Source organism: Arachis ipaensis, chromosome B4, assembly GCF_059453495.1.
Source record: "Arachis ipaensis isolate K30076 ecotype BB chromosome B4, ASM5945349v1, whole genome shotgun sequence".
NCBI lineage: Eukaryota > Viridiplantae > Streptophyta > Magnoliopsida > Fabales > Fabaceae > Arachis > Arachis ipaensis.
The window spans coordinates 142439566-142581473 of record NC_142439.1 but is presented as its reverse complement, the minus strand read 5'-3'; the positions used below and the strand labels follow the sequence as shown (position 1 = coordinate 142581473).

The 141908-nt window shown below is 32.2% G+C and overlaps 7 protein-coding genes and 1 pseudogene across 10 annotated transcripts; 4 read left to right on the top strand and 4 right to left on the bottom strand.

Moving 5' to 3' along the window:
* Nucleotides 1–5865: 5865 nt before the first annotated feature.
* LOC107635337 (protein NRT1/ PTR FAMILY 7.3) lies at nt 5866–11811 on the bottom strand. Of its 3 annotated transcripts, none has more exons than XM_088483165.1 (5): nt 11626–11811; nt 10706–10847; nt 9864–10081; nt 7801–8357; nt 5866–7134 (listed from the first exon to the last, which is right to left on the bottom strand). In XM_088483165.1, exons 2-5 carry the CDS (start codon nt 10827–10829, stop codon nt 6231–6233), a joined length of 1803 nt encoding a protein of 600 aa, XP_088339291.1. In that variant the 5' UTR covers nt 10830–10847; nt 11626–11811; the 3' UTR covers nt 5866–6230. The 3 variants fall into 3 exon arrangements, with proteins under 3 accessions (XP_088339291.1, XP_016194284.1, XP_020977698.1); XM_016338798.3 differs by having other exon boundaries at nt 10706–10839; nt 11626–11807; XM_021122039.2 differs by lacking the exons at nt 10706–10847; nt 11626–11811 and adding an exon at nt 10506–10613.
* Nucleotides 11812–43613: 31802 nt separating this feature from the next.
* On the top strand, nt 43614–45334 carry LOC107635335 (Pentatricopeptide repeat (PPR) superfamily protein). The gene has a single exon (XM_088483164.1). It carries the CDS (start codon nt 43628–43630, stop codon nt 45137–45139), a length of 1512 nt encoding a protein of 503 aa, XP_088339290.1. The 5' UTR covers nt 43614–43627; the 3' UTR covers nt 45140–45334.
* A 920-nt stretch (nt 45335–46254) lies between these two features.
* Nucleotides 46255–49857, top strand: FTSH6 (FTSH protease 6). The gene is made up of 5 exons (XM_016338796.3): nt 46255–47267; nt 47537–48077; nt 48186–48499; nt 48688–48928; nt 49342–49857. The coding sequence occupies exons 1-5, from the start codon at nt 46678–46680 to the stop codon at nt 49681–49683; spliced, it is 2028 nt and encodes a 675-aa protein (XP_016194282.1). The 5' UTR covers nt 46255–46677; the 3' UTR covers nt 49684–49857.
* Nucleotides 49858–50044: 187 nt separating this feature from the next.
* Nucleotides 50045–58558, bottom strand: LOC107635333 (amino acid transporter AVT1I). Of its 2 annotated transcripts, none has more exons than XM_016338794.3 (3): nt 58272–58558; nt 51082–51692; nt 50045–50801 (listed from the first exon to the last, which is right to left on the bottom strand). In XM_016338794.3, exons 1-3 carry the CDS (start codon nt 58456–58458, stop codon nt 50280–50282), a joined length of 1320 nt encoding a protein of 439 aa, XP_016194280.1. In that variant the 5' UTR covers nt 58459–58558; the 3' UTR covers nt 50045–50279. The 2 variants fall into 2 exon arrangements, with proteins under 2 accessions (XP_016194280.1, XP_016194281.1); XM_016338795.3 differs by lacking the exon at nt 58272–58558 and adding an exon at nt 51971–52362.
* Nucleotides 58559–70602: 12044 nt separating this feature from the next.
* Nucleotides 70603–72017, bottom strand: LOC148569493 (uncharacterized; annotated as a pseudogene).
* A 6815-nt stretch (nt 72018–78832) lies between these two features.
* LOC107635331 (aquaporin NIP2-1) lies at nt 78833–82807 on the top strand. Its single transcript, XM_016338792.3, has 5 exons — nt 78833–79203; nt 79387–79611; nt 81427–81621; nt 81728–81789; nt 82405–82807. Exons 1-5 carry the CDS (start codon nt 79090–79092, stop codon nt 82661–82663), a joined length of 855 nt encoding a protein of 284 aa, XP_016194278.1. The 5' UTR covers nt 78833–79089; the 3' UTR covers nt 82664–82807.
* Nucleotides 82808–91205: 8398 nt separating this feature from the next.
* Nucleotides 91206–92943, bottom strand: LOC107635332 (gibberellin-regulated protein 4). Its single transcript, XM_016338793.3, has 4 exons — nt 92797–92943; nt 92581–92625; nt 92429–92462; nt 91206–91766 (listed from the first exon to the last, which is right to left on the bottom strand). The coding sequence occupies exons 1-4, from the start codon at nt 92857–92859 to the stop codon at nt 91585–91587; spliced, it is 324 nt and encodes a 107-aa protein (XP_016194279.1). The 5' UTR covers nt 92860–92943; the 3' UTR covers nt 91206–91584.
* A 32040-nt stretch (nt 92944–124983) lies between these two features.
* Nucleotides 124984–126758, top strand: LOC107635330 (zinc-finger homeodomain protein 8). Its single transcript, XM_016338791.3, has one exon. It carries the CDS (start codon nt 125492–125494, stop codon nt 126524–126526), a length of 1035 nt encoding a protein of 344 aa, XP_016194277.2. The 5' UTR covers nt 124984–125491; the 3' UTR covers nt 126527–126758.
* Nucleotides 126759–141908: the final 15150 nt, after the last annotated feature.

The window sequence follows — 141908 nt, the reverse complement described above, 5'->3', positions numbered from 1 at the left end:
AAGTCACCGGCTAGTCAAGAAGAGGAAGCGAGGACCTGGGGATGATGATAACAGAAGCCAAATTCACCTCTCCCGTAGGGGCCAAACACAGAAGTGTTCTAACTGTGGTGCTCTAGGTCACAAGAAATCAGGTTGCACAAAATCTAAGAAGAAGGTATCTTCCTTTCTGCTATAGTGTTCAGTTTGGTTTATATTTACGTGTGCTAAAAATGTTCCTTATTTTTTATTTCTGTCACAGGTCTAACCCGCATCTCAACAAGCTGCCAAGGGTCCAAGGAGAGGTACTAAGGTTGCAAGCTCACAACCCCCTGGCCAAACAGTTCAAAGAGGGAAACTTAGCAAGAAATCATGCTCTTAACCCAGTCCTGCAACAACTCATTCCAACACAGCAACAACTCAGCCCAACAAACCAGTAACCAGGCCCAGGAAATTGGCAGCTAGGCCCATTGATAATTCAACTTAGCCCAAGATTCAGACAAAAAATGTAGCCGGGCTTGCACCACCTCAGTCCAACCCTAAAGCTCCTTCATCCCAACCTTTGCCTCAAAAGAGCAGTGCAACAGCTTCCTCCACTTACAAGAAGGACTCACACAGTCAATCAATTCAGAGAAAGAGGCATTTTTCTGTTATCCAGACTGGTGCACCTCATATCCCAATGCAGAAACTCAAGCTAATGGCAAAATTGTCTCCTAGTACATGGGACAATCTTTAAAGAGGATTAGTTATGTGTTTTGGCTGTTATGCTGTTTCATTAGGTCTGAAACAATGTTATGTTGGTATTTTGTTATTTTGCCATTCTGTTCCATGTGGTTAACTGGTTTTAAGTTTGTTTATGAACTATGTTGGTCTGTATTTTTTCTGTTTAAGTGACAACTACAAGTCTGTAATTGGCCATTTTGGCTTATGGATGCTGTTGTAAATGACTTTGTCAGTGTTTTAAGGTTCATTGCTTAATATTTTATCCTAGTGCACATAAATGTTCTTTACATGTTTTCAACACATTTTCACTGCTTCATGATTGAAAATTTGCACAACACTTTCATTCATACATTCAAACATCTTCACAGGGGATACATCACATAACATCATTGTAACAATAAAAATAACAGTATTAAATAACCAAAACAACAGACAAAAATCCTACAAATAATGTTCTAATCATCTCCTGATTAAATGCATTCCATATGGTTGCCTCAAATTGTGTGGATTATGCAGCAACAAATAGAGAAACCCAATCCACCCAACTACCCCTAAAGTAGCTACAATCCTCAGCTTCCATTCGACATCCTTCAACCTTGTCTTCAAGGTTGTAATCTTTTTCCTGCATCTTACAATCTCAGAATTCCGCAGCGCTCCTCCAACTTTTGGGTCTGCCCACCTAAAGAAATCACAAGCATCCTGAACCTATCACCACCCAGAACTCATAAGATGAAGGAAACCCAGATGGAAAAACTCAATCTCAGAAATTATAGGCCAACAAAATACCTCATAGTAGACACAACCCCAAAATCGTCAGCCTGGGTTGTCCTTCGTCGTTGAGGTACGCAGAATCGGCCTCTCACCATGCCCACATACCATCTTCTTCACAGTAGTTCGAATTCTGCCTGATCTTGAACCCTGGGAAGCCATCCAATCGGCGTTTCTGTCCCCGTCCTCCACTTCGTCGAACCCTAGCACAGCTTTCTTTCTCACAGCCTTCGACCCAACATCTTCCCCTCCTCCCTCTCCCACAACGTTCCCTTTTATTATTAATATTAATTAACAAACAGTTAAAGAGAGTAACGAACTCAGGGACATAATTGTCCGTCGGACCATTTTAATACAACTGTCAACTTTGGGGACGATTTTGTTTAAAAATAAAACTTAGGGACGAAATAAATTTTCGACCCCTACGTTAGGGACCAAAATTGAACTTAACCCTTATTTAAAGTTAACGAAACCATCAAATACTAACTCATGCTATTTATAGAAAGGAAAAAGTTTGGTAACAAAAAATTTTCAACCATAATTAGCTAAAACTTTCTATAATTTATTTAATTTATATAACTTAACAACAGTTTTATTTTTTATCTCACTCTTCTATCAATCCATTTATCATATTCTTATCAGCCTCACTTATTAATGACATTAATTATAATATCATATTCCTTACTATCAGGCATTCTTGTAATCAATACTTAATATTTTCTTTTATAAGTTGATTTTTATATTTAAGAATACAAACTAATAATAATTATAAAAAATGGTGATGATAATTTATATTAAATGAGTTTATTGTAATTGATTTTTTGTTTTTGTTAAGTCATTTATCATCATTAAATAGGGATACAAAACCTGAAAGCTACCCTAATATGGTTTTATTTCCGTTAATTCAATTATTTTCATTCAAAATTCACAACTCTAATACCATTACAAGCACAATTAGAATAGACCAAAAAAATTTACAAGAAGTCGTCTTTATCATTGCAAATAGTATGACATTTGAATTCGACCTTAATACGATACTTATTATAGAAGGTGCTGAAGAATTTGAACAACAGATGGATTCACCCGACGAGGTTATTGCCAGTCAACTAATTTTCAAGAATATAGAAAACCACACTAATTTTGATAAGGTATGGTAATAAACTGATTTTTTTGTGTGTTTTTATGTGCATTTATAATTATATTGTACTAACTAAATTCATACACATAACATTCATAAGTTCATATACATAACATCCATCATTACATACAACTAACATCTAAAAATTAAATTCATGTTTATTAGAACAATTACATTCTTAAATTATTCATACGTTATTGAAAAAAGAATAATAACAACACATGAATTTTCATATATGAAACTTACACTTTTAAATATTTGAGAAAAAATATGATCATTATATATATTTTTAAACTAACACCTCTCTTCTATGGTGTATGGACACTGACACGGACACGGAACACGACACGACATGGAACACGCTGATACGCGAATTTTAAAATTTTATAAGACATGGGACACACATACATGTAAAATATAAAGTATTTTTTTGATAAATCGTAATGATATTTTGATATTTTATTAATATTAAAATATAAATTAATTTTTTAATTATTTTTAATGTCTTATTTTAATTATATCAAGTACTTAAAATATTTTTTATTTTAATAAATAATAATATAAACTATATCTTATTTTATTTCAAGAATATATATTAAGAATAAGATTGGACACGCTAACACGTGATGGTATTTAGGTGTTTTCAAGTGTGTCCAGAAAATAATTTTTTATTTTTCGTTAAGACACAATTAGACATAGTAGACACGCGTGTCAAACAAATATCGATGAGTGTCATATCCAAAATATGTCCAACATACAGACACAATAATTCAACGAAATGTCCGTGATTCATAGTTTCTCTTTATTTTTATACTCTTATTGAATTCATTCAAACAATTTTTTTTTCTCACCCACAATAAAAAAAGAGCTTTTAAGGAAGAACACTCACTCACATTCACGGTTCATTATTCTTTTTATAATACTTCATTTATATGTTTTTAATTAAAGAGGTACAATATATTCCCTGCGAATTTCTAATACGTCTTTTGTGGATTCATAATACACTTTTTAATAATAAAAAAATAATAAAATTTTATATGCAAACAAAATTTTTATCTAAATCTATCCAAGTTGTTGTAACAATTTTTTAAATCATGCGCTCTTCTTCTTCTCCTTCTCCGTTTCTTTCTTCTTCTCATTTTCCTTCTCCCCTTCCTCGTATTTTTTCTTCTTTTAAATTCGCGCAGACTCTTCTTCTTCCCTTCTTCTTCTTCTCCTCCTTCTCCTCCTCTCCCTTCTTCCAAATTTGTACACGCAGGTTTTTCTTCTTTCCTTCTTCTCCTCCTCTTAGAGATTATCAATCTATTCTTAATATATAAAAGTAGGTACATAAGTTTATCCACATTACTTCTAAGTTATTTCTCTTCTTCTACCAACGCCATGTCAGCACCAACGCTTACTTGGCAAAATTTTAGAATTCACCATTCAAATCTTGCCAAATCAACTTTTATTTTCACATAAAAAAACACAAAAAACAACTAAAAAGCACAATAAAAACCAACAAATTAACTTTTTTCAAATCAATCCTTATTGCCCTGGTTTCTGCAATTTACGCAATGCGACTCCGTCGGAGATGGACATCGCGATGTACAATTTGTTTTGAGGAAAAAACAATAGCTCATGGGACCGGAAGAGGAAAAGACATCTCCAACGGAGCCGCATTGCGTAAATTGCAGAAACCAGGGCAATAAGGATTGATTTGAAAAAAGTTAATTTGTTGGTTTTTATTGTGCTTTTTAGTTGTTTTTTTGTGTTTTTTTATGTGAAAATAAAAGTTGATTTGGCAAGATTTGAATGGTGGATTCTAAAATTTTGCCAAGTAAGCGTTGGTGCTGACATGGCGTTAGTAGAAGAAGAGAAATAACTTAGAAGCAATGTGGATAAACCTATGTACCTACTTTTATATATTAAGAATAGATAGATGCTTTAAAAAAATTAAAACAAAAAACTCTTATCTATTATTATTCAATTGAAACATCAAGTACTAATTAAATGCAATAAACATACATTAAAAGTGTCATAATAATAATTATTATAAAAAATTTCAGTTATAAATATTCAAATTCCACAACTTATACATATTAAGACTCTTACTACTCTTCATTTCTTAATCTCTTATACTAATTGTCAAAAATTTCTTAAATTTAATATAACATTTTTATATGTTTTTCATTCTCATTCATTTATTTTTTTCATTATTTACAAACAAAAAAACTGCAAAAAAAAGACAAAGTGTAGCCATTAATGCAAATCGAAAAAAAAAATGCAATGTTGTATAACTCTAATATAAATAACCTATAACTTTTTTAAAAATAAATAAATTTAAAATCTATTTATAATATGTTCTCTAAAATATTTTTAATATAATATTTATTAAAATATACTATATAGTATAAATAATCTACCCCTCTGCGCATTGCGCGGGTCTCACTCTAGTTCAATTCAATTCAGAACACTTGCATCTATTCAATTAAAAACAATTCAATTCAATTTATAATGAACCGAACATGTTATTAAGGTAAAATAATTGTATAGTACTAAATGAACGGAACATTATCCATTATATAATATCAAATTCAAAACATCTGTGTCTACAATTTAGAGATTATCAATTCAATTCAATTCAGAACACCTTCGTCAATTCAATTCAATTCAATTCAATTTAGTAATTACATTCCATTCAATTCGATTGAAAAAATAATCTATTAGCAAAATGTTGGTGTTATTTGGGATGATGATAGCGAAAGAAGAGAATAAGAAGGAGGAGGAGGAGGAGGAGGATGCGTGAATTTAAAAGAAGAAGATGACGTATGCATGTATTTGGAAGAAGAAGAAAAGCGCAGGAGAGGAGAAGAAAAAAAAGCGCGTGCAACGACGCTCTTTTAATGAGAATGATTTTTGTTGGTATTGGACCTACTTGAGTAAACTTGAATGAAAAAATACTTAGATATGTAGCAATATCCTAAAAAAATATTCCGCTAATATAATATCCCTCTCTTGGATTGTTTTAGAAAAAAAAATTATGTTCTAGCAATTTAATCCCATAAATTGTTTGTGTTACAAAAACGCTTTTATAATTTTGTTAAATATTAAATCACCCAATGATTAAATGTTACACCAAAGCTGAGACAACATTAAAAAAATTAGCCTAATATTTCAACCCTCTAAGACAAAAATTAAATGATAAATGTTGTTAATTAATTCAATGGATATAAGTAGCAAAATTAGGTACCATATATGCTAATGCTATATATGAATTAAGCAAGATAAATCAAGACTCTTCATTACAACAAAAAGTACAAGGGAAACCAAATACATTTTCTGAAATATAATAAAATTACACCATAACACACCACCAGATACAATATGTAGCTACTAATATAATAGAACCATTTGCTCTGCCTAGAGAAAATGCAAAACCAATTTCTCCAGCTTCACAGCAACCAGTAAAATTTAGGGTGGTATATACAGAGATCTATATGTCATTATTCTTTGTCATATATGTTTTCATTTTTTTTTTAATTTGAAACTCTGAAAATTTGGGATATCAATTTAAGCATGTCCAAATTTTGACAGTAACAAATAAGATGAAAAGAAACAATATGTGTATATATATACACACACACTACACTTTGAGATCAAAATCTTTGACTTTGTTGATGTCTTCTTCTTCATCATCATTGTTCCCTTGAAACTTGATATATTTATACCACCTTGCCCAAGCAATATAAATGAGAAAATCTGCAGAAGTTAATACAGCTAAGAGGAAATAAAACCTGTCCAAATGTCCCTTGTTAAGGTTTCCAGGGATCCAACCAGGCATATCTTGATCCTTAGCAGAAATCTTCATGACAATTGCAACAAGCAAACTACTAACATAGTTTCCAAGTGAAATTGAAGTCATGCAAAGTGCACTACCAAAGCTTTTCAATGCATCAGGTGCTTGTCCATTGAAGAATTCCAATTGACCAACATACATGAACACTTCAGATGCACCTATTAGTACATATTGTGGAACTTGCCAAAATATGCTAAGTGAACTTGACCCTGACCCTGATCCTTCATCACAATTGTTGTTGCAACCTTTTGATGCATACTTCAATCTAAAATGTTCAACCAACCCTGCTGAAATCATTGCCATGATCGCCACGATTAGGCCGATTCCCATCCTCTGGAGCTCTGTTAGTCCTCTGGAGTTTGTTTTTCGCGCAACGAAGGGGTCGAGGACTCGCCTGTAGAAGAAGATAAATGCTGCAACACTGAGGATATCGAAGCTAGACATGCTTGCTGGAGGAATGCGGAAAGATGAGATTCTAGTGTCCATTGCATCACCTTGCTCAACAAAGAGTGATGCCATTTGAGTAAATACAACTGAGTAGAGTATTGTGCATAGCCAAATTGGGAGTAACCTTAGTATGCATTTCACTTCCTCAACTTGTGTCACAGTTGATACATGCCATGGATTGCATTTGTTTTCTTCCATTTCTTTTACATCCTTGGTTGTCATGTATGCTGCTTTATCCAAGAAACTGCCAAATTTAATCAGGGTATGTATCAATGTTTCTATAGTTTTCAAATTGTGTTGCATTGTATAAAATATAGTTTGTTGTATTGTATGTGATGTAAGTTAATCTCAGAAACTTTTTATATTTTTAGAAACAAAAGGATATCCTAAAAATTGGAACCAGCCAAAAAAATTTAGGTGGATACAACAATAAAAAATTTATAATTGTTTTCATATGAAAATTTTTTTTTTTTACTCTTGGATGATGAATTATATGGTTAGATTTTGATATTTAAAAAAGTGTTGTCTTTGTTTAAAATGTGGCTAAATAAATAAATCACACTTTTAAACAAAACATCTTCATAAAAAAATGTTTTTGTCATCTTCATTTGAGTAGTTGCCAAAAATTTATATGTAACAAGTCCGAAAAGGCAAGTAGGTTGTTAGGTTTGCGACAACCGATGTGAAATTGTATCACATCCCAATATATAGCTACACACAATAACGTCTTTGGATTTATGTAGGGTTGAGTTAGGTATGTGACCGTCAGTGTAAAATTTTGTCGCATCTCAATGTATAGACACGACGCACTGACTTTTTTAGTCCATATAATTGACTCCGCATAGTGGGAAAAGACTTTGTTAAGTAAATATTAATAAGTGTGTATATGAATGTTAATTGTTATGCATACCTAAATCCTTGTGTGTGTAGTAATTTCCTGCCATAATTGGTTGAAAATTCTTCACCCTCAAAAAGTTCCTCCTCAGGTTCTAGCACCTTGACCTTCCACTTCCTCATAGCAGCTACAAAAACTTGGCAAAATCTAGGTAGAGGGTTCCCACTAGGCTTGAAGTACCTATACCTTGGTGTGCCACAAATGAACAAAACCAATGCCATAGCAGCAGAACCAGCAGAGGCCCAAAACCCAATAGTCCAAAGCCCATTATCCTCAAAATAGTCCAAGATGGTGTTTGAGAAAAGTGAGCCAAGGTTCAATGCCAAATAGAAATAGCTGAAAAATGCTATCTTTGAGTGCCCTTCATTAGGATCACCTTCATCAAATTGGTCAGCTCCAAATGTAGCTATGTTGGGTTGGTACCCTCCATTTCCTAAGGCTATTAGGTAAATTGAAACATAGAATATTGCATTGTGATATGAAGAATGTGATCCACAATGAAACTTTGCATCACCACATCCCTTAGGCTTCAATAGGAATATGTATGAGGACAATGATAATGCCACCAAACCCTATATATAGATAAGAAAACCAATACAATTAATTAATCATCAGCATCAATGTCCCAATAATAACAATAACAATAATAATAAGGAAAAATTCCACTTTCCTTCTCTCTATTTATAAAATATATTCTCCTCTCTTATAATTTTTAAAAAACTTTTTTTTAATCTATTTTAATTTTTTTGTGTTAACTAATATTAATTTTATCTATTTTTCAAAAAAAAATATTTTTACAAAAATACTCTTTAACAAAATTTTATTTTTTTGTCATTAAAATTTACTTACTAAAATATCCTTTAATAAATTATTTTTTTATTAATTAAATTATATTTTTACCAAAATATTTTTTTTAAAATTAATAATTAAATTATTTTTTTCTAAGATACCCTTCAATAATTTTTTAATTATTAAATTGTGATTTTACCAAAATTTTCTTTAACAATTATTTTTATATTCTACTATTAATTTTTCGATATCAATATATATTATTTTAACATTAAATAAAAAAATCTTATCACTGTTAATATGTATAACAATTAATATATATTGATATCGAAAAATAATCTTACCAAGATTTTTTTATTTAATGTTAAAATAATATATATTGATATCAAAAAATTAATAGTAAAATATAACTATAATTGTTAATAAAAATTTTGGTAAAATCAAAATTTGATAATTAAAAAATTATTGAAGGGTATCTTAGAAAAAAATAATTTAATTATTAAATTTTTTAAAAAAATATTTTAGTAAAAATATAATTTAATCAATAAAAAAATAATTTATTGAAAGGTATTTTGGTAAGCAAAATTTAATGGCAAAAAAATAAATTTTTTACTAAAGAGTATTTTTGTAAAAAATAATTTATTTTTCTTTAAAAATAGATAAAATTAATATTAGTTAACACAAAAAATTTTAAATGGATTAAAGAGGACATTTTTTAAAAATTATAAAGAAAGAAAAATGTACATTCTACAAATAGAATGGAAAGGAGTGTCATTTTAGTATCTCTTAAGGAAAAGAGAGTGAAATTTTCTCTAATAATAATTACAATCATATTAGGTATACACAAAAAATTAGCCAACAAATGAGCCATTTATATTATGAAATTATTCATTCCAAAAACTTAAGTTAATACGAATAAACAACACTATTTTATTTTTGTATAAATCTTCTTTTCTTCTTTTATTTGTCTTATGTTATTATTATTTTTTTTGACTCATCAAGAATCAAACTCTTAACCAGTTAACCTTTTGTATATAGAACTTTAATATTATGTCAAAAAATTACTTATTCTAAAAATTTAAGTTAATAAGAGGAGTCAACATAAAAAATTATATTTCTAACGTATAATATACATACTAAAAACATAGAATACGTATTGAAAATGTATTAAACAACACATTTATATAAAAATATATAATAATTTATTTAGCGGCTGATTTTTAGTTTGTTTATAGAAATGTAGTAATAATTAATAACACTTAATTCTAATTTGGTACATGTATACTTACAATAAGAAAGATAAGTTGGAAGAGAGCACAAGTAGCATACCTTCCTAAGTAAGAGTCACTTAGGAAGGCACCAAGAAGAGAGAAGAGGTAAACAGTCCCAGTCCATTTGCTAACATTGTTGGCAGCATCAGCATTATCTTGGCCCATAACTCTTGTTAGAAACAGTACCAGATTCACACCCACTCCAAAGAATGCCAATGTTGCAAGCCCTTGGTTCACTACAAAGAAAAAAAAAAATCATTATATGCTTTGTGCATGAATTATAGACATGAAAAAGATTTTTATTTGAATTTTATCCTTTACAAGTTTTAGAATTTTACTTTCTGGTTTCATCATTTTGATTACCAACATTAGTCATATGAATAAAATTGATTTTCAGTAAAAAAATTATTTTTTGTCTTTTTATTAGTATTTCAAAAATTAAACAATTTATATGTATTTTATGTGTCTGTATCACTGTATGTATATGTATGTATTTATTTATTATTTAAAATAGTAAACAAACACGGGAATAACTCACATATGGTACAGTGACGTGTCCAATTTGTATAATGAATCTAACTTTATCTTTGTTTATTTATTTATTTATTCCAAATTTCCAATTAAGAATTGTCTTTTAGGAAAGACGAAATAACGGATTACCACATATTTTGGTATGTCATCAGTGTCCAACAAGCAATGCATGATGCATGCTCCAATTTGTGTATAATGTAGACGGATCATACAAATAGAAATAGAGTTAAATCTTCAAATTTTACGGGGAAAATAAAGTAATAAAATTAAAATAAAAATATTCTCTAGACTCTAGAGTATGTTAATTGGTTTAGTACTCATTATTATACCTAAAATCAAAATTCCTGCAACCCAATTTCCAGTTCTATCTCGAACTGCTGGATGACCATGCATGTCTACAGCTCCATCCATGGTGCATACCTCACTCACTTTCTTCTTCATCTTCTTCTCCATTTTATATTTCCTGCGATTCTTTGGGGGCAATAATAATAATAATAATAATAATAATAATAATAATAATAATAAGTACTAAAGTTTTGTACACAAATTAAACCTAGCTTGCATTATTTGGCCTTGATATATATAAATTTCAGAATACTTAAATGATATAATATAATTGAACAATATATAAAGGGAACATACTTAACAACCTAATGAGATTTTGAACAACTCAAAGATCACATCATATATAGGTGATATTTTTGAAAATGAAGTTTATTAAATGCAATAGATGATATACATGATGTTACTTGTGATTATTGGAGATATATCTTGAAAGAAGAGTTGTTTTCTATATACACCATACTAATTAATTTACATACTAAACCAATTTTATGTCACAAAAAAAAAAAATTTACATTCTCACCACCATCATTAAACAATATGCAAGTTAATCCCATACATAATACAAAATGAGTATACAAATGATCACTGTAATGAATATCTTAAAGAAAATACTATATATCTACTAGGTTTATTATATGTATATTCAGGCATGCAAGCATGCATGCATATAATAAATAGAAAGACAGAGATACAAACTTAAATAAGTATAAAAAATTTAAATTCCGTCTTGTGTATGTAATAATTTATTAAATAATGATATTTTTTAATTAAACCTATCAAACCGAAAAATACAGTAGACAATCAAAACAAAAAAATAGAGACATAAACTTGTAAATTAAACTTGTAATAATAATCAGAATAGAATTCTATCAAGAAGAATTAATGGGAATTCCAAGGAACTAACCTCTTTATCAAAATGCAAACAAAGCTATTATTGTTGTGCCCAATTAATAATAATCTTTGAAGTGGTGGTGATGAAAAATATTTGAATTGAATGAGAAGAAAATATTTAACCAAGAGAGAACTATAGCATATGTATAGTAATAAGTAATAAGTAATAACTAGTAACTATAGCTAGATATATATGAGCAAGTTGAAGAGTAGGGCATGGTATATATAGAAGTTAAGACTTAGGAGTTAGGAGGAGATATCACGACTATGTTGTATCAAATGTACACGTAGAAAGAGACAAGCAATTGAAGAGGTTTCTCTCTTACTTTAATTTCTAATTCACAGGAAAAAGTGGGTAAGTAAGAAGCGTGATACAGTTGGATACAGGCCATGAAAAAATATAGTAATGCATGCCTAATATACGCCATATGTATCACAATCATCGTAAAGTGATCATCAACATTATAATATATATCAATGTCTTGATGATATTATTAGTTATTACATCATGTTTCAGAAGGTGTGGTCCAATTAAGCAAGCTGTCATTGATAACTACATTTTATGAAATAAGAGAGACACCGTGCACTATTTTCAAATTTAATTTAGATCTATTACTTCTTATAATAACTTTACCTAAAGTTCATCAGCCAAATAATTAATAACTCAATATATATTACTAATTAATAACAATTTGAGCGAAAAAAATACATAAATTATTTAAAGAAAAATAATGCTATATATCTATATTTAAGATAATGTTTAACTAACTATAGGTTGCATGTATAACGTTTAATTAGCTCTATAGAAAATGATGCATAAAGTTTTGTCGTTTAGATATCACACATCTTATTATTATCTTAATGAAATTAAGATTTTCCTTCACAGAACAAATAGTTAGAGATTTTCCTTCATATTAATTAAAGTGTTGCAAAAACTATGAAAAAGATTTCTACATTAAAAGATAGGAGAGCATCTACCGGTATCACCCACTAGAGGAACTAGCTATATATATTGTGAATTAAAAAGGGTTATTATTATTATGTATAAGAGGAACCTTGATATATAAACTTATTTTATACAATAATAACTAAATATATATGATATTTAATTTGAATACAAATGATTATTATTGATTTGGCTAGCTTCTATATTTTAATAAAACCGTCTTAGAATGAAGGAAGCTCAAAGTATACGTCAATTACTTATGAATAGGCCATCATAAAACATGTGGTTATAATACAGAAATTCAGGGGAAGCAATCTATCATCACTGAAATTCAGAATAAGTACTTATATTATTGTTTGTTGATGCTTTTACTTAAGAAATTCCTTTTTATGCAAAAATTGTGGTGACTTATTAAGCTATTAGTACGACTAGGTATATTTTAAAAGAGATCTTTTATTTAATTTTTTATTATAATAATTAAAAAAAATTTGAAACAAATACATTTAAATAGATTTAGTATTTTTTTTAAATTAAATACATATCCAAAATACAAACTAAATAAAACTGAAATTTAAAATTTAAAATTTAAAATTTTTGTTTCAGTTTTAGTATTTTTAATTATCAACAAATTATCATTTAAATATACATTCAAAATTTAAATTCAGTAAAATTAAAAATTTTTATTTTAAAATTCAAAAAATAAATCTTAAGGATTTTAATTATCAATCCACATATCTAAAATTCTTAAAAGAGATCATATTTTGAACTAATATGTTAGATATACTTTTATTGAATAAGATCTAAAAAATTTAGCTTAATTATTTATTTTAATAATTTTAAAAATAGTAATAGAAAATAAAAAATATTAGATGTATTTTTATCGAATAAGATATAAAAAAATTAGTTTTATTTTCAACGTTTAAGTTTAAATTTTAGATTTATGATTTTAGATGTATTTCAAACATATTTTGTATATAAATCAATAATTTTAGATGTGTAATAATTAAAAAATTAACCAATTTTTATAAACATATATTTTAATAATTTTAAAAGTGAGTAAGTAACGATAAAATCCAATAAATAATAAAAAAATAAGAAATATTAGATGAATTTTTATCAAATAAGATATAAAAAAATTAATTTTATATTTAACGTTTAAATTTAAATTTTTAATTTATGTTTTTGGATGTGTTTCAGAAATATTTTATGTATCACTTAATATTTTTATATGTGTTACACTTAAAAACAAAAACGAATTTTTACGAACATACATTTTAATAATTTTAAAAGCATTAATATTCAAATAAGTAACGAAAAAATCTAACTATTGAAAAAAAATATTAGATGAGCTCTTATCGAATAAGATATAAAAAAATAATTTTATTTTTAATATTTAAATTTAAATTATAGATTTATGATTTTAGATGTGTTTCAAAAATATTTTCTGTGTAACTTAATAATTTTAGATGTATTACAATTAAAAAAATTATTTTTTACGAACATATATTTTAATTTTAAAGCGTTAATATTTAAATAAATAATGAAAAATCTAACTAATAATAAAAAAATTTGTTAAAAACTATAAACCTTTATTAATTTTTTATTTGTTACCTTTTTTTTCTCTGAAATACCTGTAATTATTCCTTTATTTATGTTTAGTTCGGTCTAATTATTTTATGTTGGTGGTCTTCTCTAATCATTCTAGAGATAAAGATTTAAAAAATAAAAGAAATGAAGAAAAAGAAAAGTGAAGAAGAAGAAAAGAATATGATGCATAAACTGATAATTTATTTATTGTTTAATTCAAATGTTGATATAATCTTATTAAAATTTCATTTGACAATGATCATAAATGAGTTTTGAGTTAGTATGCATAGTCACTAGAGTAAAATAGGAACAAAATAGCACGATTCATCTAATAATAATAATAATAATAATAATAATAATAATAATAAGTATGAAGTATGAAGTAGTAAATTTACCTGTAGAGGAATAATACCCTTCTATAAAAATTTTGATGAAGAACTTGAGAGAGAAGAAGAAAAAAATGTACCAGAAAGAGAGGAAAATGCACAAACAAAATATGAAAATGATAAAATAACTACTTTATAAAGTAGGTAGAAAGTTAAAAAAATTATAATATTTAAAATTTAAATTAACTTTAATTACCAACATATTTAACTACAAACTAAAAATGTATTTATTTTTAATTAAAATTTAATTAAATAATATTATTTAAATTAAAAAACTGATTAAAGACTGAATTTTAAAGGTGGCATAGCATTTTCCTTAAGCTATATATATGGTTATTAGCATTGGGATACAGCTTGCACATTAGTAGGATGCATGTTGATTCAAGCAAATTCTTTTGAACTGGAATTCAGTCAAATAAGTTGATTATGACCATGTTTCCTTGTAGCATTGTTTGTTTGTTACGATGAGTACATAGCGTATTCATTATAGAGATGTTTAATTTTATCAAATGGATAAAAAAAAATTTTAATTAAAGATAGGAGATTCGAACTCGCAACCTCTTAATTGAGTATAGAAAGACTATGTCATTTTTTTTTCCAAAGATAATAGGTTATATTTCATTAATTATTAAAAAATGAAATAAAAAGATGCCCAAAAGCAGGACAGCATAATAAAAGGTGGGGATTTCCCAAAAACACTACACTGAAGGTATTCATCCGACGGTGCGTGGTCGAAAAACGAAGAAAAATCTTAAAGAAGAAAGAATGATAAATCCAATTGCATGCAACTAAGAGCTTGCCTCATGGAGATGACGACCTAAACTAAGAGTTCTTTGGATTTCACGGAGCAACTTGACAGAGCTTGCTAGAATAGCAGACGGCATAGAAGTAGAACCTTCAAAAATCAACTGGTTGCGAGCTTTCCAGTAGTTCCAGCAAATGATGGCAAGCAATTGAGGATTACGGTCAGCATTCTTCAACGGGTTAAGTATCTCTGTTGATGCAGTCCACCATGTCCAAAAGTCGTTAGAACTCTGAGGGGGAAGACAGTCACGAAGATAACTCTGAGACCATACGTCTTTAATTCTAGAGCAATCGATTAAACAATGAGTGACTGTTTCCGTTGCTTCATGACAGCAGGGGCATATTGGTGATATAGATGGGATGCAGTGATGAATCTGAGCAAGCACCGGAAGTCGGCCATGGAGAGCTTTCCAGATAAATAGCTTAATTTTGTGAGGCAAGTTCAACTTCCATAGATCAATCCACGGCCTTTTCTGCTGCATATAATTAGGGCAAAGCTCCAGAGGCGGATGGTAAAATAAATAGCCAATTCTGTAACCTGAAGCTGTATCATATTGCTTGGATTTGTTCAAATCCCATTGCAATTTGTCCCTACCCTGCTGAATTTTAACCGACAAAATCATGTTTGCAACGTCTTGGGGAAATAATTCTTGAATGAGATTCTGATTCCAATTCCTATCTTCAGTAATTAGATCTTTAACTCTTTGAACCAACTCAGAAATAGCCTGAAAGACTATGCCATTTGAGCTATAATTTATTGGCCAAATAAATAAATTTTTATGTATTAGATTTTGATACGTGACATAAATTAAAAGTATTATTTTTATTATAAAATATTGTTATATTTTTTAAATTATTAATTTGATTTTGATACCAATTTAACAAAAATTTTATTAGATAATTATTCTATTTTCTATAAATTTTATAATATTATTTATTTTTATTTTTATTTTATTATTATTTTGATAATTTTTTATTTTATGAATTTAATAATTTTTTAATATTTTTTATCTTTAAAGATCTATATTTTAATTTACTAATTCTTATTGCTTATTATTCTATTTTTAGTCTAATCATTTTTATTTATTTTAAATTTTTTGAATAAAATTTATTGTAAAACTGAGATTTAAAAAAAAAATTATTTTATATTAATTTAAAAATTTTAGTATCGTTTGAATTAATATTATTTATTAGAGTCATTAATATAATTATTTATTCTCTTAGATCTTCTATTTTATTCATAATTTATACTACTTTTATTATTAATCTACGTTTTTTAGAATACGTTTTTTAATTGTGGCAAAATAAACAACTAAAAAAAATTATTTTTACCATCTTTATATGAGTAGTATTCTTCATTATCGTAATAATGGCTGAATTTATTTATATTAATTTTTTTAAATACTAATAGAAAATATTTATTTAAACAAAAAGTATAAGAACTAATTTTTAATTAGTGAATATTAACTAATTTTTTTTATTGTAAAAAACTATTTTTAACTTTTTTTTAAAAGATTTAGAATTTAAAATTTGTTAAAAATATAATTATTGATGTGTTTTTTTTATCAACTTTAACTTTTAGAAGAAATAATATCATGATAAGGTATTAAAATTCTGTGACCGAATTTAAGCAAAACTAAATTCAAATTAAAGATGTTCTCACTTCAAAGAATATATTATAGATATAACCATTCATATATCTTCTTTTATTAGTTTAAACTTTTAAAAGAAATAATATTATAACAGAGTTAAGATTTATATGGTTAAGAATTTAAAATTTTAAAAATAATTTTAAAAAATTAACTGATATTCTTAAAAAAACAGCTCTCTGACTAAACTCATTATTCGAGTTAGATAAAAATAGTTTTTATGTTAATTTAAATTCAAAAATTTATTTCACAAAAGTAAGAAAAAAATTCGTCTTGTTTTGGTTTTTATAGCTGCCATTTTTTTCTTTATTTTAGTGAACTTATGAATCTCTCAACATATGGCTTTAGGAGACATATACGAGAAGGATGAAATCATCAATGTCTTTAATCTGTTTAAGGTCAAATTAAAGCTAAGACTAAGGTTCATTTGGGTCATGCACAACATGCATTTATTAATTAGTCCTTTTCATTAGGAAACTTCCAAATATATGTTAGGTTAAAATACATACTTTAAGTCCAAGTTGGCTAATTCACACTATATGCATGAAAAGCAAAGCCACCTATTCAGTTCAATCACGTCTTATATATATATATTGGTGTGCACTTGCCTTGCTTATCAAATACATTTCGTATATCTTCTTATCTGCTTATCATTTTTGCCGGATAGATTTGACTCTAAATTATTTTAAAAGATTTTCAATAAGTTTGATTGGTTTTAATTTGCTTAATTTCCATACGTAGGATGACAAGCTAGGCCAGTAAGTAGAATTAATTAGAATGATAAAATAAAATCTTATAAATAAGATGGATTATTGTTAATGCATGCTAGCTAGCAGGGAATAAGGTCAAACAAATCGGTTTTTACTAAAAAAAAAAATATATTAATAATCAATAATTAGCCACAAAAAAATCTCGTATTCGAAAAATTTAAAAATTGATCATTTAGAATTTGTTAGAGATAAATTATTTACATGTGTTTTTTTTTATTAATTTAAATTTTTAAGAAAAATATTATCATGATATATCAAATTAGTTTCTATAACTAAAAAATCTAGAGTTCAATTCTTGTTGAACTCTAAAAGAAAGAATTTAAATATAAGGCAAACAAAAAAAATCTATATATGTAAACGAATTTAAACAAATAAAAAAACTATAACATTTGATTGAGAGCCAGTTAAAAATAATATGTTATTTATGTGTCTTTTTCTATTAATTTAAAATTAAAAAAGAATTATGACAAAATTCATACATATTAACTAATTATTAATTGATTTTATATTAAATACACATCTAATATAGAACAATATGTGTAACACTCTAATTTTTAGTACATCATGACCGTACTAAAAGTAAGGAGTTACTAACCTGTTTTCCTTATTTATTATTTAATATTGAGCCTTTGACTCGACATCGTATTGCTGATTTCTTTTAAAATCGGAAGTAAATAAGCATAGATTCATATACAATTTCTCTACATGAATGGTATAATCCTTGATAAAAATTTCGAATTTGTTTTGATAGATAAACCATTTTTAGTACTTTTCTTCGAAAGTTCTTATTTTGAAATCTTACAGTTTTGTTTTGATTCTTTTTCTATCTGATCTTATCTGTTCACTTGAACCTTTTCGATTATTCATCATTGACGTTGCTTATTTTTTTTTCTCATGAATCTAGTTTCTTTTTCGTAGATTTCGAATTTATTTTATTGTATCAATTTTTTAGGGCGAAAATTTTTGTAAGGTGGATAGGATGTAACAACCCACATTTTTAAAAATATAAATATAAATAAGTTATAATTTATTTTATTAGTTGGAGTCTCTTATTTTTAGAAACTAATTTACTAATAATAATTAAATTAATTTTATGATTATTAAAGTTTTGGTTCATATTCGCGAAGGCTCAATACTAAATAAAGATAGTATAAAATAAAAAGGTTTAGAAGTATGTGACGCTTGAGTTTTTAGTACGATCATGAGGTGTTAAAAATTAGGATGTTACAATATATTATATGAGTAATACTAAAAAGATAACAATTTAAAATTATCTTATTTAATTTAATATCTATAATTTTATGTATATAACATTTAAAATTATATATTTATTGCATCTAATATTATGTATTTATTTTAAAAATAATTAATAAATATAAAATAAGATAACTCTAGATTAATTTAAAATGATTTTATTTTCTCTAAAACATTTTCGATCTTGTATATTTCAGATAAGGAAAGAGTCGTATTAGTGTGAAACTCGATTGTAGTCATAAAGTTAGGCAATAATAACTTTGATATAGTAACTTGATTTGATTTGTTATTGTTTATATTAATGCGATCCTTGTTACGTTGCTTTCCATGCACGGTGTTGTCCACTAGGGTAACTTAATGTTTGTTTATAGCAATGAGTGACTCAAGTTCGCTACATTCATTAAGATTTCATTAATCTGCTGCCAGCTTCATTATATTCTTTCATTTTGTTATTTGCTTTGAAGCTTTAATTTATTTCTTCTAATTAATCTTTGCATGTAAGTTTAGTGTTGGAGCTTGAATACATCAAGCAAGATTTTTTTATATATTATTAAAAAGCTAAGTAGTATTTTCAGTAGAAAAATAAATAGTAGTAGTCACAGTGACGGATTCAGAAAATTTTGGTAGTGAGGACAAAATTTATATAACATGATAATAATTTTTATAATAAAAATAATATATATATAAAAAATTAAATATTAAATTATTTATTAACCACTGTATATCTATATATAAATACATGTATTGTTTAATTTATTTTTAATGTGTATTTTATATTTTAATATATATATATTATATAGATAATTATTTTTTATGTACATATAGCATGATTATTATTATGATTATATTTTGTTATTGTAAAATATGATTAGCCTTCAAAATATCTAATATACAAATTAAAACACTAAAATAGTAATTTAAATAATAATATATAATTTAAAATTCTACTCTTTTAGGTTTTATATTTTAAAAAAATTAAGTAATTTTTCTCTTAACAATACCATCAAAATTTCTCTCTTTCCATATATATTACTAAACAATTATTTAAAAATTCTCTTCCCAACACAATTAAAAGTCGACTCTTATTGATATTCATAGTTAAAAAAGTTCTTTTAATTAATATAGTTGCTATGCAAAAATTAAAGCTAATTTGAAAAGAAGATAAATAATATTCTTTTGAGTTGATTTAAAAAAAAACACTAATTTCGTTTAAATATGAGAATTGATCATTCTAACGAATATCTAATATAAAATTTTTAAATTGACGATTAAATACCAAAAGTTGAGTAAAAAATTAGAGTAAAGGACAAATAGATCCCTGACCTTTTTTCGCGGACATTCTCGTCCCCAAGGATTGGAAAATACATTCATGTCCCTGACCCTTCCAAAACGCAAACAAATTTACCCCTCCGTTAAAATGACTCCGTTGGACTCAACAGAAAACGCTGACGTGGCTCCCGTGGCGCTGACCCGTCCGTTACGGGATGACATGTGGCATGTAACTTTTTAAAACAGGACATATTAGTCCTCTCACACCAAAAACGTGTAACTTTTCAAAATAGGACATATTAGTCCTCCCACCCTAAAACGACGCCGTTTCTCTCCCACCCCTCCAAACACACTTTAATCCCCTTCTTCATTTCCAATCAACAATACTTCACTAAATCCAGAAGCAACAAATTTAGCACTTCTAGTTCTGCAATTCCAGAATCATCAACAATGCATCCAAAACACATAAACAAAGAATCAACAGAGTAACAAATCGCAGCAACATCATCAAAATTTCAAAAAAAAAAAAACGAGAGGCAGGAGTCTAAGCAAATTCAGATTCAACAAGCAATTCAGCGACATATTCACCAACAACAGAGCACAAATTCAATTTCACAGGCTCAGTTCACAATTCAACCAGTCCAGATTGTGCAATTTATGAAGAACATGTAAGAACTCCTCATAATTCTGGAAAAATTGCTACACTCTCAAATAGAATCAACAACTTACCAGAAATTGCATATGGAGGGAACGGCTCTGGCCGAGGAGGAAGTTGCCATCCAGGGCGGCGGAGGGATTGAATCTCCCACTGACAGCAAGCGGCGCTGGCGAAGCTGCAGTTCTACATCGAGGCAGTGGTGCCGAGGTCGGCGCCGTCGCAAAGGAGGAAGGAGAGGACACCGTGCATAATTGGGGGGGGGGGGAAGAAAACTTATATAAGATGATCCCACCCGATGAAAGCATCGCGGTTCGCAGGGAAGGCGTGAAATCTTTTTCTCCCTGACGTGTACGATCGTAATTCAACAATTAACTCCGTCCTTTCTTCTTCTTCCTCTTGTGATTTACTCAACCTCTCCGCCCAATTTGGCCATGTCCGCATCGCCGTGGAATTCATAGACTCACTCTCTGCTCTCTAATTCCACTAAGCAATTCTTCTACAAATGGATGAAACTCCAAACGCCTCAACGTCCTCACCAAAACCCTCTACCATGGACCCTCAATCATGGCTAAAACTCCAAATGCCTCAACGTCTTCACCAAAATCCTCTACCATGGACCCTTAATCCCAGCCTTCCCAAATTCCACGGGTGTGCTTCACGGCGGTGTTGTCGCGACGCGAGGAGCACCGAACGGTCATGTGGAGGCAACGCTGAGTTCCGACGGCGATCTTTGCAAAGGTTGGTTCTGTCGTGCTTCTTTGATTGTGGCCAAGCCACCACTACTGACGGCGGCGGTCTTCCCCTGAGAGCGCGAGGATGAGACTAGAACAGAACAGTGGGACACGGTGGTTGTGGAGGGTGCGCATGGGGATGGAAGTAGAGTGTGTTAGGATAAGCGAGGGAGTGGAGAGGGAGGGGGATGGGGGAAGGAGAGGAGGGGCAGCGTAGGTGGTGGTGGAAGATGGAGTCAGGGGCAGGAGGTGGTTGGGGTTGGAGGTGGCTGATTAGGGCTCATAAATGTGAATGATTGGGTATGGGTGAAACAATGTCGTTTTGGGGTGGGAAGACTAATATGTCATGTTTTGAAAAGTTACACGTTTTTTGTATGAGAGGACTAATATGTCCTGTTTTAAAAAGTTACATGCCACGTGCCATCCCGTAACGGCCAGGTCAGCGCCACGGGAGCCACGTCAGCGTTTTCTGTTGAGTCCAATGGAGTCACTTTAATGGAGGGGTAAACTTGTCCGCGTTTTGGAGGAGTCAGGGACATGAATGTATTTTCCAATTCTTGGGGACGAAAATGTCCGCGAAAAAAAGGTTAGGAACCTATTTGTCTTTTACTCAAAAAATTATTATGAGCTCAAATTTAATAATCTAATGGAGACAAATAAATATTATTATCATATACTACTCAAAAAAATTTTAAATTATAGTGGAGACGCTTGTCCCACACCATTGCATTTGGATCCGTCCTTGGTAGTAGACATTAAAGATTCTTCTTAATGCTTTTACAATTTATAAGTATCAAAATGTTATGATATTACTTCTTCGTTCTAAAAGTTTAAATTAATAAATATGAATGGTTATATCTTTAAGAACGAAATTCTAAATTTTTTAAATATAAAAATTTAATAATATATTATAATACTATTTTTTAAAAGAAATTAAATTAATAAAAAATAGTATAAATAATTATATCTATAATATAAAACTTTGTCTTGTGACTTCTAGTTTAAATTGGTATATAATTATATACATCATATACAACAAGCTAATATGTGACGTGAAAAGCAGTAGTCCCCCATTCATTTTTACATTTATTGTCAAAAAGATTTGCCAAAGTGTTCGGTAGGTCGGGTACCGGACGTCTCGGGTTAGGACCCTGAGGTCAATGCTTCGGTTGGTGGGGAAGCTCGTCTGGTCGCGGTTTCCAGATTCCGGGTGCGCGAGGTCCCGAGCACTTCTGATGGAGAAGGGGGTGCCACCTGCAAAGACACTCCGACGCCCTTGTCAGAATATGTGCAGGCGGAGAGAGTGATGTGTGAAATGTGACGTACCTTGGGGGGAGAGCCAGTCTCCCCTTATATACATGTCAGTAGTGGGCCCTTCCAGTGGGCAGGCCCACACTCTCGAGGGTGTTGTCACACGGCTGTGCACAAGCCGTACGGGACACGTGTTCGGGTCGGGTGGAGGGCGAACCATCGGGCCGGCGAGAACTCGGGTCGGGTCGACCCGCGCGAGTTTTGGGCCAGGCCGTAACAGTGCCCCCGACGCGTCAGCGATGGTCGTGAGGGCCATGGGTGGCGCGTGACGTTTACCTTCGTGTGTTGTCGCTGGGTCGTCTGGTCGTGAGAGGGACGCGTCTCTTGTGCGCGTGTCCCTTGATTTGCTGTGGCATTTGTTTGCCGTTTCGTTTTCCGCGCTGGGCATTTAATGCTCATAATGATTTGAAAAAAACCGTGCGTAAAGACTATCTTACCCCTGCTTCCTTTCGCGCTTCTTTGGGGGTGGTTTTTAAGTGGTTTTCGCCCTATCCACCTCCCACTCTTATCATTTCCAACTTCTTCTCTCCCTAACATCCAAAGTTTCCTGCGCGAACTCCTTCCTGCTTCAACTTCCAGCCCAGATTTCTTTCATCGTTCCAGGTAATCTTCTGATTTCTCTCTTCTGTTGTCTGCGTTATGCTCTGTTATTGTGTGATTTTTGTTTGCATCTACTGCATGGCTGGTTTTATTTTTGTTAAGAGGTTTTTTTTTTAGTGTTGGGATAGGTGGGTTAGGAGAGGGGGTACCATTCCAGGGTAGGCTTTTTGGGTGGTTTGTGAAGTAGGTGCAGTCTTTAGCCGTATCTGGTTGTGATTGAGTTGGAAAGACGTAGTTTCTGAGTTTTTTCGAGCTTCCGACCTCATAGACTAACGGAGTGGTACCCCGCTGTAGGTATGCCTCGTGTTGTCTCCCGGTCTTCCGGATCTGCTGCGGCTTACGACCCGTATGCTTGGGTAACTGATGATATAAGGAGTTCACCCAACCAGATGGACTTAGAGGAATTGACGGAGTTCCGGCAAGCCGGTTACCTATGTGGGGGGACTGACGAGGAGGCCAACTACGAGGCCATTGTCCCGCTTCCTCGTGAGCGTATTTATGAGCTCAATTTCCATTCTCCTCGCGTTCCCGATTGGATTTGGTTTTACAAGTCCATGTTCACACAAGTCGGTGTTCGGATACCGTTCTCCGATTTCCAAATGGCGCTGCTGAACCGGATATCCGTCTGTCCGTCTCAACTTCATCCGAACAGCTGGGCTTCGATCCGCTGCTTCGAGATGGTCTGCGAGTACTTGGAGCTACCGGCTTCGGTGGACGTTTTTCTCTATTATTTCAACCTTACCAATCCCTCCAAGCAGGGGAAAGCAAGAAAGGGGTTTCTTTCTTTCCGTGCTGCTCAGGGTAGGAAGATTTTTAGCCTCTTTGAGGATTCCTACCATGGCTTCAAAGATAAGTATTTCAAGGTTCGTCCCGTTAAGGGTCGCCATCCCTTCTGGTTGTCGTTAGAGGGGGAGCGCCTTATCCAGACTTACTGGAGCTTTGGCGCGGGGTCGAATCCTTTTGTGAAAGTGTCGTACAAGAGGTTGTCGGCTGTAGATAGGCAGATAGCGGACGTTCTTCTTGCTATCTTTGAAAAGAATCCCGTGAACCCCCACCTTCTCATGGGTGAACGGGAGGCCGGCCGGAGCTATATTCGTGAGTTCCTTTTCTTGTTTGTGTATGTTTCTTGCTTTATTCGTTTGTCGGCTTGACGGCTAACGTTCTTGTTGTTTATCGCAGTGGAAATGTCTGCTACCGTGACTGGTCTTGAGAACCTGATGAAGACCTTTTTTGATGCTAGTGATGATGAGAATGCCGAAGGGAAAGACGCCGGCAAGTCGGAGGGTCCATCCGGGGAAAAAACGGGCCAAGCTTCCCCTGCTCAGGATGCCGAAGAGTCGGGAAAGCAGGGCTTGGGGAATCAGGCTTCCCCTCTTCATGAGGAGGGACCTGCTGACGAGCAGGTGACTCGCACCCCTCAACCGGATAGCGATGTGGAGCTTATCCATACTCCTAGGAAGCGAAAGATGTCTTCCAGCCCGGAAGGGGTCCTTACCGTGATGGAGAGGAATTTTGATGCCTCCAAGTTCATTGACTCCCAGTTGATACCCGGGACGGAAGAGCATTTTCATGCGACCGAGCTGTCCGGACAGGCGAGGTGGATGTATCGCACCTTGCTTCGTGGGGCCGTGATAGCTCGGAAGGCTGAGTTTGAGCTATCTGGTATGGAGGCGCTTCGGAGGAAGCTTGAGTCTTCTGTTAAGGCGAATAATGACTTTAAGGCTCAAGTTGAGCTCCTCCAGGGTCAGCTGTCCGAGATGGGGGGAAAGCTTAATGCCGCCGAGGAGAAGTCGTCGTTTATTGCGGAGAGGCTGAAGGCGTCTGATGAGACCGTGGCTCGGCTTCTTGAGCGTGAGATGACATTAGAAAATCAACTGAACGCTGCTCAGGGTCGAGTTGTCGCTTTGGAAAAGGAACGGGAGCAGGCCATTTCGGAGGCGAAGGCCGCTAAGGCAGAGGCCGTTGATCTTAAGAAGAAGCTTAAGGTGGCCAAGGAGCAAGGGAAGAGTGCCATCTTGATGACCGAAGATGCTCTGAAGGCCCAGCTGAAGATTGCTGCTCCCGATTTCGAGATCTCGTCAATTGGTGTTTTCAAGACTATCCAGGACGGGAAAATTGTCGATATGCCGAGGAAGTGAGGTCTTATAACTTAGGATATTTTGTAATGTATTTGTCGAACAACCTGTTGATGCTTTGTCGTTTTGTTTGCCTTGAACAATTTTACGTGTTCGTTGCACGTTTTGATGCTTTGTAAGTTATCATCGTTCGATTGCTATGATTTCTTGCTTGTTTCATTATTTTGTCGTGTTGTCGTTTTCGTGTTACCGTTTAATCTGGGCGGGCTTATGTCTTGTGCCCGTCTTGCCGTTTTCGTATTTGGTAGCAGTTCGGACCGGTTCGGTCGCGTAGTCGTTGAATTGGTTGAGGCCCATGAGCCGTCTGGCTCCCGGGGTGATCAGTCCCGGGGTGCCGTTTTAGATTTTGGTCACGAGGAACAGATATCAAGTAAGAGAGTTTTAACAAAAGATAAAAAATTTGAGCAAGTAAAAATTACTCGACAGTTGGGTAAGTATTTGACAAGGTAAGTAAACAAGTTGAATTAACATGTGGATGGGGCGAATACTAACTCTCTGGCTAGGCTCTCTGGTCGTTGAGCCGGTGGGTCAGGAGTAGAACCTCTTTAGGTTGCTTGCGTTCCATGTTCTGGGTATTTCCTTGCCGTCCAGTTTTTCGAGTTTGTAAGTGCCCTTGCCGAGTACCTCCCTTACCCTGTAGGGGCCTTCCCAATTTACCGCCAACTTGCCTTCTCCTGGGGTCGGTACGCCGATGTCGTTGCGTCGTAGGACGAGGTCCCCTTCTTCGAAGTCTCGTTTGAGGACTTTTGCGTTGTAACGCAGGGCCATTCTTTGTTTCAGCGCCGTTTCTGTTAGGTGAGCCATCTCCCTTGTTTCTTCGATCAAGTCTTTCTCAACCGCTTCGCTCATGCCCGCGAGGAGTAGTCGGGGGCTTGGTTCGCCGATTTCAACTGGTATTACCGCGTCGACCCCATAGGTCAGGCGAAAGGGGGTTTCCCCCGTGGCGCTTTGCTCGGTTGTCCGGTAGGACCATAAGACGGAGGGGAGTTCGTCGGCCCAGTTTCCCTTCTTGCTGTCTAGGCGCTTCTTTAGACCAAGAAGGATGACTTTGTTTGCGGCCTCTACCTGCCCGTTTGTTTGGGGATGTTCTACTGAGGAGAACTTTTGCTTTATCCCCAGGCCAGAGAGGAATTCCATGAACTTCTTGTCGGTGAACTGGGTTCCATTGTCCGAGATAACGACCTCTGGGATGCCGAAACGGGTTATCACCTGCCTCCACATGAACTTCCGGCAGTTGGAGGACGATATGGTGGCTAGTGGTTCGGCCTCTACCCATTTGGTGTAGTAGTCAATGGCTACAATGAGGTATTTGACTTGTCCTGGGCCGACCGGGAAGGGTCCCAGGAGGTCGACTCCCCATTGTGAAAAAGGACGCGTAGTCGTTAGCGAGCTTAGCTCGGAGGCTGGTGCTTTGTGAAAGTTGGCGTTTTGTTGACACTTTATGCATTTTGTGACAAATTCCTTCGAGTCCTTCATCATTGTTGGCCAGTAGTATCCTGCTCGGACGAGCTTCCTTGCTAGGGCTTTGCCCCCGATGTGATGTCCGCAGCACCCTTCGTGGACTTCTCTGAGCACGTAGTCCGTTTGGTCGGGGTGCAAACACTTCAATAGGGGCTGGCTGAGTCCCTTTTTGAATAGTTGTCCTTGTATGATTGCGTATCTGGCCGCCTCCCTTCTTAAAGCTTTGGCCGCCTTCTCATCTTCGGGTAACTTGCCAAGTTCCAGGAAGGTGGTAATGGGGTCTAGCCATGAGGGACTTGCCCCTGTCAGGTGGAGGGCGACCGTTGGTTCCTTCACCATGCCCTGGATGAGCGACCGGTTACCCGATCCTGGCTTTGTGCTCGCTAGCTTCGACAAAAGGTCTGCTCGTGTGTTCTTTTCTCTTGGAACGTGCTGGATAATGACCTCCTGGAACTGGCTCATCGTCTGTTTAACCTTTTCCAAGTATTTTTGGAGGAGGGGGTCCCGGGCTTGGTAGCTTCCGTTTACTTGCGAGGTGACGACTTGGGAGTCGCTACATACTTCGACCCTTGTCGCCCCGACTTCCCGAGCCAGTACTAATCCGCCTAGGAGAGCCTCATATTCAGCTTGGTTGTTTGACACTGGGAACTCGAACTTGGTCGATTGCTCATAGATGACCCCTGCTGGGCTTTCCAAGATGACCCCTGCTCCTCCGAACGTTTGGTTGGAGGCTCCGTCCACATGAAGCCTCCACCGTGTGCCCGTTTCCCCGGAAGGATCGCCCGTTACCTCCACTAAGAAGTCAGCCATTGCCTGTGCCTTGATTGCATGTCGAGGCTCATACTGCAGGTCATATTGTGAGAGCTCGATGGCCCAGGTCATCATCCTTCCAGCCAAATCAGGTTTTTGCAATATTTGCCGAATCGCCTGATCTGTCCTTACAACTATACGGTGACTTTGGAAGTATTGTCTTAACCTTCGGGAGGATACTAGGAGCGCCAGCGCCAGTCTTTCCAGTTTGCTGTACCTCAGCTCTGGTCCCTGGAGTGCCCTGCTCACGAAGTAGACGGGCTGCTGTGTCCTCGCTTCTTCTGTGACGAGGACCGCGGCAAGCGCTTCCTCGGTTACTGATAGATAGAGGTAGAGTGGTTCTCCGGCTCTGGGTTTCCTGAGGACTGGTGGTGCCGCCAAGATTTGCTTGAAGTGGTTGAATGCTTCTTCGCATGCTGGTGTCCATTCGAACGTCACTCCCTTTCTCATTAAGTTGAAGAAAGGTATGGCCTTTGCCGCCGATGCGCCGAGGAAACGGGACAAAGCTGTCAATTTCCCAGCGAGTCTTTGGACGTCTTTGATGCAACCCGGACTCTTCATTTGAAGGATAGCCTGGCATTTTTCGGGATTGGCTTCCACTCCTCTTTGAGTGATCATGAAGCCTAGGAACTTTCCGGCCTCCATGGCGAACGCGCATTTGAGTGGATTAAGCCTCATACCGTGTTGTCGTAGGGACGAGAAGACATCGTTAAGGTCACTCAGGAGGTCGTCAGGTCGGGCGGTTTTTGCGAGTATGTCGTCTACGTAAACTTCCACTGTTTTGCCCAGGAGTTCGCTGAATATCTTATTCATCAACCTTTGGTATGTGGCTCCTGCGTTTTTTAGGCCAAATGGCATGACCTTGTAACAATAGATGCCTCCTGGCGTTATGAACGCCGTTTTTTCCTCGTCAGGTCGGTGCATCGGTATCTGATTGTACCCTGAATAGGCGTCCATGAAACTCAGATATCTGTACCCTGCCGCTGCGTCAACGAGCGTATCAATATTAGGTAGGGGGTAGCAGTCCTTGGGACAAGCCTTGTTGAGGTCAGAGTAGTCTACGCACATTCTCCACCTCCCGTTGTGTTTTTTAACCAGAACCACATTCGACAACCAAGTCGAGTAATCCAATTCCCGGATGAATCCCGCTTCTAAGAGGCTGGCCGTTTGCTTGGCTACCTCGTCTGCCCTTTCCTGCGACATTTTCCTCCTTCTCTGGGCCACTGGTTTGGCTCCTGCCTTTACGGCCAGGTGGTGTGACATGAGCTGGGGGTCTATTCCTGGCATGTCGGCAGGCGTCCAGGCAAAGAGGTCGGCGTTAGCCCTGATCATCTCCATCAAAGGCTCCTTTATTTCGTGCGGGAGGTTCTTGTTTATGAATGTGAACTTATCGTGCTCCTCGCCGACTCTGAACTTCTCCAAGTCTCCTTCTGGCTCTGGTCTGGGTTTGTCGTCTACCCTGGCGTCCAGGTCGGCCAGGAAAACTCCTGATGCCTCCTTTGATTTTTTTCTGAGAGAAAGGCTGGCATGGTCGCAAGCGACTGCCGTTTCCAAGTCGCCTCGGAGGGATCCCACGGATCCGTCATCGGTGATGAACTTCATCACCAGTAGTTTCGTACTGATAGCTGCCCCCAGGTCGTTAATGGTCTTTCTCCCCAGGATGATGTTGTAGGCCGTTGAATCTCGTAATATTACAAAGTCTGCCATGATTGTCCTTCGTCTTTGCCCTTGTCCCACAGAGATCGGGAGTGTGATGATTCCATCTGGCTTTATGAAGTGGTCTCCTAACCCTACCACACCGTGCTGGTGGGTCGTCAGGTCGGAATCCCTCAATCCCAGAGCATCGAAAACGTTTCGGAACATGATGTTTGAGTCTGCCCCCGTATCTACCAGGATTCGTTTGACGAGGCCAGTTCCGACCCTAGCCGTGATGACCATGGGCGGACTTTCCGGCGCTTCGTCGAACCATTGGTCCTCCGGGCCGAAAGAGATAGGTGGGAGACCCTTAAGACCTCTACCAGGTGGGGTGGAGATTGCTAAGACCTTGGCATCTTTCTTCTGCGCCGATTTCGACCTCGGGGCGGTATTCCTGGCCGTCACCACGTTTACCACCGTGAGACCGTGGTCGTCACCCTCTGGCTCCTGTCGTCGTCTTATCGGTCGGGATCTGTCCTCGTTGTCGTTGTCCCGGTTCCGTCTCCTTGGTTCCCTTATAAGGTGGGAGAAGTCGGCGAGTTTGCCGTCCCTGATAGCTTGCTCGAGGGCGTCCTTTAGGTCAAAGCAGTCTTGGGTTTTGTGCCCGTAACCCTTGTGGTACTCGCAGTAGAGGTTCTTGTTCCCTCCTGTCCTGTCCTTCAGTGGTCGGGGCTTCGACAGTATCCCCTTTTCTGCTATCTGTTGGTAAACTTCAGTGATCGATGCCGTGAGGGGGGTGTAGTTGGTGAACCTCCCAACTCGGGGGAACGGTTTGGATGGTTTGCTCGGACCGCCGTCCTTGGCGTGTTCCTTTGATCTTTCTCTGGTTTCGAAGTGCCGGGATTGGTTGTAGGCGGGCTGCCGTTTATTGGCAGCCACGACTCGGCTGACTTCCTCGTCATTAATGTATTCTTTGGCCACGCATTGGATCTCTTGCATCGTCCAGACGGGCTTCGTGGTGAGGTGTTTCCTGAAATCCTCATTCGACAGCCCGTTCGTTAAGCACAAACTTGCCACTGAGTCCGTCAGACCGTCAATTTCCAAGCACTCGTCATTAAAACGGTCCAGGTACTTCCTGGTCGGCTCTCCAGGTCTCTGTGTCACCCCCAGCAAATTGATCGGGTGTTTGGCTTTGACAATCCTAGTTGTGAACTGAGCCAAGAAGGCGCGGCTGATGTCGGTAAATTGGGTCACCGAGCCTTGCGGGAGGTTGTTGAACCACCGTATTGCCGGGCCCGCTAAGGTAACCGGGAAAGCGCGACATCTGACCTCGTCTCCCACCCCTTCTAGGTTCATTCTGGCCTCGAAGGCCGTCAAGTGTTCCAGGGGGTCTTGTGTTCCGTCATACTTCATGTCTGTCGGTTTGTCGAAATGTTTTGGTAATCGGACCTCGAGTACAGAGCGGTGGAAAGGGGTCGCTCCTATTATAACGGGTCCTCGGACAGTTCTTCTCGACTCATTGTTCTCGCGGTGACGTTCCTCGTTGCCTCTGTTCGACGCGCGCCGCCTTTCGTGTCGGGCGTAGATAATGGGGTCGCGACTTCTTCTTCTGGGGCGTATCCGTTCCTCAGTGCTCTCCGACTCGCCTTGGGGGCTCGGCGTGCGCCTCGAGCGGCTTCTTGAACGGGAACGGGTGGGGCTCCGCTCTGGGGAGCGTTGGTCGCGTTCTCTTTCTGCTAACCTGCGCTCTAAGTCCTGCATTCTGTGGCGTAGTTCTTGCATTATCCTGGCGTGGTTGTCACCCGTCCCCCCGAAGGGGCGTCTCTCGTGAGTCTGCGTCGCATCCCTCGGGGGTGATCGTTGCTGCTGTCGGGAGTCCGTCGCGACGGCGCCTCCCCCGAGAATGGGAGGCGCTACCTCGGAACCAGCTCCAGTCTGGACCAGCACGAAATCCATGTTCGATCCCCACAGACGGCGCCAATGTTCGGTAGGTCGGGTACCGGACGTCTCGGGTTAGGACCCTGAGGTCAATGCTTCGGTTGGTGGGGAAGCTCGTCTGGTCGCGGTTTCCAGATTCCGGGTGCGCGAGGTCCCGAGCACTTCTGATGGAGAAGGGGGTGCCACCTGCAAAGACACTCCGACGCCCTTGTCAGAATATGTGCAGGCGGAGAGAGTGATGTGTGAAATGTGACGTACCTTGGGGGGAGAGCCAGTCTCCCCTTATATACATGTCAGTAGTGGGCCCTTCCAGTGGGCAGGCCCACACTCTCGAGGGTGTTGTCACACGGCTGTGCACAAGCCGTACGGGACACGTGTTCGGGTCGGGTGGAGGGCAAACCATCGGGCCGACGAGAACTCGGGTCGGGTCGACCCGCGCGAGTTTTGGGCCAGGCCGTAACACAAAGATTTACATTCCATGAGACCATGACCATGAACGAAGAAGCTTCAAGCCGATTTTGTGGAATAATGATTAATTTCACTATCATGCATGGATAAGCACACCTGACTATAAGTGTTTCTTCCTTAATTATAACAATATCGATTTATTATTACTTCTATATTTTTTTTTTGTGTAAATATTTAGATTGGTTGGTTTTAAAATTATATTTACGCTTCAATTTGATTTTTAAAGTTTTAATTTAATATTTTAATTTAATATTTATGATTTACATTGATCATTTAATTTAATTTTTATCGCAAAACTATTATTAATGACATGCTGAAATAAACTAATAACTGTTATATTAGACTTTCTAATAATTATTTGTCGTAGTAATTGAAATTTTTATATCTTATTTTTTTTTCTACAAAATTTTTAAAATTCTAATTCTAATTTTACTTAAGAGTTTAACGGCTTCTTAGAGAGCAAATTAACATAAAAAATTTTAATTGTCACTTCAGATAATTATTAAAAGAGTCCAGTATACCACTCTTAATATATCGTTAACCATTCTATAATAAAAATAGTGTTAGAAATCAATGTAAGTCATAAATATCAAATTAAAATCACATTAAATAAATTAAAACTTTGAGAGTTAGATTAAAACGTAAATATAACTTTCATTAACCAATGTAAATACCAACTCTTTTTTTATATGTTGTGAACTTGCTTATTAAAAAAGAGTTATTTAGATAAAAATGTTTAAAACGTCTTTTTTTAAAAATATTTTTTATTAATTAAAATTTGATATATATAATTAATTAAATTGTATTATTTTTGTCAAAATTAAATCAGATAAATTGATTTGACAAAAAAAATCAATAAATCAAACATTGAACCGATTTAAATTAATATTTTTTTACAAAAAATAACTACACTAACCTTATTATAGAAAATGACTAAAATATTCTAATTATATATACTAGTGGCTCAACAGGCACTATCGTGCCTATTTAGCCGCTTTTCTATTATTTTTTAAAAAATTAATTTTATCTTTTGCTAATATATTATTTATTTTTTAAATTTATTAGATAAATATTTTTTTATTATTTAAATATTAGCATGACCTTATTTATATCATATTTTGTTAAAATTAAAATTATTATAAAAAAAATTTAAAATATTAAATTATAATGACACAAAAAAAAGAGAATAATTAAAATTTAAAATTCTCAAAATAATAATAATAATAATAATAATAATAATAATAATAATAATATTTTAGTCATTTTTATAATAAAAATATTATAGTTATTATTTTTTATAAAAAAATATTAATTTAAATCAATTTAAAATATATTTATTAATTTTTTGACCAAATCAATTTATCTAATATAATTTTAATAAAAATAATATAATTTAATTAATTATATATATTAAATTTTAATTACGTAAAAATATCTTAAAAAAAAGTTTTAAGCATCTTTATTTTGAATGATTCATGCGGCTAAGTGCTATAGTTAACGTGTGATATATGGCCGTATGGGCACAAATTAAACTAAATAAAATAATGTTTGCTGCTTAAATATCTCCGTATATATATCTAACTAACCCGGCTTTTGGAAAACTTTGAAGCACACACTTTGTGGGTTTCACTACCCTCGTTAGTGAACTAAAGCCATATATGTGGTTACGTAAAATGGAAACTGAAAGAGTCGTACAGGGTTGAGTTTCTTAGACAAGTTGGGGTACAATATATGTGGTGCTCAGAATATCTATAAATCAATGATGATGCTACCTGCTAGTTGCTTCCATCTGATTCTTCAACCTTAGCTTGACCAATAAAATATTACACATTATATCTAAGTGTATGTGTTTAATTTGCATTGTACATGTGTGTGTTACCTTTTGTCGTTTTTATATCAATCTTTATTTAAAAAAAAATTATTATATTTATAAGTAGAAGAGAAAATGACATTTTCTTCTCTTGTGAGATGTCTAAATCACATTTTTTATTTTACGCTCTATTTTCTTACAAAATTAAAATAACATATATTTTTTTAGTCTATTTGACTAAAAAGATAAAGACATTCTTCAATAATCATATAATTATTATATATAAATTAGGAATAATTAATTGATTAGTTCAAGTAATAATAATAATAATATAAAATATACTTATTATTTTTATTTATTTTTAGTTTTTAGATTATATAAATGGCATACTTAATAAAGACATAGTAATGCTTTTAATATTTTGGATTACACATTATCTTTTAATTTTTCTTTGTCAACATTATATTTTGATTAAATGGTCTTAATTCAATAATTCATTCACTAGATAGGCTAGTACAAGCCCAACAATCTTTTAGATTAGGTATTGGTTTGGGAAAGTATTTAGTATGGACTCGGTTGGTTTTGTCAAGTTGCTAGCCCAATTTCCTATATGATGCCAGGGCAAAAATAAAAGAAGTTTGATGCCTTATGAGTATTTTTATTTAAATAAATAAAAATAGATTGAGACTTAAAATTGTAGATGTCTTTAATATAAAGTTGATAATAATGAACTATTAAATAATTTTACCAAAAAAAAAACTATTAAATAATTTAATATATTTTGATTAAATTATCATATAAAAATTTTAAACTATTAATTTTACTTAAAAATATTTGCATATAAACTTCTACCATAAAAATATAATTACTTCCAAATATATGCAAAAGTTGGAGAAGCGGCAAATACTCGCAATTGATATCATTTTGCAATGGGGTATGGGGTTAAAAAAGTAAAATTAAATTGTAGGGGTGCATATGGGATGGGTGAAGTCGGATTTGTTGTGGCACAGATTCAGTTCGAAATATACATCGGGTCTATTTATTAGATTCGAATCTGACCCTAAACCCGATGAAACCAATACACTTTCGGACCACAATTATACCGGGTGAAAATCGGGCCGTTAACATTACATTACGTTGATACCTTCTTGTAAGCTAGCATGTAAAAAGATCCAAATTTTCAAGAATCCAACCATTATTTAATATGGTAAAATTCACTTAGAAAAATATAACAAAAACCAACACTTCTTCAAAATTAAAGCATAACCACAAGCAATACTAATATTGTCTAATAATACCAAATATTTAAATCAATACAAATAACACAATATTATACATTAGTCTAAAGTCTTATGCATTCTAAACATAAAACATTAACTTATAGTCTTATAATGACTAATAACACAAAATATTAATGTTTACAATATTTAAATTCCACATAAGAATAGTCATGATCCATCACTAATAACACAAAATATTAATTGTGTATGATGACCGGGCCACCGGGCCGACTTCGGGTGACCCGAGCTATGGCCCGGACCCGACCCGAAATAATGACCGGGTCTATTTTTGAGACCCTTACCCAACCCTAAACCCGATGAAATCACACCAAATTAGTCCCTAAAATATTCGGGACCGGACCGGACCTTTAGGGCGGACCGGGTCATGTGCACCCCTACTAAACTGCATTAACACAAGCTTACGAAATCAACATATTTCATGCAACTATAAACATATCAAACATATCAAATTGAAAAAATTGAGCCTTTTTTTTTTCATTCAAACATATCAAACTTCATAACAATTTTTGACCATGAAAATAGGAATTTTTTCTAAAATAAATTAAAAAAATATTTATTTTCAAAAACATGTTATTTGAACTTTAATTTTTTAAATACTTTTTCTTTTGAATTTAGGACAAGTTCGTTGCACTCCCGGCGAACTTCAAGTTGAGTACGTCATACTATATAAACCGTGGGTCAATTCAGTTTGTCGCTTTCTTCCTTCCAAATCTCGCTTCCGAATCTACTTTCTTCCTCCTTTGTTTGTGATATTCAAAATTTTCTCTACGAGATTTTCTATCTTTCGACGTCCGTGAAGTTCGTTATCCACTATATCGTCAATTTTAAGTCAGTATATAACATATTAGTTAAAGTTACTGTTTACTGTTTACATGTTAGTTAGAGTATATAATATATTAGTTAGATTTTTTATGTTATTGTTTTCAAGTACAGTTACTGTTTACTGTTTATAACATGTTAATTAGAGTAAGTTATTAGTTAATTGTTAATTAATTTAGTCAGAATAGTTATTTTAAATTCACTACTAGAAAACTAGTTATTATAGACGGATATTTTCAACGAATTTTATCCCACGGAAATACAGAGGAAATTTCAGAGGGATTTTTTGTCGGAAAACAAAAAAATGAATTAGCATAAATTACAGACGAAAAAGAAAATTCGTCGATAATTCCGTCGAAAAAATTAATTTTTTTCGTGGAAAATGGTTATAGACAGAAAATCCGTCTGTAATTAAATAGACAAAATGCTGCGTTTTATTAAATTATTACAAACAAAAAATCTGTCTGTAATTTAAAATCTTCCGTCAGAAATATTGAGTTAACCCTAATTTTATCACCACCCTTATCGAGTTCCATTCACACTCCTGACCTATGAACTCATTTTCACCCTCATCCCTCCCTCTTCAAAGTTGTCGTCGAACGCTTCTCCTCCGGTAGAAGGTGCTGTTGCCACCAACGGGACAGACCGTGGGTGCCTTTGTCATCTGGGGAAGCTCTACTCGGCCCTCTTCGCATCGTTCCCCCTCTCCTCACCGTCGCACGAAGTTCTGAGTTGAGCTCGTGGCGTCACCGTCGCGAAGGGTTCCTCCCCTCCTCGCCGTGCGTCGTTTCTGATTCTCTGCTCCTCGCCGTTTTTGCCTTTGATTTTGTGATTTCATTTTCGATTTTGTGATTGCATATCTGCTTCCTTTAATTTTTTCTTATGTCCTTATCAACCTTTTGGTTTAGCTCTTTGATTTCTTCCGTTAGAATTTGTTCCTGCAGAATTTGATTTAGTTAGTTGCTTTCTGATGCTTAAGTTTTTTTTAATGGGAATAATCAAGTAATCTATCTTTTCTAGGGTTTGGTGGCTATGCCCAAAGCTGACTTGAGTTCACTGTGAGTCACTATTAATTGCCACAAGCTCTTCTCTTTTTTTTCTTTATTTGTTTGTTTGGATCTTTAATTTCGAGTAGCTGTGCTGTGATTTATGATCTATTCCACTCTTGGTTTCTTTTGATGCTGTTTTTCTTCCTCTAAGATTTTTAATTGTTCATTGTGTGAGTTGTCAAGCTGGGTCAATTCGGTTTTTTTGTGTCTAGGGTTTAGCAACTATGCATTTTAGCTTCCTTTGCATTTCTATTCTTGGATGTGCATAAGAATTTCGTTTCCATTTGATATTTGGGTGACTAACATTCCCAAATTGCTGTTGTAAAAATAAAAGGCTTTATTTTATTTATATTTTTAAATGTGGATGGATTTTTTCTGTTGTTGGAGTTGAAAATTGTCATCTGTTTTAGGGTCTTCCAGCTAGTTAGGGATTCTAGACATGGATAAGTTCACATCTCAAGGAGAAAGGGTAGGTGATATTTTGTTTTGTGGAGGGTAAGAGTGTAAGACTAAGCTACTGAAGTGACCATCACTGCAAGTTGGAGATATACCATGTAATTAGAGGAAGAAGAAAGATTTTTGGTATATGGAAAACAATGTTCTGTTAGTATATCACAAGTAGAAAACTTCTCGTGGTACTTTTGGCTATTTGAGAGAGCAATAGATAGGGAAGAGGTATTCTTCTTTCTCCATCATCATCTTCTCCTTCAATTCTTAATGTTTTCTTTTTTATTTATTTAATTGATTCATTTATGTTGTTTTCTCTTCAGACACTGCATTTTTATGTTCATATAATTGTTGTGAATTGAAGCATCTTCTCTTCCTCAACTTAATGACAGTTCTGGAAAGCAACTTGCAGAGGATGTTGATTTTGAAAAGGTATATTGCTTATCTATTCAAAGTCACTTCTCTCTTTTCCATTGAACTCATACATTGATTTCTTACATCAACAGCTTGTCTTCCTAATTGTTGGATTCTCAGGAGCAGATATAAGAAACCTTGTCAATGAAGCAGCAATAATGATGGTGAGTTTTTGCTGCATTTGATTTTATTCTTTGTTGTGCTACTAACTTCCAGATTTAGACCTACTGTATGCAACATCATGGTGGTGTCTTCCGTGTGACTTTAATATGTCTGTAGTTGAAGGAAATGTGATTAATCACAGTTAAGAACTATAGGTTTTTTGGTAAGGGGAGTTAATGTACAAATGATAGAGTTGATGCATTACAAAACATTTAAAGGCTGCAGCATCTATTTGTTTTTTAATCTGAGAAGGCTTGAAGTGAGTTGGAGCATAGTCCAACCTTCTCATTCAGTTTATGAGAATTGACAGTCATGTATTTTTCATTTATAGTAGGAAATTGTTATAGAGAAACAAAGCCTTAACCTAGTGTTTTTGAGTGCTAGTAGTAGTTATGAAAGCCCAGGCCCATGAATAGCCATAATCAAATCCTTGCATAGCTTCTGGTCATCTTGTATACAGTTTACATGGTAAATTCCCCTTGCTGCTCTTCCCTCTGTTACTATATTAGTAAGCAAATAGAAGATGCAAAATTAAAGCTTCTATTATTGGCTGCATGTGAGGAAAGGGTATTCAAAAATTTCTCAGCAGGACATTGTTGATGTATTAGATAAACAACTGCTTGAGGGTATGGGTGTGCTTCTCACTAAGGAAGAGCAACAAAAATGTGAAGAAAGTGTACATGTATTACCATTAGTTCTTCTCATTCTGAATTGGTGATAGTGAAACATCTTGTATATTGAACTCATTACTGTAATTTCATGAAACATCTCCTCGGTTTGACTGGCATGCATTTTCGCAGCTCCTACCTGGTGGTAAGGTATGCTATCTTGTTACAGCAATATGCAAAATGATCATATTGGACTTTTGCCATTTCTTTTGCTTTTGCTCATCATCTCTTCCTATCAAAAAGCTTTAATTGTCAGATATAAAAATGAGTTGTTTAACATGTTTAAACCTCCTGCCTACACCAGAGTCCTTTAGGCTTGAAGCAAGGAGAATGCACAAGCACACTTACTTTGTGTTCGAATATAACTAATTGATTTTATTCAAAAAAGGGTGCTGCCTAATATAACTAATTGCTCATCATCTCTCCCTATGCTTGCTCACAATACTCATTTTCTTTTCTTCAAATTTTCAGGATAGCCCACTCAATGATATTGATAAATAGTAAATACATACCTAGTTGTAGAATTTCTTATATGATTTGAGTAATTAATTCTCATATATTTGATTTGATTAGTAGGATTCAGATAATGTACTAGTCATGCCCTTCTGATTAGTTGATAATTGTTTATTAGATTTTAGAATGCTGATATTCAATAATGTATATTAATTAATCAAATAATACTATTATAAATTGCAGTGTCAAAGCAACTATGGATAGGTATAAGAAATCATGTTCAGATTCATCTGGTGCTGGATTTGCTTCCGAAATTAATGTTCAGGTATATGTATAGAACATATTATTTTATATATATTCCATGATAGCCATAATTATCATTATATTAATTAAATTACATTATATTTTGCAGTATTACCAGTAAGAAGCAGAAAAACTATGTGCCCAAATTAGTAACCTGCAGAATAACAAATTTTGAATGCTATCGGGAGTTTGAGACAGATATTTCAGCATTTCAACTAGAAATAAAAAGAGTCAATAAATTTCGGTCTAGATCCAGCAAACTTGCCTTCATGAAGCAAAGAAGCAGTGTTAAGGATGATGTTGAATTGAAGAATTAGAATATGTAAATTTTGGTCTAGATTCAGCAAACTTGACTCCTGCATGTCTCTTTTTATATTTCTTGATTTGGTTACAGAATTACCATGCAAACATTAATATTTTAATTTGTTTATGACTTGCTTGTTTATAGTACTTTTCTTTTAGTTTGATAATACGATGAATTTATTTTTTGAAATATTATAAATATTCGAATACAAATTAGATAAAAATTTGTATTAAATTTATATTTATTTTGTTTGAAAATAAGTTTATTTTGTAATTGAAAAAATCTAAAAAAATTCTATTTTATCTTACTGACGAATTTACAGACGGATTTTTTGTCTGTAATCAAAGTGTGCGATGATCTTCCAAGGTTCAAATTACAGACGAAAAATTTGTCGAAAAATCCGTCTGTAATTATAAACGAAAAATTCGTCTGTAATTATAGATGGAAAATCTGTCTGAAAATCCGTCTGTAATTACAGATGAAAAATCCGTTTGAAAATCCGTCTATAATTACAGACGGAAAATTCGTCGGAAAGTTCGTCGCCTTCAGGAAATGGATGGAGAATTTACAGAGGGAAAATCCGTCGGTAACTAGTAAAAATCCGTCAGTAATTTTTCGACGGAAAAAAATCTGTCGGTAAATAATTTCCGATGGAGCTTTTACAGAGGGACAAAATCCGTCGGTAATTTCGTCGATAAACAAAAATCCGTCTGTAATAAAGACTAAATCTGCCTGTAAATCTGTCTGTATTAATCCATTTTCTAGTTGTGATTGTGAGTTAGATGGTAATTAGTTGAATAATTAGTTAGATTAGATTAAAATGATACATAGTAAAATTAAGTTATCAGTTAATTATTGATTAGTATGTTTATAGAGTTTGTTGAATATGTAATTGGATTAGATTAGAGAATAATACATAATTAGTAAAATTAAGTTATGAGTTAATTATTTATTAGTATATTTATAGAGTTAGATGACGGTCTCATGTAGTTAGTTCACATTTTAATTAGTAAGTTTATAAACTGATTAAAATGTAAAGTAGACAATTAGTTAGTTTAAATATGTCTTTTAAAAATTTAGTTAATGTAAAAGGAACTGAGTTCAATTTATATTATTTTATTTTACTAGATTGTAGTTAGATGGAGCAGCAGTTATTGGGGTATGAGCATATGCTTTATAGATTGGATCAGGTTGAGCACATTGCCGACAGACTTGATCGAGTGGTACATTTTTATTACTCTTGTTTATTATATTGTAATAAAATATGAATTTGTAATTTTATATGTTGACCCTCTTTTTTCTAACTTATTTTTTTGGTTCGGTAGGCGCCTCGGATCTTGCACACCCGACAAAATTTGATGAGATGTCCGCCTGAGCAGATTAGGCCATATCTCAGGCGAGTCGAGTTTGAGCATGTGGCGTATATAGTGGAGTTTGATCACGATTGGCCATTGACGTCAACGTTGATAGAGAGGTGGAGACCTGAGTCCCACACGTTTCATTTGTCATGTAGGGAGATGATTATCACCTTGCAGTACGTGGCCTACCAGTTGGGACTCAGGATCGATGGTGATCCTATTAGTGGTTGCATCAGTGGGTAGGAGCAGCACCATGATGGACGGTCCATTGAGAACTTCTGCTAGCAACTACTGGCGTTATTCCTGGCCCAGAGGATAGACAGTTACATACCAAGTGAATTGTCAAACTGACATGGTTTCATAATACTGTCTACGGAGAGTTGGAGCAGGACACCACTGAGGAGCGCCTATTGCGGTACACGAAAGGGTATATCATGCAGGTGATCGGGGGTATCTTATTCCCATATGCATCTGACTCTTGGGTATACATCAGGTGGCTCTCCCTGCTAGAGGACCTTGAGAAATGTGGTAGGTTAATGGAGCTCGGCTGTGCTGGCATGGCTGTACCGTTAGATGTATCGTGCCACGGAGCTAGCATAGTCAGTGCAATCTGGGTGGTTGTGTCAGTTTGCTGCTTTCTTGGACTTATCACCATATTCCACTGCTACGATCAGATGGATTTGATACTCTTCGATTTCCGCTAGTTGAGAGGTATTATTCATTTTTGTACTTTTCTTCATTAGTTAATGAAATTGAGAAATAATGTGTAATCATTCACGGTATTATAGGTGGATTGAGTACCGTCCAGATAATGCCAGAGGCGAGCACAGACTTAGGCATTACAGGCGTATGCTGAACCAAGCCAAGGCTATGTCACAAGTTGCACCTAAGTACCTAAAAACCCATCAACAGTTAGCACATGTAGATGGTGTCTTTATACATAACTAACGATAATGAAATGAATCTTACCGGACAAGTACATCTGCATAGCGAATAACCAAAGAGAAAGCTCGTTGTATGACTCCTCCCAATCATCATATATTCTAATAACGACTCTCTGCTTTGCAAGCCAAACCTTTATATAGAACGCCTTGTAATCGAAGTGATTCTCCACACCTCCTTGCAGAATCCTGATGCTGGTTGTTGGATTTGCTTTGACCATTGTGAATATGTGTTGAGCAATCACCTTTGAATCCAACCTACGATGGTCTTGACCCATGGATATTTGCATGCAAGTATGAGGACTATTGTATCTCCTAACCTCCCATTTTTCTTATTTTCGACGATATGCTATGCGTATGTTCCAAGAGCAACTGGACCCGAACTACTGTACATCATACCTCAACTGGTCACTCTCTAGTGTTTTATACTCTACAGCCCTTCTGATACTATACCTCTTAACTACCAACATGACTTCTTCGTTGTTCTCAAATTATTGTTCAACCTCGAACTCATTACTTGGATCCTCTTCAGGGCCTCCATGGATAAACAACCAATCCGAAGTCATTGCATCGATATTCAACCTGGAGAAGTGATTGCCAGTCATATGGTCGAGAAATGGCAGGTTGCATCAGAGCGATTTGTGTGTCACCGTAATAGTTCATCTCTTCTTTCTCGTCACCATCCTCAGAAATTTCCATTGGTTCATCATCAGCATCGTCTCCATCATTAGGGTTAACTTCATACGGATCCATCATCAGATCCCTGATAGCAGAACCCTCATGACTTTCAATATCATCTTCCATCATGTCAGCTTTACCAAGTTCAATGTTTGAGCCCTATTGACTACCTTCGGGTGGCATATTTAGATTGACCATCGTCCTTCTAATATTTCGTCTAACAGCTCCACTTAACAGACTATCATCAACAGTATCCGCAGATGATCCTCGTTCACCTAACTCAACGAGAAACACTAATAATTCCAACAGATAAACATTTGTTCATTGGTTATACCGTGACTTTTTAAGACGTAACATCAGAAATATTTCTTAAAACCACCGTGGTTTAATAAACATAATAACAATAAAGCAAAGACAACTGTAGCATACCTTTTATAAAACAAATTGTCATATACTTTGGTTTGATATTTGTAGTAAACGTTTTTACTCTTTTTATGTGTTGTTGTCCAACGGAATGCAACATCAAATTCTTCAATACTGTTAGACTGTTGACTTCTGGTGTTAATGTAAGTAATTATTGATTGTCCAAACTTAAAAACAATAGAACCTTTTTCATCAGACATTATTTCACCATCATAATAAATGGATAACAATAGATCTTTTGACATTGTAAAAAAAAAATGCCAAGATAAGAAATAAAGAGGAGAATGAAATTGTAGTTTTGAGATTCGTTCTCCAGCAACCATATTTTTAGTTTGAAAACTTCACTTAAAGTTCGTCGGAATATGCGAGGAACGTATCTAAAAAATTAAAATTCAAATAACGTGTTTCTGAAAATAAATATTTTTTAAAATTTAAAAATCTATGAAAGTATCCAGAATTTTAATTTTCTTGTAATGTTTGGTGAAATGCGTGTGCCGCTTCCACTTCCCCTCTCTACAAAGCAACAATGCCTCACTCTTCTCTCACTCTGTTCTTCCATCACCCAACTCCACCAAATCCAAGCTCAAACCCACATCAATGGCCTCTTCCAAGACCCTTATGTCCTCTCCCAACTCATCTACTTATCTTCCCTCTCCTCCTTCGCCAACCTCACCCACGCAAAAACCATTCTTTTTCGTTCCCCCACCACCCCATCACCCATTTCATGGAACATCCTCATCAGAGCATACGCAACCACTGATTCTCCGCTTGAATCCATCTGGGTATTCCGCACATTCCGAAAATTGGGTGTGAAGCCCAATAAACTCACTTACCCTTTTCTGTTCAAGTGTTGTGCTATGGCTTCTGCGCTTTCTGAGGGAAAACAGCTGCATGCTGATGTTATCAAGTTTGGTCTTGATTCTGATGTGTACGTTGGGAATAACATGGTTAACTTATATGGGTTCTGTAAAAAGGTTAAGGATGCAAGGAAGGTGTTTGAGGAAATGCCGAACAGAACTGTCGTGTCTTGGAACTCAATTATGACTGCTTGTGTTGAGAATCATTGGTTGGGAGATGGGATTCGGTACTTTTTTAGGATGCGGGGTTGCGAGTTCGAGCCAGATCATACTACTATGGTGCTGTTGCTTTCTGCTTGTGCTGAGTTGGGTTACTTGAGTCTTGGAAGATGGGTGCATTCCCAATTGATTTTGAGAGGAATGGTTTTGAGTTGTCAGTTAGGTACTGCTCTTGTTGATATGTATGCAAAATCAGGGAATTTGGGTTGTGCTAGGCTTGTTTTTGAGAGAATGGAGGAGAGGAATGTGTGGACATGGAGTGCAATGATTTTGGGATTAGCCCAACATGGGTTTGCAGAGGAAGCGCTTGCATTGTTTGCTGAAATGTGTGAAAATCATAGCATATGCCCCAATTATGTGACCTATCTTGGGGTTCTATGTGCTTGCAGTCATGCTGGGATGGTGAATGAGGGTTACAAGTACCTTCGCGAAATGGAATATGTCCATGGGATCAATCCCATGATGGTACATTTTGGAGCAATGGTTGATGTTTTAGGTCGTGCCGGCCTTCTTAAAGAAGCTTACGACTTTATACAGAGGATGCCTATTGAGCCTGACCCGATTGTGTGGCGTACGCTGCTTAGCGCGTGCAATGTTCATGATGCTCAGGACCATGCAGGGATAGGGGATAAAGTGAGGAAGAGGCTGCTTCAGATGGAGCCAAGGAGGGGAGGGAATTTGGTTATTGTTGCTAACATGTATGCTGAATCAGGGATGTGGGAGAAAGCGGCAAAAGTTAGGAGAGACATGAGAGATGGAGGTATGAAGAAGATGGCTGGAGAGAGTTGTGTTGATTTAGGGGGTTCCATGTTTAAATTCTATGCAGGTTATGATTCTAGCCAAGACTTGATGCATGTTTATCATTTGCTTGATGGATTGAACATGCACTTGAAGATGGTTGATAGTTAATAGTTAACTAGTGTTGGAAATTGCTCTTGAAGAATTGTGGACTTGAATTTAGAACAGGACACATGATAAATTATATTGACAATTTTGTAAGTCAACATTTTCACCATTCATTTGTATATATTGGTTTTTGGATGCTGCCCACACATCTTTTATGTATCTTTGTTATCACTCTATAAATGTTGACACAGTTTCCAATATCAGTTTAGCTTAGAAATATTGATCTGTTCTTATTGCAAAATATTTGTTTCATTTCACAAAGAATTTCAATATTTTTAGTGTAATCCCTTGAAAATTTGTCATTCATAATCTTTCCTTCATTTTTAGATTTGTTTTTGTGGATGATATTTCAGGCCTAGTTCCAGTAATTAATACTTATCCAGAATTTAATCAAAATTTCCTACAACGCAATACCTTACTCTATACTCAAGCTAAGTGGTGGGTGCAGGCACAATGTATAGCTAGCTCATTAGTCATAAGATATGATGAAAAGATCAATGCTTGGAATTTATTATGTAAGAACAAAAGGATCTGAGATGATAAGTTGATAACTTTTATAGTTCTTTTTCAAGCCAAACACTTGTATTAATTTCTGTTTTACATGATTTATTGATTTTTCGTCTTTTCACATGTCATAATGCCTTCTGTAAATACAAAAAAATAAGATGTTCTCAATTATGCTTTAGAGTTAGGTTAATAATTTTCATATTAACTTCTTGCCTTTTTGGTGCTTTGTTTATTATTTCATTTAATTTTTAATGGCAACTCTACTTTATTTTATTTAAATATATTGATTTTCTTAAGTCTTGGTCTTTTGGATATGAACTTCTAAGCTAATTCACAATTCTATATTCAATTATCCATAGATTAATCAAGAAAAAGAAAACACCATGAAAAATTAAAGTTATAATGCAGACGCTGAAATTTTGTTGTTTTTTTTCCAAGGAAATTCCATTAAAGGCATAAATTGGGAGAATAAACTAATATAGCAGCATTCCAATATTTTTTTTATTAACATAAATATTCCTCTAGAAAAGCCCAAGTCACATCCATATTCTATAAGTCAAACTTAAAAATATAAACATTTAATAAGGTGGCGACATTTTGATGCAGTCTAAACAATCCACTGTTACCACTTCAACTTCTTCCAAGTGTGTGGCTGTGACTTGAGATTATGTTTTTATATGCCACAATATATCTTCTACAGTCACACTCTTTTTTTGCACTTTTTAGCATCTCTGTTCTAAGCATGCAAAGGAAAACAAAAGGGCCAAAGAACAGAACATAGAAGACCCTTCCTGAATGAAAAACAAGACAAATATAACACAAAATCCTCCAACTCAAATGAAAATTCCATGTTGAAACTGCTAGAACCTTCCCATTTTCTCTCTTTTTAAAACAAACTTTATTTATTACCACTGACCTCCAGATCAAACTATTCAAACTGGTTAATCCACTGAGGAAATCAGAGAGTGCAACACAATACTATAAGAAAGACCCTTTTATTGAATATTCAAGCAAATTTTGTAGTGTTGGCGAAAATGTCTTCTGCTCTATTATCTCTCTCAGTTTCTCCAACTTTAGTATACAAGCCTCAAGAAAGGAAAAAGAACAAAGAGAACAACACATGTCCATCACAACCTTTGTTAGAAACCAAACTCAGCAAGAGGAAGTTGTTACAATCATCTGTTATTGGATTAACTCCAACATGGCTGGGGCTATCTTTATCTTCTGCCAAACCAGCAAATGCTGCAGAACCAGATAGCCCTGAATCTTCAACCTCAACTAGGTTAACATACTCAAAGTTCTTGCAGTACTTGGATGAAGGTGCTGTGAAGAAAGTTGACCTGTTTGAGAATGGAACTGTTGCTATTGCTGAGATATACAATCCAGCATTGGAGAAAATCCAAAGGGTCAAGGTTCAGTTACCAGGGTTGCCTCAAGAGTTGCTGAGGAAAATGGAGGAGAAAAATGTTGACTTTGCTGCTCACCCTATGGATGTAAGTTGGTGGCCTGCAATATTTGATTTCTTGGGAAACTTTGCATTTCCCTTGATATTGCTTGGTAGTCTACTCTTGAGGAGTTCTTCAAATAATCCTGCTGGCCCCAACTTGCCTTTTGGACTAGGAAGGTATGGATTTTAGCATATGACATTATATATGATTTATAGTGTATGATATGATGTTTATAGTTATATGTAAACGGTCCATAACTATATGAATTTTACCTTAAGATATGATATATGATATACTCTGCATCAAAATAAATGTCACTTTGATATTCATCATAACTGCGTTAATTTTAGCATATGATAGGATATTCACCATAACTATATGAATTTTAAAATATGATATGATCAGCATAACTACATGATACACTTTTATTCCATGTTTACTTCAGAAGTAAGGCAAAGTTTGAGATGGAACCAAACACAGGAGTGACATTTGAGGATGTAGCCGGAGTTGATGAAGCCAAGCAAGATTTCCAGGAGATTGTGGAGTTCTTGAAGACACCAGAGAAGTTCTCGGCCGTGGGAGCGAAGATTCCGAAAGGGGTCCTTTTGGTAGGGCCACCAGGGACAGGGAAGACATTGCTGGCTAAAGCAATTGCAGGAGAAGCTGGTGTTCCATTCTTTTCTCTATCAGGTTCAGAGTTCATTGAGATGTTTGTTGGTGTAGGTGCTTCAAGGGTGAGGGACTTGTTCAACAAGGCAAAAGCGAATTCGCCGTGTTTGGTGTTCATTGATGAGTTAGATGCTGTAGGGAGGCAGAGAGGTACTGGCATTGGTGGAGGGAATGATGAAAGAGAGCAAACACTGAATCAATTACTCACTGAAATGGACGGATTCACCGGAAACACTGGTGTTATTGTCATTGCTGCCACCAACAGACCTGAGATTCTTGATTCTGCATTGCTTAGACCTGGCAGGTTTGATAGGCAGGTAATAAAATTTTGTGTTTCATAAGCATGAAATAATTTCTATCTATAATTGAAGTTGAATCCGTGTCAAGAAACACGTCATTAATGTTTATTTTTATTTTGTCTATAGGTTAGTGTTGGATATCCTGATATAAGAGGGAGGGAAGAAATCTTGAAAGTTCATAGCAACAACAAGAAGCTTGCTAAGGATGTCTCTCTTAGTGTCATTGCCATGAGAACTCCAGGATTCAGTGGTGCAGACCTAGCAAACCTCATGAATGAAGCTGCTATTCTAGCCGGTCGCAGGGGAAAGGAAGAGATCACGATGAAAGAGATCGATGAGTCCATCGATAGGATCGTGGCAGGCATGGAAGGAACCAAAATGACTGATGGCAAGAACAAAATTCTTGTGGCTTACCATGAAGTTGGACATGCTGTTTGCGCGTAAGTACATCAAATACTTGTTCATAGTAGATTGATAGAGAAACTTCCAAATGCTCAAGTTCAAAATAGGCTTATGGTTTTAGAGCTATAGTGAAAATTGCCAATTGCTTCATATTGTTACTATAACTCTATTGTTCACTAAACTTGGATCCCTTTGAAGTCTTAAATTTTGAGTTTATATTTTGCAGGACATTGACCCCAGGGCATGATCCAGTGCAGAAAGTGACTCTAGTGCCGAGAGGCCAAGCCCGGGGATTGACATGGTTCTTGCCAGGTGAAGATCCAGATCTTATCTCTAAGCAGCAACTGCTTGCAAGAATAGTTGGAGGCTTAGGAGGTAGAGCAGCAGAGGAAGTTATATTTGGTGAAGCTGAGATAACCACTGGTGCTGCTGGGGACTTGCAACAGATCACCCAAATAGCAAGACAGGTAACTCTTCTTTTTGGGATTTTGGATTTGAATGCTTGAGTTTGGGATGATAACAAGATGGCATGTGAAAAGTTTTTTATTGATAACATAATCAAGCTTTACTTGACTTGGATTGCTTACGCTAACAAGTCAATCTTATGATCTCTGTTATTTGAACATCTAAAAATAGGTGTTATATATACATATAACACCAAATAAGACCTAAGGGTTCATATCAGGTGTTAAAGAATTTTATAAAGACATCCAATCTTGTATTGCTATCTCAACAAAAGTAATCGAGTCAACCATCATTATAAAAGTCTTATTGATGCAAACATCTTATTGGATTACAATATCAAACTCTTATATTAACAACTAATGATGCAACAGTATGAAAATGCATTCTGCTGATAAATGACTCTCCTTTGAAACAGATGGTAACAAGGTATGGCATGTCAGAGATTGGACCATGGACATTAACTGATCCTTCAGCACAAAGTGGTGATGTTGTGTTAAGGATGATGGCAAGGAACTCAATGTCAGAGAAACTAGCTGAGGACATTGATCAGTCAGTGAAGCAGATCATAGAGACAGCATATGAGATTGCAAGGAATCACATAAGGAACAACAGAGATGCAATTGATAAGTTGGTGGATGTGCTTCTTGAGAAGGAAACTCTTAGTGGAGATGAATTCAGAGCAATCTTGTCAGAATACACTGATATTTCTTCAATCAAGACAAATAGAACACCCATCAGGGAGCTCATTGAAGCTTAATCATATAGCTTTGTGTTGTAAGTAAGGACTAGAATTGTACAGTGTATATAGTTATATATAGTTAGTTTATTTTATAGGGTGCTTGAGTTAATTTGATGAATCAACAGGTAGTTTCCTGTTAGTTGGCACAATTTTTTCTTTTCATACATTTTGAGTACAATCTCATATTTTCAACTCTCTCTCTCTCTCTCTCTCTCTCTCTCTCTCTCTCTCTCTCTCTCTCTTAAATGGAAACTGATATAGCTTTCTGCATAAATATATATATGCTCTCTTAGTATTGTAGAAGAATGATTCTAGAAAGTAAAAAAAATGGCATGGCTTCTTTGAATTTTTATCAAGTTCATGTGATTAGAATGCAATGTTTTCTAAATACTTAAAACATTTATGTTATCATAATATCATAGTAAAATTTACCACTCATGATTAGAGGTACATAAAAATGGAACAGCTTATGTACTAGCGCCTATTCACTCATGATCCTTACAAGTTAGGACATCTACAAAATTGATCCACTAAACTACACCAAATCTTACTTTACCATGATTTTGGTCCCTGCCAATATATTTTACAAAAAAAAAAATAAAAGGAATAAAGGACTAGATATTAAAATGGTGCACAATATCCATGAGTGAGGTATATGTTCCAGCTATTCCAATTACCACAGCTGCTACAATTATAGCCACTATGGCTATTGTTTCACACCCCAAAATCCTGTATTTTCCTGAAATCTTCAAGTAGCATGAGCATGGAAGAAGAATTGAAGCTGTGACACTTAGAAATGCTCCAACCAGAGACATTAGTTCCCCAAATAAAGGCACAGTCAAGGCAATAATGACAGTGCTGGTTACCATCATAGTGCTGACCAAAATTTTGGTGAATCTATTCTTGTACTTTCTTGGAAGCAAATTTTTCAAAGCATTGGTGATAGGTGTTGTCATCAAAGCATACTTCGATATTGGATTGACCAATGTTGTGTATATTGCTACTCTTGAGCTTAATTTGTCTATTGGCAGGTTCAATGTTACTTGTGATTGAACGTTTGGACCGAACATGAGGTATCCGATTATAGCCATGGAAGCATAACCAGCTGTGGTTAAAAAAAAGCACACAAATAGAACCTGCAATGTAAAGAAAAAAAACCAAATTTGATGAGAAACAAAAACAACTCCTCTTGTGTGAAAATTTTACATTAGCTAGTCCTGCATGATGTATACTTTTTATCAACAATATTTTGCCTTTCGGATCTCTGATCTTTACTACGTGTTCTTGTTAGAAATGATGAGGATATACACTAGTCTGAGTTATATACTCCTTCTATGAATGAGTGTAATTTTTCTACATATGGACTAAAGAAACAGATCATATGCAAAACAAGCTCAAAAGATGCAGAGGACTCACATTAGAGAACTGGTGTTTGTTCCTCATTGAATTGTACAATGTAGGGAAGACAGGGTGAGCACAATAACAAAATGCATACAAGCTAACAGATGTGGGGATTCCACTCAAATTCAGAAGAGTTCCCTTGTGACTAAAACCAACTCCGCCAATTGTCGCAGTCCAAGATATCGAAATGATGATAATAGCAGAGGCAAACACACCACTTGCAGATACATAAGAGAGCATGTTCATATCATCCAACCAAACAGTAGGCAAGATTATAAGAGCAACCAAAATCACAAAGAATTGCTTCCCACTAATTGTTAAACCAGCCACCAATTCGAGCTCAACGTTAGGGAAAAGCTCATTCAAGTTATCACCCTCAAGAATCAAGAACCCTATTGAGACTAAGTAGAGTTCCATGTACATTGACACCGACACGATTAGTCTTCCTATTTTACCAAATGCAAGCTCCCCAATATCAGGGTAGGTTCTAATGTTCGAATTCTTGTCCATGCATTTCTTAATCAACACACCTGCATAAAATGCTGCCATGGCAATAGCAAATAGAAGAGTTAAGCTTAACCACCCTCCAGATGCTAGAGCATATGGAACTGAGAGTATCCCAACACCTGAAACAAACAAAAACACGTTATGGCATCGTATAAGTTTCTATCCCAACAGAAAAAATAGACATTTATATTACACAACCAGAAAAATTAAAGATAATAGCCAGCATATAAGTGTCAACAAACATAATCGACTTTTAAAATTAAAACAAAAAACACACACACACACACAAACACAAACACATGGTGGACATAGTAAATTGTAATTAACATGTAGTAATTACAAAATGGTGGCTCCAAAAATCAAACACTTATACAATGAGAATCATAAAGAAGAAAACCTGAGATAGCATTGAGTCCATTTAGGGTGGTGTGAAAGAAAGAAGCAGGCTTTGTATTGGTAGAAGAGTGATGAGGGTCTATGAGCTTCTCCTCATCTATGGCTCCCTTATTGAACTCAGTTAGCAAAGGGACACTCAAGGATGAATCAATGTCCGGTTTTTCCGTCATTATTGTAAACACAACAGAAAAAAGGAACAGAGTTTGGAAATCTAACAGGTTTTGGGTCCTAGATTCTGGATATACCTAAGAAACTATGTTCCTCTAGCTGCTAGTGTTATATATAAACACACACGTTTCTTTTATAGTTTTTTGTAGGAAACTGCAAGGAACTAACACACACTCGTTAGTCTCCATACAGAAGTTAGTTTCCGTTGAAAACGTTTATGGCGTGGCTATATAATTTTAGTTTTTGCTACTATACTATATAGTAATTTTAAAATTTTAATCTTAGGTTAACATCAATTAATGGTGTGTGAATTAGGCCAATAAATTATAGTTCAAATAGCGTAGTCTCTTCATATTAACTTAAAAGATTACAAATTCGAGTCTCTTTATCTTAATAAATTAAATCGATAAAATACAAATTATAATTCTTTGAATAAAATTAAATTAGATTGAAAAATAAAAATCAAACCAATATCATTTAAATCATAATAAATTATATTAATTTTACATATTCAAATGATACTGCAAATATAGTCTTATTTCATTATCAAAAATATTAATACACATATTTTGTTCTTTTGAACATATCCATATTGAAGGTATTTTGTTTGGAATACCAACAGAATACGTGTAATATTTTTATTATTTATTTTATTGATAGTAACAACAAAATTAAAAATATTATTTACACATTAAAATTAGTTAATGTGTATTAGAATTTAAATATATATAAAATTTAATTTATTAATATATTTTATATTTTATTATATATTTTATATTAATAATTAATTTTAATACTCAATTTTAATATATTTATCACAATTATAACAAAATATATCAGAATATAATCATTACTTTTTAAAAAAATATAATAAACAAAAATAATAAAAAATTAAATTATTTTATAAATTTAATTTTAATGTGTATAGTATAAAATATTTTATAATTGTATAATTATATTTATTTTTTAGATAATTATTTACATAATTAATATAAAAGATAATTTTTATTAATATAATATTATATAATTAATATATATATAATTATTTTATACTAATAATATATTAAACTTAAATTTATTATTTTATTTATTTAAACTATTTTTAATTCAATATTTTATATCAACAGACTGGAAGGTACATTTACCCATGAACTTTAATTTCAATTAGTCAAAGCATGTGACGTGTTGTTTGGAGAAAGCAGAAGTATGAACCAACTTGGATAATGCCGTTTTCTATTGCTGTTTTTATGCTATATAATAATAAAATAAAGGTTTAAACTGGGATTCAGGGGACCAATTTCACATTGAATCCTATATAGAATATAATAAGATAAAAATTCAAATACAATTAATTTTGTATAAAATTAATAATTAAGATTTGTTAAATAAAAATTTAAACAAATTAATTAAATTATTAATTTTTATATAAAATTAATTATACCTAAATTTTTATTATATAATATATATTATTTGACCAACTCATGTGCTATTATTAAATTTTAAAGTTTAAACAGCATACTTAACACATAGTAACACTCGGCATTTATGATATCTGTATTCTATTTATTCCACAAGCTTAGCGTAAAAGAAATACACATATTTAGATGAGTCATTATGTATGGTCACAGATATATGATGAATTTTAAAATTTTATAAAATATAAAAATATGGTATATACGGTAATTAAGCCGCTTTTTATTTTTAATATGGGGGAAGGGTTGGGGTGTAACAGCATTATGGAGAATAGGGGTGCTTTTCATGCATGTGGTGTCAGGAGGCTAAAATCGGACCGAGCGATTTGGAATAAGGAACTCGGACGGTCCGATTAGAGGAGATCTACAAAAAAATAATTTTTTTATAAAATTCGGACGGTCCGTTTTGATTTAAAAAAAAAAAAAAAAACTAAAAACGGAGGGTCCGTTTTGTTTTAAAGGAAAAATTAAAAAAAACACAAATGGAAAACTGAGGGTCCGTTTTCAGTTTTTTTTTTTTTAAAAAAAAAAAAAACTGTAAACGGAGGGTCCGATTTCATGTTAAATAAATAAAAAAAAAACAAAAACTAATCGGACGGTCCGATTTGTGATTAACGAATTTTTTTACAAAGAATTCGGACGGTCCGATTTCTCCCTGTCCCACATTTGTGTCTAACACTTGTATACACCATAACCAAGCACAACTCACACACTCTTCCAATATAAAAAAAAATTAGCCTAATTAAGCTGAGTGTCTAACTTCATAGTGTGTGACTCGTGGAAAATAATAATCATTCCCAAAAATATGGTATTGGAGTGTGGGTCAGTTCTCACTTTTGGTGGTGCCATTAAATAAATAGTAGGGGTCCATTGTGGTGTCCATGGAGTGTTGCCACATGATAATTAAGTCTTAATCATTACTCTATAGACCACACGATTTTCTATAATAAGTACATATGGGAATTAGAAAAGTGTATGGCCTACATTACTATTCATGAACAAGAGAATTTTTATCAAACTTCTGATGATGAATAGTATAAAAAGTGCATTTTAATAACTGAATTTAGACAATTGATGTTAGACTTCTATATAGCTTTTTAATTTTGATATTGAATTTATAATAATATTTTTTAATAATATATAAAATTTGGTTTATTTTTTTTATATGAAGATCATAAATTTGATTTTCAATTTATGAAGTTTAATTTTTTTTTAATTTTAAAATATAAAACCAATTTTTTTATTTGTAAACTTACACAAATTTAATTTTTTAATTTGTGAACTTTAATATTTTTAAAAATTTTTAAAACACAAACTGACCATTTTATGTATGAATTTACACAAAATAAATTCTCTGATTTTTAAATTTATACAAATTTGATCTTTTAATTTATAAACTTTAATTTTTTAATTTTAAAACACAAATTAGATCCTTTAATTTATAATTACTTTTATACTAAATTAAAACACACCACTTCTCATAACTAAGAATAATACAACAATAATTTTCATATAAAAAAAAATCAGCCACTTCTATACATCTATGCTAAAAACAAGGGTATAAAATCAATAGTAAAAAATTAACTATTGTTGTATTCTAAGAAATCTGTTACTCTTAGTTGTTACTTGTTTTTTATTATTATTATTATTATTTTTTTTTTAACCAAAGATAGGAGACTCGAACCCGCAACCTCTTAATTAAGTATGGAGAGACTATGCCATTTGAGCTATTACTCATTGGCCTTAGTTGTTACTTGTTAGTATTTATTAAATCGATCGATTTAATAATTTTTTTTTTATTTTTTCAAGAAGCAGTTTAATAAAGATTGTTTTTAAAAGTTTTAATAATTATATTTATTAAAATAAAATAAAAATAATTGTAAATAAGTATAAATTATAAAAATTATCTTTAATAAAATTATTTTTAATATTTAAAATAATTTTAATACACATGAATATAATAAAAATAAAAATAAATATATATTCATTAATATATAATTATATTAAACCTTTTAATTAACATAAAAAACACAATTTAGTTTTAAAATAATTTTATAAATCCTTCTAGTACCCATAAATTTTCAAAGTTAAAATCATAAATACATATTTTTTATTTAACAGATAAAATGAGGAGTTTTAAATACAAACACACAAGTTTATCAAACCAAATCATAATTGAATTATAACAAGTTCATTAATACACATTAATCCATAGTGGAACCCCATAAAATTCAGTTAACTATTTTTCTAGTATAATGCAAACATTTTAGAGCCTCATTGATTTTGCTTTTATATATTTTTGGATAAATCATTTTTTTTAATTTATCAAAAATTTTTAAAATATCTCTAAATTTTATTTTGTTTTAGTTTTGTCTCTAAAATTTTTTATTTACATCAAATATACTTCAGCAGTTAAATTTTCAAAAAATTTAATGACATAATTTTATACTTAACTTATTTTTATTGAATGTTGTCCTTATAAAATTATTATTGAATTGATCATAAATTTTTAAAAAATTAATTATATATTTGATATAAATAAAATATTTTTAAAACAAAATTAAAATAAAATAAAATTTAAACTTTACTTTTTTTATAATCCTTGTTGATTTTGCTTTTAAATGATAAGTATCTTAGAAATAAAAGATATAAAAAGAATGTGGTTGGAATCATATCAAAGGATATATTGACTGAGACACACTATATATTAATTAAAGTACCAAATAAATACTAGCAAGTCGCAACAGATCCTCCCAATTAATTGCTTCTACCGAATTTTACGGTCTATGGGAACAATGAACATATAAAAATGAATAGTCAGCTAAACTAAAAAGATTCCTTCATAGAGAAAGATCCAAAAGAAAAAACACAAAAATGTTGCAGCTAGCTGGATGCTTATTGAATTTTCAGGACAAGTTAAAAAGTGCAATGAGATCGAGATGAGGCTTCATTCACCACTGCCACCCACACACATTATCCTCTACTCAATGGGGACCAATATATCCTTTGAAAATTCTAGACTTCCTCACACCATATATTATATTTAATTAATTAATGTCACAAAAATAAAAGAGAGAGAAAATTTATGGTGGGTAAAATATCATTTTTATCCCTAATGTTTGGAATAAGTCTTATTTGTATCCCTAATATTTAAATTGTCCTTTTGTATCTTTAATATTTGTAAAAGTAATTGGGGAATGCTAGGAGGACAATGACTTTGTTGAACAATATGAATAACCACCAATCAAATAAAATCACACTACACCTCCAAATTAACCCTCTAAATTTTAATATTAAAATAATCATCCGTACACTAGTAAAATGAACATCCGATATATCTATTATTTACATTGTTTAATATTTTCATTGTTTACCTATACTTTTCCAAAGTAATTCGATGTTACCTTGCCATCAATCACACGTTATGAGCTTTAGTTTGAGTTTTGAAAATCTCTTTTTGAAGTTAAAATACAAATGTCTGAGACAGAACCGATAATTCATTCCGAAAAATAGTTCATCAAAAATTGAAACTAAGTCCTACAATATTTACATAATTTATTTTTCTAGGGACATAATTGAACCTAATTAAACATAATTAGTGGGTACAATATTGAAATCAAACACATCCAAGTGAGACCTAATTAAGAATGAATATATCCAAGTAAGAATAATTAAAAAATACAATCTGATTTGTTAGTATAATTGATGGCAGAATAACATTGAATTACTTTTATAAATATTAGGGATATAAATCGAACAATTTAAACGTTAGAGACAAATATAGAACTTACTCTTTGCGGACAAAAATGATCTTTACTCGTTAATTCTATGATATTTATGTGTTGGTATTTAAATTTTATTTAATTTATTTTTTAATAAATTTTAAATTTTTAAAAATTATTTATTTTTATATTTTTAAATTAAATATTAATTTTTTAATTTTTTAATAAATCAGACATTTTTTTAGACACTATAACAATCATTATAAGATAAAAACCTAATTTTATGATGTTTATAAATTAATATCTAATTTTTATCTAATTTATTATTTTAAATAAATTTTAAATATTAATAATTATTTATTTTTATATTTTTAAATTAAATATTAATTTTTATTTTTTTAAATAAATTAGACATTACTTTTTAAATATTGTAGCAATTACTTAAAATAAAACTCTAGCAGTCATTTATTATTTAATCAAATTTGAGTTCAAAAAACGATTCCGTCTTGTACGGCATATTTGTTTTTTTTAATAAAAGATATATGTTTTTAAAATTTCAACTGTAATTTCAACGAAAATAAATGAATTAATTAACAATAATTTTATAATAACATTTTTTAATTTTTTACAATGTTTTTTGATTCGGCAAATTATTACATATATAAAATAAAATTCAAACCTTAAATATTTATTTAAATAAACTAATAAGTTAAGACCAATAAGCCAAGTAGAGTTCTTAAAAAGTAAAAACTATAACTAAGAGCGAATAATAGAAGATTAATGATTGCATTCATTCTCAGTACTAAGTTCTACATGAATTTATGCAAAACAAAACAAACATAATATCCAGATCAAAAGTAAGGTACCAATAATAGTAATTAATGATGATGATTGTGATAGAACAAAGAACGAAAAGAGGGTGAAAGAATGAATAATATACCCGACAAAGCATTGACCCCATTGAAGCAAGTGTTGACGAACGACGCGGTGCCATGTCCATGGCCATTGCCATGTTCCTCATCATTACCAGAATTTTGGCTTATGTCCCCATCTTCTTCTTTTTCAACAATAATAAGTGGTTTGTTGAGTGTACTAATCTTGTCATCTTTATGCATGCCTTCTTCCATTGATTCTTGTTTATTGAGGCAAAAGATATTGAAAGAATTCTAAATCTTCTGTTATTTGTTCTTCTCTTACGACATTATTTATATAGGCACTAGTAGTTGTAGTGAGAACTCAGCAGTGTTGGTATTATTATTATTATTATTATTATTATTATTAAGTGGTAAGATATTACTAGCCAACAAAATGTTAAAAAAAATAGAAAAAAAAAAAAATATCTGCTGATATATATGGTTACGTCTTACGTGTTAGCTAATATATAATTTGTGAAATTTGGGGGTAGATAGCTACAAGCCTACTATGAGCTCGATGCTTGTGTTATTGAAACTCGTCACGTTTTTTGTTTTGATATAGTTGGGTGGATATCTCATTAAGTTCATTGACATGTTCCTAATAAATAATAATACTTTCATCAATAACATTCTGAAAAATATGGTTTATGCTATATATTATATAGTGCTCATGATGATCATGTGGACCAAGTATAGATTAAGTGCCACGTATATATGTGTAATAAAATAACGTTTTGTTTACGTAGCCAGCCACCATTAGACGCCAGCATATTTAGTGTATTATAACCTTGCTCTTTAATTAGTTTAATCTGAAAAAGAAGTAATAATTATGGTAATGGTGAAATTAAAATAACAATCATACTAATTATACATCAAAATCAGTTATAAATATAAAATTAGTATATATACCTGTACGATATATAAAAAATATTTAATATTTTATTTATATCTAAAATATTTTTAATAAAAATATTTTTAGTTTAATGATATAGTAATTTTATTTAAAGATTATCATAAAATGTTTATAAAATAACTAGTATATAAACTTACAGAAAAGAAAAAAAATATATATATACAATAAAATATATATTATACTTTTTATCTTTAATGTATCAAAATTTTTTAAAATTATTAAAAAAATAAATTTATTTAAAATGAAAGTAATGTGATTAAGTATAATTTAATTAGATGTAATTAAAAAATAATTAAATATTATGTACAGTAAAAAATTAATATTATTGAAAGATAAAATTAAAATTTATTTTTATGTATCGTTTTTGTCCTTAACGTTTTCGTCCTATTTAAGTCCCTAACGTTTCAAAATCGTCTCAATTTTGTCCCGCCGTCAATTCTGTTAATGGATCCTTAATGGCAGGATAACATTGAGTCAATTTTGAAACGTTAGGGACTTAAATAGGACGATTGAAATGTTAGGGACAACTTTAGAATTTACCTCAAACGTTGGGGACAAAAACAATACTTTACTATAAAAAAAGTAGGTCAACAAACTATATCTAATTATAGAATATTATTTTGAAGTTATGAAATACACAAATAAAATAATAAAACTATACCATTTATGTTCAAATGCCTTTGATATATATGCAGAATGTCATCTGAAAGTTGCGACCAATAATTCTCGCAGACAAAGACAGATCTCGTAAGACAAATATTTAAATAGATACTTTTTTTTTAATTCCCGTACTTTTCCAAAATCTTTATTAATAAAAAGTGTGGATCCATAATTGATATTTAAAACTCTCATTGTTTCTGAAAAAAATTACAAAATAATATATAATTTAAAATTTATAGTTATATATGTATGACTAAAAATACTATAGAAAAGAAATAGAAAAAAGAACAGAGAGAACAACACATGTCCATTACAACCTTTGTTAGAAACCAAACTCAGCAAGAGGAAGCTGTTAAAACCATCAGTTATTGGATTACCTCCAACATGGCTGGAGCTATCTTTATCTTCTGCCAAACCAGCAAGTGCTGCAGAACCAGATAGCCCTAAATCTTCAACCTCAACTAGGTTAACATACTCAAAGTTCTTGCAGTACTTGGATAAAGGTGCTGTGAAGAAAGTTGACCTGTTTGAGAATGAAACTATTGTTATTGCTAAGATATACAATCCAGCATTGGAGAAAATCCAAAGGGTCAAGGTTTAGTTACCAGGGTTGCCTCAGAAGTTGCTGAGGAAAATGAAGGAAGAAAATGTTGACTTTGCTACTCACCCTATAGATGTAAGTTGGTTGGTCTGCAATATTTGATTTCTTGGGAAATTTTGCATTTCCCTTGATATTGCTTGGTAGTCTACTCTTGAGGAGTTCTTTAAATAATCCTGCTGGCCCCAACTTGCCTTTTGGACTAGGAAGCTATGGATTTTAGCATAGATATTATATGATTTATAGTGTATGATATGATGTTTATAGTTATATATAAAAGGTCCATAACTATATGAATTTTACCTTAAGATATGATATATGTATATACTTTGCATAAAAATACATGTCACTTTGATATTCATCATAACTGCATTAATTTTTTAGCATATGATAAGATATTCATCATAACTACATGAATTTTGGAATATGATATGATCAGCATAACTACACGATACACTTTTATTCCATGTTTACTTCAGAAATAAGGCAAAGTTTGAGATGGAACTAAACACAGGAGTGACATTTGAGGATGTAACCGGAGTTGATGAAGCCAAGCAAGATTTCCAGGAGGTTGTGGAGTTCTTGAAGACACCAGAGAAGTTCTCAGCTGTGGGAGCGAAGATTCCGAAAGGGGTCCTTTTGGTAGGGCCACCAAGGACAGGGAAGACATTGCTGGCTAAAGCAATTGCAGGAGAAGTTGGTGTTCCATTCTTTTCTCTATCAGGTTCAAAGTTCATTGAAATGTTTGTTGGTGTAGGTGCTTCAAGGGTGAGGGACTTGTTCAACAAGGCAAAAGCGAATTCGCTGTGTTTGGTGTTTATGTTAGGTACCAGAGTTAATAAGGACAAATAACTAAAATTTGTGATCGAGAAATAGATAGAACTGTACAAGAATATCGACAAACAGTGAAAATAATATGATAAAGTGGTAAATTACAATCTCTCACAATATATAAAGAAGTCTATAATACTCTCTTAGGTATTATGGAAATTCATACAAAGAAATTACACATATGAGAAACCTTACTATTTTTCTCTCTAAGTTTTCCTCACTAATTCTATGCAAAACATGCCATACATTAGCAAATGCCTTAACCCCCTATATATGGTATTTTGTGGAGGTGCATTTAATTTACAAGTTGATCAAGTTGTGCATAAATTGTACAAGTGTGTGTACTAGAGTCTTCTTTCACATTCATCTTTATCAAGTTGTATGACAAGTTGATAAATATCAACTTATGTAACAACTCATTCTTTGACTAAGTCAAAGATTACAACTAAGCTAACTTATCTTCAAGTTGCAAATTTTGACTAGAACTTTGACTATGCAAGTTGGACAACTTACAAGTAGTTTCATGAGTCTTCTAACTTGATAAGAACCATTTGCATCATACTTGATTATAGACCAAACTTAAATTCTATAATGTTCTTTAATATTCTTGAAACGTCATCATTCTCCACTTGTATCACTTGTAACCTCTAGCTAATTTTGTTGACTTCAAACCAAAAAAAGAATTTTACTTCTTCTTTTCACGATCTCCCACTCAAAATTGTTCTTTTGGTGTATTCATGCTACTCATATTTTCAATAGGCCAAGAGAAGGTCTGCACCAATTAAATTTATCTGTATTGATTGGTTTTGTCATGATATCTATAAAATTATCGTTGGTGTGGATTTTCTGCATATCCACTTTTCCTTCCTCCACTACTTCACGAACAAAATGATATTAAACACCTATGTGCTTCGTTCTTAAGTGAAAGGCTGGATTTCTTAAGATGTGTAAGTCACTCTGACTATCACAAAATATTGGAATCATATCCTGATTGTGCCCGAGTTTCTCCATTAACCTTTGCAACCAAATTGCTTCCTTACAAGATTGCATAACTGCTATATATTCAGCTTTTGTAGTTGATAATGCTATAATTGCTTGTAATTTTGATAACCAATTTACTGCACCTCTTACAAGTGTGAACACGTAGTACGTAGTGAATTTTCTTTTGTCAAAGTCTCCTGCAAAACCAGAGTCAACATAATCTTTGATGCTAAATTCAGATCCTCCAAAACATAAAGCAACATAAAAAGTTCCTTTGATATATCTCAGGATCTTCTTCACAGCATTCTAGTACTCTTTTCTTAGATTTGCCATGAAGCTGCTGACCATCCCGACAGATTGAGCGATATCTGGTCTGGTGCAAATTATGGCGTACAATAACATAAGGTTTTCCACTGCAGATGTATACAGTACTCGAGATATTTCTATCTTCTCTGTTTTACTGCTAGGACACAACTTAGAAGATAATTTAATATTGACAGAAAGTGAGGTAGATATTGGCTTACACTCTTGCATGTTGAAGCGCCACAAGACCTTCCTCAAGTAATTTTCTTAGGATAGTCAAATCTTCCTATCTTTTCTGTCTTGACAAATCTGCATCCCCAAAATCTTGTTTGCTGGTCCCAAATCTTTCATATCGAACTCCCTAGCGAATTGAGCCTTTAATTCCTGGACACGATCTTTGTTGGGGCCTTTTTTTTTAGCAAATTCATTCACCACCAGTCTTGTACGATAACGTTCTATCTGGTCGTGATTGTCACATTGTATTTTGTAAATCCATTTGTTACCAATTGCTTTCCTTTTGTCTGGGAGTGGGACAAGCTCCCACATCTTGTTTCTGTGTAGTGCTTCTATTTCTTCTTGCATGGCTGTCATCTATAAAGAAAAATCTGGACTTTCAACAGCCTCTTGAAAGGTTGATGGTTCTCCATCTTCAGTAACAAAACAATATGCATCATGGCAAGTCATGACATAGTCGGCATGCTATGATAGTTTTCTCAGTTCACGTGTTGTTCTGCGAGCTTCAGATGATTCTTGTACAACTTGCTCAAGTTTTGCTTTAGAAGAGTCATTTTCTTTAGATTTATGATATCTGTATTCTAATCAAAGGAAAAACTTTTACATTGGTGATAGTTGGTGGGTAAACTTTACTATATACTGAAATCAAACATTATTATATTTTCAATATGCTAATTGTTCGTGTTAAATTTAAAGTTGGGACAACATTATTGAACCGTTTAAAATTTTTTCGGACTGAAATATGTCGTTTAAAACGTTAGAAACCAAATTAAAAATCATTCCAAACATTGGAGATAAAAATAGTACTTTACTCTAAATTATATAAATAGTAGTTAGATATACATATAACGATTAAAATAAACTAACTTAGATTAGGCGAAAAATCAGCTCATTCGTTCGTTTAAATGAGTGTCCGTATTATGATACCACATTTTTTAAAAATTTAAAGTCATAAAAAAAAGCATATAAATAATTATATCTCTAATAGAAAAATTAAATGTCGCTTTATATGTATATATCAATTCAATGGCTAATTATAGACCATTAAATAGAGTTCTGATTTGTGACGATTAATCGTTATTATGCCCGCCGGTTAAAGGATACTATCCGAAACCAAAATTAATAAGCCCCAATAATTTCAAATGATGTACGTTATTTTTTTAATTTCTTTTTGGTACATGCAACCTAGCTATATTTGCAGCTGAATTCATAGTAATTAGCATCGCATTTGAATTTCTTAGAAAGATTGAGTATGAATTAATCCACAAAACTTGAGAAAACATGAACAACATATACGCCAATCAAAATCAACCATAATCTTCCCTACTTATTTCACTCATCATTATTTGGTAAGAAAAAATATTCTCTCATTAGAATAAGGAACGGAACTGAATCACAATTAGGGAAGTGAATAGTTGATAAGTACGTAAAGTGATTTGTTTATTTAGACTTTAGATTATGATTTGTTAAAAGACATTGACTATATATATAAGATCCAACGTGACTAACGCATTATTTATTCTCATTCAATATCAAAATCATTTGGCACACTTATTTGGAACTTATAATCTTTTCTTTCACATTTGAGTATTTGACTGACAAAGTTACTTTTACACTATCATATTTCAAATTTTCTATCCGTGGCCACATAAAACAAACTTAATAATCAAGAACGTAACAACCCCGGAATTATATAAAAAATGTTATGTATCATATACTACGTATTTTTATGTAGGTTGGCTGCTGTATAACTCGTCCGTCGATGAGTAGCTGTAAATCTTTCGTCGGAATGAAATATACTTTGACAATGAAAGAGCAGAAGGTGAGCACCTGTAAAAAGCACTCCAACACTCCAACACTAAATGGACTTTCTGCTGGGACCTGTGGAGGCAGATGACGGAGGCGAGCAGCGCGGGGAGAAAATGGTCCCCCGAAGCGGTAGGGTAGCCTCCGTGGCTTCCTTCCGCGAACGCACGAGATCCCCCCCCCCCCATCACCTCCCCGCGGCGAACTGAGCTCCCCTCGCGTTCCTAGGAGAGGCGACCCTTTTGGAGGAATGGGGAGTGATAGCGCCAGAATAATGCAAGAGCTACGTCACAGGGTACAGAACTTGGAGCGAGAACTGGCAAGCAGGAAGCGCTACCAGCCGGCTCCGAGGCAAGATCGTTCCCCAACTCCTCAAAGGAGAGGGAGAAGCCCCCGAAGAAGTCGCTCCAGACGTACCCCGGACCCCCGATCAGAATCAGAGAGCCAAGGAGAGAGTAGGGAAGTGCCAAGAAGACAGCGAGATCCCGTAATTTACACCCGACCTCCGACAAGAAATACAATGGAGGAAAACCGAGAAGACAGCAGAGAAAGACCAAAAAGAAGGCGACAACCCGTAATCATGGGGGCAACCCCTTTTCACCATTCCAACCTCGAGGTCTGGCTACCGAAGCACTTTGATAAGGCAACGAACATGAGGTATGATAGGACCCAAGACCCCCAAGAACATCTAACGGCCTTCGAGGCCAGGATGAATTTGGAAGGGGTGGGTGATAAAGTGAGGTGTCGCGCCTTCCCCGTGACCCTAGCGGGGCCGGCAATTCGCTGGTTCAACGCTCTCCCCCAAGGCTCGGTGACAACCTTTGCGGACATAGCCTGCGCCTTCCTGGCCCAGTTTACCACGCGTATCGCTAAAGCTAAGCACCCCATCAACTTGTTAGGAGTGACGCAGAGGAGTGGGAAACTGACCAGGAACTACCTGGACAGGTTCAATGATGAATGCTTGGAAATTGACGGCCTAACCGACTCAGTGGCCAGTTTATGCTTGACGAACGGGTTACTGAACGAGGATTTCAGGAAACACCTCACCACCAAGCCCTGTGGACAATGCAAGAAATACAAAATGTGGCGAGGGAGTATATCAATGACGAAGAGATTAGCAAAGTCGTGGAAGCCAACAAGCGGCAGCCCGTCTACAACTCTGGTTGTCATCCCGGTAGCGGGGAAAGGGGTAAGGAGCACCCCAAGGACGGAGGGCCAGCTAAAGCTTTCAATTCGTTCTCCCGGGTAGGGAAGTTTACAAACGACACTCCCTTGACAGCCCTGATCGTTGAGGTCTACCAGCAAATAGCCGAGAAGGGCATCCTATCGAAACCCCGACAACTCAAGGATAGAACTGGAGGGAACAAAAACCTCTATTGCGACTACCACAAGGGCTTCGGCCATAAGATCTAAGATTGTTTCGACTTGAAGGATGCTCTGGAGCAGGCGATTCGGGAAGGTAAGCTGGCAGAGTTCTCTCACCTTATAAGAGAGCCCAAAAGGCGAGATCATGACCGATCTGGCGATGATAGGAGCCGCGCTGTGAAGCCAAGATGAGACCCTGAGGAGGACAACGAGCGCGGCCTCACCATTGTGAACGTTGTAGTCGGAAGAGACGTGGCTCCGAGGTCGAAGTCGACATGCAGGAAGGATGCCAAAGTCTTGGCTGTGTCGTGGTCCAGTTCCACGTCCTCCTCCAGGAAAGTCCTGTCAATATCATTTGGACCAGATGACCAGTGGTTTAACGACTTGCCGGAGAGCCCTCCTATGGTGATTACAGCAAGGGTGGGAACTGGTCTGGTCAGGCGAATCCTCGTAGACACAGGAGCCGACTCGAACATCATGTTCCGTAACGTCTTTGATGCCCTGGGCCTACGAGACACCAACCTGAGAGCCCACCAACACGGTGTGGTCGGCTTAGGTGATAACTTCGTTAAGCCTGATGGAATAGTTTCCCTCCCAGTCTCTATAGGAGGGGGTAAAGGAAAGAGATCGGTCATGGCAGGGACTCCACCGCCTATAATCTCATCTTAGGAAGAAAAACCATCAATGAGTTCGGAGCTGTGGTTTGTACTAAGCTATTGGTAATGAAGTTTGTTGCTGATGATGGGTCGGTTGGATCCATCAGAGGAGATTTGGAAATAGCGGTTGCTTGTGACAACGCCAGTCTTTTCCTGAGGAAAAAGTCCAAAGAGGCAGCCGGGGTCTTCCTAGCCGACCTGGACGCAAGGGTCGAAGACAGAGCCAGACCAGAACCCGAAGGAGATATTGAGAAGTTCAGGGTCGGCGACTCGGAAGAAAAGTTCACCTTCGTGAACAGGAACCTCCCTCATGACTTGAAAGGACCACTGGTGAAAATGATTCGAGCAAACGGCAATCTGTTCGCCTGGATACCGGCCAACATGCCATAAATTGATCCCCGATTTATGTCACACCACCTGCCCGTCAGGGCAGAAGCTAAGCCGGTGGCACAGAGGAGGAGGAGGAAATGTCCCAGGAAAGAGCTAACGAGGTGGCCAGGCAAACGGCCAGTCTGCTAGAAGCGGGGTTCATCCGAGAACTGGACCACTCGACCTGGCTATCAAACATAGTCCTAGTTAAGAAAGCCAATGGAAAGTGGAGAATGTGCGTGGACTATTCTGATCTCAACAAGGCATGCCCCAAGGATTCCTTCCCCCTTCCTAACCTTGATGCTCTTGTAGACGCGGCCACGGGATATCGTTTTCTGAGTTTCATGGATGCATATTCTGGCTACAACCAGATTCCAATGCACCGGCCAGACAAGGAGAAGATGGCGTTCATAACGCCAGGGGGTACGTACTACTATTAGGTGATGCCTTTCGGACTGAAAAATGCAGGAGCAACATATCAGAGGCTGATGAACAAGGTATTTAGCAGTCTCATTGGCAGGATGGTGGAAGTGTATATAGACGACATCTTAATAAAGACCACCCAGGCTGAGGACCTCATCAGGGATCTGGAGACCATGTTTGCATCTCTTCAGCGGCACAACATGAGGCTTAATCCTCTTAAGTGTGACTTCGCTATGGAAGCCGGGAAGTTCTTGGGTTTTATGATAACCCAAAGAGGAGTGGAAGCCAACCCGAAGAAATGTGAAGTAATCCTGCAAATGAACAGCTCAGGGTGCGTCAAGGATGTACAAAGGTTAGCGGGAAGACTTACTGCCCTATCACGATTTCTCGGTGCGTCGGTAGCAAAGGCGCTCCTGTTCTTTAACTTGATGAAAAAGGGGATTGCGTTCGAATGGACCCCAGCATGTGAGGAGGCTTTCCACAATTTCAAGAAGATACTGTCGACACCCCCTGTCCTCAGGAAACCCAAAGACTATGAAGCACTATATCTATACATAGTCGTAACTGATGAAGCCTTGGCAACTGTCCTGGTACGAGAAGAAGGAAAAATACAGCAATCAGTCTACTTTGTGAGCAAGGTGTTGCAGGGCACAGAGCTGAGGTACAGTAAGTTGGAAAAGCTGGCATACGCTCTCCTGACCTCCTCTCGTAGGTTGTGACAGTACTTCCAAGGACACCAGATAATCGTTAGGACGGACCAAGCAATCCGTCAAGTGCTACAAAAGCCCGACCTGGCGGGCAGAATGATGACCTGCGCAATCGAACTGTCTCAGTATGACTTGCAGTACGAGCCCAGACATGCAATCAAGGCCCAAGCAATGGCTGATTTTCTGGTCGAAGTGATGGGAAACACTCCCGATACACCGAACACACGGTGGAAGCTCCATGTGGACGGAGCCTCCAACCAAACGTTCGGAGGAGCAGGAGTCATTCTAGAAAGCCCAACGGGAGTCGTATACGAGCAATCGATCAAGTTCGACTTTCCGGTGTCCAATAATCAAGCAGAATACGAGGCTCTTCTTGACGGCCTGCAATTGGCGAGGGAAGTTGGGGCCACCAGAGTTAAAGTATATAGTGACTCTCAGATTGTCACATCGTAGGTTAATGGAACGTATCAAGCCAGGGACTCACTGCTGCAGAAATACTTGGAAAGGGTCAAGAAGCTAAGTGAGGAGTTCGACGAGGTCACGGTGCAGCACGTTCCGAGGGAGAGGAACACACGGGCTGATCTCCTATCAAAGCTGGCAAGCACGAAGCCAGGAACAGGTAACCAATCTCTCATTCAAGGTTTGGTAAAAGAACCAACAGTGACTTTGCATTTAACCCAAGCAGACCCCTCATGGATAGACCCGATCACTGATTTCATTGAAGACGGTAAACTCCCTAATGACGAAAAGACGACAAAGGTGCTAAGAAGAGAAGCCTCCAAGTATACAATAATACAAGGCCAGCTGTTCAAGAAAGGGCTCAACCAACCTCTATTGAAGTGCCTACGCTCCGACCAAACAGACTACGTGTTAAGCGAAGTCCATGAGGGGTGTTATGGCCATCACATCGGAGGGAAGACCTTAGCCCGAAAGCTCGTCCGGGACGGTTACTACTGGCCCTCAATGATGGCGGACTCCAAAGAGTTTGTAAAGAGATGCAGAAGATGTCAAGAGAATGCCAAATTTCACAAAGCACCAGCAGTTGAACTAAGCCTGCTGACGGCCTCCCGACCATTCTCATAGTGGGGAGTCGACCTGTTAGGGCCTTTCCCGGTTGGACCTGGACAGGTCAAGTACCTAATTGTCGTCGTCGACTATTATACCAAATGGGTAGAGGCCGAGCCGTTGGCCAGCATATCTTCGGCTAATTGTCGGAAGTTCATATGGAGACAAGTAATAGCCAGATTTGGAATCCCAGAGGTCGTCGTCTCGGACAATGGGACACAGTTTGCCGACAAGAAATTCGGAGAATTTCTCGCCGTCTTAGGCATAAAGCAGAAGTTCTCGTTTGTTGAGCACCCCCAAACCAACGGCCAAGTCGAAGCGGCAAACAAGGTCATCCTACAAGGCCTCAAAAAGCGAATTGACCAGAAGAAGTGAGAATGGGCAGACGAGCTAGCCTCAGTCTTCTAGTCTTATCGCACAACTCAATAGTTATCTACAGGGGAGACACCCTTCCGGCTCACCTACGGGGTGGACGCGGTAATTCCTGTGGAGATAGGGGAACCGAGCCCGCGGCTACTTCTGGGAGGAGTCGAAAAAGCCGTAGAAAAGGGTTTAGTGGATGAAAATAGAGAGATGGCCCACTTGTCGGAGACGGCATTGAAGCAGAGGATGGCCCTGCGTTACAACGCCAAAGTCCTCAAAAGAGATTTTGAGCCGAGCGACCTAGTCTTACGACGCAACGACATCGGTCTTCCAACACCAAGAGAAGGACAGTTGGCGGCAAATTGGGAAGGTCCATACAGGGTGAAGGAAGTACTTGGCAATGGTGCCTACAAGTTGGAGCGGCTAGACTCCCATAACATGGAATGCAAGGAACCTAAGAAGATTCTATTCCTAGGAGCCGGGGCACACCCAGCGAGCAAGCGGTTTGCCGGCCTAGCCGGTTTAGTAAGACCCATACTACTTTATGTTTATATTACTCCCTATTGGTTGTTTATATAAATGATAATTTGCTACACTGATTGTCCCCCTAGTTTCAAACTTCTCATTTTAAATTTTGATACACCGTTTGAAATTGTTCAAATTATTTTGCCAATTCCATAGCGACACGGCATCCCGGGATTGATCACCCCAGGAACCAACAAAGTCGCAAACACTACAACAAACGGCTGCTAAGTAAAGCCAAGTTTGAGATATTCAAACAAAAAAGCCACGACCTGGCTTCATTAATTGCCAACGAGACGACAAATAAACGGTAAGCGGATACCAAGCGAGTTAATTACCAACGAAATGGCAAACAAACAGCAAATACCAGGCGAGTTAATTATCGGCAAAATGGTCGACAAGTAAACATCTACCAACAAAACGGTAAACAAGTTCGCTAGAACTACTCAAGTATTCAGAAATCTACATATTACAAAAATTTCAAACAAAATACAACAAGTAAGATTACATCATTTCTTTGGAATATCAACTATCTTGCCATCCTTGATGGTCTTGAAAATGCTAACGGCGGAGGTGTCGAAGTCCGGAGCTAGCAGTTTCACCTGAGCCTTGATAGCCTCCTCGGTCATCAGGATGGCATTCTTACCTTGCTTCATGGTCTCTTTATACTTCTTCTTCAAATCAGCTGCTTAAGTCTTGGCTGCGGTCGCTGACGAAAGATCCTCATCGTGCTCTTTCTCGAGCTAATTCACCCGACCTTGAGCAACGCTGAGCTGACCTTCCAAGGAAAGCTCCCGCTCGGTAAGTCGCACTACGGCAGCATCAGAAGTCTTGATCTTCTCCTCGGCGTCAGCTAGCTACGTCTAGAGCGACTTGACCTCAACCTTGTACTTGTCATTAGCCTTAACAGATGATTGAAGCTTGTTCTCCAATGACCGCGCCCCCGCCAAGGCGGTTTCTGCTTTTCTCGCTATGGCGGCTCCCCGGAGCAAGGTACAATACATCCATCTGGCCTGCGAGGCGAGATCTCCACCGTGGAAAAAGTCCTCTGTGCCGGGGAGCAGTTGGGAATCAATGAAGTTCTCGGCATCGAAGTTCTTCTCCATCACCGTGAGGACTCCCTCGGCGCTAGAAGATGGTTTCCTCTTTCTTGGGTTGTCAACAACCACCACCTCAGGCCCTTCACCCTCCGCCTCGATCTCTGGTCAGGGACTCGGACCAGCACTGGTCCCAATCACCTCCCCCTGGGTAGGTTGGGACTGAGCCTCGACCTCGACAGCATCTTTGGGGGCACCTCATTGTTATGGGTGGCAGAGTCATCCTCGCTATCATAAGCAAGAAATGTATTAAACAAAGCATCAAGTCCAACCTGTTCGCCAGCCAATGATACTGCAACAACAGATGAGAGCTCGTTAGTTGGTAAAACGGTTAATCAATTGTACAAATAATAAACACGAGCAAAGAACCAAGCGACCACGCACCTACATAACCCTAGCCATGTCCTGATCGCCTATAAGAAGATGGGGGTTAACATGGTTCCTGCCAACGATAGCCAACAAAACATTGGTAACCTTCTTGTTCTCAGGGGACAACCCTTTGTATGTCACCTTCGTGAAGGCCTTCGCCCCCGCCCCAAAGCTCCAATAGGTCGGGATGCGGCGCTCCCCTTCCAAGGTCAGCCAGAAGGGGTGCCAACCTTCAGCGGGGCGAACTTTGAAATACTTATCTTTAAAACCGTGGTAAGAATCCTCAAACAAGCTAAAGATCCTCCGACCTTGGCCTGCTCAGAAGGACATGAAGCCTTTTTTGGCCTTTCCCTCTTTGGAAGGGTTTGTCAAGGTGAAAAGGAACAAAAATACCTCGACGAAGGCCGACAGCTCTAAATACTAACAAACCATCTCGAAACAGCGGATAGAGGCCCAGCTGTTAGGATGCAACTGAGACGGCGCCATGTCACATCGATCGAGCAGCGCCATTTGAAAGGGGGGAAAAGGGGATGCGAACCCCCAGCTGGGTGAACATCGCCTTATACATCCAGATCCAATCGGGGACCCGGGGAGAGTGTAGGTTTAGTTGGAATATCCATTCCTGGCTGGTAGGAATAAAAACCTCATAGTTAGCCTCCTCGGGGTCTCCCACGCAGAGATACTCGGCTTGTCAGAACTCCGTAAGTTCCTCCAAGGACATCTAGTTGGGGGTTTCCTTCACATCCGAGGTCACCCAGGCGTATCGATCATAAGGTGCCCTCGCAACGGGAACCCTCGCGATGGGATGTTGGGCCATACCTACAGTGGGGGCACCACTCAGAGTCAGTCTATGAGGTCGGGAGACCGGCACTAATGCCAAAAACTATAGTTAGCCTACCCAATGTCTACAGTCAAGTCTAAACACCAAATCCATAGTTAAAACGAAGCCTATGGACAAAAGCCAAAAACCTGGAATGGTTACCCCCCCCCCCCAAGGATCTACCTAATGCTAGCGCAACCAAGCATGCAATTCGACACAATGCACAAGTGCACATAAAAATTGAAACAGAAGAACAAGTAGTATAACAACAAGATTAAACCAGCCAGAACAACAGAAAGAAAAACAACTTACCAGGATGATGTTATTTATCGAAGAAGGAAAAGAAATCCTTGGGGAGATTCTGACGAAACAGGCGATTCGCAGTAGGAACTTTGGACAAAATAAGAAAAAGTGAGAAGGGAAAATGATTATGAAACGTGAAAGGGAAGGGAAAGAGAGGCTGAGTAGTAACTGACGCAGGGGAGCGCGAAAGACGAGGACAAAACAGTCATTTCACATAGGGTTCGAATTACCCATTAAGAGCATTAAATGCTCAGCACAAAGAACGAGGCGACAAAAGGCATACCCTCGAAGCGACGAGCCTCACTCGCGCGTAGGGGGCACGCCCCTACTCAGACAGACGATTAACCGACCAAGTGGCGAAGCTACTGAAAGCAACGGAACGCGCCACCCAAGTTGTTCACAACGCTAGCTGGCGCGTTGGGGGCACTGTTACGGCCCAGCCCAGGTGGCACTCTGACTGGACCAACCCGACGTGCAGGGCCACCCGACCCGAGTTGTCGGGCTGCTGGGCGTCGCACGTCCGGACCCTGACCCGGACATCTTTCCTCCAGGAAGCTAGCTACCTAACAACTGGAGAAAGAAAAGTTCCAGGAAGGTGGGTCTGCCCTCGTGGGACCTACCCCACTGACAGGGTATATATGGGGAGGGCCCTACCCCTCTCCCACGGTACGTCACTAGCCCCTTTATTCTCTCACCACCATCTGCACCATTGCTGACTTGAGTGTCGGAGTGTCATTACCGCAGCAGCTCGGGAGGTCGTGAAGTCTCCATCCTCTTCCTCTGGACCCAGACCAAGGCTGGTTTCTACCATTTCACCTTCAGAGCTCTACCGACCCGTTAGGAACCCGAAATACCGAACAACTCTATTTGAGTTGTGATGACATGTATATATCATAACTTTAGTACTTAATTTGATAAAATTTTTATTTTTTATAAAATAGTATATTGAAGTTGACTTTTAAAAATATTTTTTTAAATATTCTAGCGCTTATATTTAGTAAATTAAATTAAAAGCACTTTCAGTAAATATAAATAATAATAATTATATTTAGTAAAATAATTTTTAAAATTTAAAATAAATGTAATTAATATAAATAAAAAGTTAAATTTGATCATGAATGAAATTTGGCGTCAATAATTTAATTAAGTATAAATAATACTGAAACCAACTTTAAAATTTATTTTTTTATGTGCTTTTAAAAATACTCATAATTTTTTAAAACTACAAGCATGTGATTTTTTTTTTATTTACCAAATGTAAAGTGATGCATTTGTATTTTTGAAATGCACAAACATATTTTCAAAAATTTTACTAAAATCAAGCCTAAATAATATCAAAGTAAATTTTTTTTTCTATTTTTATTTATTTATTTATTTTGTTTCTTAAAAGTATTTACTATGAGATCCAATGACTAATTTTTTTTTTGGGTACATAATGACTAAGGTTTTTGTTGTTGGCCATTTGCTTAAAAAGTAAACTACTTATTATGAGATGCTTTCCAATTTTGTTTTTGTATTTGATGCTTTTCAATTAAATTTAAATATATTCATTTTTTTTTTTGGTAATACATACATTTTATTTTACGAAAGACGAATTTTTTGGTCTTTGGAGTTTGGTCCACTCTCTAACTAATGTTGCTTCTCCTAACTCTATAACGCAATGAGTATTTTTGGGCCGGTATACTCTCGTAACAACTCTTGAAAGTGGGTCACCGATTTAGTTAGTTCCAAACTTCCAGTACCTCTTGAATAGGGTGATAAATTGATAATGAGGATGATAGCATGGCTTTTTGCCTTATTGGATTCCACTCCGGCTTATAATAATTTATGTAAAACACGTCTCACTCCTATTTACCGATAGTAAAAAGTTGAATCATAATCTATTTTCGTGGGTTAAAATAAAAATTTAAATATAATACAATATTATTAACTATTTTATTAATTATTTTATATATATTATATTTATTATATATTAAAATTATATATATTTATATATAATATAACGATGCAGATATTACATAAATTCGACTCCAACCCGCTAAAAGTTCATTCTGTACTAGAGTAGGTAATTACATCTCGAACAGATAAGAACAGGATGGATACTCGCAAATTTGAGTAATATTGCAATCCCTACTCTTAAACCACTCAAGTTCTTTGAGAGAAGTTGATGATAAATTTTCATCATGACTCTATACCAAAAAAAAAATCAATATGATCATTTTTTAGGTAAAATGTAATTAACCTTTGTATTATATTTTTTCTGTACTATATTTATAGAAAGAATTTCAGGTATTCCTAGTATATTAATATTTTAATAGTTTTAATCATTGATTTTGTTTATAAAAAAATATAATATATGTTAATTAAAATCAAATTTTAAGAATATTTAAAAGAAAAAGAATATTTAAAAGATTTTTGTGTATTATATGTCTAGTGTTTAAATTTTTTTTTTTCAATTGTTCAACATAATGCTAAAGACAACTAATGAATATTTGTACATTATTAGATTACTACCAGTTGCCATAAATCAAATAAAATCAATCAGTTTCTTTGCCATTGTCGTCACCATTATCGTCTAAGACTAAGAAAATTTTGATGGCCCTACCATATTTACATAATGACACAAAAAAAAAAAAAAAAAAAAAAAAATCTTAAGGCGAGGCAAAAGCTAGCTAATAGGTGGTGTTGAAGAAAGGAAAACGGATTGTATGAACTGAATTATGAATACGATAGTAGGATTGGTTGATGATTTGAAATTAAATGATACAAAGCTTAAGCTTATATAGCACACTTAGCATATAGATATATATATATACTGGAGATAAGAGGAATAACAGAATATACGATCAGTAACAAACTGAATAACAGAAAGTTAGTTATTTTCTGTTGGATAACCTGGAGGGGAAGTAACACCGTGTTAGTAACTAACAAACTGAATAACAGAAAGTTAGTTACTTTCTGTTGTGTTATTTTCTGGTTACTAACACGGGAAGTAACACAAAGTTTTTTTTTTTTTGGGTCACAACAAAAAAGTTTGTTTAGTTCTCTAATCTTATCATCATCTTCATCCCTTTTATGGGTTGACTGTCTTCATTTTGGGCCAAATATGCCTGAAGAAAACTAGTTTTATAAATTCATAATTTCACTCTACCGAAAAAAAATTTCAGTAAACCAAAAAAAAAAAAAAAAACATAATTCCATATATATATGTTTTAAAAATTAAAATAACATATTTTTCAAAAATATACAAAAAATGGAACTTATACAATTATAAAAGAGGATAGAAAAAATTTGTCAATACGTAGTTACAGATATAAGTTTTTCTCTTAAATGATTGGATGCATGTATATAATATGTTGCATTATTGCCACCAAGAAAATGAGCATGACAAACTTTTGAAATCGTGAAAGTATATGATATATACCAAGTGTGATATTAATAATTGGTGGATGACTAGGAGAGATTACGGATAGAAGATTTTACTAATCATAATTCTATTGGGATGGTATATTATCAGAAGGAAAAACCTCAATCACTACCATAATTTATTATTTTTTATTAATATTTTTAATTATAAATCTAATTTTTTTAATTTAATAATTTAATAATATTTTTAATTTATATTTTTAAATATTATTAGTTAATTATTAGTCAAAAATAATAAATTTAACTATTTTTTAGTATTTTTCATATGAAAAGAGAAATATTCAAGAATCATCATAATCTATTATTTTTTATCATTATTCTTAATTATCAATTCAATTTTTTTAATTTAGTAATTCTACAATATACTTTTAACTTATATTTTAAATATTAATACCTAATTAATAATAAAAAATAATAAATTCTGATGTCACTCTAATATTTCTAAAAAAATATAGTAATAAGTTCAAGGATATTAGTTTTAGACCAAAGGAAAACAAATAACAAAAACCATAACAAACCAGAGTTTGTAGGTGTTTCGAACAAAAAGATTGCTGAATTGGATTGAATCAAAATTGAGTCGATTCCCACGTATTAGACGAATTTGTCACAAAAGAACTTTGCCTCTAACGGAGGTGATGTAAATTCAGCACAAATATTATTTATTTTTCCTTTTTCACTATCTTGCAATTATTTGGGAATACATGTTGACATTTTTTAGTCCAAACAATAAAGCCACAAACATAATTTTTATTATTTAATTTGGTTTATAATGATACATACAAATTAAACAATTAAATTGAGTGGCAGAAAAGGAAAGATGGCTTAATTAGTGAACATAATCGAATGTATAACATTCAAATATAAATTAATAGTATTTATAGTTGTCAGAATCAAATCGGTAATAAAATCGGTCAGACTATTAAATTATTGGGTTACTGATTCAATTGGTAGGTTATTGGTTGAACTGGTTGATCCGGTCCTATATAAATAAAAAATAAAAAAATAGTAAAAAAATTAAAATTAAAATTTAAAATACATATTTTTACTAACATTTTAAGAATATCTAATTATTCTAAAACAATATAGGACAAGAACAATACGTATTTTGTTAATTTTACTGTATCATAAATATTTTTATTTTGTTTTTATATTAAAATAACTATTATTTTTAAATTTTAATAATTTATTAATTAGTTTATATCTATTATATACTACAAGTATTTATTAAAAAATAATATTAATAGATATTATATAATTATAAAAAAAATAAGTGAGTTTATAATTATTGAAATTAAAATAAATTAAATAAAATAAGAAAGTTTAAGAATAAATGAGTGTATAACTAAAATTAAAATAAATTGATCGAATAAAAGTAAATTATTTGATAAAAGATATCTATATATATATTATAATTTGGTTATATATTAACAAGAAAAATAATAGCCTCATAGTTATGAATGGCATTTCTTTTATTGAGAACAGGGGTTCGAACTCCACCTCAAGTATATCCGCTATTATTCCAAGGATGACTGTAAATTAAATTGTCACTAAATTATTTAATAGCATGTAATTTAGCCATAATTAGCCACACGTCACATAACAATTTAGTCTTTTTCTCTTGTTGCAATTATTTAGTCGTTGATTGAGAAGGATCATAATGCGTTACTTATTCATGTGTTCAGAAAAAGAATTAGTTGTGCAGATGTATTAACAAAACTTAGTCACATTTAATCTCTTTTTATAGTTGTTTATAACTCTCTTTTCACTATAATTTTGCTCAATTTTTGGCAAATTTTAGGAGGATTGTTTTATTTTTATTTCTTTGTAATTACCTTTTTTTTTTTGGCTTTTTGCTGATAGATAATAAAAAAACATTTTACATTTCTTAGTATTTGAATTTAAAACTTTTTATTGAAAAAAAAAATTATTATCTATCTTAACTAATATCATCATATCTTGATATTTTTTATCACAAGTGGATTAATAGATACTACAAAGAATAATAATTAATAAGATGAGAAAGACCAAATAAGAATTGCACTACAATAAATAATAAATTACATGATGTTCTTATTTAATTTCTTCAATGTAATTGTAAGAACGAAGAAAAAAAATTGCCGAACAGAATCACAAAGCTGATTAATTAGTGGAGTGAAGTGAAGTGGTATCATATATATATATTATATAGGAACAAGTAGGTTTGTTGAACCATAATTACATGCTATACAAATAGAGAATTCTCTAATACTAGCTAGTTTTTATAGTCCAATTACAGCTTAGCAGTTATTTTAAATACTCATTTTGCCGTGGTTTGACTTGTAGAAAAAATCGATCCACCACAAAATGTAGTATAGGAGTGATTATTTCAGCGACGATTGAAAACTGTCACTAAATTATTTAGTAGCACGTAATTTAACCGTAATTAATCACACGTTTCATATGGTCAGTAATTTGTACCAAAAATATGGGAGCATAAACTTACTTTGTGCGTGTGTTTTAAAACATTTTAAATGAGAAGTTAGTTGAACTCATATTACTGTTAATAATATTCTTAATTAAAATTAGTTATAATCATAATTGATTGAATTACAAAATGATAAAACCTAAATTTAGTTCTAGCTAAACAAAACAACCAAAATTTTAAATTATAATAAATTTACTATATATCTCGAACATGTCTTTTTTTTATTATTTTATATATATAGAATGCTACATCAATGGTGAATAATATTTTGTTTGTATTTATTTATTTTCTAGTTTTCAATGTCTTTTTAATTCATCCAAAGGTTCATAATTAATATGCGTGCCTAGACAAAGTATGAGCAAATAAAATTGTGCTTAGGAGTCAGACAAAAAAGAAAAGTATTTTTTGTATAGGAACTACTCCAAATTATTGGTGACTACTAATGCACTTTTGGAATTTAACCATCAAGTACCTACCCCTATATATATTGGAATAGTTGAGTAACGAACCACATGAGAGCCATTATAAAATACAACTTGAGGGATCACATTTTTCAGAGATAGAACACAATGGAGGGGATGTTGAGCCTCAACACTGAAGCAAGTAATGATGAAAATCCCAAGCAGCAATCCTCTTCTCTTGCAAATTTTGCAAAGAATTATCCTCCTAGCTTTCCTAGAAAGGTAATTAATTGATTAATTAACTCCTCAATTAGTATTATTATATTATTAGTCTCTATTTATATAGTCCATTATGATCACCAAGTAGCTCACAAGAAAGCTTATATTATTATACTCTTTAAGCTATATATCAAGATCTTATACATATTCTTATTAAATATATGTTATGGATGAATCAAATTAAAGGTACTGGCAGAGATAATAGGGACATATTTATTGGTGTTTGTGGGAAGTGGTTCAGCTGGACTTAGTGCCATTGATGAAAACAAGGTATCAAAATTGGGAGCTTCACTTGCAGGAGGATTCATTGTAACGGTTATGATCTACTCCATTGGACACATCTCCGGGGCACATATGAATCCAGCTGTTTCCTTAGCTTTTGCCTCCATCAACCGTTTTCCTTGGAAACAGGTACTTTTACATAAATATTTTTTCCATTCATATTTTAATTAGAATAAGGAAAAGTATATGGAACTAAGAGGTGATCAGTCAAAAAATAAACAACTTAATTAATTTATAATTATATTTAATTAATTTTATTTGTTTTTAATTTATAATATTTGATATTAATTACTTCTCACTCCAAATTAAAATTCTGAATGATACGTTGGAGAAATAGGGGCGGGGATCACGGAACTTCTAATAATCCCGATTCTTAGTATATAAAAAATTTTATAAAATATATAAAAGAACATCCATTTAGTATAAAAAAGAAACATTCTGATACTTAGTAGAAAAAACATCATAATGTCTAGCATAAGTACCATCCACGTAGAGATTTTGAATTCACCCAGAGGCATTTAGCTGGTTTTTGGCTGGTACTCTCTTGGTTTCTAGCATTGTTGATTAGAATAAATGTCTTTTTCTCCATCTTTAATAATTATTTATTCGAAGAACAAAACAGTCTTTTATAATTTGAAAATTCTTAACCAGTTGCTAACAATATAAATAACTAGTCTAAACAGCTCTTATAAACGGTGAATTGCTTATGTGTTAAGGACTATTAGTTCAATAACAAAAGCCGCTTAAACCAATTACTTAAATAATTGAAGACTGATTATAAATTTTTGAATTCTAAAGAGGCGCTTTGTCTTTTCAAACAAATAATCAGAACTGCAAAAAATATATACTCTTCTGTTTATTATATATTTATTGGATCAAATAGACTTAATAATTTAAGTTAAATCTATTGTTATTTGATAACATTTTTCATCACTATTACTCTGTTCTAGCTTGCTTAGTACATGTTATTTCTTTTTGTAATATAAACCCTATCAATTTAACATAATTGTGTCTATTATTCTTCTCTTTGTACAATTATATATGGATCATGATATAATATGTGATTAGCATTATTAGTGATAATAGTATATTATTACAGTTTTGTCTTGTAATGAGAGAAACTAAATTAGTAAATTAAGATAAAACCTTAATTCATTTCATAAAACTACTTGTGTCTAAGTATAACTATGGACTGATATAGATAACCTTACTTAGAATCTACATATATAATTTTGTATAAATGCAATTAAATGCATATATATGTAGTGTCTAATCACAGCCAAGTAACCTATAATGTATAGACCTACATGAGTCCATGTTCCTAAGGAAAAAAGCAGGTATGGGTCAAATTCAGGTATTGAACTTGGACCTACATATATACAATATGAACCATAAATTATTAGAATGAAGCACCCCACTTATATAACAACATCACTAAAGAATCCTTACATGTGATAAGGAGTTTACATATACCTTCTCTTGCTGGCACAATACAATGCATAATAATAACAACTACTTAATAACTCACTAATATTATTATTATGCAATTTTCATCATATAGAGAATTAGCAGAGCTTTTAATGTATAATAAGTGCAATAAACAGTGACAATATATATTTTGGACCCAACAAATTAAAATATATATATATTATACAATTGCCACAAATAAATTTATGAGTACAATTCAACAATATAGCGAAAGCAACAAGGAGTTGATGGAACATGCGCTACTATTTAATTGTTTTGAATGTTAGTTGTTGTGGGAATTTATGCAGAAAGGGAAATTTGATGAATAATTCCCCCAACACATTTTGGGCCTAACTTCCAAGTTGAAATTTATAAATTGACAAAATTATTATATTCTATGCCTAGTTGAGCTAACTTTTTGGACCATTTTGTTCTAATTAATTAATTGATTAGCCCAAATTCCCTTTATTTTTTCAGGTACCATTTTATATTGCAGCCCAACTAACAGGAGCAATATGTGCTTCATACACACTGAGGGTGTTGCTAGAACCAGCAACACAAATTGGTGCCACGTCACCCTCAGGGTCAAACATTCAAGCACTTGTCATGGAAATTGTTGCCACATTCACTATGGTCTTCATATCCGCTGCTGTTGCCACTGACCCTAAAGCTGTAAATATTAAATAAAATCATAGTATTCAAAAAAAAAAAAGGGTGAAGAATTAATGGATTATACAGATTATATTTAGCTTAACATGTTATATATCTCATTTGGCAGATTGGAGAGCTATCAGGGGTAGCAGTAGGTTCTTCAGTTAGCATAGCTAGCATTGTAGCTGGGTAAGTATTATCATGGTTACAACAGTTTAATATTATTACTTGGTGACATTTGGAAAAATGCAACAAAATCTAAATTAAATTAATGAAGATGCTAATATGAGTATTATCACCACGTAATATTAGGGAGACATAAAAAAAATCTAAACTTATTTTATTTAATTACAGAGTATATTAAATAAAATAAAAAAGAATAAGTTTTGACAATTTTTTGGTTAATATTTTTTTCTTATCAAATATTTTTGTATCATGATTATTTACCAACATTTAAATTTTTGTTAATAGAAGAGACCTTACAAGGTATATATAATTTTTTTATTTTTCTATATGTACACTTTTATAATAGAAACTATTTTAATACTAGTATTTTTTTTACAATCAATACATGTTTTTTCAATTAAAAAAAATCCAAGTACACAATTACTTAATAACAACTATATTTTTATACGTGTATCAAGAGTGTTTAGTGTATAAACAGAATTATTGAAGATTTTTAAGGAGTTTTAGCAACACTTTGATGTTATTATTTAGTAACATTTGGAAAAGTGCAACAAAATCTAAAGTAAATTAATGAAGATGCTAATATGAGTATAAGCTGTGGTGTTGATGATGATACAGACCAATATCAGGGGGGTCAATGAACCCAGCAAGGTCATTAGGTCCTGCAATTGCCACTGCATCTTATAAGGGTATTTGGGTCTATTTTGTTGGACCAATCACTGGGGCACTCTTAGGGGTATGGTCCTACACTGTGGTTCAAGACATAGATAATAATAAGCCACCTCCTTCTTCTTCCCTTTCATCAATATTGGGCCAGAGAATTATTAGTAGTGAAGCTGAGCATGTTGCTAACAAAGATCACTTCAGTTCTCTGTGAATTCTTCCAATGAGGATATCATATAAGTATATGTATCCCAAAATTCAGTATATCATATGATTAGATATATATATATATAAGCCATGTAATGTTCCATCAATATGTTTATATTTCAATGGAATTTCAGTTACATATTTAATAGAACTTTTGTTCTTGCTTAGATGAGCAATATTGGTATAGAATCTACAACAAAGTAAACATTTATAATTACTAGTAATAAACTAATAATTAAAAAGGAGTGATTATTTACATCTTGTGTAACCCTCTGAGAACTTCTTATACACAATAAACTTCATCAATCCGAACTATGTATTATAAGATTGGACTATATTGTGTAGCGTTTGGTGGAGAGACAGAGACATAAAGACTGAGATTGAGAGACAGAGACTAAGAGACAGAAATTGAAATAAATCTCAGTATTCTGTTTGGTACAAAATGGAAGCCAGAAATTGAAACAAGAATGAAACTCTAATTTAATTGTACAAAGGGTAAAATTTGAATTAATTAATTGAAATAAGGGTATTTTAGGTATAAAATGTTATTAAAGTTTCAGTCTCCATCTCTAAAAATTTTAGTCTCATGTGTCCTCACTTTTTGGAAGTACTGAAATACTGAAATTTTGAAGACAGAGACAGAAACCTTAGTACCAGTCTCTGAACCAACAAACATGATACTGAATTTTAGTCTCTCAGTTTCCGTCTCAGTACCTCAAAACAAACGCTACAGACTCTATTCTCCTTGACCAATTTGTAATGGGTAGGACATGTAGTATAAGAGCTTTACTATAGACATAAAATTTGGATTAGTTGGAAAAAGCAAGTCCTTCATGGAGATTGTGTTCCTGGTTTGTGGTTGTTGGGATTAGATTTTCAGCTTTAATTACATCTAATTTGAAATAGGCACTCTAATTAGACTCCCTCAAAAGCATGTAGAGCTCATAGCAAGTGTATAGCACTCTAAATAGGCACTCTAATTTAAAGTAGGTATCTGAATAATGCACAAAATACAAGCATGTAGAGCTCATAGCATGTGTATATATATATATAGCATTATTTCTCATGTGATATTACATCAATTTTAGTTGTCACTATATGTTAGGAAATTAATTCCAACACTATATACATCAACTTTTTCCAAGATATTACATGTCTATAGCATGTGTAGCTATGGTGTGTTCTATTTATTCTGTGTCATAAATAATTAAGCATGCAATATGTCATGATATATTTCAAAGGTTTTTTTATGTTTCTTCTATGGACAAGAACAACCTATATCGGTCGCTAATTAACTAATTTTTCATGCTTTTGTGATTTTCCTTTCATAAATTCCGAAAATTAATATTATTTTGAATGTTGCACCATATTTCCGAAAATTTTCATTTCACGATCAATCTAATAATTAAGTGCTTCAGTTGAACTTATCATGGCACTAATGAAAAAAACGATAATATGAACTAGCTTTAACGCGAGTGAGTAATAAGAGACGTAATAGCTTGACTCATTAATTTAGATATGCCAGCCATATGTGTGTTATGCATTGATATGGATTATAGGGATGCTATACATGGATGTGGGGTAGTTTTTGGCTGAAGTCTGATAGAAGAAATCAGACCATTCGAGTTCTGTGCAAAAAGAAATTGGGTAACCAAATCGGATGGTCCGAATTGTGAGGGATGGAAAATTTGAACTTTAGGAGTAACTAATCGGACCGTCCGATTAGTTTATTTTTTTTCTTAAAATCAAAACGGACCCTCCGTTTAGACTTTTTGTTTTTTTTTGTTTTTAAATCAAAACAGACCCTCCGAGTTTTATTAAAAAAAAGTTTTTTTTTTTTTGTAGATACCCTCTAATCGGATCGTCCGAATTCCTTGCTCCAAATCCCTCAGTCTGATTTCAGCCCCCTGACACCACATGCAGAAAAAGCATCCCTGTTCTCCATAACGTTGTATCACCCCATACTCTCCTCCATATTAAAAATAAAAGGCGTAATAGCTTTGGTAGTTAGAAAAATGTCAGCGAATTATCAGAATTAATTGTATGTTTTTTACGGTCATTAATTCAATTCTTTTAGTTTATTAATTTAACAATATACTTTAATCTACACTTTTAAATATTGATGGCAAAAAATAATAAATTCTAATAACTCTTTAATTATATTTCTCTTAACTGAATACTTTTTTTATTAAGACATTTTTTTAGCATGCTATTGACTTGCCGTACGTACACTGTGGTCGTCTTATTTTTGCATAAAAAATCACCATATTTCTTTTTGTAATGTTACCAAAATAGGCCAAAACTTTTGGATATAGAATTCTTTTATGCTATTATGGAAGATGGAGATGTGTGGTGTTAAAATTTGGGGTGGTAGACTCATCCTTCTCGCAGTGTACGAGATACTTTTTTATTAAATTATTCCAAAAGCATCTCGCTTAAAATGAGAAGGTTTTTTCCCTTTTTTAAAAATTTTAAAAATATTCTCTCGCTATAGCGAGAAGGGAGCTTTCAATTTTTTTTTTAATTTTAAAAAATCATCTCATCTTGAGCGAGAAGCATTTTTGTTTTTGTTAATTTACGAGCCTCTTATATTTTCATATTCCTCAATAGTTTAGTCACTCTCTTCTAATTAAGCACATAATACTAGATATTCGTAATTATTTTATTAAAGTTCTTACTAAGACCAACTCCGATAACATTTGATTATAACGTGCAGTCATTCCATTCTTGATATAACACTCTTACTATTAAAATATCACGTTTTCGATTGCGCCACTCTTATAGCAAGGATATCATGATGGCTTTAAATATATCTTTAAATAGTAGGAGCCTTTAACTGAAAATTCCATCAACTTTTTTTTTTTTTTGAAAAAACAGAAATACTTTTTCTTTTTCTCGCACATACATACATATAAATTATCATAATACTATTACACCCACAATCAGAATAATTATACAAGCATATATATATATATATATATATAAAGTCATCTCATAAGAATCACAACTCCTATCTCTCTTTACAAAAATGTAAATAACAATAACAGAGTCGAGAAAAAAATATCCAAGAAAATGAATCAATTAAGTACAACCGATTATTCAGTAAAATCTTCGTCGGCGTTCTCGTTTGTATTCTGAAAAGATAAGACTGTAGGGGATGAGAACCTAACCATACGGTCTCACCAGAGGAGTTGTAAAATTGTTATAAGAAGATATATAAAGGAAAGCTATTTTCAACCGCAGTAATCATCGCTCATCTTATGAACCTCTTTGAAAACCAACAATTAATTATGCAAAATTTAAATTCATACTTCAATTATAAAAGTCTAAAAAGTTAATTAAACTGTATGAATGACCAACCTGTTCCAAGGATAAGTTCATTAAGTTTATGCTGAACGAGTTTGATTTTTTATACTTTACTAAACCTTAAACTTAAATCAATCACGTCCTTTGACCCATCACATAATTAATCACGGTCTCTGACCCAAGCAAAATCAATCAACACACAAATCACCACAAGTCAATGTTCATATCAACTTATCAAATTACGACCTTTGGCCCAATCAGTCATGGCGTCTGGCCCAAAAATAATCAATTTGACATTCGGCCCAACATATAACCAAATCTCAGCCTCCAACTCAACATAAAATCACTTACAAGCCACCACACTCCACCATAATCGAACCAACAAGTCAAAAATATAAGCAATCAAACAGACAATTAAACAATTACTCATAGAGAATAATTATAACAAGTAGTACAATTAGCAGTTAACAAGTGGATGGGACCTCCATCCTTGTCTGGTGCGAGTGCCAAACCAAAATACGCAAGTTGGACAAACCCATGACCTTGCCTCACAAGCAGGACGAATCTCCAACCTTGCCAATCCAGCCATTCAGGCCATACTCAGTCAACATCAATGTCTTTAACCAATTTCACAAGCTATTATATTTATCAACCACAATCCTATATCAATTTATCAAACTTAGATTCATAAATCTCAATTCTTTATCATGCAACAATTTTGTTTCCTCGTGAGTAGGATAACACCAACGTCCTCACTATGGGCAAGACAAGGCCATCGTTCCTACTTAACCCGAAGCAAGTGGGATAAACTACAACCCTTATATTTTACCCAGATGTCTCAAATCTCAACCCAGAGCAAGTGGAATAAATCACAATCCTTGCATCTTACCCAGGTGATTAATCGATAATCATTAACTTTACTCAATTTTATAACTTATTAGATTCATTAATCCCATTCATTCATTAGAAATCAACTTCATTATTCTGTGAGCGGGATAAAACCACCGTCCTCACTGCGGGTGGGATAAAACTACCATCCCTGCAATATTTCATAAGGTTAACCAAAGTTTATCCGAGAACAATTCAATTTAATTCATTGGATTTAGCCACACTCTATTCAGAGCTTAAAAATGAGTTACCAGACTTTATTTAGGAATTACAGGAGATTACAAGCATGTCGAGAAACCCAAACAGTCAAAAATAGAAATTTTTCAAGAAAACAGGATCTGTGCGTACGCATCACCCCTTGTGCTTACGCACAACTGGCAATTCCCCTCTCATGCGTACGCATCACCCCTCGTACGTATGCACGAACTACAACACTCGATCTAATTGGTGCCCATACACACCAACCAAATTTTCTGGTTTTCTGAAAAATCTAAAATTTCAGTTTTTAACCCCAATTTTTAAACGTTCATAACTTCTTCTATAAAATTCCGTTTTCTTCCTTTTTTTAGACGGTTTTAAAGCTCTAATCGCCATCTTTAATTTAAGAAAGTTTTATCAAATTCCAAGCTCCGAGCTCCAAGTTATGACCCATCGAAGTTGGTCAAAAATCAATTTTTATAAAAATCTGCATAATGTACATTTACCATTTTCTCAATCCATTTCAGTTTCAAACCATTCCAAAATCATTTCTAAGCATTCTTAATACTCATTTACCATTTTCTAACCATTCAACACCTAATTAACTAATTTTCAATCAATCAATCATTTCCAAACCATTACAAACCTAATCAACCCAATTCAATACCATCAACCCCTTCCAACATTTATTCCACCAATAATCAAACCAAACAATCAATTGTTCAACCAGTTCTCATCAATTTCACAATAATTCACAACATGGTGCTTACACCAACTTACCATAACTTACTCGAATATACAACCTTAGGCCTAAACTCTCACATCAAACATTATTCAACTCAATTTCATAGCTCGTCATAATTATCCATTCACAATCACAATTCGAACATGACAATGCAACCAATAATTCATATATTCACCCAACAATCAAACATATAAATTCATGAGACTCACATAATCACCAACAATATATAATTTTCATATCGATATCGATTTATAACAATTTTTTAATATAAAATTATGTTTTAAGAAAAGCCCTTACCTTGTTGACGGTGATTTTTCAACACTTAGATTCTCTTCTCGATCACACCCAAGCCTCAATCAACGGCCCCAAGCCTCCACCAAGAACTCCGCAATCAACCCAAGTGTCCAACTCTTACCGTAACAAACCAAGCACCCAAACTACTCCATATAATCTAATTATATCAATTATCCAAACATTTCAAACTAGGGTTTACACATAAACAAGGAAAATCAAAGGAAAAAGAGTTCTCTTACCTTAAGCAACGTGTCCATGGGTTAAAATTCCGCTAGAAATAGTGCTTGAGCTTCCCCTAAAGCACGAAAATCACAATCTTTTAATACACATTAACCAAATTGCAAATTGAAGGAGAGAATCGAAAATGGCTCAGGGTTCTTGGAAGTATTTACCACAAAAGTGATATTGAATCAAAGAGGAAGTCAAGAGCGATGCGTAGCTGCATACAGGTCTTCGATCAGAGATACGGATTGAAAGTTATGTGAATTTTAGTGTGGGTGTGAATAGTAACACTAGGGTACCACTCTCTCTCTCTCTCTCAAAAATGAGGGTTGAGAGGCTGAAATGTTGTGTTGTTAGAGTTTATATTGTATGGCCTTGGACCCAACATGGGTCCGTTCGTGATTTTTGGTCCGTTACCCCTATATTAGGTCAAAACCTTTAAGTGCTCGAGTTTTCGTTCTAAATTTTTTTTTTGTCATTCATAAAACAAAGTTCAAAATCTCAATATTCAAATTGGAACATATAAAATTTTCACTATTTTTCGATTACTAAAGTTTTAAATCATAAAAAAAATTGTCCAACTAAAATAAAAGAATTCCGCTAGGAAGCCAATGGAGTAAGTATACAATGTGTACAATGAACTGATTCTTTAGGCCAATATGAATAAAAAATCAAAATTACCCACATTTACCCTTATTCCAAAAGTGATGTTCATTTTTGAGATAACCACCACCACATAATCAGTAATCCTAATTTTTCCTCGATCATCCTTTCTTCCGTTACCGTGACGTTTCAAACCAAACTCTTCACATACAATGTTGAACATCCCACCGTCTCCCCCAATGGAACTCTGATCAGCGCTGAGCATCCTTCACCGTTAGCTTCCGTCGCGTGTCTCCCGCCCACCAGACTACTCCAGCGGCTCGCCCTCAGTCACAGGTGTACAGGACGCCGGCGGTTCAACCGAAGCTGCGCCATCCAAGTTTAAATTCCTGTATAAGATCACACACAATAAGCCATGACAATTTTATATAGCCATTTGTGTATAAGAAGAAGTAACCATCCGCTATCGTACAGGTTCGAACATCTAGGGTAAATTACTACTAATTTATCAAACACAATACACCCATACTATCCAGAATAACCATCCGGGTACCAGGGATAATAAACATCTGATATCCTACTGAATCGAACATCCAATTTAAAATACTTGAAACTGATCACACGACGACAGGAACACACGACGGGTAGGTGGTGCTGGACAAGGGCTTGTGCGGACGATGACGCCAGTGGAAGGAGAGTCTGACGGCGGGCGGTGACCAGTGGGAATGTAGTTTCCGATGAGAAACGGAGATGATAGAGATGATACCGTATTGAGCAAGTGACGTCTTTGTTGTGATCCTATAACTGACCCTAATCCTATTTTAATTCAAAATTCAAATTAAAATAATTTTAAAATTAATTAATTGTCCATAATTTAATTTTAATTTAAAATTAACCCCTATTGTATGCATTGCACGTTACATGTATTGGTTCTCTATACCTCCTCGAAATAAAAATTTTGAAAAATATCATCTTTTGTAAATATAATAAATCATAAATAACTTCTTATTTAATTTTCAAAAATCCAGAATCTTACACTTAACCTCTAACCAACTGTGATGTACATAATATTGTAGATGTTCCTGTAAGAAAGCCTTACAATGTGGGTTTCGATGGGATGTAAAATCAAAATTGAAGAATTTAAAGCTAGTGGTCAATTGACCCAGGACATGCTTCATTTAATTAATGAGTCGATTTTTCTTCCTTTTAAAAGATGAAGTTTTGGTTTTTGTGTACACATACAGACAAATAATAAGGTAACTTGCAGCATGTTTACACTATTTCACTCCCAACATCTCGCAATCTACAAGAAGCGGTGAAGTAGCATTACTGAACATGGATATTTGATGGCGAAAAGCACAACTCACCATACATACGTTTATCTCACTACTGTCTCACTCACATGTACAACACTAACAATAAACCAATATAATAAATAATTTTTGAAAAAAATACGATTATTAGATTACATAATTATTGATATTGGAATTTTTAAAATTTTTCTAAGCTTAATTATCAAAATAATATAACATAATTCAACAATTAGATTGATGAAAATTCATTAATGATAAGAAGTTATTAAACACTAATCCCTCTCACAATGTAACATCAAGATTACTACTCTTATTAGTCCATCAAAGCAGTTAGGCATGATTGATAAAAGCCAAAAGGTAATGTTCCTAAGGACAGAGGAGGATTAAACATACCATGGCATGAATCATATAGTAAACAACGCCCTTGTAAATAACCTCAATAATTGATATTCTTGAAAGAAAAAAATGCAAAAGAAACGGTAATCATCTTAGGTCTATTTTATGAATTAGGTGCATGTTATACTGAAGATGAAAATTGATAAATAAATAAAGATTAATTTTGATAGATAATTATCCATCTAAAAGAATTTGTAATTTCATTTTTAGTCATTTTTAAATTAAATTATGCATATTTTTATTTTCTCCACACAAGAATCTTTTTTATTTTTACTATTTTTGTCCCAATGCTATGTTTACTTCACAAAAATGTGTAGTAAGCACCTTATCTAAAAATGGGCTTTTCTCAAAAAAGGGGCCCACATTATTTTGGGCTTTTAAGCAGGGATACTACTCAAAATTTTTTTTTTTAAAAAAAAGTAGGGCTACTTCTCATTAAAAAAAATTGTTACAATTACTTTTTTATATATATCATTGTATATTAGGTATATAGAACAAACAATTCAAGAACACAAAAGAATGTCAATATGATAAGGAATAAAAGTTACTACAAGATTAAGGCAGAAAGAAATTACTCAAATTAGTAAGACATAATATAAGAAATTTCATTCATATATGATAGTAACATTAGCTATTAGCCACTCTCATTAAAGGCCAATACAAAGCCTCAAGGAGTGATACGAACATATAAAAGAAACCACCACATTAACTCAAAAGGGGATTTCCCCAAAATACATCAAAACATTCTTTTTCCAAATAAACCAAAAAGGGTCACCCTAAAACACATCAAAGAGTATTTGATATATCTCCCTAATAAGGTTGGGCTACTACCATTTGGCTAAGTAACACATGAAATATAGTAGAGAAGCTTAGTATAATAATTAAGCTAGTATGATAAAAGGGCACAAAGGGAATTAATTATGATATTTGGATAGAAACTAGAAAGCAAGTGGTTGATGAAGCTTAAGGGCATTTTGGTCCTCCTTCCTTGGTCTTCCAGTTGTTGTAGCAAGGGCAAACAGCTTTGTTACCATAATACCCCGGAGGAACACAAAGGCACTTCCTACAACACTTCTGACAAAAGAACATGCAGGGCTTGTGGTATTGGGTCTTGCCACACCTCCTTGAGCATTGTGATGGGCATTCTGGTCATTTCATCATACACATTCAAATGAGACAAAGTACCATTTTGGTTAATGGAAAAAAGAAAAGCATCCACCTTAATATTATCATCGATATCATCAATTTTTCCTTTTTTCTTAGTCAAAACACGCAAAAAGATGCAGCTTTTGGAAAACAATTTTGACCACTGTCAAAAGTAAAATTGACGGTCTAAAGTCTAAAACTTTCAACGAAAACAAATAAAAAATATGATGATAATTTTCCTAAAACCAATTTTTTTATATATATTTAAGAATTTAAAATTTTCTAATAAATTTTCTATAATGCCCATTCAGAAAATCCTAAACCCTAATAATAAAATGATATATTATTGTTCTATTAATGACTAATCTATGAAATAAACAACAGTTAATAACATCATTGAGCAATGTCATAAAAAAAATTATGGTGCTAGCAAGAAGCAAGCACATTTCTTCCGCCGATATTCCTTGTATGTAAAGTTGAAATAATTTGTTTTTAGAAATAATATTTTTTTATTTATTTCAGAAAAAAAATCCGTTCCTTCTTAGTTCTTGTGGTGTTTTGCCACAATTTTGGTGTTCAACATTGTAGAAAATTATAAAAAATTAGAAGAGAAAAACTAGAAGAAAATGCATAGTAATAATAGGTAGTAACTTTTACTTACGATAACTCTTGACACTCCCAGGTCCATATTGGCTCTGAGGAAAGAAAAAACACAAAATCAAGAGAACCACAAATCAGCATTATTATTGACTCATTCACCCCTCAAAAAAAAATAAAATAAAATAAAAATAAAAAATAACGGCATTAGCATACCTTGTTGTCATAGAGATGGCCTCCTTGCCCATTAGCAGCCATGACCTGAAATACAAAAGCAAACCATCCAAATATGAGAAAACCTTCAAAATAATATAAACTTAAATTAAATTAAATCATAGTATATAATAAAGTGTTCATGTAAAATGTACATATATTAATGCTATGTATTTAAATATTTTGCGTAACATTGTACATTAGAGACCAATTAATTACCATAGTTTGGAGCATTGAAATGGCAATGAGAGCCAAGATGAAAGCAGCAAAGAACTTAGCCATGGCAAAATGAAGACAAAAAAAGGTAAGAGAAACCAACAACACAAGTAGGGGGAAAAACAAAAACCTAAGTGTTAATGAGGTCTTTGGTACGGTGGAAGTGTAGGGTATTTATAGAATCTTAATGGGGTGCAAAGTGTGTAATATTTATTAGGTGTGGAAAAGCTAACCAATGTCTGCCACGTGTTTCGGCAAAATATCTTGACGGTGATGAAGTTCACATGATATTTGATCCTATGGTTTACAATTCTCATTAATTTTGATTAGTGAATGAAGCAAATTCAAACATACCCCTTTAATATTATTATGCTGCTCCTCATAAAAAGGTATACTACAGCTAAGAAGATTGGAAGCAAGTGGGTTACAGTTAGTAATAATAATGTTAGTTTTTTTGTGGAATAATAGTAATAATAGTGTATAATTTGTGTTATAACGATTTATAACATTCTTTAGCTTTTTTAATTGTCCACATAATTTAGTTCTTTTGTTTTTATAATCTTGTGTATGTTAATAATTTCTTAACAAATATTAATATCTTTTAATATAACTAACCTAATAATTATCATGTTCTTATATTAATATCTATTTTTTCTTCTTAATTAATTTTTGAGAAAAGGACAAATAGGTCTCTGACCTTTTGTTCCGTGGACATTTTCGTCCCTGACCATTAAAAAATACTTTTAAGTCCCTGACATTCACAAAATTTGGACGGATCAGTCCCTGACGGAGGCATTTGGGCGGAGGGACTGATCCGTCCAAGTTTTGTGAAGGTCGGAGACTTAAAAGTATTTTTCAATGGTCAGGGACAAAAATGCCCACAAAACAAAAGGTCAGGACTTATTTATCATTTTCTCTTAATTTTTTGATATAATACTCAAAATGGTCTTTATAAAAGATGTATTAATCAATTTAATTTTTAAATTAGTCTCTAAAGAATATAATAATAAATCAATAATATGATCTTTCTACTGACTAGATAATAATGTGTCATAAAATAATTATATCACGTGTTATTATCAAACATAGAAAAATTAATTTGATTTATAATTAAATGACTAATTAGATATTATTTAAAAATTAAATTAACAAACACTTAATATTTTAAAGATTATTTTGATTATTAATCTTTATTCTCTTATTTAGTTAACTAATAATAGTGGAAAAAGAAAATTAATGTTACTTTAATTTTTTTAATATAATATCAAGGCATTAAAAACTTATGATGAAAATAAAATAAAAATCATAGGAAAATGGTAAGAGCTAGAGTGCTAGGAAGCTATATATTAATAGCATGGGTATTGAGAGTGAAATGGGATTGAGCATGGAATGGATAAAGGGACCCACCTAGTGAGGAAAGTCAAGCTTCAAAAATCAATCAACTATTAACTAATGTCGGAAAAAAAAATTCTTTTTTTATTTTTTTCTTTTTATTTCATTTTTAATAAATAAATTTGCTCAGTGAGTGACAGTTTTCTCAGCTCTGCATGTGCCACCACGTTAAATAAGCTGCGCCGTTCCCACTAAAATGCACCACCGGGTACATTGTTTAATCATGCACATGCACATCCACAAAGCTAAGTTTCCAATTGACAAGTAATTACTACATTAATATTTTCATTACACTTGTTAAATTCTAAATTTTAAGTTTTAAATTATTTTAAAAAATGAAAATGTTTATAATTAAAAAGTTTTTATTAATACTAACTAATTAAAAATTAATTTCTTAAAATAATGAAAATTTTTAAAGTATTTAATAATATTTAAAATTAAGTCTTCGTTTTAATTGTTTCTATCCCGCAAGCCTGCAACTCAGTTTACATTATTTTCTGGAAAAAAAAAGTATATATACTACTAGACTACTAGTAGTAATTGTTAATTATTAATTGATGATTTTAGAAATTTTTGGATGAATCAATAAACGTTATCAAAATAATGGCCGTTAATTTAGTTAAGCTGAGAATAGGAGTGGTAGCTTTCAGAAATTAACCCTTTACACACATAAGCAGAGAAAAGTAGTTTTCAGAAATTAATTAAATTTCAGAGTTGTTGGCATAGGTCCTTAGCAGTGTAATGAATAAATGTTAGGGTCAGATTGGTGCAGAAGAGTTCGGTTTCTTGGGATAAGGGAAATCCACATTTTGACAGGCCACTTTCAATTTTCAACATAATCTAACGTTAATTAATTAATCAGCACAACCCAAATTCTTGGCATGCATGTCTAAACAACAAATTTAGTAGTAAAATTTAAGTTTGGGTCATATTCTGATCCGTTACTTATAAACTCAATCGGAGCCTGCTTATAAACTTGAATTATAATAAATATGCATAACAAATTAGGGATGTCAACGGGACGGGAGATACCTCCTTGCTCTCCATCTCTGCCCTCAGATTTGCTTCCCATTTTTCGTCGTGGGGGAATATTGCTCCCTATTTCCATTTTTTACAGGGCCCCATTTTTCGCGGGAACTCCATTCCCTATCTACATAATAGTTCTAACTAATTATTAATTTCCATATGAATAGAGCTGCAAGTATCTATCTTATACAAAAACTACAAGATTTTATACAAAAAGTCTAAATGACACGATTGTGACTTCTTTCGAAATAACGCAATGGAGGGACGCAACGACAAGCCAAAGGAAAAAGCAGTGGACGAGGTGGGAGATGCGGCAATAGAGAGGAGAATGGACACGACGGCAGAGTTACGAAAAAGAACGTCGCAAATAGAAATTACAACGCGATAAGGGTGATGGCATGGTGAGGTGTGACGATGCGGTGAAAAGGGTGACGAGGGGGTGGCTGCAGAGAGGTTGGATGGAGTATGGACAGCCTTAGGGATCTCTGAATTGAAGAAGGATTATGCAAATAAAGATTAGGAGTTTTGGTTTCTGTATGTGTGTGTGTGTGTGTGTGTGTGTGTGTGTGTGAAATGACTAAAAAACATATATGAGAAATAAACTATTAAGGATAATTCAAGAAATTCATAAATGTCGGGGAATAACGGGGACGGGGCGGGGATCCCCGCTCGGGTCCCCACGCCTGCTTCGGGGAAATTTTGTCCCCCATTCCCATCCCCACGAAAAAAATTTCCCACAATCGGATCCCCATTTGGGGCAGTCTCCGCAGGGATCCTCGCGTCTCGGAGAATTTTGCCATCCATATAACAAATCACATAAAATCTAAGTAAAATATATGGTTAAATCTTTTTAACGGATTTATTCTACATAGTCAATTATTATTCAGAAACAATTACCACATAATTAGGATAACATTTTTAGTATTTTTGAAAATATCAAAAAATTATTATCAAAACAAACAGCTATATAATACACAAATTTTTGAGACAAAAAAGGTACGCTATTCACTCTGAATATTATATCTATCATTTTATATTCTTTCTTACTTGAGCGTTGAGAGTGTCTTTGCAGGTGTCACTGTCGCCGTTCTTAAAAGAATCGACGTATATTTCATCCAGCCTGAGAAGCAGGATGAGGTATGCCTTAAAATCGGTTACTCACACAGGAACATTTGGCGTCCGCCGTGAGGCCGAAGTTTTAAAACTAACCCCGCTCTCATCTCACCTACCCTATTGTCACCATCTTTTTGCAGGTCACAACATATGGCCGACAAGCCAAGCAACCCCCTCCTCCCCCCACTCAAGCTGAACTATTGGCCATCAACGAATCCTTACGAGTATAAAATCAAAGGATGGCCGACCTATTATGTCATAAGCAAAACAACCAGAGTAAGGGAGAGGAGCACAAGAACACTAAAAACAAAAATGATTAAGACGAGCACATGTTAGAGGCGAAGCCTATAATAACAACATCCACGAAGTCAGCGGTGAAAATGACTAACCCGTTTTCAAAAGACATCATGAACTTTTAAATGCCCAAAAACTTCACCTTACTAACAACACTGAAACCTTATGAGGAAATTGGAGATCCCAACATATACATTACCAAGTTTTACACAATGATGTTTATAAACGGTGCATCCGACCTAATACTCTATCGTACATTTTCTACCTTTTTAGATGGTACTGCCTTGATCTGGTTTTCCAATTTGTCTGCAGGTTCTACATCAAGTTTCGATGAGCTGGCCGACCTTTTTGTTAACAACTTTGCTGCGTCAAAAATTTATGTGGACGACTTAGATTACCTCAGCATCATAAAGCAGGGACAACATGAAAGTGTCAAAGACTACATGATGAGGTTCGCCAAGGAAACTGTGCAGATACCTAACCTCAACCCAGAAGTTCACTTGCATGCCCTGAAGAGTGGATTCTGCCTTGGAAAATTTCAAGAGATTATAGCTGTCACGAAACCAAAGACATTGGCTGAATTTCGTGAAAAGGCAACAAGCTAGATCGAAATAGAGGAGCTCCGGCAAATCCAAAGGCAGAGAGGTCTAACCTTAACAGAGAAGAGGAAAAGCGGAACAAGTACCCGAGCAATAAGACATATCAAAAACCTTTTAAACTAACACCAAAATTTGATACATACACTCCTTTTAACACTAAGAGATAGGACATTATCAAAGACATCCTACACTCAAAGTTGATCAAACCACCAAACAAAGCAGGGACATACCAATACCAACGATACGTGGACAAGTCCAAATATTGTACCTTTCATCAAAAGTATGGGCACACCACGGATGACTGCGTTATAGCAAAAGACCTTCTCAAAAAGTTAGCCCGCCAAGACTTACTAGATAAATACATTGACAGCCAAGGACAACGATGACAAAGAGAAGACCTCGTTCAACAATATAAATCAAGCGACAATAACAGAGACAAAGGAAAGAAGGTGGACGAAAACCCTAACCCACCTCGCAGAATTACAAACTGTATTTCTAGTGGTTTCGTAGGTGGAGGATGTACCAACTCGGCCAAAAAAAGGTCCTATAGAACCATGATGTCAGTCACTCACTCTAAACCTACCTATACAACCAGCGTGGCTCTACTAGACATCACATTCAGCTCTTCGAATTGCAAAGCAATAGACAAAAACTTGGACTATCCTATAGTTATATTACTACAAGTTGGCGAATGTTTAGAAATAGCTTTGGAGTGGTTTGAAATTAATTTGGGTTGAGTTTTGGTAAAATTTCGTAATTTGGTAAAGTTGGTAAAAATAGAATTTTGACCAACTTCGACGGGTCATAACTTGGCGCTCGAAGCTTGGATTTGTATGAAATCTATCTTAAATTGAAGCTAGTGAAAAGAGCTCTAAAATAATCTAAGAAAAGAAGAAAAAGAAATTTTATAAAGTTATGAACGAGCGAAAACTGGTATAAAAATCTGAAAACATAGATTCTGTAAAAAATCAAAAATTCTAGCCTGCGTGCCCACGCACAGTATGGTACGTGCACACTACACAAAACCGGGGAAAATGCTCGTGTGTATACGCACGAGGGTGTGCGTATGCACAACCAGGAGTTTTTGCAAGTCGTGCTTACGCACAAGGTGATGCGTACGCACAAGTCCTACTTTCTTGAAGAAACCCATTTTTGATTGTTTGGCCTTCCCGACATGCTTGTAAATCCCTATAACCCCTAAATTATGTCCGATAACTCATTTTTAAGCTCTGGATAGGGTGTGGCTAAGTCGAATAAACTAAATTTTATTATTCTCGGATTAAACACTTAGTTAACCAGAGGAGATGTTGTGGGGATGGTGATTTTATCCCGCCTGCGGTGAGGACAGGGGTTCCATCGCGCTCACATGTTAAAGAAATTAGGAAAACCGGTATATGATTGGGGATTTATGAATTTAAATTGATGAAATAGATAACTAATTAGAGTTAATGAGTTAAATTACTTATGAAATCACTAAAAGACACTGATAATGATTAATTGTGGCCTGAATGGATGGATTGGCAAGATCTAGCTGATATCCTGCTTGTGCACTGATTGAATATTTGTTTGTGGCAAGGTCTGGGTGTTATCCTGCTTGCGTATTGAATTGATTTTGTCTTGGCACCTGCACCAGGCAAGAACGGAAGTCTCATCCCGCTTGTTTCGTGGTTGCAGTGTGACGTGGAGACGGCAATACATAATGCCTACGTTCTCTTGGATGAAAGGTGAGACGACGCACTCTATTTATGTGAGATGGCACTCTCCGTTGTTTGACACATTTATACTTCTGGGATCCGCACCGAGAGACTGATCCGGGGTGTCAACCGAATTTTGTGTCAGGCATAGTATAATAACTGACATGTGAGCTCATGGCCAGTAGGACAGGCATGCATCATCTGCATCTATGTGACATTATTTGAGTATGCTCATTGTATTTGGATTGCTTATGTGTTTATTTTTGATTAACTGCTATTTGCCTTATTTGTTGTAATTGCCTTTGTTTGTGTATGAATCTCTCTACTTGTGCTTGCTACTACTACTAAACAAATTATTGAACACTGAATTATTGAAATTGAACTGTTGTGATACTGAGAGAACTGTTGACCTGTATTGAGAAGAGTTGAAGACTTAAAATCACTGTATAGCTGAGATTTAGCTTTGTTTACCCTGTTTGGTTTATAAAGGACCCTAGACTTGAACTTTGTGCAATTGGGAGTTTAGGATCGCCTAGCAAATTCATATCTTTTTACATAATCTTTATTTGGAATCATTATCCTGCTGGAAACTTTCGGGTTCTCACCCCGTTGTGGAATTATTTATTTTCAGATACAGGACATGATGCACCTCGTTGAATGTGTTGGTTTCTCTTGGAACCGAAGACTCTATTTTGGATTTGTATTTTGTACCTAGAGTAGTTAGATTCTCCACTTTTGTATATCCCTATTAGAGGTTGATTTATAGAGAAACAGATTGTATTTTATGTATTTCTAGGATGTATTATACATTCTAGCCGGCATTGTCTTCGCGGGTCGAGACTAGTACTTCCTATGTATCTCCTTTTGAATCTTATATATATTTCTTTTGTTTCTGTATACCGGCTATTGTTATCTTTAACGTTTTGAGTGTGATGCAATTTTTGTCATCTTTCTTCACATGCTCCTATCTATATTATTATCTTTTAAATATATGTATGTATTTTACTTTTAGGTGTCGTAATGCCTCACCACCTCTAATTTATGACTTTAACATAAGGCTTTGTGTGGTAGGATGTTACAAAGAATACAAGAATAAAGAGAGTGAGAGAGAGATAGAAAGTAGTAGAAAAGTGAAAATTATCTTCTCATTGTAAGAATAATGAATCACGCTTATTATAGTAGCTTACACATGTATATATAGTAACTATCTGACAACTAATTTTCCCACCAAAACTAACCAACTGTTAACTAACGAACTCTCTAACTAATTTGTTAAATTAATGATTGTAAGCATCTTAGCTTAAGTCATAGGCCCCTCAAGCTGGGAGTGTACAAATCGAATAATCCCAACATGGAATGACAACTATCAAAAGGAGCTGGAGCCAAAAGCTTGGTGAGGATGTCTGCCGTTTGCTTCTTGGTAGAAATAGGCAGCAATTCAGTAACCTTTTCTTGTCATTTATCTCTAACAACATGGCAATCTGCTTCAATGTGTTTAGTTCTCTCATGAAAAACAGTATTAGCTACAATGTGAAAAGTAGATTGGTTGTCGCAATAGATTGTGACAGGTCTAGTCTATTCAACCCTCAATTCCCAGAGCATGAATGTTAGCCAATGAGCTTCACCGGTAGCCGCTGCTAAAGCACAGTACTCAGCTTCACAAGAAGAATGGACCACAGTATGTTGTTTTTTGCTCTTCCAAGTCACTAAGGAAGTTTCTAAGAAGAAGTCGTAGCCAGATGTAGAGCGTCTGGAATCAGGGCAGGTTGCCTAGTCACTATCTGCAAAGCTTGAAGGATGAAGATCTGAACTGACAGAGAAGAAAAGTCCTTACCCTAGTGCTCCTTTCAAGTATCGAAGCACTCTTAATCCTGCTTCAAAGTGCTTATCTATGGCACAGTCAAGGAATTGGCTCAACTTGCCAACAACAAAACTAATCTCTGGTCGAGTGTTTGTCAAATAAAAGAGTTTTTCAATCAGCCATCTATATTCTGAATTGGATTGAAAGGGTGTCCTTGAAGATTTGGACAACTGCATTGAGTAATCTGTCGGAGTTGTGACGGGCTTGGCTCCCAACATTTCGAATTCTTCAAGCAGATCAAGACAATACTTCCTTTGACACACTGCAATCCCTTTACTGCTTCTCGCAACTTCAAGGCCCAAAAAATACTTCAATTCACCTATGTCTTTGATATTAAAAAGTCCATGTATATGTTGTTTAATAAAAGAGATTTCCTTCAAGTTAGTCCCATCCAAAATCAAATCTTCAACATACATTAAAAAATAAATGAAATTCGAGTCAGCAGCTTTCGTAAACAATTTGGACTAACCACAAGAGATCAACACTAAGCTTAACTCTGTGTTCCATTGACGATTGGCTTGCTTCAAGCGATCCAGAGAACGATCCAACTTGCAAACCAGGTAAGAATCCGAGATACTTAAGCCTGGTGGAGCTCTCATGTACATTACACATATTACACTAGTTTACACATAAGTGAAAATTATCTTCTCATTGTAAGCACGATGAATCACACTTATTACACTAGCTTACACATGTATATATAGTAACCATTTGACAACTAATTTTTCCGTTAAAACTAACTAATTCTGATAACTAACTAACTTTCTAACTAATTTGTTAATGACTGTAAACATCTCAGCTTAAGGTCCAATTTGGATAAACAACTTAAATAAGCTCTTTTAAAAAAAGAGTTTAAAATATAAGGACTTTTATTAATAGCAGCTTATAAATAAGTTATTTTATATTTAGATTTTTAGTTATAGAAGTACTTGTTTTAAAGTTGTAGTGTTTGAATAAATGACTCAAAAAAATATAATTTTCAGCTACCATCTCTTCTTTACATATTTTCATGAATATAATAGTATTTTGTTCATTCTAATTAGCTTTAAATTTTCTTCCGGACTTACCACTTTCATGAATTTGTTGAGAAAGAACATAAAAAAAATAAACAAACATTTCCTACATTAAGAGTTATATAAAAAAAAGTGGAGAGATGTTGCAAAATAAGGGAATGACCCTAGAATTATTACAAGTGAATAAGGGTGTTCTTATATGTAGTGAATAGTAATAAAATTCTAATTCACGGTAATTTTGATGGCAATGCCAAAAAAATTATTGTGTAATTAGTATTTGGTGTAAAAAACAAATGTGAAATGTGTGTCATGTATATTTTGTTGCTATTTTTTATTTTTGCTATTTTTACTAGAACTCTCTCCTCTTTTATTGGGGTCAAAAATTTGCTGTAACAACTATAAAAAAAAATAGCAAGCTATATAAAAATAATACCACATGAAAAAAATAGAATTAAAATTGAGATTTCATACCACACATAATGTTAAATACAAATGTAATAATAAAAATAAAGTGGTAGAATGATTAAAAAAAATACATATGCAGCATATGATTCAGATGGAATATTATGTGAAAATGATGGTGTAAGGTCGTCACTTATGACAGATGAAACATTGCATGAAAATGATGGTGAGGGCCAATACTTCTAGCAGATGGAACATTGCATGAAAATGGTGGTGAAAGGACAGTACTAGTAGATAAAATATTGTATGAAAATGGTAGAAGCCAGAAAAATATTTTTCACAAAGAGTAAAGAATGAAAGGAGCACAATAGTCTCTTCCATTTTTAAGTCAAATTTTTTTAATGAGCATTAATAAGAGAAAAAATGATATCAAGCTAATGTGATTTTTCATAATTCTAAAAAAAAAAATTGCTACTTTCCAAGGTCACATTCTTAAAAACATAACACATAAGAGAATTTTAATCTTTTAATTACCCAGTGTAATTAGGTATCTTTTAAATATTATCTTTTATTCAATTTCTAAAAAAAATAAAAAACAAGTAATTTTTTTATTTCTTGAATAATTGATGTGTGAAAATGAATATTTAAATTAACTAAATAATAATAAATCCTTATAAAAATCGATAAAGACTAAATTTTAAAGGATAAGTAACATTTTTTTTCCACTAATAATATTCATCTTACAAATAATGTTATTTTATCACTGCTAATTGCTTTTCTTGCCCTTTAATCAAGTTTTCAACTGCTAAAATATATTCAATCACTAATTAGATCATTAACCTTAACTTTAACTCGATTTCGCTTGCTAAAATTATCTAAGTAAAATATTTCTATAGTTTCTATCCCGGAATAGAAGATTCTTTTGAAACTAATAATAATAATAAATTAATAATTAAAGAATTCTCTTATATTCATCACATAATATATCTAACAACTGTCTCTATTTCTAGCTGGATGGGATCTGAAATTCTGGATCAAATAATAATAAACACATTAAAAATAAACTCTTTAGTTGTGTCTACACAACATGAGGCATGGTGACAAATAATTTGACCCTGCTTTTAAACTGTCATGCACATTTTTATGTTCCATCTTAAGCTAGTTGTGGGCCATTGGATAAAAGGAACCTATTGTATATATATAAAAAACAATTATTAATATGGTTCAAGTTGATATTTATGTATGAATAATTCCAAGTTTCTCCAACAATTGGGATATGGATCCGTATATAGGTATAATAGAAGCAATAATTAGAACAGACAACATGTGCAACCCACATGAAAATGAAAACTAGATACTAATCACTAATAAAAACAATGATAGAGGGTGGTTCCTCCCTTCTTCAATTCAGGGTAATGCATTATTTGCATCCATGAATTATAGTAAGTTCACACGAGGAAGAAGGTTTATATGGCGGTGCTCATGCAGCTTTTAAGAAAGGACTTATTCTAACTACCATTTTGGGTTCATACATATATGTGTAAATAAGTTGTTTTTTTTTTCAAAAGGCGTAAATGATTTGATAGAAAATGATTATTTTTCATTATTTGATTGAAAGAAAAAAAAGTTAAATAGTATAAAAAAGTTTATTGAATTTATCACATTTTTTTCTCTAATATTAGATAAAAAAGTAATACAAAATTTATTATATATTTTATTTTAATATTGTCTCTATTCTTTTTTCAATATATATATATATATATATTATAATACGATAGTAAAATTATTTTTTTATAATATTTTTTTTATTTTTCTTTCGATCAAACATATTTAAAAAAAATAAAAATTTATTCAATTTATTTTTTTTATTTTTTTCTTCTTACTTTTTTTTTTTTCCCCTTCCAATCAAACAAAGTCTAAAGAATAAGATGAAATTTTTTGTTCAGTAGATCCTTAATAATTAAGTCCAAAACTTGTAACCTCATATATCCCCTTTGATTTCTTCATCACACTAACCTAATCTTACTAACCCTAACATAAATTAAAAAAATGATTTGTTATATATATATAAATGAGTTAATTCAACTAAAGACTCAACTTTTTTTTAATCAATATTAGGCATTTTATAATTTTAAATTCTAAATAAATCTTAAATCATAAATTTTAAATCCTAAATTCTAATTCTAGATCTTTCAAAAAATATCGATTAAACGAATAATTTTATAATTAAAAATTAAAAAGTGATGCTCTATACTTATTCTATAATAATTGTTAGGTTAATCGTTACATTTTCAAATAGAAGTAGTTAAACACCTATAATAGTAGCAGAATTTACTGTATAGATATATAGAAAAGAAAAAAAGGGACTCAAGTTGTGGACTAATGTACTATATCACATGTAGAGTTAATATTGTAGACATGAACTATTTATAGGTAACATTTAAAATATGCAATAAGTAAAGTTGGTAGTAGAGCAATGAATTGTTGAAGGGATTGTTTTAAGTGAGAAATTGATTGATAAATGCATATTGCACTAACTAGAGAGGGAAAGGAAAGTACTAAAAGTGTACCAAAGTGCAAAGAAGCTTAGCTGCAATCCAATTGCATTATTCATGGTGCATCATGTGGGCTTGCCTCATATCTCACATGGGCAACTCTGTTTCCTTTTCAATCACAATGATTCATATCTTTTCCTAAATTTCCGATCTAAAAGTAATGATTATTCGTTTATTTATTTTATTCACGGGAAAATCATTATCATCATAGTTCAACATGCAAAGTAATTGCACACCCCATGTTGGCAAAGGTTTTCAACCTCCACAAGGTTTCCTCATTAAAAAATTACTTGATATGTGATGTAGTTTGTGTTCTCCTCCTTCGTTTATTTTTGTACATCAAGTTTCTCGTGTATTATGTCGATACCTATTTTGGCACTTTCCAATTTTGATATGGTCCTAACTTTAACGTATTAATATTTCATTTCTACTGCTGGATCATGCGTATACTTAATTTTTGTCTATGCAAATATCACATTTAATTTAATTGGCAATGAGTTATAACTCAAATGGCATAATCTCTCCATATTCAATTAAGAGGTTGCGAGTTCGAATTTTCTATCTTTGGCAAAAAAAATATCAAATTTAATTTTGATGCACTGTACGTATAAAATAATTTTACACGTATATTTAATTAAGTAACGTCACATCAGTAAAAATTACTTGTTAAAAAAAATTTGAGAATATAAAGTGTAATCTTTAACCCTTCATTATTCTCTTTCGCATATTTATTCTTGATCTCACTTATAAAACTAATGGTGAGAGATCACACTTTACTCTCTCAATTATTAAAAAAAAAATGAGAGGATCAATTCCCCGTGATAACTACTAAACAAGTCTTCCATAAATTAATTAAACCTTTTTTTGGTTCACTTGCCAACTAAACCTCATGCACTCCTTAAAAAGACACCATTATTGGACTTTCGTTTATGGGCTTGATTAATAGCTCCTATAATATACAATGATACTTTGAAAAAAAAAAGCCCATCATGTTGGAAGGTGAGAAGCCCAGTGGACCGGGACTTGATAGTGTCTTCGTCAACACTTTTTTTCATTTGGTTTGTATATGAAAATGATACACTAATTTTTTTCTTTTGTATACAAACGGGGATTACAGATAAAAAACTAACCGAGGTAAGGTAGGGCTTCTATGGTCATCAACTAAAAATAAAATGGATCTAAGATTGTAGTGGGGTACATCAATGAAATTAAAAGCAGGCTCTCACTTTATATAATGCATATATAGTTTCATTTATCTTAATCATTGAGTCTATTTTATAAATTGTTATAAAGAATCTAGGACTTCATAAGTGTACGGACCTGAAAAAAATAAAAGGTAATATCTTGTGTTCAAACCAAAAAGTTCTCACCAGGAGACCTATCTCACAATTTTAAGTCGCATATTATTTTTTAATAGATTATTTTTTCAGATAGATTAGACAACTTTTAACTTTAGACATTATAATATCACAAATTCACCCATACTGCCAATGATGTTTGAACTCTGAAAATTCGGTTTTAAGGGAAAAGAAATTTTTTTTCTCACGGTATCCCCCAATTTGGTAGGTTAAGAATTAATTCGTCGTAGATTTGAGCTCCATTTAAGGGTTTGTGCCGGCTAATGAATTACTGTATGTACAAAACGAGATTCGAACCTCTCACACTTGATTAAGCGGATTTGTGAACTAACTACTAGACCATAGACCAACCCAACTTGGTCAGAGAAAAGAAACATAAAAAGGCTGGTCATTGAACTGGGCGTTTTCAGCACTTTACCTAATGAATAATGGGCCACCTATACACTGTGTTGTTTCATTTTGGGCTTAATTGGGCCAACTACCATGCATATTGTACACGTTTTGCTCAGTTTCACCCATTGTAGTTGGGTTGGGGCCCAGCAGTGATCAATGTGTAACTCATTTTCATGACAAAAATTGAAATAATAAAAAAAAAACTCACTACACATGTATCCTTTATGTAAACACCATTTTGATATCAGTATTTTTTTAACAACATATATTTTTTGTTTAATTAATTAAAAAAATAATTTAAATACATAATTATTTAATAATAACTGTATTTTCATACAAATATATATATCAAAAGTGCTTGGTGTATATAAAGAGTATTATTGATGAAAAACAAATATATAGAATCTAATTGTGTGCTTTTTCATTTTCCATCAATCTCCATTGATGACTCTGACTCATGATGAATATGGAGAAACATACCATTCTGAATTTAATATGTAACCAATTCAAGCAATTTTTCCAGTTCTGGACACTATGCCTTATCCTAGGAGTTGGACTTGGACCAAAATATTAAAGCATTCTTCATCAAAAACACAAACACACTAGTTTGGAATTTTTACTTTATGCTGTTGATGGGAACCAAATGCTAGCTAATTTCAATAACCTTGATTTTAGAAATTAAAACTAGCAACCTTCATTAAATAAAATCTACATTTATATACTGTACTTGTATAAGGTAATTTTTCTATTATATATTGAAAGTGCATACATAGACTTAGTGCTGAAATTAGAGGATCCCAAGAAAGGTATGATGAGTTATCAATGCATTGATTATTAGAAGGTGGTGCATGTGTTCTACTTGATCAAATAATTCAGGTGGTTAAGACATAACAATCAAAATATTGCTAATGCATATATAACATATATATAGCATCTCCTAATGAGTAACCTTTGTATTAATGATGGGAAACAAGAGAACAAAATTGCCAGTTGTGGAATTGACATTACATTATTTATTTATTATAATTATTATGTATATTATATGTTATTAATCAATTTTGATTAAATTGATTGAAAAATGAAAACCTTTCTCTAGAGATTGAAATTTGAAACTGTGGTATTTGTTTTCACAAACGGATGCAGTGGCCAAAAGAGGCATGTAGGGCCAGTCAAAAGGAGCACTTGTTTGTTAAATAAATAAATAAATAATGGTTTGTTCATCTCATCACTAATATAGCTGTAATATGTGAAGCACAATTTTCATATTGAGCTGGTTTTAACTCCAACTTTCTGAAACTTGCTCAGTATGAAAGGGACTATTAGGTAGAAATGTCAGAGGGCATATTATTAATAAGGATGGTTTATTGTGTATGTTACAACTTTGAATTGACATCATAGGGCCACCAATCCCATACTTATTAATTAGGGTTACTTCATACTTCATTATGTTTGTTTTTAATATATGGATTTAATTAATCAAGCACAAATTTCACTCAAGTCCCCTTAATTATTCCTATTTCATAATGAAATACTCTTGTCATTCTTTATTTTGGTTGGAAATTTTTTATAATTAAATGTTACACAATAATAGATTCCACACATATATCATAGTTCAATTAAGAAGTTAATTTTTAAAAAATGAATACCAACTAATTTTTTATATTATATACTCTTTTATCTCAAATATTGAACTCTAAATTTTAAATCTTAAATTCTTCAAAAACATAAGAGTTTAAAAAATAATATTATAATAAAAAAATAATTAATATTAATTAATCAAAAGTTAACTCCTTATATAAAACAGAAATAAGCCAAAGCAGGAGAGAAATTACATGCAGCCAAACTGAAAATCGCTTCACGAATCAGCTAAAGCACATTACTATGTAATTCGAACTAGCTGGATTCGAATTATGTTAACACATAAATCGAACCAACCAAATTCGAATTATGAAAGAACACGTGATGAACATAATTCGAACATAGATGGTTCGAACTACCAATGAGCATAATTCGAACTAGACTTGTTCGAATTACACCCTTGAACGCTTCCCCAAGTAATTCGAACCTAGTTGGTTCGAATTACTCAAAATTTGACTCAAATAGTAATTCGAGTAAAGTTGATTCGATACATGAACCAGATTTACTTTTGGCGAATTTGTGTAAATAATTAATCACCATGACTTATTAACGTTTTTTGCCCTTTAAATAATATTACAATTTTTTTTTTTTAAGAACACAGAGAAAATTTGTTGGCATAATCAATGTGGTGGAAAAGTGATCAGAAGATGCCAAAAAAGTGAACCTTAATTAATTAGAATCTAACGAGCTAGCTGAGTTGTGACTAGAAATTAAAGAATTGGATTTAGTTGGGTTAAAAGGGAAATTAAAGGTTATATAAAAAGATTAGTTAGCTAGGTAGCTAGTTGCCAGAAGTAGAAAAATGGGTTCACCAAAATGGAACAGTGCTGGGGTATAGGCAAAGATAGAAGATTGGGATAGCTGTTAATGATTTTGTAAGAAAGTGGGACATTGCACATGATCATGATGATAATCATAATAATAGAGAGATAAAAACTTGCAGTGTAATTCAAAGCAGAAAGAGATAAGATTGGCAAAACTTGACACATTATTTTTAGTAAAGAGAGACACCTGCTTTCCTGATAATTATTTATTGTGCATTCCACATCTAATTGGATTTTTTTTATAAATAAATAATTTAATTATTTTATTTATTGAAATATGTAATTTATAGCGTATTTATTCATTTAAATTACATTGATTTATCTCATTTACAGTATAAATAAAATAATTATAAATATATCTTATTTATATTGTAAAAGTATATACATTATTTTTGAATAAAATTTCTAAATTATTTTGATTAAATTGATTGAAAAATGAAAATCTTTCTCTAGAAATTGAAATTTGAAACCGTAATATTTGTTTTCACAAACCGTTCAAAAATAATGTATATAATTTTACAGTGTAAACGAGATACATTTATAATTATTTTATTTATGTAATAAATAAAATAGATTAATGTATTATAAATTGATAAATATGCTATAAATTACATATTTTGATAAATAAAATAATTAAATTATTTATTTATAAAAAGAATCCCATCTAATTAATGGTTTTTTTATTTAATTTATATAAAAAAAGAGGAAAATAAACTGAAATTAATTGGTACATTACTTTGGATCCTTTGACCAAGACTGCACTGATTTTTTTTTTTTTTTTGGTGAACCACACTTTAGAAACCTACTACTAATTAATTAAGGTATTGTGAACTGAAATTCTTAAATAAAAAAATTCAAATATAATTAAAAGAGAGAAGCAAGCTATTTGAATACACAAATATATGTGGAGAATGACCCTTCACTGAGCATGTAATTAAATGTTAGTGGGTACTATGTGAATTGTGATGCATGAAATACTTAAAAAGGGTTATGATGATTTCATTACATCTCTCTCCCAAAGACCACCATGTGGAATTATATATGATCTATCAGTGTATGTACATATATATTCACCATAGATTATTTTTTATTTTTGTATTTACTATTTTCTTCTTCTTTTTTTTTTTTGTCACCAAAGGATACATCAATATATAAATGTGTTTATGATTAAGATAGACTTTCTTTTATGAATTTAGCAATTAATTATTCTTCATTAATTTAATTAATAAAAAAATAATATATAGATATTACAAACAAACAATGAATACACTACTAAAAAAATTATTTTTAATGGATATTTATTTTATTTTTAACAATAATAAAAATAATCAATAATATATTTAACGGTAATTAAATATTAACTGTCTTATGTTTTATCATTAAAAGACTTTTGTGATAATTATATAATTTTTAATAAAAATTTTAATGATCATAAAAATATATAATTATTATTATAATATGTAATAATAATAACAAATAGATATAATTATTGTTAAAAATATTAGTTAAATAAAATATATATTAACTATTATGTTATTACTACTAAAAAATAATTTTTATTGTAGTGATTTATAATGTTGCCAAATCTCATGAGAAAAATTAAATCTCAATGTAATTTATCCTAAACCTTTTTATGCCGCCTATATAATTGGTAAAACTTTCTTTCAACTTAAATTTTCATTATCATAAATTTCCAAGTCATCATGTATGTAATTATTTTACTTGAGAGCATTCTCCACGTATCTTTTAATTCCTTTCTCTAATTAACACATTTTACATTGATATGGAACAAAATATATAGGACAAAGTTATGGTCCTCACATTTAGCTCTCAAGGATACTTACAAGCTAAGAGTTCTTTTTCAATATATCGATTAATAAAGAAGCCTAATTTTTTAATCTCTCTCAAGTGTAAGACCAGTATATTTTGAAGAGATAAAATGAAGTTTGGCATTCAATTTTAAGGTAAAATTTGTAACTTATGTAATAAGAACTTTTAACTATGTGATAAGAATTCCATGCCTAGGATATGAAATCATCGTTTTGAACTGAAAATTCTCATTTTTAAGATATGTTTGATTAAGGATAAAAATATAGGATGAAAAATTAGGTGTGATAAAAATATAAAGGATGAAATTTTTTAGGCAAATCTAATGTATAAATTTATGATATTTGTAACAGTTCAAACCATTCGCTAGCACAGAGATGATAGCCAAAACTCCCCACACTCACTCGTCAAAACGCATCATGCTAGGGAGAGGTATCCACATCCTTATAAAGTATGCTTCGTTTTCCTCCCTAATCGATGTGGGACCTTACACATTTAATTTCATATGAAGTTGATAACTGAGAGTCACTATATGATAATTTAGTCAAATCTTTTAACGATTTTCAATTATTAACTTTACATAAAATTAACTGTAACTGAATTTTTACCTAAATTTATACATAAAAATTTTGTTTTATTTTTACTCCAACTAAATATACATTGGCGTTAATAAAAGAATTTCAAACTTTTTATCTAAATTATTGTCCGATCAATGATATTTTATATATTATAAGAAAAAAAATTATATTAATGGGAATGCTGCTTTTTACTCCGGATTCCCCCCACCACCCAAAATAATAATAATAATTATTATCTATAATCCTCTATTCACTGTCAACAATTACAAAAACCCACTTTGTGACGAGTACTTGTTCCTCCAAATTTAATTTGTTGGGGACAAAACCTCAAATATAACAATTTATTAATAATTTAAAAAATGAAATGCATGCATTATTATTGTTTATCTTTCAAAGGATGAAAGATGTATGACAAAGCTTTAATTTCTCCCATGTGCATGAATTGTGAACCATCCATATGATGATTGTGCTTGAATCACTATTTGTTATGACCAACTTTTAATTTATTTCGTTCTCTAAGTAAGTCCTATTCATACATGCATGGAAAAAAGAATTATATAAACCCAATGATCTGAAGAAACATGTCACTATGGCAACCAATTACAACCAAACATATAAACCTTATCTTAATATAAATTAGTGTAATTGGTTTCTGGTTTCTAAGGTTGCAAAGCTGGATCTGATTTCATAAAAACCTGGCGTGATCCTTCGCTTTCAGATGCCATATACATCTATCGCTTTTGGTACAGACAGACATTCATAATTTCATGTATACATTCTCTGATTTTAACTTCACTCTATAAATTATTCAATATTTTTAAGAATTTAGTTTTTATTATATACACTAACAATATAAAAAAATGTAGTTAATCATTTAATATTATATTCTTATATCAGTAAAAATGTTAACTTTATAACTTACTTTTCAGAAACACGTACATGAATATAATTAGATAATTTATAAATTTTTTTAATATTATTATTATTATTATATCAAAATTAAACTCAATTTTTAAAAGTGAAAAGTGTTACCATGCAATCATTTACCGTGCATGCAAAAAAAAAAAAAATTATGATTATTATTTTTTATCTTCTCAATTAGTAACGTAACTATATATTTTAAAATGTGTCTTAGAATTAAAATTATATTTTTTATTATTTAATAATACTTTTAATTTAAAAAATAAAAGAAAAAGCGATGCAAAAATGTAATAAAAGTGTGACGTTAATTTTAACAATACTTTTATAGCTATTATAACCATAGACATTATAGACTTTATCTATATGGTGCTCACTTATGTATAAATATATTTTTTTATCCTTGTCAATAATATAAATTTTGATTTTGTTCTATTTTTAAAAAAATTATGTTAGATGTATACTAAAATCAGCCATTAGTATAAAATATACGTTAAAATATAAAATATATATTGAAAATAAATTAAACAACATATATATTTATACACAAATATATGATAGCATATTTTAGAGGCTAAATTTAGTATACAACTACAAATAATATTTTTATTTTAAAATATTGGTGTTTTGAGTTCAAATCTTTTCAAAAACGTTTGAATTTAATTTGATTCTTGTAACGGGAATTTTATTTTGATGTAAGTTTAAATATTTGTAGAAGTATTTAATTCTAATCCTTCAGAAATTATGTTCTTCTGATTTCAGAAACTACTATTCAAAAATAAAAAATATCATATATACACTAAAAATATATTATATTATTAGTTTTTTTTTATATATTTAAACACTGATTTATTGTAAATTTGTAATATATCTCTTAACTAAAAGGTTAGATATTAGTCTGAATTCTATCTTAAACATGAAAGACATCCGATTTAATAATACCAAAAATTAATACTTCATCAACTCTTTTAGAAACATTACTTTAAAATATTTGGACACAAACCTTTTTTTTCTCATATATTATGATAAAATCTAATTAGGTCAGCCTTTCATTTGTTTAAGCAAGCCTAATAATTCAAGTATAAAATACTCCATCCAAGTATAATAATTGTTATATGAATTCCGCTAAATAACCAACAATTAACCCGTTAACTACTAACCAATTTATTATTAATTAATAATTTTGATTTTTTAAATTATTATTAATTAGTAATTATTTAAATTTTATTTTTTAATATAAAATCAATAAATATTAATTACAGTTATTTAAAATTAATTAGTTAAGAGTTATTTACATATACTTTATTATTATTATTATTATTATTATTATTATTATTATTATTATTATTATTATTATTATTATTATTATTATTATTATTATTATTATTATTATTATTATTAATTCTCGGGTAGTCAAGTTTCAAACTGTACTTATTGTACTGAGTCAAATGAACCAGCATGTTGAACTTCTTGGTTTGTCTTGTTACCAGCCTCCATTGCGAATATTGTTGAACCATCAATTTGGTACAACTTATTTTTTTATATATAAGAAAAAAGGGCTAAAATATATGTATGTTAATCCTATTATAATTAAGATTATGTGGGTTTAACTCAGGGGTTGGTTAGCTCATCAGATGAAGAATACTTCACGCTTGTAATACATTTTTTTACTTTCAGAAATGATTGTCTGGAGGATAAATAATTTCAAGTAGGTGATTTAAAGTTTTTTTTTTATTATATATCTTATGTTAAAAGACTTTTTACTATAGATTTTTACGTCATAAAAATTTCGATACCGTTAATAAGGATCCAACTATGGATTTAAATAAATTACTATTTGTACCCGTAAAAGATATAAATGCTGATAAATATACCTATATAAGAATAAAACGACAATTATAACCATAGAAGATGACTTCCGTGTGCCAAAAGTATCCAAATATTAGTTACACAATTAGTCCGTTAGAGTATTCTTGGCACACGAAAACTATCTTCAAAAAATACAATTGACTCATTAGTGGTTATAAAAATATTTACAAATATAATAACCACCAAGGTGCTTATGTATGTGGTCTAATGGTTATCACATACATTAGGTCTCTTAAACAAATGGTGGATATTTAATTCTTCACTTCTGCGAATGGAAAGTATTTTGTGGTCAGTCATATAATTAACTCTTAACTACTAGAGGTCTAAAAGCATTATATTAATTAACGAATGAAATGTTTGGGAGCTAATAAAAACTAATCCAAATTAGTTTAAAGTTGTTTTAGTTTATACTTTATATTCATTAATTATCTCTGAAATAAATATATAATATTAAATATAATAAATATATAATTTTAAATATTATATATATAAAATATAGATATTAAATAAAATAAAATAATTTTAAATTATTATCTCCTTAGCATTAGTCGTTAATTAATCACTGTTATTGGTCATCAATATCTCCTGAGAAACTAAAATAAAAAAGAATATTACAAATAATTTATTAATATGAATGAAACTCCAATGCAACAATGAAACGCTTGGCTTACTTTTATGTTTAATTGCAGATTGATAAAACAACAATTATTAAAAAGAATATTATTAGTATGAAATAAAACAGTATAACTTTTGTGAATTAATGAAAGAATGTGAAGAATTACTAGCAATAAATTAAAGAGAGTAAGAGGCCGGTAATATATAGAGTAGTATATATAAATACAAGTAACGAAAGGCCCTTGTTTTAAATAGTATGGGCCATAGGAGGTTGAAAAAGTTTGACCCAAAAGAAAGAAGAGACCTACACATGAATAGGAATTAGAATTGAGACAGAGAATATGTGGGTAACATTAGAGGTTGAGAATTCCCTAGTAGTTAAAGAAGACCGTCGCCAAGTTCCAAGATATGGTATTTGTGGTACATATATATATCATCATATATGTATTAGTAATGGTAGGACATAGCACCGTGGAAGAGAAAGAAAGATCTCAAAAATCGTCGTTGTACAACATAAGATTGTGTTGGTTGTTGCTTGACAATTACTCCTCTTCCTTAGGGAGACCAAAAGTGTTATAGTATACCCTTTATGGTCCCATGCATGCATCCCATGCCTCTAGTTTTAAAGCTTCCTAAGACCTGTCATCACCAAACATCACACATACATGTAAATTCCAATCAGAATAATATATAGCGTGTGCAATTCACAATTTATTAGTTCATTCCATGCTCATCATATATGAAAAAATTATAGGAAGTCAACATTAATTCAGCTTGGTAAAATTTAAAATCAGTCAATAATTGGAATGAAAGGAACATTAAAAAGAAAGATCTAAAACTAAAAATAATAAATCAGGAAAAAAAAAACTCAAGTAAAGATATAACATCGGAAAGTGAAACAAAATAAAACCAATTTAATGTGGTATACTTATTGTAGCCAAGTCAGAATTTGTAAAAGAAAGAAGTTTTAGATCAATGCATTTTTTAAATAGTGATATCATATTTAATTATAGTGAAACTAAATTTGATAAGAGTTGCAATCAATAATGTATTGAAACAAATTCTTGGAGCTTGTTTCAATTCATAGATTGTTTTTTTTTTTTTTTTTTAATTTACAAATCTGTGATAGATGAAGTCCCCATTTAATAACAAGGAGGTGGAGACATAAACACCTCTTACTCTAAATTGTTATTTAAAAAGACATTGTCTAAATCAAATTGCCTTAATGATCATTCAAGAGACAATGTAATAATTAGAATCATTCTTACTGGATTATAAATTTAGTCATAGTCAACCCCTTTGATAATAAGTTTGGCTTTGTATCTAATAATGTTGCCTAAACCGTCCCTTTTGATAGTAAAATTCACTTAATTAGAATCTCTTATTGTTTGGGAATTTAGTTAAATATCATGTCTTACATTTATAACAATTTTATTGGTTGAAATTAACAATTATGTAACATAAATAATAGTAAGGAACAGATTCATAAGTAGGAGTTGTGAATATAAAAATCTGTAATTTACTTGAAATACTATTAGTTGATGAAATCTAATTAGAACTAAACATAAATTTTTATGAAAAATCAATTTAATCAAAGATAATATGTCGAGAATAATAAATTTTACATTCCTTTGTCATGCACTGAACCTTTATAACTATTATCATAATCAAGAAACAAGCATTTTTCGATTTAAAGGCAAATCTGACCTTGTTATGTTATCCAATATATAGAAAGCAAACACAACCAAATATTTTTAGAGACTTATAATTTAAAATTTTACCAAATAGTACTTCAAATGGTGACTTAAACTCTAAGGCAGAACTAGCTATAACAAACTACTCTAGCTATCTATAACTAACTCTATTCACTCTTAGATAGAATTAAAAAACCAACTTCAGTTGATCTACTAGTGATTAGTTCACTTGTCCGTCAAGTGTCAGACGAAAATTCGAATCTTGTTTTATATATGCAACAATTTATTGATCAACGACGATCTCTTAAATGGAATTTAAATCTATGATAAATTGGTCATTGATAAAAAATAAAAATAAACTACTCAATTAATCCACATGTAGAGATAAAAGAGATCCGATATAATAATGATTCAATAACTAAATTAGAATATAGGTAGGTGATGAGTTTAATTTAGGGTTACACTTGATAAATACTACTTCGGGTGAACACAATTACACAGTTTTTTCTTTTTTCTTTTTGCTATAGCTAGTAAGAAAAATTTTAACATAACCTGCTACAACCGGAGATAATAACTTAAGAAAATTTGAGACACATGCTATATAGGTGTTTTCTTTTCTAATTAGAATATATAAGAAAAATGTCCGACAAGGATGCACGTTTGCATTGAAAATGAATCACGTTAGTCTATTCTTGATAAAGTTGATTGACCAAGATGTTTAACTTACTCTCTGGTTCGATGGATTTGATTTTGAAAGTAGCCATAATAAAATTCAAAAATGTTTGATAACAAAACAAAATTAACAAAAAATAGCTGTAACTTGCTTTATTTAGCATTCATTAATTGTTGCGACAATTAATGAATGCTAAATAAGACAAGTGTCGGACGTTCGAATCTCGTTTTGTGCATGCAGCAACCCATTAGCCAGTGGAAGGCCCTTAAATGGAGCTCCGATCCGCGATGGATTAGTCCTTGGCCTGTCGGGTTGGGAGATACCGTGGACAATAAAAAAAAATAAGACAAGTTCTGGCTTTTTTTTTCCTAGCATTACCCAATAAAATTATAGTTCGGAAATGTTTGGTAACCAAAGAAAATCAACCAAAAACAGCCATAACTTACCTTATTTAGCATTCATTAATTGTTGCGACAATTAATAAATGTTAAATAAGACAAGTTTTGGCTATTTTTTTGGTCTCCCTATGATTACCTATAGTTATACTTATTATGGTTAATTAATGCAGTTTAAAGCCCCAGTTTTTATGTTTCGTATTTTATAAACAGAAATTTTCCTGCGTTTTGTATTTACATATTGTTATGGACTTATGGTATAATAATTTGTACTCATTATTGGAGTGTTTATATCACATGGTTATTAAATTAATCATTTTTATTTTTAAATTTTTGTGTTCGGAATTGAATTCATTATTTCTTTTGTATGTCATGACATGGATAATTTTTGAGAATTTTTTATTTAATAATTTGTGTTCTTGAGCACTCGGTATATAACGACCTATTAAAGATATAATTATTCACGTATTTTTTTTTATTAATTTAAATTTTTGAGAGAAATAATCTAATTCAATCTTTGTTGACTTCTAAAAAAATAATCATCACATAAGATAAAAAGAAATTTATAAGAAGTTTACTATATTAAAAAGAAGTTTTTATATGAAGAAAAAATATTAAAAATATAATTATTTATATTTTTTATTATTAATTAAAATTTTGAAAAAATAATTTGATGACAGTATATAAAAAATTTATTAGAGGAATAAATTCTTGCCCAGGTCACCTTGTTGCTCATGTCGCAATGTGGCAAGTTGTTTTGTATTTGACCATTTTGTTGTAGGAGCTTCAATCATGCGTGGATTTCAATTATTATGTTGCATGGAAAGAAAAATAATAACAATTGAAAAGATTGAAACCCTAATTACAAACATTGCAATTATTGAATAATGGCTTGGCCAGGGACATATCGCTAGGTCCACAAAAGTACTATTGCTAAACTATAGCGTTGAGTATCTTGTAATATCATTCAATTTTACACCTTACAATTTTATATATTTTGTAAATTCAAGAACGTAACAAAGTGGCTATCTAGCAATGCAATCACATTTAATCAATAAATAAAAAAAATGGAAATTCAGGTGCAGTCGATTTCATATGAAGTTGATAATTAAGAGCCGTTAGATGATTTGACTGATTTGACTAAATTTTCATCTAATGGCTCTCAATTATCAACTTCACGTAAAATCGACTGTACTTAAATTTTCAACGACTGTATTTGAGTTTTCACCAAAAAAGAATTGCTCGTGTGAATTATATTGGGCAGATTGAAATTCTAACATTGTTTTTATATTTATATATAATCATGGCCGGCCATATAATCATGTATATCTACACATCTCAAACTATCAATTTAACCATTTTGTGGTAAGTAAATTCATGATATGATATATAAAAACAAAAGACTAATAACACTTAAATCGATTAAAATAAAATTTTAGTCTTATTTAAATCCTCAACGAGTTTTATTAATTACCAAATATGTTCTCATTTTTTTTATTGTTTTAATCAAATAAGTCATATGTCAACTTTTGAGGAAAAGAAAACTAAACAAATTAGTTTTTAATACTATTTAGTAAAAACATAAAAATATTAATTTTTTAAATTAATTTAAATCAATTCTTTTACACGAACAAACAATATACAAATTAATTTATAAAAACATAAAAATTGATTTATTTAAGAAATAAAAATATATAAATTAATTTAATAATTAAAATGATTGAAACTAAAATATCCCAAAAATTGCTAAAAATTAATTTGAAGTTTAAAAGAAAATATAAGTATAATTTGGGTTGTGAAATATATATTATTTATATACTATTATTTAATGTATCATTTAAATTATAAAGTCTCATATTGTCTTAAATTAAAAGTCTTATAATTTGTATAAATACGAGGTAATTCTTATTTTTTGAGTTAGATTTACCGTAAATTAAACCCAGTTGAATACAACTTAAATTTTTGTGTGATGAAAAATCAACTTAGAAATAGTCTTTACATACAAGTTATTTACACGTACAAATTTATACAAGTCTTTTTAACCTAATTCACCTCATGCGCCACTATCTAACCGACTTTTTAATCAACGCGCGAATATATAATTGTCTTTTTCGAAAGGATTTCATTTCCTCTTTTGAATTTTCTTAGCGTTTTCGATCTATGTTCCTTCCATCTCTGCGTTTCTCTTCGTTCATTCTCTGCGTTCTCTTTCTTTATTTTTCGTAATTTTTTTCGTTCTCTACGTTTTTTAAATCAAGCTTTGAAATCAGTTTTGATCAGTTATCTCGTTATTGACGATAATGAATGATTCAAGTTCATATTTGTCAATTGAATCAGAGCGAAGTAGATTATTGTTTTGAATCCAATCAAGTGGCTGAGGTGTGGTTTGATTCTAGTTAATGTTTTTGTTTGTAGTTTATAATTCAGTAGGTGAATAATGTTGTTTTTGTTTGTGAAAATTGTTGTTCATCATTTATAGTTTGAATTGCATGTAATGTAGGAGTTCTGCATCAAGAAAATATTTTTGTGTATTTGCAGTAAATTTCGGTATAAAACTAAGATATTTATGTGTATTGTTCAAGAATTTTCAGTGAATTTGTAATGATAAGTTCTGCATAATTCAAAACTCTTCATCTTCCTCCTCTCATATTCTGCTATGCTTTTTCTTCTTCTTTTTCATCATCATCACCATCTTCTTCTTCTTCTTCTTCTTTTTCTTATTCATCTTTTCCTTCTTGTTTTACCTTCTCAAGTTTCTTCTTATTTTACTCTATTAACAAGAATAAAAACAAAACAAAAAATCAAATAAAGAAGAAGAAAAACACATAATATTGCAAAATTATTTGGAAGATGATGAACTTACATTCATTCAACTAAAAGAAAGAAAGAAATAAGAAAAAAAAGAAGAAAAAAAATGTAGGATTAAAAGAAACATTTTTGTGTATTTGCAGCAAATTTTGGTATAAAACTAAGACATTTATGTGTATTGTTTAAAAATTTTTGGTGGATCTATACTAATAAGTTCTGCATAATTCAAAACTCTTTCTCTTCCTCCTCCCTCAGCTGCTGCTTCTTCTTTTTCATCATCATCACCATCTTTTTTTTATTCATATTTCATTTCTTGTTTTACCTTCTCAAGTTTTTTCTTGTTTTACTCTCTTAACAAAAATAAAAATAAAAAAAATCAAATAAAGAAGAAGAAGAAACATATAATGCTGCAAAACTACTTGCAAGAGGATGAACTTACATTCATTCAACTAAAAGAAAGAAAGAAAGAAGAAGAAGAAAATGCAACATTAGAGAAAATATTTTTGTGTAGTAGTTGCAGTAAATTTCGGTGTAAAACTAAGACATTTATGTGTATTGTTTAAAAATTTTCGGTGGATTTATACTGATAAATTCTGCATAATTCAAAACTCTTCCTCTTCCTCCTCATCATCTTCTACTGCTTCTTCTTCTTCATCTTCTTATTTCATTTTCTCATAATTCTTTTCGGATTCAGTTTTGAAATTTCCTTCACTTTGTGCGATGATTTTGATAGATTTTTTAGAGATTTTGATCGTTGTTCAAATTTTGAGCATTGTGGTTTTGATTGAGGGAAAAGAACCGTTTGCGCTATTTAAGAGTTGAGGGAACGCGTATTTGCATGCAATCTAAATTGAAGATTATTTTTATTGAATTTTGACCAATTTATATGAACTTATTTGTCAAAAGATTTGTATATGTAGCAGATCTGGATAATTTAATAATATTTTTTTAATTTAACTTGAATCCTACATGAGAAATTAAATATTAAATAGACTTAATTTATTTCAAAAAACTAACTCAAGAAATAAAGATTGAGTCATACCTATAAAAATGATCAGAACATGAAATTTGATATAAACTTTTTGAATAATTAATCTGATGACACATCTAGATATAGTTTTGTTGAAGGTGATTCATTTTCCTCTTTATATCATCTCTAGTTTTAATTTAGATTAAAATGCACTAAAAACACCCGACTTGTACTCAACTTTTCTAATAATAGACCTACGTGAGAGTATAATAATAGTACTCATCCATATATGATTAAACTAATTATTATTATTAAAGACACTTATCCTATCCGAAAAATTGTTGTTATGATGTACATGATAGTGTGAATATAGGGAGTTGGGGTGATAGTAACATATATAGAGTTGATAATTATATTTGTTGATTGGAAGATAAGCATGGTGTTCTTCTAACCTTGTCCTTAGCACTGACATTAAATGATTATAGAGTTGAAAACAAGTTAAAAATTAGTCCTGAAAAGAATAATGATAACAATAAGGAAGAACAGTTTTGGCACCTGAAAGCTAATAAGCCTGTGTTTTCTACTTACTTATTTTCTATGTAGATATTCTTAATTAAACAACACATTATTATATATATACATATAACTCATACCAATCCAACAAACAAATTATAAATTTGAGTAGATGACTCACGTGATCTTCCACGTGACCTCTCTTGACACATGTCACATGATCTAGAGCTGTCCTAAATTCTTGATGGTAAAAATAAAGTGATAAATAAATCGTTAAAAATTTATATTTCGAACAAATTAATTTAAAAGAAAATGTCAATAAAATTATTTACGTAAATATGAATAAATTATTTTAAATTAAAATCTTTTATTTTAATTATAGAAGTTAATTTAAAATTAATGTATTTATTTTTATCTTAAAAAGATTTATTATTATTTTTTTAAAAAAACTAATCTGTTAAATCGTCAGGTTTATTTATCAATTTAGTCTATGGTAAAAAGCTGGAACCATGGAGGGTATTATTGTCCGAACAGAAAAAGTGAGCACCTACTTTCCCGGTACGGTTTTCCGGACCATGTTTCTCTTGTCCTAAGCTAATGGAGCATATACGACGCCGTTTTGTTGCCACGTTCCGTTTCAATGACCGTAATGCCGACAAAGATACCATTTAGCTCTCTTCCGATCAAGTTGAAGAGAGAATAAAATTTTCCAAAAATTATATTCTACTTTTCACTTTCTTTATTACACGTAATATATATGAATTTAGACTCGAACACCTTTCTTATTCGAATTGGAAAGAAAAGTATACAAATACAAATTCAAGTGCTTTACCTTAATTCTTCATTGCGTACTCTTTTTATTAACAAATAGCTCATTTCTGAATGTTTAAGGAAAATTATTGTACTTTGAAATTATTAGCTAGTGGACATTTTTTAATGAAATTAAATCAGTGGATTGGACTAATATGGTATTATTGATTATTTAATTTTAGATTAGAATTATTTCTTCAAAATCTAAATCGTATAAAAAGCATCTATACTTTTTTTTTTTTTTAATTTTACCTCACTACCCATTCCAATTAAGGATATTAATATTAATTAACATATTTCTGACAAAAATTTTCAATATAACTAATAATGTAATTTAATTATTTTTTAATTTTTGTTACACATAACATCCAAATAAATACCATCATATTAATAAAAATGATTACTTTCAAATACATGTAAATAGTTATCCGAACAAAAAAGAAACGATTGAATGATGTCACTACCTAAAAAAAACTCTAAAACTCAACTTCATTTTTCAAATAAACATTTTTCCACTTTAATAATTTTATCAAGTATCTTATCATAATTCATAACCTTTTGCTTTTAAGGTTCCACGTATCATTTAGTTGCATGCAGGCTCCTTTTTGGTGAAATTTTACGGAATCCGCCACTATTGCCTAGCTAACGACGACGTTTCATTCCAGCTAGATTTCAGGGTCATTTGGTCTTGTTACTTGAAAATCGAAATCATTCATATGAGCCAGTTTAATCAAGTATTAGTTGATAATGTTTTTGCTTAGCAAAATCATATAGCATCCTTAGCCACAGGGTTTAAAAAACAGAAAACCCTAAAAAGAGTATAATTGTTTGTGGGGACAAAAAAACAATATAAAAGTATTATGGGGCCAGGTATATATGTTTAAAATTGATTTTGATTGTGTGATTGAATTGTGGACAAAAGTAAATAATTTGTTATGGGTAAAAAATTATTTTTAATAAAGATAAAAAAATACGAGTCGACATCAACATAATTAACAAACTTTTTGTTTCTACCAAAATTATTTTTCGTTTCTAACAAATTTTCAATTTTATATTTCTATATTTCTATATTGTATATTTTACATATGGAGGATTTTTTTTGTTAAATTATAAATTATTGATTTTTTTAGAATGTTAAAATATAGAGACAAATTATAAAATTAGAAATTGATACGTGAAATTTTATTTTTTAAAAAAATAAAATAAAATATAAAAACTCAGGTGCAGTCAATTTCACGTGAAATTGATAACTGAGAATTGTTAGATAAAAATTTAGTTAAATTTTTTATATTATTTAACAGTTCTCACCTATCAACTTCACGTAAAGTTGACTATACCTAAATTTTTACTAAAATAAAAAAGAAAAGTATAGGTACCAACATATTATCTGTCAACTTATTGCCAATAATAATTAATTATTATATTTTAAACACATATATAAAGAGATATATCCAAAAAATATATCTATAAAGATACTTTTATTAAATACAACAAAAAAAAGACATTTTTATTGGACACATTCACAAGACACTTCAATTAAACACAATTATAAATAAAAATTGGCAGAAATTGACAGAAATACTGTTAGTAACGTAGTGGGATTAAAAAAAAAATAATGATAAAATTTCTATTTTTTTTATAAAAAATCAGTGCACGAGATTTTTTAAAAATTAAATTAGAAATCGCAATAGCTAAGTGCGATTTTCGCATTGTACCATACACATGTAAAACACAAAAAACAAATTTTTTTTTTTTTTATCAAACACCAGATTTACTCTCATAAAAAAATAATTTGCCTCCTTTTAACCCATTTTTGGTCCATGTAAAATATCTTAGTTTGATGGGTCAAAGGAATAATAGTAAGATTTACCTAATAATTTTTGTAATAGAAAAATGGAATTAAAAATTTTTTTGATGTGAATGATTTTACTGTGAAAGCTGACCCGTCCCGTCCTTCCTTACTGCAACACTTGACAAATTAAGATAGGTTACAGTCCATTGCTTCAGAATTGCAGGCCATTCTAATTTCATGCTAACATCAAAATTAACCCCATCCATCCGAGTCAACTCACCGAGTCTTCATTAAAAATACTTGTGATTGAAGCAAAATGACTCAACTGAAATTTGGGACCCCATTTTATGGTGGAGTCAAAATCAAATTCCCAAGATTAAATATATAAAAATGGAGGAAGAGAATTACCATTACTAATGAATCCTATATAGTATAGTGTGATATAGTAGTAATAAGTAACAGTTGTATAGGGTCATAATAATAATTCCAATACAACAAAGGGGGTATATTTATTACTCACATCTAACCTCAAAGTAGGGTCAACAACTTAACCATGGATTAGAACCAGGGTTAAATACCCAAAGCTGGTTAAGAACAACCCACAACCACATAACCCAAGATTTTTTTATTATCAACAGTCCCTCACCCCTTTCTCTCTCTCCCTCTCTCACAGAAACAACCACCACTAAAAATAAACCTTCCTCCACCTCCACCACCACCGCCACCGCCACCACCACCAAAAATAAAAAACTAACCTTTTTCTTTTCAGCTGCCTCTCTTTGTTCACTTGCTCTTGTTGATAGCCCAAAAAATGATCTATAATTCCCAAACACATATAAAACAGTAGCATAGTGAGAAAGGGTTCAAACTTGAAATTGAATTCAATTTTGATATGGAGTGTGATGATATCTCTAACCTAAATAGCTAGCTAGCTAGAAGCAGCAGAAGCAGCAGCAAACCCATCCATCATCACAAGAAATTAAAAAAGCTTAGCTTTTAAAACTTTGTTTGTTATTTTAATATTATCTTGTTTTAATTTTCGTTGTTGTTGTTAGGACCCTAGATGTTAGAGCCATGGACATAGCAGCACAAACAACAATCAACAACAACAACATCAACAATAGTAGCACTACTCCAACAAAATCATCACCACCAACTGAAGAACATGAAACTGAAACACCAACTAGGATTATTCAAAACACCACTACTACTACTACTACTACAACCATACCCAACACACCAACACCATCAAAGGCTTTAACTTTCTCAAATGGGGTCCTAAAACGCCACCATCCTCACCATATCTCCGCCGCCAACCACCACCACCAACTCGTTGTATACAAGGAATGCTTGAAGAACCACGCCGCCGCTCTCGGCGGCCACGCGCTCGACGGCTGTGGGGAGTTCATGCCCGCACCCACTGCCACCGCCGGCGACCCTACATCCATCAAGTGCGCCGCCTGCGGCTGCCACAGGAACTTCCACCGCCGTGAGCCAGAGGACCCGCTTATCTCCTCTGCCTTCGAGTTTCATTCACAAAACCGCCACCATCCTCCTCCACCGCCTCCTCCACCGCCTCACCGGAGCCCTAACTCGGCATCTCCGCCGCCGATCTCCTCCGCTTACTATCACCACCCGTCAGCAGCACCTCACATGCTACTTGCCCTCTCCGGCGCTGGCATCGCCGCGCCGCCGGAGAGCACCGCGGCACCAATTTCCGCCGCCGCAGCTTTAGCTTCTCCGAGGAAGAGGTTCAGGACGAAGTTCAGCCAGGAGCAGAAGGAGAAGATGCACAAGTTCGCAGAGCGTGTCGGGTGGAAGATGCAGAAGAGAGACGATGATTTGGTTCAAGAGTTCTGCAGCGAGGTTGGCGTTGATCGTGGTGTTCTCAAAGTCTGGATGCATAACAACAAGAACAATCTCGCAAAGAAAGAGAGTAATGGCGCTGCTGTTACCACCATTAACGGTGGTGTTGGTGTTCTTGGTAGTGGTGGTGGTAGCAGAAGCATTATTATGGAGGAAGATCCTAATAATAACAACAACAACAATGGTAATGGTGTTGGTGTTGGTGTTAATGGCGGTGCTAATGGTTCTTCTTCTTCTTCTTAATCCTACTCTTTCTTCATTTCATGGCAGAAAGATGATCATAGGAAGAGAGCGAGAGAATTAAATAATATATAATATGTTCTTCGAGGTAGATTAAGGATATATTAATGGCACGGTACCTTAATTAATTGCTAGTTCTATTTTTGCCCCTTCTCTATCTTTTGTTATTAATTGTTTAGTTATTATATATGATTATATTTTTATTAATGATCAATGATGCTATATATTAATTTAATTGATGTATGTACATAGTATGTGTTTAATTTGAAGGAATTAGGAGAATGGAGAAAATGAAAGTGTTTGCTGGGAATTCTCCTTAGTATTAATGATTTTTGTGTTGATATGTCCGAGAGAAAGAAGCAGAAAGTGTTGCTGTTTTGAAGGCTTTATTATGTGTTACTCTTGTTTAAGTTGGTGAATTGTTGTTTCATATGGGTCTACACTATTCCCTTCTTATGGTCCCATTCTATCAATTTAAATTCATATTCTACACTATGGTTGAGTTCTGAGTTTGATGAGTTCAATATGCAGCATGCATTATTATGGTGCTGTAGCAATGGTACGTATGATCTTAGCTAATCCCAATTATTTTAAGATAATAATCCATCTCCACGTGAAAGTGTAATCTAATTATCCAATTTGATTGTGTTGTTTGGGAATTGGGAAATGGTTTTAGCCACTTTCCTTTTAAGGAAGTGGTTCTCTTTCTTGGTAAATAAAAAAAAAGATAAAGATGTATTTGCCAAAATATTGAAATAATAAAAGATGATGACGAGAGAGAAAGAGAGAGTACTGTCTTGTCTTCCGCACTTATTGAACGTTATGGGTGTGTTTTGTTTTCCATCATTATATTCACATAATTTATTTCTTTTCTTTATTTTTTTATTTCTTTTCTGGGGTCCACACCCTATGCCTGCCTGTGTCTTCTTTTCCATCATTCCATAATCAGTTTGGAAAATTTTCAAGTGTATCGTCGTACTGGTATTTCAGTCATTTTTAACTGTTAATTTTAATTATAAAAGATATATATAATATATATAATAAAAAATTACTGATACATCGGTATGACGGTACATTTGAAAATCTTTCAATCAGTTTAATTAAAATTGTCCATCATATATAAAAATATTTACTTATATTCGGTACTTCTTTTAAAACTTATTTTGAAAAATTTTGAAAAATTAATTTGAAAGCCAGCCAAATCAATTCATTGTTTGTACCTCCTTCCTATAGATTTCAAAATGCCAAAATTGAAGTAACTCTAATTTGGCTGGAGTAGTGTAAATAAAATAAAGTTTGATAATATCAATTATTTTTTTTATTAATTCTGTATAGATTGAATTATTTTAACAATTATAATACTTATATATGCAAAAAAATTAGTCATTATTTAGTTATTGTATATAAAATGCATATTTTGTATCTCATAATTTAAATAAGTTTTATTATTTGTCTGTTGCAGTTTTGATTATTATGGCTTATGGTTGATTATTTAATTAAAAAATGTGCAAATGAACATGTATAAATATAGGGAATTATTAGATAAAAATGACTAAAATGTCTTTTTTAAAGATGTTTTTTTGTAATTAAAATTCAATACATATAATTAATTAAATTGTGTTATTTTTATCAAAATTAGATCAGACAAATTAATTTGGCTAAAAAATTAGTGAACCAAATCTTAAATCGGTTTAAATTAATATTTTTTATAGAAAATAACTACAATATTCTTATTATAAAAAATTACTACAATATTCTTATTATAGAAAATAACTAAAATACTTTTATTATATATATATAATACGAGTATTTTAGTCATTTTCTAGGGATATTGTAATTATTTTCTATAGAAAAATATTAATTTAGACCGATTTAAAATTTGATTCAACAATTTTTCGACTAAATTGGCTTGTCTAATATAATTATGACAGAAATAACGTAATTTAATCGATTACATATGTTAAATTTTAATTATTAAAAAATATATTAAAAAAAAAGACGTTTTAGGTGTATTTTATTTAAATGACTCTTATAAATATATACAAATATATGAGAATTGATTTGATAATTTATTTGTAGCGTATGTGAATTTTTTTTATTTTAATAAATGGTATACACCAAACTTAATTTAATATATTTAAGGCAATTTATGAGTAAAATTTGAAGAAAATTGAGTCTTTAATAATAGAATGGGGTACTTATGATGGGGGGGTGGGTCCCTAAATTCTGAGGGTCTACCCTTATGGTTCTGGTAACCAGCAAGTGATGGGCTGGTGCTTGGTCCCTTAAAAACAGGGGTTATTGGTGCATTATGTGATGGATTTTTGTCAAGTATTCCCACTAAACACAACAGTAACACACTGTGTGGGGAGAAAATAAAACTTGATCTTGTTTCACATCTTTGAATTCAAATGCTTTGCACTTAATAATAATTGTTTATGAAAGTGATTTGGGAGTGCAACTCAGCCTTACTATTATTGACGGCAAAAACTGTTGAAAATAACTTTGCCTATTATATATTCTAATAATTAAGGAGTTAATTTGTCATGAACTTTACTAGCTTTTAATTTGCAAGTTGGGTTTTCGTTATCATGAAATTAGGGATAATACATCTACATATATAGATGCATGGTATTCTCTCTGGAATTTGCTAACTATTTTCTTGATCTGAGTTTGAATAGTGCCTTATGCTTTTCAATTATGGTGTGCTATTGCACTAGTAATAATCAATTAGGTGGTTTTGCTTGTCTTTTGGAAATAAAATAAATAAATAAAAAGGAATTTTTTTAATGATCTTTTGTAATTGCATATTGGTTATAATTAAGGTGGAAACTCAGGTGAAGTCGACTTCACGTGAAGTTGATACTTGAGAGTCATTAGATAATTTGACTGATTTGATTAAATTTTCATCTAACGGCTCTCAGATATTAACTTCATATGAAGTCGACTTCATCTGAGTTTTCACCTATAATTAATTAGTGGAACTTTTGCACAATTCTTCATGCTATATATATATATATATATTATAGAAAATATTTTAGTGTTTTATGGTGTAGGATAATCTGTTAATTTTAGTGATTGTTTTTAATTATGTATATATTTTATAATAATTTTATAATTGACTTCAACGATTAAAATTACTAGATTATCATACACAATGAAACACCTTAAATACTTGATCCAATTAGTTTGTATTACACTATTACTAGATCTGTTATATATTAGTTGAGAATTAACGACTAATTTCTAATTTTTTTTAAATTTATTTTTGAATAGGTAAAAAATTTATGTTAGATCTATAAGTATTTATGTAATTCTATTCAATATATAACTTAAGTTTTTGAAATATGTATTTTCATAATATAATATTAAAATTTGATAACCAAAAAACTTAAAGTTCCATCACTCTTATTTCAAAAAAAGAAATTTAACACAAGACAAATATTTTTTTTTGAAAAAAAAACTATTTAAAATTCACGCAAATAAAAAAAAAATCTGTCTATTAGATATCTAATCATTTATATATATTCACCGACCAGCTTAATTTTTTAAGATAAATAATGACAAATTAGATTAAAAAAAAAATGTTGCACATACACTACTCTTGAATATTGAACTCAAAACAAAACATTTAAACAATTCAAATAACTATCATTCATATTGTACAGACTTCATGTTTAAAAAATTTGTCATCTTCTTCCTAAATTTATATAATTAACTATATGCTTGCGTACGAAGCTAACTTTACATAATCATGCAAAAAAAACTGAGTAGCTAAGCTCATAATAATGGAAAATTTTCAAGTGTACTGATATACCGGTATTTCAGTGATTTTTAACCATTAATCTTAATTATAAAAAGTATATATAATATATATAATTAAGATCAACGGTTAAAAATCGCTAAAATATCGGTATACCAGTATACTTAAAAACTTTCCCATAATAATAAGTACAATATTGGAAAATCACTCGCAACAGATAAATTATTCTTTTCATATATATGTAGAAAAATAAATTAAAGTATAATGAATTAATGATGATTATATATAATTAAATTAATGATAATAACATGACTCAATATTCAACACTAATAAATTAATAATGTGACTAAATGGTCAAATAGATAATCATAAAACTATGGAAGAATAATCAATCTTATTAGCTTAATTTCTAATAATTTTCCTTTGATTAAAACTAGAAGCAGCCAATAATATGTTTGACGGTGCAACAATTCTTTCTTATTACTCCTCCTGTCATTATCAACCGTTTATTAAGAATTTCTAGAAACGTGGGCAAATAATATTTTAAATTTTTAATCTATCTGGGTCAATAAAAACAATTAACATTATTCCTGTTGAACAAAATTCTAAAACATTCCCTTTGAACTAAAATAATTTTAAGAAGCTGTCAATTCAAAAAGCACCATTTTATTATTTTGTACACATATATAAATGGGTGATGAAGAGTTTAATTTAATTTGTCCATAATAATGTCTCAAAACCGCGTATTGAGACATCATTATCATAAGATTACTCTGTCCTTTTTAGCTTTTGGTTGGTGATTAAGAAGATAATGGATATGTGGTGAGGTGCACTTATCTTAATGATAATCATAATACAATGTTACGTTGCTTAATATGGGAGCTAACTTAATTTTTATAGGGTGAATAAAGTAAAACAAATAGGGTTAACACATAGGCTACTTTTCTGTCCCTACCTATAAAAATTACTCTCTGCCAAGTTGATGTGACATTCTAATAATAATTCCTAAATTACATGATTAGATGGATGAACTTTTTTCTTCTATTTAACTTAAGCCACAACATATCATATCATATCATTTCATTTCATTTCTATTATAAATCTAATTCTAATGTTTATCAATAAACTACTCAAACCTTTTGGTTTTGGTGTAGCAAGATTTTAATTATTAATTAACTGCACGTGTCGGCAAATTTTTTTGGATATTATGGAGCGAGGAGTGTAATATGGGAATATTACACTAATTTAGTATAATGTGTAGAGGTGGCAACGGAACGGATAGGGGTGGATTTTTGTTCTATTTGATTCCGTTTCACCGTACAACAACCTACATCAAATTTGTCCCATTTTTATTCGCGAGTAATAAAACGTTGAATTTTAATCCGTCTCTGCGGGTACTTGTTCCGTCCCTACCCGTTCCTATAATTATTAAAATCTAATAAATAAAATAAAATTTAAAAATTTATATAATCATCATCACATACATAACATAAATTAAAATAAAAATTTAAATATGATACAATATTATTAATCATTTACTAATTATTTTACATATATTATATATATAACGGGACGGATAGAGGCAGGTATTACCTAAACTCGATCCTGCCCCGCCCCTTCCAAAAACCCATTCCAATGCAGGGCGTCCCGAACGGGTAGAAAATGGGTGGATACTCGCGAGTTCGGATAATATTACCATCTCTTTAATGTGCTGATATAAAAATTATTATTGTCACAGAAAAATCGTGACTAACAATTTTAAAAAAGGACAAAAAATAAAATAAAATGTGATTAACAATTTTAAGTAAGGCAAATTTTTTTTAGAATTTCTGATACTATAAAAGCAGTAGTCCCAAATTTAAGTATTAATCTCGGTCGTTGATCAATAATTTAACGATTTTTTTTTATTTTTCTTTCACGTTCTCTCTTTATTGAAATCGTTATTAACGATTTTTTTCGAATTGATTTTACCGTTTTTATAAACACCGTTATGGATCTCATATCTATATAGAGGAATGCTACACATACAAGTCATGTTTGCTTACAAGTTTTACAAGTTGGGCCTAACACGCGCGTTACTGAACCATTTTCGCGTGTTTCATATTCGTTTTCTTTTTTACGAAGAAGAAGAAGAAGAGATACAGAAGAAAAAGTGGCACAAAAAAATACGTGAAAACGACGTGAATATAAATGACTTGTATGATTTGTATGGAAAAGCGTTCTCTCTTTGCCTTCGATCTCCTTCTGTTTTTTTTTTTTATTTTCATGGTTTCTGAAATCAAGTTTTGAAATTGTTTTGAAGATGATGAAACTTCAGAAATACACCCGAACGATTACAAAAATATACCCAAACAATTAAAGAAATACATCCAAAGGATTACAGAAATACACCTAAAGGATACAGAAATACACCCAAAGAATTTAAGAAATACACCCAAAGGATTTAAGAAATACACCCAATATAGGAGGAGACAGTATATTTCTTCTTGAAATCTTTTAATGTTTTGCTGGTTAAGGATTAGGCACATGACAGAGACAATCTAGAAAAAAAATCTAGAAGAACAGTAAAATAGTACCTTGAATAATGTTTTTTCGTTTTTTCTGGTGATTTAGATGAAGGAGAAAGAGAAAACGAAAAGAGGAGAAAAAATTTCAATAAAAAAGAGGGAGGAAGAGGTGGTGTTGATGACGATGATAACGAGAAAGAAAAATTACGAAAAAGAAGAAGAGACACGGAGAAAGAAGAAGAAGAAGAGGAAACACGGAGAAAGAAGAAGAAGAAAAAGAAGAGGCACAAAAAAAAAACGTGAAACGACGTAAATATAAATGACTTATATGACTTGTATTGAAAATCATTTGTAAGTGGAGAATTACTCATCTATATATTATACGGTCAAAATTTCATTTCTCCGAATTATACAAACTTAATTCAGTTAATTGGCATATCAAAAATAAAAATCCGCACGTGTCTACACAATTGCTATTCAATTTGAAACATATCCCACTTTTTTAATTTCCTTCCAAAAAAAAAAATTCAAATCAGATTCGCTAGCTACTGTGGAGTAGTAATCGGAAACAATTAAAATTAATTTTAAAAACACTGAGGATGATGTATGTATAGATGTGACATTGTTGATCAATTAAGCGGTAATATATATCCTTCGTTTAAGTTTTTGTTTTTAAAAATAAAAAAAATGAAATCAGTTTTTTCAATTTTGCTTTCTGCTAAACGATTTCCATATCTTAAGGGCAAAAAAAAAAAGTCAACGTACTTGAAAATTCAACATTCTAGTCCTGTATTAATTTTTTTTGTCCCGGTTTTTATACGAGATTATTAGTGATTTTGAGACTAAACATGAATAGTCATGATTGTATTTGTTATTTCTGAAGGCTACTTGCTCCTAGCTAACAAGAAAATTTTACAATTCTCTAAATTTTATTTCTCTTTCTATGTTAAAAAATTTGAGAGAAGTTGAATATTGCAAGTATGTTTATTATTGATCTTTTAAGAGTCTGAGTATATAAACTCGACAGTCTTGATGAGGCTTGAATATTTTATAATTTGTAGTGTTATAAATTCTATAGTTTAAGATGAAATATAATGGACTTATTCTTGGTTTTTATTTTTGATATTTTCAATTCTTTTGGATTTTGTGAAGAAACAGTAAAAAAATAATAAAAATAAAGAAAGAGATGTAACTATAATAATATATTTATTTTCACTTTTTTATTATTTTATTTTTTTTTCACAAAATTTTAAAAATAAAAACAAAAATCAATCAGATCCTAATAATAAATATTTAAAATTTTTATATGCATATTTCAATTCAACCCTTGATTAAATTGGTTGCACTTGAAATAGAAGCTTAAATTAATAAGAATTCTAAATTTTTTGGACATAAAATTTTATTACTATATCATAATATTATTCATCTCAATAAAAATTTAAATTAATAAAAAAAATAACATAAATAGTTATATATCTACATAAAAAAACCAAGATACAGAATCATAGAGATAAAATTTAGAAGAAAAAAGAGAAATAATTCGGTGAGAAGAGAATGAGTTGATAAAAAAAAAAATCATATTGACTAATCTATTACACTAGGTTTTATTCTTATTTATCTTAAAATTAATTTTATTCATATAATTAGACCCAATCCAATTATACTCATTGGATAAATAAAAAAGAACATTATGTAATAGAATTATTTATTTTAAATTTTTAAAAAATTAAATATATAAACAATTATATATCTATCATATATATTACTCCTATAAATTTATACTAATTATAGTAACTTATTTAGAGCCATACATTGATAATTTTAATTTATTTCAATCAAGGGGGTTCCACATGTTACTAAGTGTCGTGAACAATTTACCTGATAAACATAACCTAATTTTCCTCAAGTGTTGTTGTCCCATCTAATTGAGGTTAAGAACCTGTACTAATAAATTATGCCACGACTATAATTAGCAATAGAACGTGCTTCATGTGCAACATTATTTTGTGGGATTTTCCTCAAATTAAAACCACTTCCATTAGCGCAATTGGTATACTAGACAAAATCGCATTTAGACACATGATTTATGTGTGATAATCACAAAGACTTTAGGGAACTAAATAAAAAGTCGGTGAGTCATTTTATGTGGGGTTAAGTTCAAATATGGCTAGGCAATTTTCATTGGATTCTCAAAGTGGATTTGCCATGCCGATTAGTATGCTACTTTGTGACATTATGGGCCCTATTCACTACATACATATATATGGTTTGGATTCTCGCTCTTAACATCATTTGGGAAGTTAGGTAATGATTAATTAGTATAATATTATCTGGATTTTATAATGTAATTTTTATTACTCTTCTTATATTTCAATATAATATTTATAAAATAATTATGTATTTTTATCATGTATACAGTATTATGTAGTACAATAATAAACAATACACTTTTTTTTTAAATAATGTTTACTACTTCTCTTATCAAAATAATAACTTTGTGACTTAATGAACATCTTGATTCTATTTGTTATATCCCTTGTGAATATTTTCAATACTTCGACTAACGTTTATTGGCGCAAAATCATTTTCAGTGTTAATTCGAAAGATCCGAGAACCTTCAATCTATTCTCCCTTTGTTGGGCCTTCACAACCTCATATCTACTTAATGGCTTCTCGGCCTATTTATATGGTTTTTTTTTTTTCTGTGAGCAGAACTACTTATTATATACATGTTTATAATATAATCTGGTCATTAAATAATGGTGTTTGGAGAAATAATTTATAGTATTACTACACATATAATTTTTTTTAAATAAGTTTAGTTAAGTTGAGCCAAACTAAAAAATTACTCACATAATATAACGTGCACGTGAATTATAGTTTTTTTTTTAACATATTTCCTCCTCCTTCTTGTATTGCTATTGTTGCTTTTTTTTTTTTTGTCTCCTCTTCCTTAATTCTCTTAGTATTTGTTCTTATATGCAGGGACGGATCTATGTTATTAATTGTAGAGGCAAGATCTCCACTATAATTTGAAATTTTTTGAGAAGTATATAATAATAATATTTATTTATCCATATTAAATTATTAAATTTAATCTCACAATAATTTTTACTCAATTTTTGTTATTTAATAGTTAATTTAAAAATTTTATATTAGATGTTTATTAGAATAATTAATTCTCAATTTAAATAAAATTGATGTTTTTTCTTAGAAATTAACTTGAAAGAGTATTTATCTTCTTTTAAATTAGCTTTAATTTTTCTCGTACAATTGTATTAATTGAAAAAATTTTCTCAACTATAAATATCAGTAAGAGTTGACTTCTAATTGTATGAAAAGTAAATTTTTAAATAATTGTCTAGTGATATATATAAAAAGAGAGATATTTTAATTGTACTGTAAAAAAAGATTACTTAATTTTTTTAAAATATAAAACCTAAAAATATAATTTTAAATTATATGTTATTATTTAAATTACTATTTTAGTGTTTTAATTTTGTAAATTATATATTTTAAAGATTAATCATATTTTATAATAACAAAATATAATTATAATAATCATGCTATATGTTCATAAAAAAATTATCTATATAGAATATATTAAAATATAAAATACACATTAAAAATAAATTAAATAATACATATATGTATACACAAATATATAATAGTTAATAGATAATTTAATAGGTGATTTTTATGTATACATAATATTTTTATTATAAAAAATATTATTATATTATATATTTTGCCCTCACAATCAAAATTTTCTGGATCCGTCACTCTTTGTATGGATGACCTGGATATAGCTCGGACTCTGAAAGACAGTGCCAAGTTGTTCCTTCAGGTAGCGTTTGTTTTGAGGTACTGAGACAGAGACTGAGACTCAGTATCGTATTTGTTAGTTCAGAGACTGGTACTAAAATTTCTATCTCCGTCTCTAAAATTTCAGTATTTCAGTACCTCCAAAAAGTAGGAACACAAGAGACTGAAATTTTTAGAGATGGAGACTGAAACTTTAATAACATTTTATACCTAAAATACTTTCATTTCAATTAATTAATTCCAATTTTACCCTTTGTGAAAATTAAATTAGAGTTTCATTCTTGTTTCAATTCCTGTCTCCCATTTTGCACCAAACAGAATACTGAGATTTATTTCAATCCCTGTCTCTTAGTCTCAGTCTTTCCATCTCTATCTCTCCACCAAACGCTACCTCAACGCCGATTAATGACCTTGGGAATTCCGGGCTTTCCGTCCAGGAAGATTCCACGTCACAGATAGTATGAATAAGGGGAGATGTACTTGCAAAAGACACTCCGATACTTAAGTTAGTACTTGTAAACTCCAAGAAATGTCCTTTTAAGAATGTAATACCATACCTTTATAGGTGGAGCATAAGAGGTAGTTACATTTGATTGATTTCGAATTAAAGAGCAGTTATCGATTTTTAATGAATAATAATGTTTGATTGACCGGTTTAATTTTAAAATGTAGTCCGGAGAAGCCAATCATAACGTCTACCACCAAATTATAACGTAGAATGTCGATTTATTTCTCATAATGCCGAGTTATAGCTATTATTTTGTAACAGTCATATCAGTATTATTATTACAGGTTTTTTTATGTTTTTTTTTTTTATTTTCATTCTTCTTGAGCAGTTTAACAAAAAAAAAATTATAAGAAAGTAAAATAAAAAAAATGACAAAAAAGAAGAAGCAAATGATAAAAACAAAGCACATAAATTTTTGTTAAAAAGCACATGAACTCATCGAATAGTATAAAAATTTTTCTACATAGCACAAAAATAAAAGTAATGGAAACTAAATCCTAGCACTTCATACTAAGTAACTAGAGTGATAAAAAAAAATTCAAACCTCCTCCTAAAAAATTCAAAAATTAATAAAATTTAGTAGGGGTGTGTATGAATAGGGTGAAATTGGGTTTGATGTGACCTAAATTCGACCTAAAATATACACTGGGCATATTTATTAGACCCGAACCCGATCCTAAACCAGATGAAACCTATACAGTTTCGGGCCACGATTATACTAGGTAAAAATCGGGTAAAAACCGGATCGTTAACATTACATTACCTTAATACCTTCTTATAAGCTAGGAGCCAGCAACTTTTGTGATTTGTAGCCATCAGTGATGATTTTAATGGTGTGAAATTTCATTCAATAGCTTACTTTTCTTTGCTGGTTACATGCTGGCCAGAATTTAATAAAGTTACTGTCCCTAGACTTTTCCTATTCAAATTTTCAAGACTCCAACCATTATTTGACATGGTAAAATTCATTTAGAAAAATATAACAAGAACCAACTCTTCTATAAAATTAAAGCATAACTATAATCAATAATAATATTGTCTAATAATACCAAATATTTAAATCAATACAAATAACACAATATTATGCATTAGTCTAAAATCTTATACATTTTAAACATAAAACATTATCTTATAGTCTTATAATAACTAATAACACAAAATATTAAGGTTTACCATACTTAAATTTCACATAAGAATAGCCATTATCCATTACTAATAACACAAAATATTAATTGTGTATGATGACCGGGCCACCAGACCGAGTTCGGGTGACCCGAGACATGGATCAGAACCAACCCGAAATAATGATCGGGTCTATTTTTGAGACCCTTACCTGACCTACCCAATAAAATCACATCAAATTAGCTCTTAAAGTATTCGGAGTCGAACCGGGTCTTCGGATCGAGCCGAACCATGCACACCCCTAAAATTTAGTATATATAAAGAATCTTAAAACGATTCATACACATAAAAATTCATAAAAAACAAATTCTTAAATTGATATATAAAAATTTTTATGTTCTTCATCACCATAAAATTTGTGATATACACCAAAAATTATATACTTAATAATTTTGCGGTAATGCTTAGAAATTACTTCTATTGCTGCTTTTTTTATACTAATTTTTTGTTTTTATCTAATAATTTTGTATTGAGTTCTAATGTTATTATTTGATATCTTTAATGTGTTTTATTGATTGGCTGAGTCAATGTTTTAAATTTATAATTCTTCAAAAATTTATGTGTTCAGTAATTTTTATGTTTAGAAGAAGAAGGTAATGATGTTGATAATAAAAAAAAAAAAAAAGAAAAAAATCAAATAAAAAAAGAATAAGCACATTTACATAACACATGTGATTTGGTTAAAAAAATATTTGGTCACCTAACATTTTATTTAATTCTTTATTTTTTATTCCATAATTGATACACAAATCAGCTTTGTAATAGATATTGAGATATATTTATATATGCGTGTGTCTTCATGGTTAATTATTTATCATTTTTACTTTTTAGGGTAAATATGAATATGAGTATGATAAATTTTGAGCATGAGAGGAACAAAATTCTTTTATTAGAGTCATTTTCAAGAAAGAAAGCCCCTAACAAATTAAACTCTGTAAAGCATGACACCATATAGTTGTTTAGTGGTGCCGATTTCTTGATCAGTTAGCACATGCTTGTTGATAACTAGAGCCAATTTTGTTCTATTCATGATTAAGCAAAGAATCACAATTTTATTCTTAATTTAAAAAAGAGGGGTCCCCTTAGCTTTTGTAACTATGTACATTGTGGTTATTATTTTATTTTATTTTATTTTATGATCTCATGTGCCTAATAATTTCTTGCATGTAATAAAATGGAAGTTGAAGCTTATGTACCCGCATTTAATCTTTTACCTAACATTCCATTTGGTTGATGAGAAAAGACCCCAAAGGAGAAATTAAAAGAGTGCTTCTAGCTTTGCATATTATCAAAATTCTCATCATTAAGTGAATCTGTTACCAATGACTTTGAAACTAACATGGTAACACATGCATATATGGTGTTGCTTAAACAAGTGTGTTTTCTCTTTTCAGTGAAAAACACCAAACAACTTTTAATTAATATGTAATTAACCCATTCATTATTTCTTCTAAAGTGTAATGAGTTATCACTATATTTAACTAGCCTTTGAATTCTTGCATCTACCCTCTTCAATGCATGATATATGTGTACATTTATATTTTATTTTTTGAATTATATTAGGAATTTAGGACAATTATTCCCTTATTTTATTCTTATTCAATTATATTATGAGAATTGGTCTTACTAATTATTGTTTATTTCTCTAAAAGTTAAATGAAAAAAAGGGATCTGTTTGGGTTGTGTTTTTTTATTTTATTTTAATTATTTTTTATTTTTAGAATTTTATAAAAAAACAAAAACATAAAATATAATTTTATTATTTTTATTGTTTTTTTTACATAAATTCTAAATAACGAAAAACAAAAAAGTTATGTGCAAAAAAAAAATCAATTATTAATTTGTGTATAAATATATGTATAATTTAACTCTTTTTTAATATATTAATGACTGATTTTAATATATACCTAACATAATTAGACCTAAATATACTAAGAGTTTGTTTGGGTGAGCTTCTAAGAAAAGATCTTTTTTCGAATTATCTTTTTTTAAAAAATCTTATGGAAAAGTAAAAGTAATTTTATGTTTGGGTATCTCATGTAAAAAGATCTTTTTATCTAACAATTATGTTTGGGTATAACAATATAAAAGTATTTTTTTGTTTATTTATTACATGAAAAATATCTTTTTTTTAAGAGAAAAAGATCTTTTAAAAAAAGATGTAAATTACAGCTTCTCAAAAAAGATTTTTTTTTAGTGCTTTTACTTTTATTACTAGAAATTTGCCAAACACACTAAAAAAAATTTTTTTTTATTGAAAAAAATATCTTTTTTTATCAAAATAATGACGCTCAAACAAACAATAAAATTGAAAACACAAACCAATTAATACTTTTTAAAAGTTGCATATAAATTTTCAACTCGTCTACACTAAATTATGCTCAAATGTACTTTAAAATTTTCTACAAGCTAAGCTACCCTGCTATGAATCCACAGAATTATTATTAATAAAGGATACAGAAATTTACTTTATATATGCATTGTAACCTTAATTTCTTTTGTACAAAAAAAGATAAGCAGGGGAACAAAATGCGAAAGGACCAGTTATTGCAGACCAAATAATGGACCACACAATTATTTACAGCATAAAGATTATGAGGGGTGTACGTACACTTGCTAGCTATTATGGTGGTCCATTATTTATTTATATTACACATATTTTCTTTTAGGCCTTATCTCTAACAATCTCTCCATCTTTATTAATTTATAATATTCTTATCAACTCTTCTTTTTCACCTCTGCCTTCTTTGTTCTTTACTAAATGCTGGCCACACTTGCAAATATTACTGATAGGGATTGGAATTATTATTCTTCTGCTCATAATACACAATATAGAATATATTGTTTACACATGCAACTTTTTATGGTGACCTTTACTTAAAAAAAAAAGGGGAAGATAAATAGAAGATAACTCTAGACATGCATGCAAATCTATTAAACTAAATGGGAATTTTAATTTTTTGAAAAGGAACATCTTTGGTGACCACTTAATCAAATTAAAAGTACTTCATTTTAACTCACTCACTACAATAAAAAATTCTTATATTTTTTTTCATAATATTTTTTAATCTGATAAATTAAAAATTAATCTGTTGTAGATCCAGATTTTATTGAAGGATCTGACAGGCCAATAAATCGTTACATAAAATAAGATAAGATTCGAATCATTGGACTAATCCAAGTTTGGTTAAAGGTTTTTATATTATTTTAATATTTTATTTAAAACTACTATTCTATTTAGTTCATGTCTACCAAAAATTCTATTTTGTTCAAAATATTAGTTCTTGGTTTTGCATAGATTTTTTTTGGTCTCAACACAATATACTTTTGTCAGATACAACCATGGTGAAACAAACTTCTATTTTTTTTTAAGATTGGGCTTGCCTTACATCTGCTCACAAAGCCCACTTTTCTCTCTTAAGGTAACGGTAACATTAATTTTTTTTAATGTACCAAAAATAAAATATGACAATTAATTTAAAGCAGAGATTGTACAATGAAACCAAAAATTTAAATAGGTAAAAATTTATATATAACTATTTTTATATATCATCTAATAATATTTAGCTATTAATTTTATATAAAAATATAAATTTTAAC

Bases quoted from the DNA above. Each gene is read 5' to 3' on its own strand.
- LOC107635337 (XM_088483165.1), bottom strand. From the start codon at position 10,829: ATGGAGAAGAAGATGAAGAAGAAAGTGAGTGAGGTATGCACCATGGAT. The intron at 8,358-9,863 runs GTAAGTATACAT...ATCTATATATAG, and splicing joins TCCAACTTATCTTTCTTATT to GGTTTGGTGGCATTATCATT. The intron at 7,135-7,800 runs GTATGCATAACA...TAAATTTGGCAG, and splicing joins CTACACACACAAGGATTTAG to TTTCTTGGATAAAGCAGCAT.
- LOC107635335 (XM_088483164.1), top strand. From the start codon at position 43,628: ATGTTTGGTGAAATGCGTGTGCCGCTTCCACTTCCCCTCTCTACAAAG.
- FTSH6 (XM_016338796.3), top strand. From the start codon at position 46,678: ATGTCTTCTGCTCTATTATCTCTCTCAGTTTCTCCAACTTTAGTATAC. The intron at 47,268-47,536 runs GTATGGATTTTA...TGTTTACTTCAG, and splicing joins TTGCCTTTTGGACTAGGAAG to AAGTAAGGCAAAGTTTGAGA. The intron at 48,929-49,341 runs GTAACTCTTCTT...CCTTTGAAACAG, and splicing joins TCACCCAAATAGCAAGACAG to ATGGTAACAAGGTATGGCAT.
- LOC107635333 (XM_016338794.3), bottom strand. From the start codon at position 58,458: ATGGAAGAAGGCATGCATAAAGATGACAAGATTAGTACACTCAACAAA. The intron at 51,693-58,271 runs GTATATTATTCA...TGTTTGTTTCAG, and splicing joins TGGGGTCAATGCTTTGTCGG to GTGTTGGGATACTCTCAGTT. The intron at 50,802-51,081 runs GTGAGTCCTCTG...TTTACATTGCAG, and splicing joins ACAAACACCAGTTCTCTAAT to GTTCTATTTGTGTGCTTTTT.
- LOC107635331 (XM_016338792.3), top strand. From the start codon at position 79,090: ATGGAGGGGATGTTGAGCCTCAACACTGAAGCAAGTAATGATGAAAAT. The intron at 79,204-79,386 runs GTAATTAATTGA...ATCAAATTAAAG, and splicing joins CTCCTAGCTTTCCTAGAAAG to GTACTGGCAGAGATAATAGG. The intron at 81,622-81,727 runs GTAAATATTAAA...CTCATTTGGCAG, and splicing joins TTGCCACTGACCCTAAAGCT to ATTGGAGAGCTATCAGGGGT.
- LOC107635332 (XM_016338793.3), bottom strand. From the start codon at position 92,859: ATGGCTAAGTTCTTTGCTGCTTTCATCTTGGCTCTCATTGCCATTTCA. The intron at 92,626-92,796 runs GTAATTAATTGG...TTTGTATTTCAG, and splicing joins TTTCAATGCTCCAAACTATG to GTCATGGCTGCTAATGGGCA. The intron at 92,463-92,580 runs GTATGCTAATGC...TTCTTTCCTCAG, and splicing joins GCCATCTCTATGACAACAAG to AGCCAATATGGACCTGGGAG.
- LOC107635330 (XM_016338791.3), top strand. From the start codon at position 125,492: ATGGACATAGCAGCACAAACAACAATCAACAACAACAACATCAACAAT.